The 124,215-nt window shown below is 37.4% G+C and overlaps 5 protein-coding genes across 6 annotated transcripts; 2 read left to right on the forward strand and 3 right to left on the reverse strand.

Annotated features, from left to right (window-relative positions):
* Positions 1 to 235: 235 nt before the first annotated feature.
* On the reverse strand, positions 236 to 18,075 carry cmtm4 (CKLF-like MARVEL transmembrane domain containing 4). The gene is made up of 4 exons (XM_055207976.2): positions 17,292 to 18,075; positions 11,592 to 11,768; positions 2,827 to 2,925; positions 236 to 1,852 (listed from the first exon to the last, which is right to left on the reverse strand). Exons 1-4 carry the CDS (start codon positions 17,475 to 17,477, stop codon positions 1,688 to 1,690), a joined length of 627 nt encoding a protein of 208 aa, XP_055063951.1. The 5' UTR covers positions 17,478 to 18,075; the 3' UTR covers positions 236 to 1,687.
* Positions 18,076 to 19,073: 998 nt separating this feature from the next.
* dync1li2 (dynein, cytoplasmic 1, light intermediate chain 2) lies at positions 19,074 to 44,498 on the reverse strand. 2 transcript variants are annotated; one of them, XM_073859198.1, is made up of 13 exons: positions 44,344 to 44,498; positions 43,683 to 43,756; positions 43,399 to 43,515; positions 42,907 to 43,144; positions 34,499 to 34,658; positions 30,676 to 30,769; positions 30,454 to 30,589; positions 30,249 to 30,360; positions 26,114 to 26,173; positions 25,980 to 26,021; positions 25,666 to 25,783; positions 25,027 to 25,155; positions 19,074 to 22,272 (listed from the first exon to the last, which is right to left on the reverse strand). In XM_073859198.1, exons 1-13 carry the CDS (start codon positions 44,433 to 44,435, stop codon positions 22,256 to 22,258), a joined length of 1,389 nt encoding a protein of 462 aa, XP_073715299.1. In that variant the 5' UTR covers positions 44,436 to 44,498; the 3' UTR covers positions 19,074 to 22,255. The 2 variants fall into 2 exon arrangements, with proteins under 2 accessions (XP_073715299.1, XP_073715298.1); XM_073859197.1 differs by having other exon boundaries at positions 19,074 to 22,277.
* Positions 44,499 to 48,148: 3,650 nt separating this feature from the next.
* Positions 48,149 to 53,573, forward strand: LOC129446727 (uncharacterized). Its single transcript, XM_055207988.2, has 2 exons — positions 48,149 to 48,352; positions 50,996 to 53,573. The coding sequence occupies exon 2, from the start codon at positions 51,004 to 51,006 to the stop codon at positions 52,897 to 52,899; it is 1,896 nt and encodes a 631-aa protein (XP_055063963.2). The 5' UTR covers positions 48,149 to 48,352; positions 50,996 to 51,003; the 3' UTR covers positions 52,900 to 53,573.
* Positions 53,574 to 80,712: 27,139 nt separating this feature from the next.
* On the reverse strand, positions 80,713 to 88,650 carry nae1 (nedd8 activating enzyme E1 subunit 1). The gene is made up of 20 exons (XM_055207998.2): positions 88,493 to 88,650; positions 88,036 to 88,139; positions 87,880 to 87,940; positions 87,747 to 87,777; positions 87,584 to 87,655; positions 87,359 to 87,438; positions 86,767 to 86,876; positions 85,700 to 85,809; positions 85,507 to 85,569; positions 85,344 to 85,407; positions 85,166 to 85,257; positions 85,018 to 85,077; positions 84,320 to 84,453; positions 83,986 to 84,061; positions 83,850 to 83,889; positions 83,561 to 83,647; positions 83,368 to 83,460; positions 81,445 to 81,559; positions 81,251 to 81,300; positions 80,713 to 81,148 (listed from the first exon to the last, which is right to left on the reverse strand). The coding sequence occupies exons 1-20, from the start codon at positions 88,540 to 88,542 to the stop codon at positions 81,039 to 81,041; spliced, it is 1,602 nt and encodes a 533-aa protein (XP_055063973.2). The 5' UTR covers positions 88,543 to 88,650; the 3' UTR covers positions 80,713 to 81,038.
* Positions 88,651 to 90,582: 1,932 nt separating this feature from the next.
* ca7 (carbonic anhydrase VII) lies at positions 90,583 to 100,237 on the forward strand. The gene is made up of 7 exons (XM_055208007.2): positions 90,583 to 90,739; positions 93,344 to 93,541; positions 94,188 to 94,306; positions 94,943 to 95,038; positions 95,206 to 95,268; positions 96,807 to 96,962; positions 99,759 to 100,237. The coding sequence occupies exons 1-7, from the start codon at positions 90,703 to 90,705 to the stop codon at positions 99,879 to 99,881; spliced, it is 792 nt and encodes a 263-aa protein (XP_055063982.1). The 5' UTR covers positions 90,583 to 90,702; the 3' UTR covers positions 99,882 to 100,237.
* Positions 100,238 to 124,215: the final 23,978 nt, after the last annotated feature.

A 124,215-nucleotide genomic window follows, 5' to 3' on the forward strand; every position in this document is an offset into this window, starting at 1 on the left:
AACCATTGAATATTAATAAGGGGAAAACTCAGCAATACAATCAGAAAGACAATACAATCTTTATCAAAATCCTTCAAATTGTCAGAATCTTAAAATAAGTCATACACAGACAAAACCAGCCAGAACCTTCAAATTATAAGGTTGAAAGAACAGTATAAATACAACAGTAGTATATGGGAATGTGGAGAAAAGTAAACATAGTACTTTAATGGGTCCTTCATGAAAACATAAGTCATTTTAATTTCAAACCTGCTGTTTATTTGTCTACATCATAAAATCCAGATGATGTATTCATCATGTCATACCAACATTGGCCTCCAGTCAAAAAGTGCTTTCAATTAAGAACTTCAGAAAGAAATAAAATCAAGAATATAAATGAGGAACGACCTTCTTTATCAAAGTGTTACATCAAGTATAAACAAGTTAACAATGGCCTGTAGTGTCCATAATATCACTTTAAAAAAAAGAAATCCTTCAGAAATTGATTTTTATAAAGACGATGAGTTCAGTAAATAGAATTTAGTGTCTGGAAGCTTGAGCGATTCAACAATTCAAGCCTTTATCATTAAGGCACACTAAGAAAGATACACAGTTTAGCTGATGTAATCGTATACCGCACACACAGTACACTCGTTCCTTGAAATACAGTATTAAATGTCAATTAATACAAAGAGGGAACCTTCATGAATGTCATATCACACGCACAGATTCTGTATATATATATACACCTTTCTTAAACACTCTATCCTTGGTTGGATCAATATATACAGATAACTGCACAGAGATGCGAAGCACAATAAAAAATCATTAAAAACAACCATAAAGAGCATGAAAACAATCAATAAACTATTCACACACAAATTAGTCTCTATAAAGTATCTAAAAGTTGTAATATCGAATGATTAGTGATTTTTTTAAAAGCTTGAACTAGCTATAAAACTCAAACCATTCACACACCAGCACATTGCTATCATTTGAAAATGAATACAGGGTCGCACTGCAGATGTGAAATGTTTGATACAAAAAATAATAAACATTAAAATAAATACTGGTGATCCTGCCTTTGAGCGACCTGTTCTTTACAGAGAATATAACCAAATAAATGTACATCTATTGTACTAGTGTAATGTGTTTGATACAAGAAGATAATGGCAAATAAAGATAAAACATAACAAAAGACTTCAGTTTGTATGAAATGCCGTGAAAACATTCAAATACAAAAGCCCACCGATTTCTATTTCACTTCAATCCAAAAGCATTAATCGTTATGTAAAGTCTCAGAAAATCACGACATACGTTTGATCTTCCACTGCTGTAAATAGTTTATGTACAGTGTTTTTGGTCTTTAACATGCCATTGTATAGACAACTGGTAGTAGAGCTAAACAGTGGGGTTTCAAACGGTGTTTGACAGGCTTATTGCAGACATTATTACAACCATCTGGTTCTGGTTTAGACATAAAACATCTAAGGTTCCCTGTTGGGGGATGCTAAGGAGCACTGTAGAGAGAATTTCAGTCAATAATAATCCAGATCATCCCAAGGCAAACCTCTTTCTTAATAAAAAAGATACATTTTAGGTATACAGTCAAATGATGACCGTAATGTGAAGGAAAATACCACAACAGGAATGCAGACTGTGGGCAAGGCTTGCACAGTCTAAGTCTCTATTGGTCCGCCTGTGGCCTTTACTGTAGTTCAGGCCGTGACTCCACCTCTCCCCGTGAGGCGGTGCGGGCACGCATGTACTCGCTGGTCTGCAGGGGTCCATCACGTGAGTCCCCGAGAAGCCACCTCTGCACGGCCAAGTAAGTATTCAGACTATAAACCACCGTCACCAGAAACCCAAAAATCTGTAGATGAAACACACACATAAACATTCATACTCAAGAGAACCAGAGATGAAGGTGTCCAGACTATATTTTTTAAATAACAGGTTTTACAGTATGGTAAATGACACTGCTCTCAATCTTACATCCAACCAGAGAGAGAGAGAGAGAGAGAGAGAGAGAGAGAGAGAGAGAGAGAGAGAGAGAGAGAGAGAGAGAGAGAGAGAGAGAGAGAGAGAGAGAGAGAGAGAGAGAGAGAGAGAGAGAGAGAGAGAGAGAGAGAGAGAGAGAGAGAGGAATTTTGCAGTACTCTGTGGTTATGAACAATCGCAGGGTGTTTAAGTGCTTTCCCCGCTGAGAACATCTGTATCATAAAACACTTGGCACAAATCCCAAGTTTTGAATATAATGCTGATCTCAGATCTACAATCCTGAGGATAAAGATTTGGCAAGGAGAACCTCATCTTATATCAATGTTAGAAATATATTCTGCCCTCTGTTTCTTTTGCTGATGCAGAAAAAACAAACCTCTTCAAAGCCACAAGAGGTTAGTAGCTTGGTCCAAAACAAGACACATTTAATGGAACGGTATGTATGTGGGAGTTACTTATTTACGATGGCTTAGGTTATAACATACTGCAACAATGAGCAATGCGGTAAAGCACTGACACAAATAAATCCTCAGCAGCTGCAGTAAAAAGAAAAATAAAGAGGCATATATTGGGATACAATGAACAAAATGTAATAGATACTCACTGAGGGGACAACACAACCATATTGGAGACTGTTAAGCCCTCAAAGAATTGAGATGAAACCATATAACACACTGCATGTCCAGGGATTGGAGATGCACTTATCATTTCAGTCACAAGAGGGCAGCGGAGCCCTAGCAGATTAGGACTCACTTAAATACTTCATGAATGACTAAGCATTGGAATTAAACCTGAATTAACTGAACCTAAGAGAAAATTTAGGTAAACAAATGAAGGGATAGGTACCACAGCTGCAATCTCTGCTCCAGATTTATGGTTGAGCGCTGCCAAAACCACAGAAGCCAGAAAGAAGAACAAGGTGCTGGTGGCAGTGTTGATAAGATCCTGCAAGACACAAAGATAAAATGTGATTGACATTATGCAGTATTTTCTCATTTTACATTTAAGGTTTAAATTATGGAGCTTCAGATTCAAATTCATGACTGATCTGTTCACAAAAGACACATGGGTCATGCACATCATCAAAAAATGTTATATTTTGTTTATACTTTTAAATCATCTGCTTAAACCATAAACTCTTTAGCAACTGTAAAAGAGGGATACAGTCAAAATATGTAAATGAGTCAATTTCTGTGATGTGCTTCAGCATTATATAATGAAGAGAAACACATACTCAGATGTGCATCAATAAGTCATTACCAATAAATTGCTCATTTTGGTTTTGTACATTTTGGCTCTGTTAAAATTAAAATGTGGTTGTCACTCCAGTGTGTACAGAATTTTGTGTAGACACATTTTTACAAGGTAATACAGACAAGAAGAAGCTGCTGAAATAAGCAAAGCAGAAAAGCCATAAAAATAAGGTGTGGTCATACTGTCATTGTGCTAAGTGCAGTGATGCAGTTTTACAGGCAGGGGGAAGCCAACCTCACCAACATTTCACCACCTTACAACAGCCAAAGAAAGAATTTGGACACTCAAGTCATGTATGGATGTCTTTCATTAGATAATATAACAAAGCAAGTGCCTTCACAATAAAAAGAAAAACTTTAAAAACGTAACCAATGTCTTTTTGTATATACATACTGTTTAACAAAAGACAAAAAGTAACTTTGATTCATAAAATACGCTCGTGGTTACTCTGAATAGAAGTGTTGTCATATGTCACTCAATCTGGTAAGTTGTTAAGGGTCATTGCCCTTCTTTATAAGTTAAAAACGTGATATGTTGAGAAGGGATCAAGTAGTTTAAATATCCTATAGACCCCTTCACGGTTCACGTCACAGGAGAATTTGCATGTCGGGGTCAGAAAAGTCATTCTATCAAGTTGAGTTGCGTATTGTTCGGTTGAATCCAAAGAGTATTGTTACCTACGTGTTGCGTCGTGGGCTGTGAAAATTGCACCAGCTCTGCAGTTAAGTTTTTCAGGATTCCTGCAGGATCTCATCCATAAAAGAAACTAGGTGACATATGGGTTGCAAGCAATTAAACGTGCAGATTGGGACCATGCAAAGATCAAAGAGGCTTGTGTTTGAAGTGCTCATTTCATTTCAGGTAAGTCATAATTTATCAGCCCTGTTAGATTAAAGTAGAAAGCGTGTATTGTGTGATTAGTTTTTAGTAGTTGCGCCTTTTTTTCTGACCGGGTGCTGCGTGCGCACCCAACCTAGGATGACGTGTTATTCTCAGACATGTTTGCAAAGGTTTTTTGCGTCTCCCTCAGACTGTAAACGAAACCCAAGCGCACAAAAAAAAAACAGCTGGGGCGCACCAGATAACACGTCAGGCGCGTTGTACATCATCCGCGGCACTGCAGTCACGTGACTTTAGTCTCGCACATACGCTTTACACCAGACGCGGAAGAGAAGACAATGCTGAATTAAGTCTTATTTTTGGACCAAAATGTATTTTCGATGCTTCAACACATTTTAACTGACCCACTGATGTCACATGGACTACTTTGATGATGTTTTTATTACCTTTCTAGACATGGACAGTATACCGTACGTAGATTTTCAATAAAGGGTCAACAAGCTCTCAGACTAAATATAAAACATCTTAAAGGTCACGTTCTTCCTGATCCCATTTTTGAAACTCTAGTTAGTGTGTAATGTTGCAATAATAGCATAAATAATACCTATAAAATGAAAAAGCTCTACGTTTACTGCCAGGTGATATATTTTCTTTAACAGAAGTCCCCTTTCAAAGCCAACAGCAAACGGCCGGTTTGGACAACAGCCCTCTACTTCCTGCTTTAATGACGTCAGTAGAACAGTTTTCTGACTAAACTCCGCCCACAGGAATACGTCAGTCGCCAGCTTAGCTAACGGCAAGCTAAGCTGCTATTGAATCACAACACACTAAATAAGCTACACAATCAGAACTCAATACGTATTTTCTGAAGGAGGGACTTCATGGAACAAGGAAGACATCAGCCCATTTTGAGGACAGTACAAACAGCACCATACAGATAAGTAAATTTTGTGAAAAATACCATGTTTTTTTACACGTGAAACATGAACACATGTTATAATGCGCACTGTAAACACAATCAAAGCTTCAAAAACACAGAAAGAACGGGACCTTTAAACCCTTCTATCCATTAACAATAACTTTACAGTGTTTATAGTTATAATACTTTCACAAATCAAGGTCAAAACTTTCAGGAATGACTGAGGAGGAAAGGCAAATTCCTCTGATCACTCCTCCAGTTGACCCGAACATTTAAGAGTCTGGAATAGATGTGGGTTTCGTCTGAGCCATCACGCTGTGGGGGGGAAATGTAACAAGCTCTTCAAAGCACTTTGCAACTAAACCTCACTGGCTGGCACCTCAAATTTCACATCATAGGCCAACACAGCACAAACTGCTGGCTTTGATGTTTTCAAATGAATGCAGACTGCGATTTCCTCTCGGCTCGAGGTTGTGTGGAGTAGAGGAGACGATACAAAATCATCAGCAGTTTCTAAGCAACTATACACAAAATAAAGCACAAAACAGCACTTTCAGAAAGAAGCAATAATTGAATTCTTCTTGTAGCGAGGGACAGCAGATGGCAAATATATTAATTTGTATCTGAATGAAACTAACAGTTTTTATATAAAAAAAGGTTGGCCTTTTTTAAAGCTTTTTCCAAAATGGTGGGGTAACCAGAACCTTTATATAAATTGAAAGCTTTAAGATTTCCAAACGGATGAGTTGATTGATTCGATATTGCGAGGAAACATGTGATTTATCAAAATAATAAAGCCAAAACCGGATCATCTTCCCCTTATGTTGTACTTTTGAGTATTTTGCTTGTGGGCAAATGTGATGTAACCAATGGCCACTTAATACAGTTAAACCAGATTTCCCACACTATAGAAAATTGGTCTCCTTTAAGATAAATACACACTCAGAGAGAAGAAAATTGAGCTGTATTAGCTGGGTGGTTTGCCACTAAGCACTCCAGCGTGACTCAAGCATGGCCACCCATGTGACCCAACGCATGATGAGGTCCCACACTGTCTCACATGATACTCACCCCTTCTCTCGTCCACAAACACATCAGCAAAACCATGCCCATCTCTAAAACAGGATAGAGCATTAAACCATATGCCAAACCAGAATACAGTCTCAATCTCTGAAACATATGCCAAACCATCCTTTGCTCTCACACATACTTCAACAGATGGCTCAAATGTATGCCAAACCAAACTCTGAAACACACTTAATGTTAAAAACTGCTGACGAGTTTAAAATATACTAAGAAGTAAGAGAACACAGAGTATAAGATTGATTTTTAAGTGATAATAAAACCAGTTTAGCTTTATAAACATGCTCAAGATTACATAAACACAGTGACTATGCATATAATGTATAGGTATAAAATTTTAAATCAGGAGTGTTCTTAAAATACAATTTCAGTTTTGGCCATTTCTAGAGAAAGCAAGCTGGGTTCAGGGGGTGTAAACCTGGGAAGTGTACTGTTCAGCACATTGTTACTGTGGCCATTTATAATGTTAACAAAGAACTGCATATACAGCAGCACATTTGACAACTACTTCTGGCCTTTGCATTTTCAGCACCAATTGACCCTTCACAGGAGTTTGATTGACAGGTGACCTGACCAATCATAACACTGATATCATGTACATGCACCGCTATTCGTTATTTTGTCAATCAAACCACATAGCAAGGTAAACTGGCTGCACACATGTAAATAGTCCTTTGTGATATTTGCTTGTTGTCACTCTGTCAAGTTCAAGTTAATGCAAATAAAAAACCGTGTTGTACTGTTTGATCTCAGCGTTCACGCTATATAACAATAAATACTTAACAGACTTAAAAAAAAAGAATAAACGTCTGAAGTTGTACCTCATAGCCAAACTGCAGGACTGCATCTTAAAACTTTTGACACTGAGACAATTTTATCAAGGGTAAAATCTGATCGTAATGGTCATGATCACAGTTTCACCCGTTCACTAAATCTGACAGAAACCAGTGGCGCTAACCACATGTTTATGTTTAGATCTTTATGTTGTTTACTTTATTCCCAGTCACTTTCTCGTCGTAAATGTATACTTTGGATGCATATTGGAGACCTTCTGCATGCTTTTATCTTAAAATCATCACGTCATTTCTTCCAGTAATAATTATTTTGCGGTATCATGCTTTGCTGAAAGGGGGATGGGTTTGCAAAGTGTCAATTGCAGTATACGGCTATTACAGTAAGTTAATGATGTGCATGTCATGCAAAAAAATGTATGAACTTAATTCACCTTAGGTCGCTCTGGATACAAGCGTCTGCCAGATGCATTTGTAATGTAATGTAAATGTGTATTCCGCACACGGTCACAAAAAAAGTTATTTATACACATGCAGTATATTCATGGAGACAAAGTTGGCATGAAAATTGCATACATGCATGCCTGTGTAAGAGAAAGGGAGAGAGGAGAAAAGAGAATTAGGTGGGGTGTTTGCAAAACTCGCTTCTGTGCTTTAGGGTCTGTGCCAAATATGTCCAGTTGTGCACTTATACTGAGTTACATACTGTTTTAGGCAACTGTATGCCCATAAATGTTACAATTGTGAAAAAGGAATTATATTTGATGTTTGTTTGGCAAAATATTCCTTATTCCAGAATGTTCAGCTATATCTTTATCTGTCTAAGAGGTGAAATTTTAGGATTAAATAAAGTTGCTAAAGGTTTTGTTTGGCCTATCTTGTATGTGCTTAGGCTCTCTGAGGCTGTGTGTGGAGAGCATGATGCTGAAACTGTTGAATGAATGTAATTTAGGGGTTCAAAATAGGTTTTCATGTAATGCCATTAAAATAAAAGAACAGTAGTTTCCTCCAGAACATACTTAAAACACCATTAGGGACAGTTTGTTGAGTAATGCTACCCCTCTCTCGCTGTAATGCTTAAAGCTCCTGTTCTTTGTGTTTTTGAAGCTTTGATTGTGTTTACAGTCTGCAATATAACATGTGTTCATGTTTTACATGTAAAAAAACATGGTATTTTTCACACAATTTACTTTTCTGTATAGCGCTGTTTTCACTGTCCTCAAAACGGGCTGATGTCTTCCTTGTTCTATGAAGTCCCTCCTTCAGAAATACGTATCGAGTTCCGATTGTGTAGTTTGTTTCGAGTGTTGTGATTCAATAGCAGTTCAAAAAACAGGTTCTCCCAATACTTCACAAAAGGAAAAGTGTATTTTTCTATTAAATCTGTATTTAATCTATTTCTAGTATTCCATTACACTCCACATGGTTTTCTGTGTATGTGCGTACGCTTACACACACATTGTTAGTTTGCAGAGTTTCTAAATGGGTACAATGGTGCCAGCGTACCACCGCAAACTGAATGTAGTCATTCTACTGACCTATCACTTTCAATAATGTCAGTCACTGTGCCAGACCCCTCTGAGCCTGGCACAAAACCACACTATATCAAAGCATTCTGTGGAAATTGGGACTGCACAATAGACGGACCCTCTGAAACCCACTACTAATGTGGGCTTAGAAATTTGTGTGCTCTTCTAAACTGTTGTCATCTCTTTAAATAGCAATCACTTGTAAAGAGATTTAACTTAAAATCTTAACCAAACTGCTTTTTATGGGCAGAAGTTTAAAAAAAAAAAAAAAATCGAAGAACAAACCCTATTCTGGGACAGAGGTCACAATTACAAGACCATACACGGACCATAAGAGTGTAATTTCAGCAACAAAAATTGCAGTTTACTTTTAGCACATTATTATGTGAAAGTTCCTTAAGCACAGCAGTGCTGAAATTAGAAAGCCAGTGATATAAACACAACGGAGAGGAGATCCAGACTGTTACAGCACCCCCATCCCAATGCATCCATTCCAGAACAAATGAGAAGCCTGAGGCTCGTGGGGTCTGTCTGGCAGGAGATGGTGCTCGGTCCAAAACCTCAGCGCCACCACAGCTGAAACGATCCTGAAGATCATAGTTCCTCTAATGAGCCAAGGCAACACCAACAAACCCCAAACCTTCAGTATTCACAACATCCACATGGTCTAACATCTACACACTCATGACCAAGACATACTGACTGTCCATGAAATTATTAACCCTTTCCTCACAGCACATTCAAAACTTATCAAAGCATTTGGAGATTTGACCTAGAAGTTAGTGGCCTCCAATATCACAATCAAAAGGCCGACGTATTATCCTAAAAAAGTCCCAAAACTCTAAACAATGGTGGTCATGTGGACCATGCAAGAGTTTAAATCTGATTCGCAGCATTTCCTTAATGAGTGTGAGTGAGGTTAAGCACATATTTTTGTGTACACCCCAATGCAATGTGATAGTTATGGTTGGATGCAAGTTGCTACTGCAATCTTTTCTCTACTAAGTACGTGGCGTGCATAGCTCTGGAAATGAAACTTTGACAGGCTTTTTCATCATAATCTCTGTAATGGATCCACAACACTGAGGTCCAATTATGATGAGCTTTGTGTGTGTATAGGCATGGAAACAAAGGGACTCATGCCTTATTAATCTTTTAGTGAATCAGTAAATTAATCTCTCAAAAGGGGCCGTTTGCTAAAAGTGGGTTTAATGAGAGTTGCGAGCAAGCAACCACATAAAGCCTGTGTGCATGGCCTTCACCTCAGTCAAAACACAGGAGAGCAGCTTTTTTTAAATGTACTTTGTTATTGATATTTTATTGCAATGGGAAAGCTATTTCATTTTGTAGCCAGCTGACAGGACTACAAATAACTTTGTGGTCCATCATCACTATTATGCTTTGGAACTTTCTCCCCTAATCCATTTATTCAATGTCAAAATGTTTCCATGGAAAAAAACTTTGTTATGTTCTAGAGGAATACCTGAAGGATTAGTTCAGCCAAAAATAACAATTGTGTAATTATTTACTCCCATTACTCCAAACCGGTGACCACTTACCTTCTTCTGTGAAATCTTATGTCTGGATAATCGAGTCAGTGAGTCAAAAGCAATCATATGACTGCATTCTTTTGATAACAGACCACATAACTTCTTACTTCAATTACTTACAAAATTGAAACGGGTTTGAAATAAAATGAGGGTGTGTTTATAATGACAGCATTTTCAATAAACATTTTTGTATTTAAAGGTGCAGTGTGTAGATTTTAGCGGCATCTAGCAGTGAGATTGTGAATTGCAACTAACGGCTCAGTCCACCGTTTACCGAAACAGATAGAGAAGCTACTGTAGCCACCACAGGACAAACATGTTGTTGTCTAAAACAAAATACAATACTGACAAAGCGCGCTCTGTAGAGCAGTTTGTCTGCTTATGCCTACTGTAGAAACATGGCGGCACAAAATGGCGACTTCCATGTAAGAGGACCCGCAGTGTATGTAGATAAAAATATTAGGGATGCACCGAAATGAAAATTCTTGGCCGAAACTGAAAAAAGGAAACCAAGGCCGAAAAACCGAAACACCGAAATAAATTATTATGCCAATTATTAGTACAATTGCATTTATGGCTATCACTGTGTACTAAATTTACTAGGGGTGTGTGACGGATAAAAAAACTCAGTTCGGATCACATTACAGTTTTTGAGGCACAGATCAGATTATTTAAGCAGGTGGGAAAAATCTAATAAACAATAAAGAAATTGCAAACATTTATAAAAGAGAACAAAGTTGTACATTAATAAGGTTTGATTAACATTAATGACACAGATTTAAGTAGGTTAATCTGACTGTAATCTATATACACTTAAGACATAAACAAATGTTTTTATTAGAAAAAGAATACTGTGGGGATAATTTTGTTTATATGTGCCCTGTCAATAACAGCGAGATTTTATGTTTGCTTGTTTTTTTTTTAAACGCGTTTCTCTCGTATGTGCACTACCGAGGGCACTTAAACGCGTGCACATACAGAGACCGAGGGTGAATCCCAAACAGCACAACAGTCGATCCACATAAAAACGTTACGTTGTTTTTCATTGCTTTATTCGCCAAATGTATGTTAATTGATTACAGTATGAGACACATTAGCGCGACTCTCTCTAAAGTTTACACATCAAGACATGCTTAATCTTTGCAGACGCGTGCAAACAGCTCGACTGTGAGTGAAACCTGCTTGAGCACGAAGGGGAGGGGTGGGAGACGACTGATCACCGTGAGTGAAACCCAAGCGCTAGCGCACAGATGGGAGGGGCGCGGTTGACATTCATTTTCGGTTTACATTTTCGGCTGGATTTTTTATTTCGACCCGAAACCGATAATGCCATTTTCGGCCAAAATTTCGGTGCACCCCTAAAAAATATCTCATTCTAAGTTAATAAAAAAACATAGTTCATTATGTAAGGTCTTTATACACCACTGACAATATAGTTATGTAGATTATATTGCATTTCTGTCATTAGATCTTTCTAAAATTTACACACTGCGCCTTTAACTCGTGAGTCATGAGTACTTCAATGGAACAGTCATGGTCAGAAAGCGCATTACATAAAATATAACCCATTATACAAAATCTACAGAGATATCTATTTAAAATGCTACTGTGCAATGAAATCATATCATAAAATCAGCCAACATACCGTAAGACTCCAGTTGACATGCGGCACTTTGGTGTGAAGGTTCAGGCTGAAGATGAAAAGCAAGACGCCTGTGACAACGAAGGCACTGCAGCTGACAAACTCAAAGAGGTAGACGCCGGCACAGGGCGAGCACATCATTATGGTCTCAATGCAAATGAAAGAAATAAGAGCCAAGACCTGCAGCAGAAAGAAGAAAAGCCCAACATTTAAAACAAACACAAGAATAGGGGAACAGATCGACCATTTTCCCAGTAATATGCAAAACGCTTTATTGTAGCCAAGCATCAAAGTCAGATGATGCTACTAACCTACATGATACACCAACTCAAATACAATACACTCAAAAAAGCCCATTAAGCATTAAAAGGACAAATGTATCTCTTAAATTTTTTAAGGTATAAATGAATCATCTACATTAAGGGGTTACTCTGTAATGCATTTTCCACATGGTCATAACAGAGTCTCGTGAAGCTGAAGTCGCATAGGGTTCACCAACGTTTTCCCGCCACATTCATCAACAGACCACAGCATGGGAAGAATTTTGAGGTTAATGTGCTATTTAGGTGTTATGCATTACTGACTCTCCAGCACAAAACCTCAGACAGATTACGGGTTCGCCCGCTCCAAACAGAGAAGAGACAGAATCCCTGTCAAAAGCATTCCAACATCCAGACTGGAGCAGCTTACAGCAGGCCCAGACCGGATGCTGTCATACGACAGAGAAGTGTACTCGAATTAGGCACGGTGGCCTTGAACCATGCCCGAGCGTGATAGTCCCTCCTCCTAACTTCCCCACAGGCTTGCACTCAAACCATATTTTTCGATCCAGACTCGAGCATGCTGTCATGTTGCTTTTTCGATCTATTGCTAATGCTAATAACACCCTGGCATGTTACGGAGTGATCAAATCACACAAGTCAAACGAACCATTGGGGTCAAACGTTTGGTTTGGAAAGTGCGAGTATGCCCTAATTGACCCTTCGCTAAGCCTCGCCCTCCTTAGTTACTGTTGCTATGCCTGTCAAGCTTTTGCGCCTGGCAAGTCTATTACAGTATGCACCGGTGTCAGACATTCTCAAGGAGATCATTTTTAGCAAACAGGTGAAATATCTGTGAAAGCAAGACAAAAGGGACTACAGCATGCATTTGAGGAATATAACCATGACATAATATGCAACAGATTAGAAAATAATTTAATCAAAATTTAAAGGAACAGTATGTAGGATTGTAGCCAAAACTGGTATTGCGATCACAAAACTTGTGGCTAAAACTGGTACTGCAATCACACAACTGGTGGCCAATACACCACATGACAACATAAACATCAGTTGAGGGCTGCAACTCCACTTTTTAAATGACAATATCCTGACCAGACCACTGTTGTCAGTGACATAAGTATTTGAAATGAAAATGATTTCTTAATGTTTAGTGACATATCAGGGCCATTTTATGATTCATTGATATAAATTTCTTACATACTGTTCCTTTAAGCTAAAGCAAGCAGCCGCCGCCTCATACGCTGACCATTCAAATGGGAAACACAGATTGAAACAGCTAAATTTGAATAAAATTTGTGAAAATAATCTAATAATTATAAATCAAACAGCTTATCCATAAGTCTTGTGGAATAAACACAAGACATTATCCTGACCACTTTGCAATGATAACATTTTAAAGCTTACAGAACTAAGTTAACCCCGCGAGAGCTGCTGTGACCAGACCGGGGTACTCAGAGGTAGGTCATCTATTAACAAAATTAACTAAAATATTTTTTAAAGCATGACAGTTAGCCTCCATCTTGCCTTTAATCATCTTATTTTACTTTCAAATATATGCATTATGAACAAAGAACTGTCGTTATTTCCAAGCAATGGTGTGCTAGCCACCTAACAGTAGCGTGCTCTTACATTGGAGCAAACATGTGTTTTGGTTAATCCTGTCGCTTTAGTTGTGAATTCCACACTGCTTGATCCACGTCCAGCATTTCTTCACTTGGGTTTTATGTTAAGTTTCGGGAAGGGAAAAATTCCATCACCCCATCCAAACTTTTAGGAAACCGGTTATCAAATTTACACAATCCATACGCACAACGCTTCAGTATGTTTCCCTCGCTTTAAAATAGTGCTGCAATTAATCGCATCGCAATCGCAATGTCAACCTGTGCAATTATATGACAGCAAAATGTTGCAATTATATTAAATAAATAAATGTGTGGACTTGTTAACACAAACTTTCTGATACCAGTTTGATGATTTTCGTTGCTGTTTAAAAAAGAAAGAAAAACGAACAAAAAAGGCAGTGCACGTGTGGCATGCACGTGTGTGGTGTGCGTCGTCACTTATACCAGAGCGAAGATGGATGCAGAGGAGGTTGACAGTGATCTGGTAGCTAAAAAAAAAAACTATGTCTGTTGTATGGCGGTATTTTGGATTTAGGATTACTGACACTGAGCAGTTGCTACATCACGTGGCAATACGAAAACATTTCTAGTTTTTAGCTAACATTTTAGCTAAACTGTGTGTGGATTTTCCTTAAAACCCATCAAGTTGACTCATGATACCATTTAGTATAATCGCAATCGCACATCGCAATATTAGCAGCAATAACCGCAATGGGAAAAATTACCCAAATCGTGCAGCCCTACTTTGAAAGCTTGACAGACCTCCCGCACCTAGTTACAGTTGCTAAACCAAGATTGGCCTGTGGTGGTTTTTTGGATGTGGCTTAGCGAAGGGTCAACTGAAGTATACTGCACATCTAGGAATGAAAGCATAATTTGAAAACCTCCGTATATAATAATTTCTTTGATAAAAGAGATAACAGTGGAAACATTTAATTCATGCTGATGCTAAATAATCATTGCTTGATATAGGGTCCCTTGGTGAATGTCTGATTCCCCTTTAATTTTTCATTACACCACCTCCTGAAAATTCCTCTTGTCAACGGAGGACGTTTGGCAGGCCCTAACCCAAAAGTGCACTAGGCGTGAACTTGTGACCATGCCTTTATGCATGTCTGTGAAATTGTTGAAACCTCCTTTGCAATGGACTTTCTCATACTGCAAATCACAAACTGTGTTGAAATGCAGACTGCAGCATGCATCAGAGAGCTTTTTAATATAACAATTTAATTGGCCTTCACAATTTTTTATTAGATAGGACAGTTAAGACAGAAAAGGTTGTTAACAGAAGTCAGGAAAGGACCACGAGCTTGGATTCGAAAGCAAGTTGTCCGAAACGCTTTTGCACAACATGCACACACGGAGCCCACTTGGTTATTGGTGCTGACAAGCAAGCTTTCTTTACTGTAATCACTGTACAAGAGATTTTAACAAAAGCAGTGTTTTTCATGGCAGCTGTCACCTGCTTTAACAATCAAAAAACATTTCATAACCTGTTATCCATATAAAACATTATAAAACATATGCAATGCTTTAACTGTGATGATCAATGCTAAATATTAATAGATTTATTAGAACTAAATCAGCATGTGAAGAATAATTGCTTAAAGCTGAACATGTCTTTATGACAAAAGGGTCAATGACACTTAAGCCTATTGATATAAACTGTTATCGTTTCATAATTTCTTTGCAAAAAACACACAGACCCTTGCTTATCCAATCCGGGTTAATAGTACTGATCAAATATGTGGACAAAACATAAATGGCAGCGTATTTCATCTTGCTCAATCAGCTAGCGTATCTGTAGATGTGTTTATTGCCCCCAATATATGCAGCACATCCCACAAACTGGAGGTGTCTGCCGCAAAGAGCTCATGCTGGGTGACGTAATGAATATGTTACCTCAATGCACCCGTTCTTCAAAGCCACCCTGTTATCAGGGGAGACATTAGCTATTACTTGTTGCAATGGCCACATGGAGTGAAATCCCCAGTTTGTACACACGCCATCTGTTTGTGCCCCAAAAAATTATTGGCGCGAGGCTTTGTCTGACAGCTTGCATTGTGTTCCAAGTGCCCCTCCTTGAATGGAAAATAGCCAAACAGTCTCTTCCTCACCCAAAGGGAATTGCTCTGGTCTTCTTGCACAATACTGAAACCACTATTTGAAAGTGTTTTAACCTGAGAGATGTTTGAGGCAAGCGCATTACATAAGTTCTGAGAGGGAGAGCGGCTGGAGAATATATTTACAGACATGCGTATGCAAAAAGCATCTGGCAAGTCCATCAAACTCCGTAGTTTGTACTTTCAATAATATTTAACCTTTCCTTATCAAAACACTCCTTTGAAAAATACTACCCTTCAACGTAAACTGGATACATTTATGTTGCTACTTAAATAATTGGCCTGAAAGAAAAATGTCCCTTCTTGTCAAACTGGTTATGCAAAAGACACCATATGAAAACAAAGAACCGTAAGGGTGTTAAAGTGGTACATGAGTATCTACCAGCCAATAACATTTCAAGGCGTTCACATCCATTAATGATCCATTGATTTGAGGATAAACAACAAAAAAGCGTCACAAAGATTAAACAGTGAAAATGACTCCTCCTCATCCCAAATGGGCCTTAGGTAAATCATTGGCTAGTGCATGGAGAATGCTGATGTAGCTTGTCAAGCTAACAGCAGGAAACATGCAGCCATGTGAAAAGTCAGATCTGAGCTACAGATCAATTTGTTCTCCATAATTTTTTTTTTTTAAATACAATGAAATTTGTGTGGAGGACAAAACTGGGACATTCACGATACACAAGGAGTTATAAACTAGGCAATGTGAGCAAATATTCAATTGAGGCGCTAAAGAAAAACAGGCTAAAATCTAATCAGCTTATGTCATATGGTTAATGTATTACATATCTGTCAAACTTTTATGAGGTATGTTTTATTACTTACTAAACACAAAGTCAATAGATTTATGTCCGGAGCTCTGAACACCCCAAGGAATATCACTGGAATGTTGCAATTTAAAAGTTATGTGGGAACTTTCTGAATCACATCCTGTTTAGTTTATAATTCAATCTTTAATTCTAATTATACCATCGGTTTATTATTCATCGCTTTAACTAACCTGCATTCTTGCCACATGCACAGTAATACTGTGCACTCCACAAGGCTGTGTGACCTTCATAAACATCTCAGATCTTATTCTGAAGCTGGACTGTAAATGCCCATTCCTTACCTTCCATTTCCAGCTCTGTGGCGGACTTTTACATGGAGCTGATCTAACATGAGCTAAACTGTGATCAGTTGCAGTCTTTTAATAAATACAGTAATCTGTCAAATCTTTGCTTTATTGAATGACTTCCTTTCCCCCCACAATGCATGCAGCTTCATAACAGTGCATCACCATGAGGGCCCGATCTGAGATGCTTTTCTTTTGCTGAGCAAGCAGAACACAGAAAGCCATCTTTCTTTTCTCAAGCTTTCTACTCCCTTTTAGACATCTGGCAGAAGCCCCTGAAATGAGTTCACGTGCAGATATTAAGTGCAATTACACCAAAGACCATCCTCTTAAAGTTAATTTAGCAAGAATCCAAGCAACATTCCTTCTGTCAGTGATGCATTCCAGCGATTTTGACGCCTATTAGCATGCACTCAGTATAAATTGGTTTGCACGTGGTATTTGAAAATAAAATGTAGAAAGAAGTAGAATGGTGAGACAGGGAATGAAAGATTTAAATGTTTTGTATGCATACTGTAAAACTTTGTGGGCTCATAAGTGCAAATACATTTTGAACTTACCACTTCGATTACTTTTAAAATACCGAAATGGGATTTGAGATACTCCATGTCACATCTAATGCCCCTAAACACATTTCTGGAGTGCACGGGCTCGGTGGTCGGTTGGTATGGACTGTTGGCCCCTGAAATCATGGATGTGTTGGAGGCCTCGCCATCAAAGCCGTCCGTGTCCTCGTTATTCCTCATGCTGAACTCCTCGCGTTCCGCCCAGATATGAGATCAGATTTTGGGGTAACAGTTAAGACTTGCAGTGATCCGCTGCACTTCTGAATAACGTTACTGGCAGACAGAAAACACCAGTCGCAATGTTTCAACAAACAACAAGCTTTGTTACAGAACGATCACCGTAAATGCCGCGATGAACTCCAGCGGTGAGTATGACCTATACTCGATCTCGAGCCCAACGACTACATCCACCTTTCCATGATCCCAAACCTGACTCTGTGTTGGGATCCTGTTCTGATCAGAACCGACGAGCCCGAATGATCACCGCTTTTCTTTCATGCCATTCCCCATATTTCACAGTTTCGGGACGGGGATGCAGAATGTAATGTTGTAGAGTTAAGAGTCTCCGCCCCTCAACTACATTCCTGCGAGGATTTCATCAAAAGTCTGATGTCAGCGAAGTAGACGCACAAAACAATCATTCCGAGAAAGTCTGGTGGTTATATTCTGTTATGCAGACGAAAATCACAATACTGAAGTGCAAGACGACAAACGGCAGTCTAAACCGAGCGTGCAACCTACCTATACAGCAGTTTTGGCGTCAGCTAACTTACAACGCCCCTTTAGTGGCCAAAACAATAGGTGTGTTTAAATTTATCCGGCGCTGCGCAGACCCATCGAACTGTGTCATCAAAACACCGCGAGAGCTAGCCATAGTTGTGCTTTCTCGCGGTACTTTGATGTCATACGCCGATCGATCTGGGTAGCTCCGTCGACCATACCTCATCCCAATGTAGGCATCTCAGTAGCATTTGAAATACAGCCTCTGTGTTTGTCTGACGACTAGGCAGGTGATCGTAAATTTATTCAAGTTTATGGGTCTCTGACGGGATTTTTATTTCGAGAAAGAGTCAACAATTTTTAACGATATTAACAAGGTTTGGATTGTTACTTGTATAATTTAACTGGCTTTGTAAAGCCACAAAAAACGTGCGTATGCCCTTACAAAAGTTAATAATTTACTAGTCTCAACACAATAACCATAGTTTAACCATGATTTAATAATAAAAATAAAAACTATGATAATACAAATGACCATCTGCCACAAGCATGTTCACTACACTTGCAGTATAATCAAACAATGATTAATTCCTGACGGCAGGTAGTTTAGTTAAATAAAAATGTTTTCTTTTTTCAGTTATGATGCTAAAATATAATGAATAAATATACATTAGATGGGGTTTAAATTTATGATTGTGATTTTAAATGTTGTACATTTATCGCATAGATGTATTTTTAAACAGTATTTAAATAGCAATTATACATCACATTTCATTTTTAACATTGCATTTTAGTTTTTAAATGAATATAGTTGATATTGGGAAAACACCACTGCCCCCTGCTGGTTTGGTTCCAGAGCCACAAAACAATTCTTCAAAGCTGACATCATCATCATCATCTAGACTTCATGTTTTCAATGTTTGGTGCCAATAATTAAAACTTGATGAGTATCAAACTATTACATTAGTACACTGACTGTAGTGTTAAATACACACAAGCTTTCAAAACTAATACCATCTGTGCATTAACAATTTACAAATGTCAGGCACAAGCAGCTGTTTGGATTTAGATTTTATTTAAGCCGGGACTGAAAAAAGACATTTCCTTTTCTTTGTTTGCATTAAAAGCAAGATTCCACATAGTTGCACACTGCAACAGGTTAAAGCCTTACAATCAGACTCAATTTAATGTACAGCACAAAACAGTCCTTTGTGTAAATAGAAAGTTCCTGTATAGAAAAGTTTGGAAGTCAGAGCATTTTCTCAACATTTTCTTACGTACAGGGGTAAGTGCATAATAGAAGGATAATCCAGCTAGACCGAATAAAATGCATACAAAACGTGTTGTTTCTTTATATAACTGCAACCATTCCCAACTGAGAGGGGAATTATTGAAGCTGAAAACGTTTGGTGGGCACCCCTAGAACATCAACATGTGTGTTGTGTATATTCTCCTTTGGGAAAACATTAGGAAGCTTTTTCAAGTACTTCAGGCATCTCAGGTGCAACTAGTTCGTTTTTCAATTTGTTAGTTCATTTAAATTTAGTCTACATTTACATCAAGCTAAAAATTAAAATCAGTTGCCATCAAATTTGTGTTCAATAAAACACAACCGTTGGAAAAAAATCTAATATGTTGCTTTTAACAAATTAACAAGTATGAATGAACACTGGGGGGTTGGTTAGTTATGTGTACAGGAATGTGACAGTGGGATTTAGACGGTGAGATTTCAGTCACACAGCAATAAGAATGCAATGAATTAAGTGCATTTAAGATTATATTAAGTGGTTTCAAAGCAGCTGGAGCATTATATGTGAATAAAGGCTTCCATAATTGCAGCCCAGGAAGCACTTACACTGAATAGATGAATAACCACTAAAACAAGAGGTATATAGTCCTGACATAATGTTGTGCTTGAGTATCAGCAAGTGCTTTAGCCCTGCCCATCATAAATGGAAACTGTTAAGCAGTATTAGATAGCATTAAGATTTAATCCTATTCGAGACCCATATCTCTAATTTGGTAAGACTTTTCTTTTCCTACAAGCTCATGCAAAACAACAACGAATTCTACACATCTTGTTATGTATTCCCTTGAAGAGCTTTAAAAAGGACAAGGACTTGTGGAATTTTCTGACACAGAACACCACAGTAAGCAGAAGGATCCATTTTGAAATGATGGCTTCTCCAGGCCAAGCCGAAAGAGAGGCCCCCTGGGAGGAATTTCGGGCAGCTACTCGACAAAAACATAACGTGGATTCTACATCTTTGGTTACAGATTCCAATACTTTCCGTTTTCCTTTTTTATCTGAAAATTTAATGAGAATTTAAAAGCCACTTTAGCTACCCCGCTTACAATTACTCAAAACCGAGGTTAAGAAACCTAAGGAATCAAAACCATTACATCAAGCTTTTAGATCACGGGTCAAGTTCCAAAAACTCATAAACCAGCTAATTTTGTTACATGTTCAGTCAAAAACAAAATGCAAATGATTCGTTTAAAACAGAAAATTCAATGATACAGTATCAGTGATGGAAGAAAATGTTGAGAAATGTATTAAGCAACTCATTGTGAATATGAACAAGGCTGTGGTATGGACTCAGATCTACCCTGAGTAAAGAGACAGAGCATGTGGAGTGACAACAGTGAATGCTACATTAAAGGCAAAGTTGTCACTTCCAGTGGGCACCGAGGCAGGGCACAAAATCACGTGGCAGAATTTGCCTACAGAATATCTACACTGTGCAGAACAGGGAATGTTTTACATTAATAGCTGTATGGTCCGACTCCCTACATCATAAAAAATAACAAGTGGTAAACATACTGAAATCTCATTTGTATGAACTGTCAACTTATTTTGAGTGACACATACAGTCATCACTTGGCCAAATGAGAATGGTGCTAGTGGTTTAAATTACAATTTCTTTTTGGGGGTTGGAGAAAATGTCCGACCAACATTATAATTATGTTAGAGGATATTTTGAAATTCCAAAAAAGGCAAGCTCCCTATGGTAGCAAAAAATAAGCACAAAAAAGGCAAACAATATATATAGGCCACTGAATTAAGCAAAATAGACATTATTTTTTCAGAAAAGCAATTACCACAGACTTGCGTTTCCAAAGCAAAACAAATAAATTACACGAAGCCGTACAAAAAAAATCCATTGACCGTTGATGATGCAGTGCAATTTCTCTTTTGGAGACAAGGACCTCCACTATGACACAAACAGTATACTGTGCCAGGCACTTGGGAGTTATTTTAGTAAAGATGCCGCCCTGCCCCTCTCCTCCAAAAAACAACCAAAGCCAAAAGAAAATGCTCAGCCTGTTACTCAATGCTTGTTTCATCTGAAATAGTTCTTCATAAATTGTTAAAATAATTAAATTTCATACAAAATCAAATCGAAGCTTGTATTGCAAATATTTAGCACATATTTACATCATCCGACGAGGCGGTGCGGCAAGGTCTGCCATTTTTAAATGTGAAGGCCAATCGGTACTGTCATTAGTGTCGTGACATCAGTGATGCTGACTGTTAAGAGAAGCTTAACATCTCACTGATAAAACACAGAGAAGATAAAAGCTTGATTTGCTTTCATTTTTTATAAATACATCAGCATAAATGTATTTTACATACCATATACTTTTTGCAAGTATATATTATTTTGCAAGTGTTTGTTTCAGTATATTTATGCTTTGAAGCAGTCGTTGTAGCTGATTGCGGCACTTTTAAAGCCACTGCTGTCATTCAATGCAGCAGAGCGTTTCTGTGCTTGCCCAGGAGGAGGGATTGGATAGGGTTAAAATTCCCCAAGCTAAGCAAGGCCCCACAATGCAGAGGTCTGACTGCACCCATTTACTGACTTGCCATGCCTCACCAAAAATTATTCACCACAAAACAAATAAACAAACAAACAAACAAACAGGTCTGAAAATATAAAGAAACAAAAAGCAGTTGAATTTTTTTTTTAAATATCTACCTTTCATTCCCCCATAACATCAGGGCCTATATTTTCATACAAAATCCCAACACTTTCGGTAAACCATGGTCTATTTTGCTGAAAGACACACAAGCTGGGGGAGAGTTTTGGTCATGAATAGCATTTTTTTTGCTCCTTTATGTTGATATCCAGAGTGGACGTCGTAGGCGTGCTCATGCCTCGTTCTCTGTCGCTGGGGTGTTGGCTGTTACCATAGAGTCAGGTTTACGAGTCATTCGGTCCAGTTCTGCCTGGACGTCAGTCAAACCCGGCTTCTGCCCTTGGAGGAAACAGCAAAATAAAGAGAGTAATTTCCTGTAGTTTCATGTATAAATATAACACGCGACGGTTAAGCGGGAACCGGTTCGGTGGATGTGGGCAGGTGCCACATGCTGGTGCAATTACAAAAGCAGCATGCTGTGTGGCAGCACACATGCAAAATCAATTGAGAAAAGATAAAAAGCATGCAATTCTTCGGAATGAACCAATAACATGTTGATGTTCTCCCAGCCCTCAAAAAACTTCGACAGCAGACCAGAATGTATGTGAATTGGAGATACACAATAGTCCAAAAATGGCTGTGTGGAGCCGCTATTACAAGTAGTGATCTCTGCACGGGTGCAGAGTTCATTGAGCATGCACAGTGTCAAAGATGGGCAAATGTGCACTTTTTTTACAACTGTTTTAGTAACATATTACTGAGCAGTCCTGTACATTAGCTAGTTATCTGTGTTTCTGACTTAAGCAAATTGATATGATTCCATATAGACAGTTTCGTTGGACACACGTGGTCGTGTTTAGGTGTCTGGATAAAACTTAACTTCCAGTGTTTTTGTTTGTTTAATGGTCTGCTCTGGGTCTAACTAGTGGCTAAAAAATAATGTTTTTGCTCTGTGAAGGGAGGTTTGGCAGCCGATCTGTAGTTAAAGGAATATTCCATTTTCCCAAAAGAAAAATCCAGACAATCCACTCACCACCACGTCACCCAAAATGCCGATGTCCCTCCCTGTTCAGTCGAGAAGAAATTATATTTTTTGAGGATAACATTGCAGGATTTTTCTCATTTTAATGGACTTTAAATGGACACCAACACTTAACTCAACACTTTTTTTTTCAACGGAGCTTCAAAGGACCACAAACGATCCCAAACGAGGCACAAGGGTCCTATCTAGCGAAACGATTGTCATCTTTGACAAAAAAAATTAAAAACATGCTCCTCTAAACCACATCTTCTCGTCTAGGTCCGGTCCAGCGTGACCTAACGCAAATGGGTAGTGACGTAGGGAGGTCACGTGTTACATATATAAAACCCACATTTGCGGACCATTGTAAACAATAAACTGAAACAAAGACATTAATTAGTATCATTCGACATACAACAATGTCGGAACGGTCCTCTTTCTCCACACTTGTAAACACTGGGGTGTAGTTTCGCGTTCGTCCTCTGTGACCTCTTGACGTCATGACGTATTGCGTGAGGTCACGCTGGTGCATCACGACCGGATCTAGACGAGAAGTTGTGCTCCAAAAGTGCACATTTGTTTTTTTCTGCTAGATAAGACCCCTATGCCTCGCCCGGGATCGTCTACAGTCCTTTGAAACTCCGCCGAAAAAAACTGTTAAGTGTTGAGTTAAGTATCAATTGTTGGTGTCCACTACAGTCCATCAAAATGAGAAAAATCCGGCAACGTTCCTCTCAAAAAACACAATTTCCTCTCGACTGAACAAAGACAGACACCAACACCCCGGATGACATGGTGGTGAGCAAACCATCTGGACCCTTCCCCCAAGAAAATGGACTATTCCTTTAACATTGTATACATTATATAGTACACATTTTACACAGTAACGTTAGCTCAGTGTAGTTTTCGATACGCTTTAGTTATGATTTGAACTAAGGTAACCGACTTGTTATTTAATTTGCTTGTTATTAGAAATAAACTATTCTAAAATGACTCTATTGTTATTGATTCTTTGTGGAAGTTTACAGAAATGTACGTTTATTCCACAAAAGCCATTTAAGTTGTTACAGTCTATGTAAAAAGGTAAAAAAATAATTCCCCCCTTGCATCCCTTATGTTTATTCAAGCAGTGTCATTTTGAAGCAAGGGCTATAACAGAATATAACAAGCACAAGGCGTTAAAGGGAACATTTCAAGACTTCTTAACAATGTAAAATAAAACTTTGGTGTCCCCAGAGTACTAACGTGAAGTTTTAGCTTAAAATACCATATAGATAATTTATTATAGCGATTATGTTAAAAATCACCACTTGAATTGTAAGCAAAAATGTGCTGTTTTGGGGTGTGCCCTTTAAAATGCAAATGAGTTGATCTCTGCATTATATGGCAGTGCTGTGGTTGGATTAGGGGTGCAGATTAAGGGGTGGTATTATCCCCTTCTGACATCACAAGGGGAGACAGATTTCAATTACCTCTTTTTTCACATGATTGCAGAGAATGGTTTAATAAAACTGGGTTGTTCTTTTACACATGTTCTAGGTTGATATAAGCACTGGGGACCCAATTATAGCACTTTAACATGGAAAAGGTCAGATTTTCATGAAATGTCCCCTTTAACATATTAGAGCTTCATGACAATTGAGTCAAACTGTAAGTGGTATGACATGGACTTCACATCATCATAGGATAGTTAAACAAATATGACACATATCACCATGTGGTGCTGTCATTCTGACAAGCTTTCAGCCCATTCTTCATGGCTGCTTTCTCTTGCTCTACGAGTAAAACTTTAAACAACAGCATTGTCCAGAAATAACAGAAGAACATTACAGCCCATGATGTTTGGGTGAACCTCAAAAAAGGAAATGTTTTATTCACTGTAACCCCCAATATGTACTCGTAATACTGGAATAAGATTGCAGTAATGTGAAAAACACTGTACATCTTTCACTTTCCTTATAATTACAATACAATTTTTATTTTCTCTTTTGATTTTTGAGCCATTTCTTGTAGTTAACATGAGATTCACCCTATCAAGGGAAAAGGGCAGGAAAAGGAAGAATTTACCTGTTTTTTTGGCAGAGCCCTGTACCCCTGTTCCTGCCCCCGGTGTCCCAGGACTGTTTGGCCCCCCTGTCTTTTTACTCAGCAGACTGTTGAAGAAGTTGGCCAGCACTCCCTCATTTGCTGCTGCTCCTAAAAATATACAAATAAAACAGAATGACCCGAAGTGACTAAAAAGGCAATTCAGATAAACAACGAGACCCAAGCAACATTTATTTACCCTGTGGGACATTCAATAGCAATCATGCATCTAATTAAAATTACCAATATTATACTGAGCTTCAGTTATGCTTTGACATCACTGCACCAAATAAATAACAAGCTCATTGATGGCAAAAAAGTTTGCCGACACTATCGAAAACATGCAGGAAGCTATTGTTTTGGGAATTATTTCAACAGTTCCCTCCAGAGGGCAGTGTTTCAAGAGCTTAGAAAAATAAAATGAGGAACCAGGAAAATGAGATGTGTTAGACACAGAGAGACAGAAACAAGTGCTCATGTTTAGACTCACAAGTCTTTCACTTGACTGCACCCAACACAATCATCACGTATAAGATTTATGTCACTTGGATGAATGGGAAACAATGTCTTTAGATTTTGCATCAAGTGTTGCATGCAATCATGCAAGTTGTAATGTTTTACCTTTCATGTTGGGGTCTGGTTTCTTCACTGCAGTCATGGGTGAGACACTGGCCACATTGGTGGGGCCTGTCCGGCCCGTTGGCCGAGGTGAACCAGATGAAGTCCGGGCAGGAGACTCCTATTTACAACAAACACACACAAAAAAACTGGTGTGAGGAAATGATTTTTTAAATATGACCTTAAATCATTTTAGGTGCTAAAAACTGCAACAGGGTTAAAGTGATCTTTGTAAAATTAGCTACCATAAATGTGAAAAAATTGTTACACAACACTTTCAAAGCTGTGAGGTATGTGGCTCATGAAATTACACTTACTGTTCCTCTTGTTGGTGTGGCTGGCTGCTTGGCTAACAATGACTGTAATAAGGCAAGAGAAATGAGAAATGAAATTTCTAAACAGCATAAAGATACAAAACTATAAAATACATGATCCCCTGTTTCAAACAAACCTGCTGCTTCATGAGAAAGACCTGCTCATCCTCTGCAATGATTTCTTTGTCATGCACCAACTTTAACCCCCTGGGGTCCAAAAACGCGGGGCCGCGTTTTGACGCATTTTTTCCTGTTTCCTGTGACATCCACTTAAAATACTCCGTCATTCATAATCATACACATACATGTAATACATCATTCGAAACTGTGAAGTCTCTACTTTAATGTGAGTGCCTTCATAATAACAACAAAACTGTGTGCTTTTGGCAAATAAAGAAAATAAACAGGGAGTGCATTTCGACATCTCTGTCTCCTTGACCATTTTCCTCAAACACGTTTCAAACATGAACTGATAACTCCGCCAATACTTGTCACACGAACATGATACATATGTCTAAAGAAAGCCTGAAATGTCTACTTTTACATGATGTAATTAAAATCTGAAGAACTCATTGTCTGTTTGTGTAATCGACATGTAAGTAAAGAGAGGTACAGTTTTTCTGGCTCGACCTCATTAGCGCTAATGTAATCCCACCTTCCCTTGTGCGCGCCATTCATATGGAAATTACCTGATGCGGGCTATGCAAACAAGATCAACGCCCACAAACAATGCTTTAAGAAGCAGCGAGTTTTGACAGTTTCATCCACTTATCAACGCGTTCGGAAGATGACACGCTTTACAGGTGAGGAAGCTATATGCTCCTGGACAGCGAGGAAGAAGAGTTCACTGTTTCTTCAGACGAAGAGCAGGACTCCGACGATGAACGTTTGTATTTTGAAGAGCGACTTGATCCAGCTGAGGATATAATTTCTGAAGAGTAAGTTTTACCTACATTTGTTTAAATGTTGTGTAACTTTTATATACTGTATACTGACTGTTTGCAAGCAGATATTCATAATGACTTTATAAAAAACGTCTCGTAATTGGCAATTTGTATTAACATTAAAATTATAGTTCTTACATTAAACCGTATGCTGATAAGTGTAATGTGAATGCTATAAAGCAATATCACTACTATAACTATAGTGTCCATGCCGACTTATCAATAAGCCTTCTTTATTTGCTCGGGTGTAACATTGTGCTGTAAATGAGCCCGAAGATATGTCATGCGTTAAACAGTATGATTGTATGGTGTAAATATTCAATATGTCATAAAACAATATCACTATTTAGAATATATTTTGACTAGTGTGTTTATGCCTCAACAAGTCTTGTTTACGCGACTATCTGTTCGGGTGTAAATGTATCGATGTAGTATCGATGTGCTGTAAATGTGTCCGGAGATTTGTAATGTGTTAATGTTTAGCCATAAATATGTCCGGTAATGGCCCGTTAACAAAGATATACCGCATCTATGTACCCAATTATCTTATCTCAACTATGCTTTACCGCCTTAGTATTGCTTTATAAGTTTGTTACTGTGGAGAATACATTATATTAATTATTAAAAACTTTTGTAGGAATGTGGTAGCATCACTCTCCTCTTCAGCGGGCAAATGCGACGGACATTCATACAGGGTAAGTCACATTTGAGGGCTTTTCTGTTTTATTAGTAGACTTTTACTGATGTTTTGCGTAGTAATTTGGAAAATACAAGATGTATATATATAAACATATCTGTATTTTCCGAAAATACATGATACAAATAATGTTTTTAATTTTTTTTTAGTAACGTGGCTTCATCATCATTTACTCGCACGGGGGCATGCAGAAACGAACCCGAAATAAATAAAGTGATACAATTTATATATATATTTTTTTAAGGTAAAATGTAAGGCAAAATTTGTTTAATTATTCCTCATAACATTTTTATGCCACGATCTACAGAACATCACACAAAAAAACATTTTGAGAACTAAACCTAAAAAATAACAAAGGTGATCCTGCCTTGGAAACCCCGGCTACAATTTAGTATTTTTATTTGATTCGGAGATTAAGCGCGTCAAAGCCATGACCAAAAAAAGACAAATGACAAATAATTTGTGATTGTTACTGTAAATGATAAAAGCTATAAGCTATAATGTATACAATTCATTAAACGTTAATTTATAACAAGAAAAACACTGAAATTAATGATTTTATAGACACTCCGCGTTATTGTTTAGCACAGAAATACCTGCTTGCTTGCTTTGACTTTGATCATCTCTGTATTCACTTTAGATACAGAAAGACCTGATGATATTATTTATTTCAGGAATCTCTTTGCTATCATTTGAAAGTGAACACCGACCATAATAGATAACCACTCGGTTTTAAATACATTTTAAAACTTATGCCCGCCGCAAAACATCCGTTTTGTAATGTTTAGTTTGATGAAATTCTAAATATGAGACGCAGAGCACCTATAGCACGTTCGGCAAAATTGCATGCGCAAACATGGCCAGAACGCAATAGCGCAACATCGATAGAACGAAAAACAATCCAAAATGTACAGACTTAAATTATATCAGAATTTACGTTTATAATAAATACATTTTTTAAATCAAATAAGTTCAGAAGTAACAACGTGCAGAACAAATATGCAAAATGCCTCAAGTGCACGGAAACAAAACACAAGCCAAATAGATAAATCAGATAAACCAGAGTGATTTATAAATAAAATAAAGAAATTAATAAAAAAACGAAAGTATTGCCAGAATTGCCAGCTTCGTCTTTTAAATGTAGAAACAAAGAGTCAATGGTTTATTAACATAGGAACCTCTTTTTGGACGTGTAGCCCTGTCACAGGGATTGTTGGATTTATTAACGCATTTTAAAAATATTGATTGAAAGCTGCTACATCACATATTATTGGCAGCATTATAATAATATGCTGTATATCAATATATTGGGAGAAAGCTGTTATGTGCGAAATCAGATAATGTGTGCACCCATATACGGCCAAAATTGAATGATCCTCATTTCATAACACATCTGCAACGATTCGACTGTGAGATTGGTAGTCGAATCCGGCTTCTCCGATGCATCGATCTTCAACTATTCGGGGTCACCCCTATTAATTATTAAAAAAAGTTCTCAATATTAGTAATACTGATGTGTTGCTTTGTACTTTGAAAATACATGATATTAATTAAGATATGTTTTCAGGAATGTGTCTGCAACACCAACTTCGTCTGGTACTCGCACGTTTTGAACAATGGCACGACAACATTTAACTCCATTCCCAAAGAGTTACAGTGTGTGATGGTTTACAAATGTATACCTTATTTTTTATATTTGGAAGTATTTTTAGATGCACACCAAACTTTCACAGCTGACATTTAGAATCATTTTCTTTTAATTAGAGCCATATTGTACTGGTCATATAGAATATTGTTACATGTATACATATTGTTACTTTATTATTTATAATTACAATTAAGCTTCTTTGTTTATAATTACAATAAAGCTTCTTAAATCTATTGTATTGTTCATATTGTTAGCATTTTTTGCAACCCTGTAAGACTTTTATTTTAATAAAAAGGCCTTTTGTACTTTATTTTAACCTATTTTTTTTAACTACAAGCAAAAGTTTTTCTCTTTAAGTCTCAAGCAAAAGATTTTCTCTTTAAGTCTCCCCACAGTCACAGTTCTTTTGTCCCAACATTCCTCACTGAGCCATTAGGGGGTTGGGTCTCCTCACGTGTAAAACACATCAATATTCATGACCATTGACCCTCCCATGCATATTGCCTTTACACAGCAAAAAGTGTCTTACAAAAGTTAAATCAATGTATTTTTTCACGTGAATGAGTGGGTTAAATGGTTTTTACATCTTTTTGTAGCAAATTCTCTACTCTACAAGAGTAGATAACTTTTTTGCTTGTTAACAAATGTTTAGGATGTGTTCCTTGGCCTTATTTCAGCAACTTTTTGTTTTCTTTTTTTTACGAACAACGCATAAACATCATTTACTTAAAAATACAAAAATTTAAATACTTTTATCTTAAATATTATTATAGCACAGTTTGTGCTGAATACAGTGTTATGTGATATTAGCCATTAATGTGTTTTAAAGCAACTGAAAAAAGACCAAATGTGAGAGCATCTCAGAACCTCTGACTGTGTCCAAAAAGGGTCCGACCCCAGAGGGTTAAACAAAACAACACCAAGTTAAACAGGACAATACACAAGTGGATGAGGATGAAATTCCCATTCTTGAGTCTTCTCACCTTTCTGACTGGAGGTTTGGTTATGAAGTCCTCAAAGGGATCTTCAGGTCTAACCGCTGTAAAGTTTTCATGCAGGATGGCAATTTTTTTCTCATTGTCCCATCCGGACGGACTGCGAATAGGTATAAAAATGTTTTGAAAGAGGCAGTGGAAATATCTGAACTAATGTGAAAAAATTTCATATTTGATTTGTAGGAGTTCTTACATGAACACAGAGTCTTTTTCCACCACTAAGGCAGCCGTGGCAAACTGGAAGTCATATATTTTGTGCACAATATATTTGTAGAGGAGGTCCAGGTTTTTTTCTTCTTTGACAGACGTGTAAATCAAGCCGGCTCCATCTGTGGGATCTGATTAAGGATGTGTTATACATAAGAGAGAGCGAAAAAAACAGCACTGTATTGTTGGAACTGAGCGAGTAGGATACAATGTAAGCAGAACCGCCGGATGTGTGACTGAATAAAGTCAAAATGCTCTTCCCTGTAGTCATGCTCCTTCTCCAATACACTGACAGCATCACACTGGAAAGAGACTGTCAGTCAGGGAAAGGTTTTTTGTGCTCCATTTAGTAACAGAACAGATTTAAATTCAGTAAGTTCAAACACGGCACATTAGAACACATCATGCAAATAACAACACAAGTGATCAAGCTTAAAAGGAATTGTCCATTTTCTTAAAAGAAAAATCCAGATAATTTACTCACCACCATGTCATCCAAAATGTTGATGTCTTTCTTTGTTCAGTCGAGAAGAAATTATGTTTTTTGAGGAAAACATTGCAGGATTTTTCTCATTTTAATGGACTTTAATAGAGCCCAACATTTAATACTTAACTCAACACTTAACAGTTTGTTTCAACGGAGTTTCAAAGGACTATAAAGGATCCCAAACGAGGCATAAGGGTCTTATCTAGCAAAACGATTGTCATTTTTGACAAGAAAAATTAAAAATATGCTCTTTTAAACCACAACTTTTCATTAAAGTCCAGTCCAGCATAAATGTGTAGTGACGTAGGGAGGTCACGTGTTACATATATAAAACGAAAATTTGCGGACCATTTTAAAAAATAAACTGACACAAAGACATTAATTAGTATCAGTTGACATACAACAACGTAGGAACGGTCCTCTTTCTCAACACTTGTAAACACTGGGACGGAGTTTCGCGTTTGTCCTCTGTGACCTCTTGACGTCATGACGTATTGCGTGAGGTCACGCTGGCGCATCACGACCAGATCTAGACGAGAAGTTGTGCTTTAAAAGTGGATATTTTTTATTTTTCTTATCAAAAATGACAATCGTTTAGCTAAATAAGACCCTTGTGCATCGTTTGGGATTGTTTATAGTCCTTTGAAACTACGTTGAAAAAAACCGCCAAGTGCTGAGTTAAGTATTAAATGTTGGGCTCTCCTAAAGCCCATCAAAACGAGAAAAATCCTGCAATGTCCTCCTCAAAAAACACAATTTCCTTTCGACTGAACAAAGAAAGACATCAACATTTTGGATGACATGGTGGTGAGTAAATTATCTGGATTTTTCTTTTAAGAAAATAGAATATTCCTTTAAAAAGTTGCAATTTTATGGCATGTCATTTTGAGAGCATAACAGCTGCAGTGCCTATTCACTTTCACTAAACAGAAAAAAAAACACTGCAAGTTTTGCAAAATATATTTTAGTGTCCTACTTAAGAAAAATCATGTGCATTCAAAATCAAATAAGGTCAGGAAAATGACAGAATATTAATTTTAGGACAAACTAACCCGTAATCTCTTTTTATATAACCCTTAACAAACTGTCATATTGTTTATTTACGAAAGATCAAAAGAATGATATGATATAATAAAATCATACAGAGACAAGCACAAACATGCTTGACCTCACAGCAGTCATATTTAGGAATGACTCAGGTTGTGGCTGACTGCCAGCTATAATGGTTTTGGCAGGTAGGAGCTATACAGGTTGCTTAAAAATTCAAGAGGCTGCATAAAAAAATAGCTCACTCTTGACCGAACATAATTGCCAAACCATTTCTGCTTTTACCACACATATTTTACAGAACCACAACAGATACGCTTTCAAATATTGAAAATAAACATTTGGTCATCAATTACACATCCTCATGTCTTTCTAGATAATATGATAAAACAATAATTTCTCCATTAAAATTACATTAACTAGAGATGCACCATCTCTATCGGTCGATAGTTTAAAAACAGTTGATAGCCATGGTCAATATATCCTCTCAATCAAAAGAGAACAGGAAAATGCAATGAATTTGGTCTCTGCGTATAGAAAATGTAAAGAAATGTCACTAGTTTAATGTTCAATATTAATGGTCATTATGTGAATGCATAAAATTCAGAAAATTAAATTTTTAGGAATTTAGTTAATAAGTTAAAATAACCACCAAATAGGGTTGCCGCGGTGACGTAATTTTCCCACCGGTTAATCGGTGCGTCACAAACTCTGTGATCCCGGTATCACCGGGTGGGAGGGGCTTATAAATGCGCATGCAGACGTGCACATTTTACTTTCATTTTTGAATTACGCAACTTTTTAAATGCAGCGCTTGCGTAAGCTGCGTTAAATCGCGTATGAATTTGCGTGTAATGCCAGTGCAACAGCTGGTTTAATTAAGTGCTTGAGTCAATGTGCGCAGGTAATTCTCACATAACCCGCAAGTCCCAAGCAGAGCAACCGGCTACTTCTCCATAAAAGCGCTGCTTGAATGATGGGTTTATTATTTTTCTTGTTGAAAAACACAACAACAAAACGATCTCGCTTATATTAAACATCATATATGTATATTATAACAAAAACGGGTAAGCACGCGGATTCTGTCATCATCAGTCAGCTCGCCTCGCAAACTCTGACAGAAATAAATGAAATCTGACACCTGCTGCTCTGTGACGTGACGCGAGTTTAGCTCCGCTAAATTCAGTCAGCAGACACATTCAGTTCTTAGTGTTTGCTCTCTCTAACGAAACTAAATGAATTAATTACACGAAAATATCAAAACGACGGTGAACGGTGTCGCGGTGGGCAAGTGATCTAACCGGTGAGAGGCTGAAGCACCGGTTATCACCGTTTCACCGACTATCGCGGCAAGCCTACCACCAAACTATAGGTATTGGCAGATATCATTCTGAATAATCGTCAATCTGTGCAATCCCAAAAAAGCAAAGTGATCAAAGATCATTGGACATTATGCCCTTAAGCCTAAATTACATCTTTTGAAATGTCCTCAGGGCTGGAGGTAAAGGTCTTCACGGGTCCACTTAGATCCGAAAACCCGAGGTCTGACCTGAGACCTGATCGGGTTCTGGTCTAAAAGTTTCACATGTGGCCCAGACACGGTCGGGTACAATAATAGCAGCATCAGGTCTCAGGTAATTTAAAATGAATGTGTTTTTGCTGAACGGACCCGAGAAGACCCAAACTCTCTCGCGTGTGTGCGTCAATGTCCTTTTCAAACCTCTCATCTGTTTGGCAAGAGCGCTTGAGACATTGTGTGGCTGGCGGGAGGTTAATTCTCGTTGAGACAAACATGTCAATCAATTTTAAATGTACATTTTAGCGATTAATGGTGTCGTTGTCAGATAACAAAGAAAAATGAATGGAGCAGCTTGCCAAATTGGTTGCGAGGCCACCGGAGTGTCTTTCTGTCTGACTGCTGCGTGTGAGTCTGCAGAATGCGTGTGTGCATACATTCGGGTCCAGTCGGTTAAAAAAAATTGCCACTCGTTTGGGTCGGACTCGGGTCTAATTTTCTCGTGTCTGGTCTTTCTTTAAAAAAAATCCTTTATGCACATCGGGTTCGGTTATAAAGTGATTCGGGTCGGGCACATTTCTTTGGACCTGAGAAGACCTCTAGCTTAGAGGCATGCTAACAATAGAAAAGATCATTGAGTGTGTCCTGATCTCAGAGAGCATGTGAGGGGGACATGGTGAGTCTGCAGCTCTGAACCTGCAGGCTACTGACACGTCATAAAGAGAGCTTTATCATCTGGTTAAAAACAACAGAGAATACAAAAGCTCCCTCTTTTATAAACACACATCCACACAAACATACTCAAACGTGTGAAATCAGGTGTACTTTTAAATAATGTGACTAAAAGCTAATTCACATTGATTCGACAAACGCTAAAAACACCAGCATTGTGAGTTGCCTGTTGGAAATTTAAAAATGAACAGGTTGTTAATTTTTTTCAGGTTTTTGTATGTGTACATGTCAGTTACTTTCTTAAGATACCTTTGTGCAAACTATTAGCACTGGAATGCCTAAGTTGTGTGTGAGGACGTTGTCTCCTAGGGGTAGCAGTACACTGTCATCTTCTCCTGCAGTGGCTGGGGCTCGTCTCTGGGGGGAACCTGAAGTGGCATCCTCTGGTTCTACGTACTCCTGGAAGGCCCTTACAACTGCAGAGAATAAAAGCAAACATTTATTTACCTTTTGATGCCAATGACATTCAATGAATATAGGTAGGCTACAAAAAAGCTGTGTGGTTCTATAAAGAACATTTAACATCCATTTTGTTACAAATAAGGGGTCCTTGTACTGAACAAAGCTTCTTAGTAAAATAATCACTTATCTCAAATTACCATAGTCTATAAAACCGCTCTAGGTAAATCTAGGTAACTCAAAACCATTAGGAAACAAAAACAGCTCCCATACAAACACACTGAGGACATTTTATGGCCATGTTTTTAGTGTTGACTTCAGTCAATATTTTAAACAGCTCAAGCTGAAGAGCATTTGTAAAGGCGCTCAGATATTTACAGTGGTGAACAGTCTGAACATCTCATCTCCTGCAAAGCACTACAGAACACAAGTAAAGGGAACAGCAATCAAAGAAAAGTCTGACATACAGGAGTGCATGAACAGGGCATGGTGTTGATATGTGAAATTGGGTAGCTGGAGTGATGGTTTTAGATTCAAGAGGTGCTAGGAAGAAGGGGGGTTGACTTCCTCAGGAACCATAAGAATGCAGATCCAGATGACCCAGAAAAAGCTTCCTTTAATATACTGTTACAGTACAGATTCTATACTGCTGGAATATAATATACTGTACATCTAACACATAATCTGACCTCATATTACCTGGAAGCACTGTGAACCCTTATTTCATGTGGTTGACATAATCTTGTGGTTGTGTCTCATCTCATACTACAGGTACAAATAAATGGGTGGGGATAAAGAGGAAGAGTGAAGCAGAAGGGGGCATTGATCTTGTATCACACTATGACATCATACCGAGACACCGAAGCATTTTATAACTTGGTTTTAATAAAATCTGGAAAAAAGTTTTCACAGGGTTTTTCCAGCATAGAGAATTTGTTGACGGCCGCCTCCCCCAAATTTTGTGACGGGAAATTAAGGAACACTACAGCATTGTTTCCTACATTAAATTGTTCTGTGGTTCAACATCACGTTCGAGCATTTGTGATGTCTATGATCGTGTACATCAGCTATAACCAAAGACTGCAGAACACTGCAAAAGAGCACATTGAATTGTAAATGAAAAACTCCACCTCGTTTTGAGTCATTACCTCGTATGCTAAATGCTCAAGGACAATTTAATTTCTCAAGCATCACATGCAGTTATCCACACCCTTCCTTGTGAAGGTTATGCAGGTTTTCACAGAAACCAGAGATCAATATAACCTGGTGCATTTAGAAACAGATTTTCAACAGAAACCACAGTTATTCCCAACTCTATATTTGTATGTATTTTGTATGTTTTTAAAGTCGCAATGAAATTGAAATGAAAAACTAATATATATATATATTAGGGCTGTCAAAATTAACGCGTTAATAACGCGTTAACGCAAATTCATTTTAACGCAACTAATTTTATTAACGAAGATTAACGCAACGCGCAATTTCTGTTTGACCCTTGGTCCAGCCCATAGTTGAATGAACAGAGACGCAGACAAATGTGACTCTCTCTAAATGAGTAAAAGGTTTTCATAGAAATAAGAACATTAAGCAAATCGTCTACCAAATCCAATGCTCTAAATGCTCGTTGGACATCTGATATGATCTTTATTTATACGTCTGAGAGGTGTAACGTTACCGTCCTCCTAATGCTTAATCTAATACAAAAATGCGTCTCAATTCATTTTGGTTTCGCTTTTATGCATGACTTAGAACATAGACTGCAGGACTTGCTTGATGTTAAAAGAGTCATTAAGAGAGATAAAGTTCGGTAGGCTACCTGATTAATGTTAAAGAGTTATTAAGAGCGAAAAGACTCAAAAGCGATCCCCTCACGCTGACTGACTGATATCTGAAGCGCGTGCACACAGACGCGCGAGTGCGCGACCCGGATATATAGACATCTACACAAAATTACAGATTTACAAATATCTGTTTTGATAAGAATTCACGCAGGTAGGCTCTATAATCTGTTATGTTTTAAGTAAATGTTTGGTTAACTGTTGGGTAAAACTATCTGATGTGTAACATTATATTAGATCACTTAGATTTTAAGCAGTTTGTCTCAATGTCAATCAAACAAAAGGAAAAAAAGTTGAACATACATTGATGATGTTTTTGCTTTGTGTGTGCTAAATCTTATAGTTTTACCAGTGATTTTAAGGTATTGATGTGGTAATATAATGTATGGATGTGGAAATTTTTGTGGTAATTTGACTCTTTCAACTTCAAACACGTGTAGTTCTGTCATATTTTGTTATATTTCAACAAATCATGCATTGTTCTATGTTTTAATAGAGAATGTCAAAATATGAACAACTATTTTTTTAAAATTTGCTCATTCCGACTCAACTTGCCAGCACAGGTCACAAATGATGCAGCAGCAAACAAAAATGGAGAAAGAAAAATCTTCTGAAAGGAAAATTCATATACAAAACAATGGCTGGTGATTCTGTTAAAATGTAAACAGGCTGTTGTTAACATATATTTGCATAAAGCATCTATATATGTATATATGATTAGAATATTAAAAACCTGAAAAGTGTTAAATTAGGGTAAATTTAGAATGGATAAAAATGTGCGATTAATTTGCGATTAATCGCAGTTAACTCATGAAATCATGCGATTAATCTAGATTAATTTTTTTAATCTATTGACAGCCCTAATATATATATATTAGTGCTGTGTTCAAAATATCGATACGACGATACATCGTCATGGACGCCTGCCGATGCACGCATCGATACAGCACCTTCCGTATCGATTCGGATGCACTTTTGAAAGTAACGTGACGAATCACTGTTGATCCGTGATCCATATGGAAAGGACGCATGTGTCCCGTGGAGTATGCAGAGTTAAAGGTAGCAGGGTATACTTTCACTTTGCGTGTCTGTCTCGCTGATGCACGTGTCTGCATAGCGAGCCGCGTGCTCGCGCTCTCTTTCTCTCGCGCGCGCGCGCGTTCAGTATGAAAGCGCAGATATCTTAGCCTATACTACTGCAAAGGGCTTTATTAGCCACTCTCTTATAAAACAGTACTAATGCATTTGAGAACAAAGATTCGCATGTCAAAAGTGTACGTCTAGAGAAGAGATACAGAGCTACTTCAAACTATAGCTGTCACATTAATAATCTGATTTCTGCTAAATAGTATTAACTCTGACTGCATGTTTATAGATATATTCATAGATATAGAATAATTAAGTAAGAGAGAAATATAATGCCTAGGGTAAGACACTTTTTAAAAAGACATAAGTACTAACTCTGGGATTTTAAGCATTTCTATGTTACCCCAAAAGCTAATAAATGAATGGCAAAATCACAACTGTTACAACACTGCTTATTCAATGTACAATAAACAAATAATAATAATAATAATAATAATAATAATAATAATAATAATGTTACTAAATTCTGAACAAAAAAATGTAATTCAAAATAGTCTTGTATCAGGATACGTATCGTATCGGGAAATTGTTGGCGATACACAGCCCTAATATATATATATATAGTTTAATCAAAAATGCGAATCTCCTCCCCTCCTCAAAACGATCTCTCTTCACTGCCGGTCATAAGTATGGCAGGTGGGCATGGTCCAGGAAAGGATGCAGCGATTAGCAATTAGCAACACAGCCCAACTTCAAACGATCCAATCAGATCTCGATGGACAAATTCAAATCCAGCCCTGCCTTATTTCATCTCAAAAGCCGTTTCTTCGGATATACGTCATCACGGGGAAAAATAAGGCAAATCGCTACTTCCGTTTCATGGCGACTTTACTGAAATTAAGGTAATACACATGACAAAGTGATACGATCTGTTATATGACTTTATGGGCCTGAAACGCAAGTGCGAAGCGCAAAGCGCAAGTGACTTTGTGGGCGGATCTTGGGCGCTGTTGCTATTTTCCCGGCGGGAGAAATGAGTCTTGCGCCAGGCGCAAATCAATAAGGGGTTGGTCTGAAGTAGGTTCATTATTCATAGGTGTGGTTTGGGCGTAACGTCAAATAAACCAATCAGAACGCTATCCAACATTCCCTTTAAACGCAAGGGCGCAAGTTCCATGGCGAGTTGCTATTATAATGACGGATTTACCAGGCGCACGCCAGAAGCAGTTCATAGCCGAGGAGACCGACGTTCTTGTAAGAGCAGTCAAAGACAGAGAAGTTGTTTTGTATGGGGATGGGAGAAACCTGCCCAAATCAGCGTCGGTTTAACAGGCGTGAGAGGAAATAGCCACAATTGTCTCATCAGCTGCGCCAAGCTTTACAATGATGTCAGGAGACGGGGGATCCCAAGTTTGCCAGCATAAATCGGGCATGCCGGGCACACAGGAGGACATCGCTGCGTCCACCCTCACCGCTGAAAGGGTTTGGGGGCTTTGAAATCGGACCCAAGAAACGCAAGCAAGGTCCAACCCCAAAGTACACTTACAAATCAAGTTCATATACATTAAGGTTTCTTATGAAAACATTTGAATTATTATTTAGATAAAATAAACGTAATACAGCCACACAACAAACTTATGAAAATATTTTAATCGTTATTTGCATGAAAATGTTTTAACGCTGCAACACAAAATAAATAAAAACTATCACCACAATGCTCACCACAATGATTTCCTTATCTCATGTATTAATTTTTTTATTGTAACAATTTATGATTTGAAAAAATAACTGTTGCATCTGTGTAGATTAGATAAGCAATGCGCCTTGTGCACGCTATACATTATGGTCAAGCATGCGCCCTCAAAATAGCATAATGAACTACACGCAACGCGCCACTGACTTTAGACTCGTTTTTTTTGGTTAGTAGCGCAATTGTTTTTTGAAGCTGCAAAATAGCATAAGAGATGGTTTGCGCCGGAGCACGCCTCCTTTTCTGCGCTGAACCGCCCAGGCAGCGCAAGTTCGTTCCCTAGTTTGCCGACGTGCGTCTGTGGAGGGAAAAACCCGCTGTGCGCCGGTGCAAAATACGAAATGATACATGCGTCACTGACAAAGTCAATTGTGCTGGGTGCAAGATATGGCCCTATATGTTTATATCAAGTCACCAATAACAGAGTACATGGAGAATTTGTAGAAGGCAAAATGATGTCTGATATTTATTGTTTCTTCTTAATTAAAAGTCAATAGGCAAGTGTTCATAATAATCACATGTCTTCAAACATTTTAAATAATACCTCTATTCTATTGCCTTGTGTTATCGCGAGTTTTCATAACAGGCTCGGGCTAAAGACAAATACTGAACATTTTTTACATTACATTCTTTATCAGCCTGATGTTTTATCAAGATAATTTTGGTTGAAGATGCTTAAAGATTTGAACCTGTAACCATCAACAACAATATATTTGATCGAAATGACCAATGTCCAATACAATAAACTCCATCTGACAAAAACAAGTAACTGTAAAAACGTTAACAATGACTTTCTATTGTTGACTTTGACCAGCTTCATCAAACAAGGGTGGAGAGAGTCACATGTGGATCGCAGGTATAAAACATATTGGGGACTCAAAACATCAACTTCAATGGAACAAAGAACAATACTAATAAAAGTTATGTAAATCTTATTAAAACAGCCACTTCCTCACTTCAACTCAACAAGTGCAAGACCACAATAATGCATTAAACAACATAGGAAAGTGTCAACAAAGTGAATTAACCTTCAGGCTAAAGTCCCAATCACTTTTATTTCAACCTTTGACATGTTTACTCAGTTAATATTTAAGATATTTTAACAGAATGTTCTTTACATATGATGATTTATTGTATAAACCTGTAAAACACTGAAAATGACTTTAGTTGGGTTTTTAAAGGCAGAGTCACATTTTAACATACACACTCCCTCTGTGTGTTAGCTGACTAAGAGCTGTAAGATGGTTTGCTGTGGTTTGAGAAAAGCTGCTCTGTTAAACTGCTATGTTCCTACTTCAGTATTCTGGCCATCCTGTTCACAGCAAAGAGTTGAATGTCAGGAATGTCCGTCAGAGCGGACCATGACGCAACACCTTGTAAGAGAGCTTGAATGCTCTTTCCCACTACAATGATGAGATCATTGACTCATTGAGAGAGAGGTTTGTGCATCCTAAGTTGATTTTTGCTTAAGGAAGTGCTGGCCCTGATTCTGGGCGTGTCTGTTTGGAGGATTATTGCCTTTTGGCCCTATACTTCATACATACATACATACAACAAACCACTTGCAACTGTTTGCATTACAAAGTAATTACATTGTAAAAATTAAGTCAGTTTTTTATATCTATATAATGTAACAACCTAATTCAGTGTTGAGCTCAGGATTGTATTTTCAAAATCAAACATGGCAAATCATGAATGAAATGTTTCAATAGGAAACATTTTTAGAAAACATCTGCTATGATATTAATGATATTATTAGATTAAAGTGAATACATCTGGATGAGAGCTTTTGATCCTTCACGACGTGAGTACAGCAGCACTGTGCTTGATATTTCAGATGCAAGATAAAATACAAGCTCCAAGCCACTTCCCCTTTCATGATCATGATCCACAGAAATAACCTCTCACATCATGTCTGAGCACTCCTCCCACTTTTTATTATAGACACCTGCCCAAAAACATTTTAAGTCATCTCCAATGTTCAGCAGCTTGGTTTCATTCTAATAAACTTTCATATAAAGATTTAGCACCTCCGGGTAGGTACCATAGGCCAAAATCATACTTAATAATATACTATAAAATGTTTTTAAACGTGGATATTCTAAGCAAAGTTTTAATCAACAGTAGTATTTGTATTCCCTTCTAACAGCATGGATCTGACTGAAAGGTCATGCAAATTCAGAGAACAAAGAGTATCTAGAGTGTGCAATTAAACCAACAAAACTACAGGCAGTCCTGGTCTTATAACTTATAATAAAAATGGGATTAGGACTCAGGAACTAAAATAACAACAAATCTAATAAAATCTTTGATTTCATACATCAAGGGGAGGTTCCCCAGAAAGGGATTAGACTAGTCTTAGACTAAAAAAATTGAAGATCTGTCCAAACTGAAAACAACTTGCACTGACATATCTTAAAATACATCAGTGCCTTTTGTTTGCCTCAAAATACAGACAAGTAATGGTTTTGGTAAGGCATGTTTGTTAAAACTAGTTATATTTCCTAATTAAACTAAGGTCTTGTCCTGTATTGAGCTAATCTCTGTTGGGGAAACCACCCCAAAATTAAAAGCTATTTTGAAAACACAGAAACATCACCATTCACCACTACAAATAAAAATGAGCCAAAGCACATATACAAAAAAATCAGACAAACTGTGTTTTTGGCAGAGACCTCCACTCTACTTCTTCATTAAAGGAACAGGCCCACATTTTGGGAATTTAGCTTATTCACAGTATCCCCCAGAGTTAGATAAGTCCATACATACCTTTCTCATCTCTTTGCGTGTTGTAACTGTGCCCCCGCTAGCTAAGCTTAGCACAAAAACTGGAAGTGAATGGCTCCAGTTAGCAAACTGCTCCCAATAAGTGACAACAAAATAACGTGAACATGATTTGCTCGCAGCACCCGAGAAGCCCCCTGGTGAGGAGCAGAGAGTTCGGTCAGAGTTGTGCAAATCACTCCACCCAAGTAGCAGTGCTTCGCATTCTAAGAATATAGTTTCCAGTGTATACTGTTAAAAGATGGCTGTGTCTCATATGACCTTGTTATTTGTACACGGTGTGACTATACAAATCACAACACATAAATAGGACAAAAAACACGTTATTTTGTCACTTATTGGGAGCAGTTTGCTAGCTGGAGCCATTCACTTCCAGTCTTTGTGCTAAGCTAAGCTAGCAGGGGCTGCGTCAGAGAGTTACAGCATGCACGGAGATGAGAAAGGTATGTGGACTTCTCTAACTCTGGGGGACATGGTGAATAAGCTAAATTCCCAAAATGTGGGCATGTTCCCTTAACAATAAAAACAGAGTAAATCTTCAGACTTTGAGAACAAAGCATTAATCTAACCATACCAGACAACAAAACAGACAATTCTCACCACAAATATCACATTTAAAAAATAAAAAAATAATCAGCATCCATATTTCTACTGCCCTTAATAAAGTATAACCCTAATCAACATTCCTCTGCTTGATCACATAGCTAAAAAGCTATATGCTTATTTTTAACAGTAAACTGTCGTGAATTTGCAAATTTCGTAAATTGCAACATCCCGTACAACCTAAAATCAAAATAAAACTTACAATCTTCTGCTCCATCTCTTTCATTTCCTCAGGTGGGATCCTCAGTTTGTCCACATGTTCGCGTAGCACACTCGCCCACTTTTGAAGTGACTCCATGATGGTCCAAGGTCGTGACATGTCCACCACAAACACTGCCAGAGTGTCTTTTAGCGAATCAGCGGTTACTGCAAACTTCAATAAGCCTTTGTGGTACAGGTCTCCATCAAGAATCCATACACTGCAGCGAGCCAAATCTGGAAGAGACCATTTTATAATTTTTAGGAATTTTAAGATTTCGTTCATGAAGTAATGGTGGTAAGTTTTGCATTTCCCAATTAACCCCAAACATAGCACAAATATTCCCAAACATATGCTTCTGTATGGCTCAGTGGAAAAGCATTCCACTAGCAGCACAAAAGGTGATAAACTCAATGAACACGCATGCTTAAAACATGCATACCTTGTAATGCACTATAAGAAGCTTTGAATAAAAGCATCTGCTGCTTACCATCTCGGTCTTCATCTTGGACATTCAGGTACAAGTATTCCAGACCTCTGCCTTTTTTATTGTGCTCAGCTCCTTGGAGTTTCGTCATGAGTGTTGTTTTTCCTGAACCATCCTCACCTAAAAGAAATCATTCATATAAATTATTCATATTTTACAACATATCACAAAAACAAAAGTTTGCTCATGCACTTTTTACAAATCATATAATACATGTGAACATGTGTCACAATTTTGATACTCTGTAAATTAGGATTGTGAAGTAAAATTTTGCAAAAGGCACATACCTAGAACTAATATATTTTTCCCAGATGGCAATTTGGTGCTGGAGCGTGTGGAAACTTCGCTTATAATTGAAGACCTGGATGAATGACAGAACAACAAATGACCAAAGATCACTGCATTCATGACAGCAGCAGATGCAGACTTTAATAAGTATCAGATTGATTGGTGATGTCTACTATAGGTGCTGTCTTTTTTCAACCGTTAAGTTGCATTAGAAATAAAAATCAAATCTCGACATCGTGACATGTCTGGTACAACAAAGCAACATCTATGTACAAGATAAACGCTGAAGTTGCAAACGACCATTCAATTACTTTTAACACTGCTGAACTCCTTTAAAGCAAAGCCGGTGATTTTTTTTAAATGACAGCCCACATTGCACAAACAAACAGACCATGGGAATACCAGGAAAAGCACATAAACTGTCGCGTGTATAATCTTTACGCTTTAAACACTCTCTCTGTCCTTTAGCTTGTCGGAAATCGCCACTTTAGTCTGATCTAGTATTAGTTTGTAAGTCTGTATAAAATGTTTTTGACTCATCCGGGACCGGTGTCTGAACTGGACAGCATACGTCTGCTAACAAAGCAGCACATAATAACACTGTCAAATATTCCTGCAAAACCAAATTCACTGTCAGACTGTTTAAGGGTGCGAGCGTACCAGAGGTTTTGTCCATCGTCATCCTCGTTACTGTTTTCCATAGTGTCGCCCGTCCCGACAGCGCCCAGTAGCTTCTCTAAAACGGGAGCCATCTTGAGTAGAGAAGCACAAAAGGAGGCGCATATACAACGCCTGAGGACCTCACAGAAACCGCTCGGCGAACCACTAATCTTACTATGGGAAAGGATTTGCACATGAATATTAATTACGTAACGTGCCGTTTGACCAGTAAATGACTAGCTCATGACTATTACGTATACACATGACAGAATGGGTGTGTTATTTTCCATAAACGTTGCGAACAAAGTTTGACGAAATTAATATTCATGAGTGAATACTACACCATAGTAGAAGTCATAAACCGCCTACCGCTTCCTTAGAAAAACAGCATTACAACAGTGACAGAGGAGGAGATGAATATTCAAAATTTCAAATCTCTTAAACAATTTTTATAATAGTGATTTGAAGTAATATGCAGAGAAAAAATAAGATGCAATAATAATTTTATCATTTATTTATGTCTGTATTTATGATCAGGCATTTACAATGGCAGCACAATCCGCGTTGGATTGAATGATGTCATTTCTGACTTTGCCGCGCGAGCTGCTGTCAAGCCACGGCATGAGACTCGTGTGCTGAACTGAGGTCAGCTTTGTGATTTACTCCTGGTAGAAAAGATACTAAACTGATTATATGTAAAAAAAAAAATAAAAAAAAAATGAAACTGATTCAAGCGCAACTGAATATGACTGAACAGGTCGCACGGTTGCAGTGTATTGGAAATCAAATTTAAGTATATGTTATTTACAACGTGTGTTGTGTAAATATAACGCCAAGTAAGATGGTAAGGTAGATGTGTCACTGCTAAAATATTAATGTTACATTTTCTGGAGCAGAGACACAAATGAGTGCACTGCTGACATCTGCCGGAGGGTATATCGCATGACTACGGTGGTTGTCAATTATCATTTATTTAGATATAAGTCATATAACCTAAGTGACGTGTCAAAATGTAAAAATAAATACATTGTAACATTATTGACGTTGATTTGGTATGAAAAAAGACTTTATACATAATTAAAAATGATTCAAACATTATAAATTGAACTTGTAAACAAGGAAATTATGGTAATAATTTAATTACAGTTATCACCTGCCCTTCTATTTACAATGTCATAAGAGTTATAAAAATAAAACATTAACAGAAGGTTCAACATACAATAGGAGCATTACATCATTACAAAAAAATGATCAAATCATGCTGTCTGTTTTAAACCAGATAAACAAGCACAAAACACAGAAACAAGAAAACTATTTAAAAATCATGATAAGTATATGCATAAATGCAGGTTCTGAGATAATGAACACAATTGTTGTCCATCTACCAAGTCAGACCTAATGAAGTACTGAAAGGTTAAAGGGAAGACAGCTGAGGCACTGCCTCAATTAAGTCTGGAGGCTATTCCCTCAGGCTGCTCCATATGGCCAGGCAGGCCAACGCTCTGAATTTGTGGCGAACTGACAAGAGTTGAGGGGTAGACTGAGAGTCTCCTGGGAAAGTCATGTGTTGAGCCTGTAACTTGACCCTATTCTTTTTATTCTTTACCCGTGAAAATCGTGTTGGCAAGATAATAAAAAGTATGTTTTGGTTTTACATAAAGAATGAAAGCTCTATGCCCTAAATTATAAACATATACAGTTTTAATAATTACTACATGACTCTTCTGTATTAAGGATATATACACCTTTGGGTGTAAGAGGTTAGCCTAAAATGATCTCATTTCGTCAGTGCAATAGAGGTAGAGGTTATTTAAAAAAACTGAAACTAAGCTCCCTGCACCCATTTTATCATAACGCTGTCATAGAGTTTCCAAAATTCAGAGATTACTATTTTAGATGTTGTTCTCTATTACTGTCATACTAGCTTCCTCTTCTTCTGCTTTAGTTAAAATGCATAGTGTTGACCATTTGTCCTGATGCACCATCATAATTGTGACACTAGAGGCTGCTATCTATCTTCATTTATTCATCTTCCCAAGAAGTAAGTTGCATTCTAAGACTGTCCCTAATGTACTTGGTTTTTATTTGTTTGACAGGACACATATAATTAATTACATATACTTCTATGGGGCCACAAAGCTCACAGATCATAAACTTTTCAGCGCACATAGTCTGGGAACTCTGTAACCTTGAACTCTCTACCCAGAATAGTTGAGTATTTTAACAAATTACCATAAATACCAACCGTAGAACTAAAATGGAAACATAATGTGCAATTTGTAAACATGGATGTGGATTATTGACAGAATCAAAACATTCCCATTTTTTCCACATAAGAGCATTACATTTTCATAGTTTGCATAAAGGGTTGACAAATATAAAACGGCTGGTGTTTGCATTACGCTGTTTGATTTTTCAACTTGACATTAAGTACGACAAAAATGCAAGCATTGCTGTACAACATGCAGAACTACAGAGAGGAAACTACTTTCTCACGGCCATGTTTCATCACATTCCATGTGTCTAGCAGTGATGAAAGGGCGGCACTGGTTCATTTCTCTCCTCGATGTGATTTAATCAAAAGCCTGTGATGAGGTGAGCAAGAGAAAAAAATATAATTGACTTGTCTACATTATTTCAAAAGCTTATTTAAAATTATAAACATAACTGGCCTGCTTTGCCCCAGGGTGAGTTTTCTTTGTGATGCACCATAGACTGTCTTTTATGCTTTGTTATTACAGTGCCATAACAGGTCTAAAATTCAGACCTCTGTATTTGACTATTATTACATTTCTGTTAATAATTTCTTCTTGCGGTCTCAGTATGTTTACTGTACCATATTGAGCAGTGTTCTGTTTAAAACCACATAACCACTAACAGTGCTTGATCATCAGTGTATAAAGAAATAAAAATATTCTTATCTGTCCCCAGGTCCAGTGTAATACCAAGTGACCCAACAAGTGTATAGCCTGACCTGTCTTATTACAGTACATTCAAAGGATGGAGAGCACATAGTGAACATTGTTTTTGTTTTAGAGAACCTCCATGTAGAATGATTATTGTTTTTTGAGGGATTCGGTACAATCTACAAAACAAAAGTTATAAATCTATTCAAAAATAAAAAATAAATAAATAAATAAGGTAAGAAGCAAAAAGGCCAATGTTTGTTATGTAAAGTGTCAATGTTCTTCTGCCTATGATATTCTATTAACACCATGCAGCTAAATTACACATGGGTGCCATGTGTCAGGCTCCTTTAAGTGAAAAAGCAGTGAGGACCTTATGGCTTTCCAAACATCTTTACCTTGTTGAGCACGCAGTCAGTGGGGTAATTGCCAACAAACTGACTCATCTACAAATTATAGGGGGGAATTGCATAAACCTAAATCCAAATATATATATATATATATATATATATGCTTACATTTAGTTGTTCATTTCACTAAATGACTAGTTAGAAAATGATCTTTTATACTGTAAATAATACTGTATATTATTAAGTAAACTGTAGGCTAGCAATGGATGAGGTGAATTGCTGTTAAAACCTCTTCAACCATAAAGAGAGAGAGAAATGCATGATAAAACAACGCAGGCAGGTGGAAAAAGGCAAATTCAACAACTTTCAAGTAAAAGGAATAGGGGTTGCTATAGTGATCACTTCAAAAGTGAAAGAAAAGGGGGCATTATTCCCAAAACCCATTATAAAGCCCATCTAATCTAGTAAAATATGCACCACGCGTGGGGGGAAGGGAGGGGAGGAGAAAGAGAGGGAGGGTATATGGATTGTGGGCAGTGGGCAGGAGAGGCTGTGATAACGACAGATGTCTCACAAGCCGTGGGTTTAACAGGAGGGGTGAAAGGAGAAAAAACGCCCAGTCGCAGATTGGACCTCGGGGAGAGAGTAAGACTGGGTACAACTGGATCACATTCACTACTACAGGAGAGAAGAAAGTGCATGCAGCGCACTCATTCAAACGGATTTCCAGGGTTCAAAGCAACAGAAAATCAGGTTAGTAAAATATGTTTGATACCGATTTTATAGTGACTTTAAGAATATCGAGAAAAGCACATGCGGTTTTTGAGACTTGCTAAAGAAGACATTGTTAGAGCCGAATGGATGAGACGTCCTTTGTTCTCTTCATTTCATGTGTCACCGGTGAAAACTAAAAAACTGCACGAGGATCCCATATATGGCAAATTAAAAATAACTGAGCATGATTTTTTTTAATAATGTGTGAAAGACACTTTAGTTATTACACATTTTAAGTGTTTTACAATGTTACTGTTGATATGTGCAACTGTTCTCCTTAAAATACCAAAAGGTCTTTCTAGTTTAAGTTAAATCTATTTTTAAAAATAAAGCTGTGAGTTACAGGTAGCCCTTACACAGTTTGCCATTATATTTAGTTTTCCTTTCACTGCTGTTTCTCAATATAGAGCGCGTTTTAATGAAACCGAAAGCATTTTCTTTGCACTAATAATAAGAAAGCTCATTCAGGCAAATGAAAAAGCTGGTCGATATAAATAGAGAAATCAAAGAGCCGGGTTGTGGGGGTGGGGAACACGCAAATCACTGTCTCTTAAAAATTAAAGGTATTAGTTATAGAAACACAATTATGCATCGTATTATCAAACGTCATTAACATGAATTTAAAATCAGTGTTAACTTTATTTTTCTGATATCTTTTTTACATTTTATTTGCATATTCTGTCTAGTGTCTCGTGCCTCAGCTGGATAAGTAATATATCTTTACTCTACCCAGTCTCACAAAGTTTCGTGATATAGTCACGTATTTTTTTGATTCTTTTTTCGTGCTATTATCACGAAATTTCGTGTTTTTTCGTAGTCGTATAACGAATTCCTGTTTTCGTGTGATTATCACGTATTGGTTACTCGACTGTTTTTTCCTATTTTTAAACCATTGTCGCTTCGGTTTAGGGTTAGATTTGGTGCTTGCATTAGAATGTCACTTAATATATTGATCTATACTATTTTTCCTGATTTATTTTTTTATATGTCGCCTGGCGTTAGGGTTAGAGTTGGGTTTGGTTAGGGATGTCATTTTATGTAAATCTAACCCTAAACCGAAGCGACAATGGTAAGAAAATAGGACAAAACAGTCGAGCAACCAACACGTGACAATCACACGAAAACAGGAACTCGCCACACGACCACGAAAAAACACGAAACCTCGCGACAACAGCACGAAAAAAGAATCAAAAAAACACGTGACCATATAACGAAACTTCGTGAGACTGGCCTGCTTTACTGCAACCATGCCAATATGTTTTACTGATTATAAATCGGTTAAAATGCGATATTTTTTTATTAAGCTGATCACTACACCATGTTTTATCATGTAGCGTAACCAGGAATGGGATATGATGGTTTAACACTTTTACACGGTATTTTGTCCGATATATATTTGTCCGATAGTGGTTTTACATCAACGTATGAATAAGTGACTATGAAGGAGGGTAGCCTATGAAGCGCACTGGTAGAGAGCGCTGTAAGTGGCTGTAATGAAAACTGCTGTCGGTGTCTTCAATAAAAGATGACACAGACAGCAGCTGGACTCAGCTGCAGGTCGAGTTGGTGCATGACTGCGCATCCTGGCTTGTTTGCCACAGTGCAGCACTATGGACAGCTCCTATTGAAGCCCACCATGCAGCACTAAATGTAATAGTTCAACTTAATTTTTGAAAAATGCAGAATTTTAAGAATTTCAGTACAGCTTCATTTTTTTAAATCAGATTTTTTTTTATTGTTGGTTCTCACAAATTTACTGTATATTGCAGATATAATTCCAAAACAATTGTTGTTTAGTATTATGACACACATCAACTTGTTACAGATTAACTAGGTTGCTTGTTAAGTAAGGGGAAGTTGCTGTAAACTGAAACTTTAAAAGCATGCTAAGCTAACAATAAAATGACATTAAATTAATATATCAGACTATTTGTTCTCAGTGCAATGAGTTGCTCATGGTTCCTTAATACTGTTCTAAAGCCCCATTTGACAAATATGGGAAACCTGCATGCTCAGTTGTGTGTTATCTAATCAGCTTTTTCATGAAATGTTATCTTTTACTTCACCAGCCTTAACTGGTTTACCAATCCAAAACCATGCAACACAAAATATGCATTTTGTGCCTAAAGAGAAACTGAGTGACTGTTTCATATTCTTTTCATTTGTAGTATACTTACTGATTGCTTGACTGAAATTTAGACACAATACATTACATTTGACTTGTTAGTTTTAAACTTGGCCGTAATTTTTTTCTTAAAAAGTGCTGCATGTGATGTACCAATCTAATACAATTATAATTATATATAGTCAGTCAGAGGACATTCTCTTGACATCAACACTAACCCAAGATTTTAGAGTAGTTGATATAAGAGTGCTTACAAGAATATACAAGATAAATTCACATCCAGTCGCTGTTTGTCCTTAAGCCACATCCTCCTCCTCAGCAGCAGTATTTGGACTGCATTCAAAGTCCTTGGCAGAGATTACCTTGAGTTGAAATAACTGATTGAGTGCCCTTTATAAGCACAGACAAAATGGTCCACTTGGGCAAATTTATGAAGTTTACAATATGAAATGGTCCGGTGTTTATAACCTAATGCAATATGTTCTTTCATTCCGCAGAAGACATCATGGGAGGCAAGCTAAGTAAAAAGAAGAAGGGATATGATGTCAGTGACCCTAAAGAAAAGAAAGAGGAAAGTGCTGTGGAAGCAGTTGCCCCGTCTGAGAAGAAGGCAGAGTCTCCTGTTACTGAAGCAGAAGCAGTGCCTCAAGAGGCTGCAGTAGAAAGTGTAGCAGCAACAGTGGGGAATGAGCAGGCTGCCTCTCCCCCGACAACCGATACCGAGGTGAAGAAAGACAATGCTACACCAGAAGAACCAGTATCTGCTACAGTGTCATCTAATGCTGCGCCAGAAAAACCAGAAAGTGCAGCAAAGGAACAAGCAGCGACACCAGTAGCAGAGGCACCAGCACCTGTATCAAAGGCCCTAACACCAGAGGTGCCAGCACCTGCGTCAGAGGCACCAGCAGCAGATGTAACAGAGAAGCCTGTAGCAGATGTTCCACCAGCTGCACCCGAGAAACCATTAGCAGAGAAACCTGCTGCTGCAACCGAGGAACCAGCAGCTGTATCGGAAGTCCCCGTGGCAGAGGAACCTGCAGTTGCACCTAAGGAACCAGCAGTTTCATCAGAGGTGCCAGTAGTTGAGGAACCTGCATTTGTATCTAAGGAACTGTCAGCAACACCCAAGACACCATTAACAGAGAAGCCTGCAGTTACACCTGAGGAACCAGCACCTTTGCCAGAGCAACCTGTGGAAGAAAAACCTACACCGGAGGTACCAGCAGCTGTGCCAGAGGCACCTGAAGTTACATCTGAGGAACCGGCGGCTGTGCCAAAGGCAACAGTGACAGAGGAGCCTGCAGCCACACCCGAGGAACCAGCAGCTGTGCCAGAGACACCAGTGACAGAGGAACCTGCAGCTACACCCGAGGAACCGGCAGCTGTGCCAGAGACACAAGTGAAAGAGGAACCTGCAGCTACACCTGAGGAACCGGCAGCTGTGTCAGAGACACAAGTGAAAGAGGAACCTGCAGCTACACCTGAGGAACCGTCAGCTGTGTCAGAGGCACCAGTGAAAGAGGAACCTGCAGCTACACCTGAGGAACCGGCAGCGGTGTCAGAGACACCAGTGACAGAGGAACCTGCAGCTAAACCGAAGGAACCGGCAGCTGTGCCAGAGGCACCGGTGGTGGTGGAATCTGTAACAGTACCTGAGAGTCCAGTAAATGTGCAGGCGTCACCAGTGGCAGAGCCACCTGCAGCTGTGCCAGAGGAACCACTATCTTCCCCTCCACTTGTATCTTCTCCAGTAGAACCTGTTGCAGAGCAGATAACTGAGGAAGTAGTTGAGAAGATTACAAATGTGAATGAAGTGTCCACTGAAATCATAGAAGCCACAAAGGCAGTGCCAGAACCAGAGACTGTCACTGAGGCAGCAGCTCCAGAGGCAGTTGCTGAGGCTGCCCCCGTGCCTGAGCCTGTGGCAGAGGTAGAGGAAGCTGTGTCTAGTCCAGAGAAACCTGAGCCTGTGTCTGAAACTACTGCATCACCTGAGGCCACACTAATACAAGAAAAGCCTGAGCCATCAGAACCCGAGCCTGCACCAGAGCAAAAGAGCACAGTGGAGTCCATCCCTGCGATCGTCATCTTAGAATCAACCTCATCCAATGAGATCTCTGAGGAAGTTGTGAAGCTAAGTAATGGAGAGTGTGAGAATGCTGCTTCAGCCGAGGAGGCTGTATCTACTCCCATTGAAGTAAATGGGAAATGCCATGAGCACGCACCAGAGGAACCCCACGTTGATGCCTCCGAGCCTTCAGCTGAAGAATGTGTGAACGGTGTGAAGGAAGAGGAATCCCCTCAGGAACAAAGTGAATGTGGACTGAAAAAGGACTTGAGTGTGGCTGCTGACATTCATGATCCACTTCCAGTTGGTGACATGGTAGAAGTGCCACAGTGAGTCGACTTAATCTAAGAAGCAAACCTTAAATGTGAATATTGATGCAAACAAAGAAAACAATCGCCTGATAACACAGGCTTTCCGAAAAAATGTCAAAGATGCCTGTTGTGGTTTCCCAGGCAAAAGGAGTTTCTGGTTAACCAAAAAGAAATACCACCCAATAGGTAGTAGAGCAGGAATCACCCTTAAGAAAGACTTAAATGAAATTGGAGAAAGAATGAGAGAGAGAGAGAGAGAGAGAGAGAGAGAGAGAGATTGAGTAGGAGAGAGAACAGTGTTTGAAATGTTTGTGCCCTGTGTCCTGCTGTCATTGGAGAGGGCGAGCTTTCAGGTCTGGTGAATATTTAAGCCAGAGAGAAGATGATTACAAACGGACTGACATTAAAATTAAAAACAAGTTGGCAGAACAGAAATTGGACGGTAACAGTGGCAAAAAAATTAACTGAATGAATAATTTTATCTTTTTGTGTGAGTCTGATGCGTATTAAATGGTTGATTGGATTAGCATTTAATAGTATATAATCTAATTTAGACCACATCATTTCTGTCACCATGTATTATGGAGATTTGAGGATGACGCATTTTGAATTTTTCATGATGGGAAACAGTTAGGAATGTTCATTTAACTTAATGGCTTGGCTTAGACAATAAAACCCTCTGTTATACCTTAAGAATGGTTCTTTCCTTTCTGCACATGTATTTTTCCCGAATCTTTTGATGAATTGGCACCTCAGATGTGATTTTTTTTAATTGTGCAATATTTAAAGAAGTATTTCAAATAAATGTATGATGCAATCTGGCTGGCTCATGCAGAGCATAAATTCATTATCTTATCACTACAGAATGCGTATGCAGTGTTTTGGCACTAAATAAATATTTAGGAGAGTTTTCTCAACAGCTGCAACAGTTACATTTCAGTCCTGCCTTTCTTCCGACATTTTGTTTGGTAGTGCAGGTCACCATTCCAGCGTGTCCTAGGAGTCATTGACTTTGTAAATTTGTTTTGTGGGGCTGGATTTCACACACGTGTTGTTTTGAGCAATTTGGAACATGGCTATGCATTTTAATGTCTGTTCAAATGCTAAATTCACCCACGCTACAGAAGACTTGGCTAGCCATTCCTGTGAAAGCATATGGCTTTTAGCATAACTAAAGGGGATACAGTGCAATGCAGCACACTGCAGTGGGGGGAACAGGACTAGGGAAGATTTTTGGCTTAAAAGGAGGAGCTCTGGTACAGCGTGAAGGGAGAGAAAGCAGCCATGACAAAACATATAATCGCGATTTACCTTCAGACATGATGTACAAATGCGCACAACATCCGCATGTAGAGCAGAAGAAAGACAACATAAGAAGGATAAACACTCAAATGAAAAAACATGAACTCAAGAGTTTAAAAGTATTTCAAACTTTCACTTATTCTTATTCTTCAACAGATTATAGGGCTAGTCTGACATGTGCTAATTCACATAAATTATTTAGAAAGAGAATTTTTTTTATGTGTTTGGTTTCATAAAGGCACACCATAGGCGGGCATGAGAAAAACCTTGAGACAGAAAAATCTGGAAATATCCGAAGGTTCCCAAGTGTCCTTTCTCAGCACCATAATGTACTCCTCCACATACCAAGCATGAATACTTGGGTTTCTTAAAAAAAAAACAGGCGTACAGATTTATGAAAGGAATGTTCTCTAAAGCTGAAGGGGGTGATGGGGTTAGGGTGGATTAACTCATTGTTTTTTAAAGTCTGAGAAACTTTTTAATACAAACCGTTTGTCATAAAAAAACAAAAAGTTTACTTCAATACTGTATGTAAGCATCTGGTTTAGGGTTCTGTGTTCAATGGTGATTTAAGGGGTGTGTAAAGAATTTTCAACACAAGGTGTCCAGTTTCCCCATCCCATCCTACTCTGGTTAGGGAGTGAGGTTCTTTCCTTTCTACATCCTACATCTCTCTCTCTCTTTCTCTCGCTCTCTGTCCCTTCCTCCAGTATTCCTCTTTTTTTGTTAGCTTTTATGCACAACAGATGAGAGGCCCTGCTTGCATCTTGATTTAAAGACCTTCTGCACAGTGCATAGCTGTGTAGCCCCAGCTGCAGTGCTTGGATACACCAGTGCTATGTGTTCTATACTGGTGGCTTGGCACAAAACTGAGGTTGCTTTCCTGTCTCTTTCTACCCACGAGGAAATGTAATCCTTCACTTTCTACTCCCCTATACTCTATTTAAAATACAAGAAAGGGTATAGATCAAAGCCCACATTTTCAAAGGAAATGCAAATGGCTCTCATTTATACTTTTTAGTTCCATATGATTTTGTGCCAGTGGGGCTTCATTATTGCATTTTCAATAATCATTTGTTTTGTACGATTTACATGTAAAATAGGAACCTTATAGTTACGAATGAGATCAGGTTGACAATTTGGTGAAAAGTTACATTGTCTATTAAGAGCAAGCACTTCATTGAAATCACCCGAAAGCAGATGAACATTAAAAAAGTTCCTATGGAAAGCAATTTAGAGCATTGGTTTTAATTGTAAGTTGAAAAAGTTCAACAAAACCTGAAAGAAATATGTGTTCAGCTCTTACAGTTTCTTATTATCTTAATATTCTTATTGCTTCATACTGATTAAATTCAACACACATCTGTGGTTCAGGTCACACTGCTATTACAGACTTATGCACCTTTTCTCACCTTTAAACACACTTGAAAAATAAACCTATTAACCTATTTCTAACACCAATTTCTATCCTGTGGAGCCAAACCCCAATGTATTTAAAAATGGTTGAAAACTCCAAGGGGGAATCCCATTGTTTTTCCCCTCTTACTCTCTTTGTGATTGATGGCCTGGCAATGCTCTGCCCATCTGTGCAGCTGCTCTATAATGCAGTCATTATATGCAGGCCTGCAGAAGCCTTTCAGTTATAGTTACAACCAGTATTGATCCACGAGTTAGCTTAATGGCCACTAAGAGCGTTGGGTCTGTTTCCTTACCCTTTCCCCTCTATCGCTCATGCTCTTCTTCCTTTGGTCTTTTTCGTTCTCTCACCCTCCCCCTGCTTACACACATTGCACATTCCCCTTGCCTGTATCCATTCAAGGTCTGCAGCACGCACCAGGCAAAATGTACGTTTGAGAGATGAGGAAAGGCTTCTGTATGGGTGTGTGAGTGTGGGCTACTGACAGTCCCAGCATGGAGCCTCTATATGAGGGAAGACGTGTCTTTGTTGTTCTGCCCAACCCCCCTCCTCTGTTCCCTTCTCCCCTTCAGCCATTAGGGGAGAGAGAATTTTATACCCTGACATTTAATCATTCTAGACCATTAAACAGAGGCAGGAAGAACCAGAAGCCGCGTGCCAAACGGAGCTCATTTTGCCCCGAACAGCATTATGATCCAGCTATACTGAGGCATGTGGCGTTTGATCCCTTTGCAGACTTTAAAGATGCCGTAGCTGCTTAGAGCAAGAGTTTGCTGTAGTAATAGATGTTTAAAGACACATTTTTCAAAAACCTTGTTGCAAATATGTGCAAACTGACATTTTGTAAGCAGATGGGGTTGTATATACAGCGGGAAAAATAAGTATTTTACACATCAGCATTTTTATCAGTAAGGGGATTTCTAAGTGGGCTATTGACCATCAAGCCAAATATTGAATTAATGTTCATTTAAGTATACAAGTTGGGTCATAATAAATAAAGTGAAATGAGTATTGAACACACTTTATTTAATACTTTGTAGAAAAGCCTGTTTTGGTTATTACAGCTTCTAGACCCTCTTGTATGGAGAGACCAGTTGTCTGCATTGCTCAGGAGTTCTGGCCCATTCTTCCACACAAATGGTCTTTAAATCTTAAAAGGTTCCTTGGGCCTCTTTTATTAACTTTGTCTTCAGTTCTCTCCAAAGATTTTATATGGGATTTAGGTCAGGTGATTGACTGACTGCTTACTTGGTTCCTTGGCCTTGTGTTTGGGATCATTGTCTTGCTGAAATGTCCACCCTCTTTTATTTTCAGCTTTTTGGTAGATGGGAGCGGATTTTTATCCAGAATGTCCCGGTACATTTCTCCATTGATCCTGCCTTCAATAATATGAGGTTTGCCAGTACCTCTTGCTAAAAAGCAGCCCCAAACCATTATGCTTCCACCCCCAAACTTAACTTTTGGTATGGTGTTCTTGGGGTGGTGGGCAGTCCCATTTCTTCTCCAAACATTGTGTGTAGAATTACTGCCAAAAAAACTATATTTTGCTTTCATCTGACCATACTATAGTCTCCCAATAATCCACAGGCTCCTCCAAATGCTCTTTCGCAAACTTTAACCGATCCTCAACATGCTTTTTGTTCAGCAGTGGAGTCTTGCGTGGTGAGCATGCATGGATGCCATGGCGGGTCAGTGCATTGCTTATAGTTGTCTTTGAAACAACAGTACCTGCTGATGCAAGGTCTTCCTGAAGTTCTGCCGAGTGGTTCTTGGCTCTTGGAGAACTCTCCTGATTATTCTTTGGACTCCTCAGACAGGGATCTTACGTGGAGCACCTGATCATACACTGAAAAAAACAACTTGTAAAATTTACTTAAAAAAATCCTCGTAACAATTTGCACGAACTTTTTTTAAGTAAAATTTACTGCTTTTTATAAGTAAAACTTACCTACTAAAATCAAATAAAATTTACTTAAAATTGCATGATAAAACATATGTTAAATAATTAATTAAATGTTACTTAATTATTTTATTTAGAAGTTAGATTTATTTTAATCATTTAGGTAATGTCTATTAGGTTTTTTGAAAATTGAAGCATTACTGTCCTAATAATATTAAAAAAATCATATTTTCTGTTTGTTATTTTCTTTAACATATTCCTATGGACTTAGTTATTTTTAGTGTTATAAATGGCATTATAGCACAATATTCATGACTGACAACAAGTCAGTCATTGAATAAACTTGATTCGGAACAGAAAGGCACACAAACTGTGTTTCTGACATGCATTATCAGCACTGAGGAGAGAATTACAATACAATGTTCTGAACAGGGTTCATGTAAAGAAACACTGATCACCTGAACGGTGACTTCACAAAATTATTATTTACAACAAAACAACATCAATAATATAAGAGCTTAAACCTTTATGACATTTTGCTAACAAATATTTAAGTAGTTAAAGTTCTTATCAGTTCTTATTCTGTGATAAAGCTTAAAAAATAAAAATATTCAGGCGCAAAGAATTGTGGGTATTCCTTACAACATGTGCAAATAAATGTAAGTAAATTTTACTTAAATAATACAAGAAAATATCTAATAAGACTTACTATTCCCACACAGTTCATTTTTTACATGAATTAATTGTGTATTTATCATCATTTTACTTAGGAAAATCTAGTTCTCAATAAATGTTAATATTATTATGTAGAAATTATGAGAGTTGATCTAATAAATATTACTACACCAAAAAGTTCGTTTTTTCAGTGTAGCCAGTTTATGGTGAAGTGATGCTTTCCATTTCCAGATATGGCCCCAACAGTGATCACAGGAACATTCAGCATTCTGGAAATGCGCCTATAACCATTCCCATCAAAATGCTTTTCAACGATAAGATTACGAAGATCTTGAGAGAGTTCTTTGCTTTTACCCATCATGAAGTCTTTCCTGTGTGCCACCTGGGTAATGAGAAGCCTTTATAAACCATCAATTACAACACATTCTCACTTCCCAAGGCGTCAAAATCTGAAGCATGTTCAAACGCCTTCAGCGTCAGTATGAAGACGCGAAGGGTGCCCCTATGCGTCACTATATCGACGAAATGGGAACCCGGAAGGTGATGCCGTCACGTTATGCGACGATCGGCAGGATCATGCCGCTTCTGGACGGTAACTACTCAATTTTGGGGTTAGACTTGGGGTTTGGATGTCAGTTTGTTTATACTTTTTGTCTTCTGATTTTTAAGCCACTGTTGCTTGGGGTTAGAGTTCCGGTTTGGGTTAGGATGTCTGTATTGGCTAATACTTTTTGTCTTCTGATTTTTAAACCATTGTCACTTGTGGTTAGGGTTAGAGTTGGGTTTGGGGTAGGATGTAATTTTATGTAACAGAAAGTCATTCCAACCCCAACCCCAAGCGACAATGGTAAAAAATTCGGAACAAAAATTTAGTAGTTAGCGTCCTGAAGCGGCATGATCCTGCCGATCGTCGCATAACGTGACGGCATCACCTTCCGGGATTCCCTTTCGTCTATATCCGACGCTGAGGGATTAGCATGAAAGCAACGGAGTTCCCATTTTGTCAATATAGTGACGCATAGGGGCACCCTTCGGGTCTTCATACTGACGCTGAAGGCGTTTGAACATGCTTCAGATTTTGACGCCTTGGGGAGTGAGAATGTCACGGCTAGTCTGTGTCATGTTTTGTTTGTGTCTCCGGTTACGTCACCTGGACAATTCACGGACTCCCCATCACACCTGTTCCTTGTTAAGTGTCTGTGTATTTATACTGCTGTCTGTGTCACTCGAGTCGCCGGATGATTGTCATTACTACCCAGTCTTTTCCCAGTGTCATGTTTTGGATGTTCCTGTGTTTGCTACCTGTTTGTCGTTTTACTCCTCGTGTTTTTGGTTTCCTATTTTATCATTAAATGTTATTTATTTTCTAACTCTGCGTTTGCGTCCTTACTCCACTTCCGTGTCATGACAGAGAATGGGTTGTCAATTAGGACTAAAGCGGCTGATATCAATTAGTACTAATAGGGGGCAGGTTTTTTTCTCAATACTGACAGATTTCAGGTGATCTCCTGGCTTTCTATCCCATTTTGCACCTTGTTCTCTTCACATGTTCAATACTTTTTCCCTGTGTCATTTCACTTTATTTATTATGACTCAACTTGTATACTTAAATGTTCTGATTTATTTGTATGAATTCAATATTTGGCATGATGGCTAGATCTGGTGGAATTTTTGTGTTAATAGCCCACTTAGAAATCCCCTTATTGATAAAATTAATACATATGCTAAACAACATGCCAATCTCAACATAACACCGACTGTGATGTCACAGTTGAGATGTACGCCCCAACATTAAATTACACATTAAATTAAGTACAAAGTTGTTAAAATGTTTACTAATGTGAACTACAGACATGAGCCTCAGAGCAGAGCAGAGCCAATCAGAGCAGAGCAGCTCAACCTTATTATTCATGACCCTTCCAAATAGAGCAAAAATAGACCATTTCATTCAAAAGGACAAATCCTAGGGTTGTAAATGGACATGTAAAAATGTTTCTGGATAATTTTTTACACTTAATGAAGTTGCATATGTAAATATCAAAGAACAATTTAACATATTATTTCAATGCATTCTTTGGTACCTTTAAAACTGGCGCAGCCATTTTTGAGTGGGGGGTTGATGAAAAGGTGATATACACCTTTAAATTAATATAACTCTGGCATTTTTTTTTTTTTGGTCTAGAAGCCTAATTTTGGTTTTAATTTTGGTAATGTTTGGTTTTAAAGAAGACACTTCAACGTTTTTTGAGAAGTGTCTGGAGGTGAAAATATTTGTTTGTTTTTTAAAGCAGTTTACATTTATTTGTAATAAATAAAAATGCAATATAGTATAATTTTTAATACATAAAATTGTCAAAAAACTGAGGTTTGTGCTGGTTTGCTTTGAGGTTTGCTGCATACTTGTGTCACAAATGAATAAATTACAGTTACAGCATTATTATTACTGCTAAAAGGTTTTGAAATATGAAAACTACATTCTTAGACCTTTCCAACAATATATAGTTTGTCGTGATAGATTAACATTTACATAGAAAATTGTAAATTCCCGTGAGCGGGACAGCGCCAATTAACGGGTTAAAATATTAAATTTACTTTCCTATTTTAAATATGCTGATCAAACCGCATAAATTAGCTGTTTGTTAATGTTTTAGAGGGTGGCAACATTTCGTATGCCTCCATTGAGCTCAATCTGTTCTCTACTGGAGGTGACGGGTTGAAAACAGGAGAAAATCATGTTAGGGGTACACAGCATCTGTTCTGTCAACTGGAATACGCAAGTCTACTATCATGTTCGGGAACTTAATTAGATTTAATTTTAAAAAATAGCATGTCAATACAAACATGCAATAATGTTATAGTAATGGTTTCTCATGTAGTGTATTCAATTTCATGGGTATTTTACACGGAAATCATCAATAGATTTGCATGTCACTAAACAAAAAATACCCGGACATAGAGAGGGGACTTTGCCTCCTCACTTTAGCAGTCCACCACACGTCGCATATACAAACACTATTTCCCACAAACACACCTTTTCTCAGATCTTTATCTTTAAAACAGTAATTATTAAAATCAGTAACTAGGAAATGGAAAGACAAGTTGCATGTGAGCGAGGGTTTAGGATTAAATATTAAAACTATGTTGCACTCGGTCACCTTGAGCAAAAGAACATCGAAGGCAGGCTAGAAAAACATAGAAATCTCGAATTTCTATTCTTCCATGCAGAAAACAGTCTGCTAGTTACAATGTATCTGAAACCACAGTTATTATGTAATCAAAGGGAAGTAGCAATGCTTACTCATCAAAACTACTTCTGCTCAAAGTTTTCAAAAATACTGGCTACTAAACTGTCAAAGAGTAGATGCAATAATAATAATTTGATAAATGTTTTTAAATGTTGTTTTTTCATGGAACTTTAACATATCTCTAGTAGTACAACATGCAGTAGTTTGACTAGTTAGTTAGCCATTCACATAGTAACAATCTAAAATTCAACCTAGAGATGACCTTGATTTTTAGGAGCATGTGGGTGACACCCAAATCAGAGGCCTTGCTTACTTTAGACAAAGCTGTTCAAGAGTCTGTCACACTGAATTATTTATTTATAAGATGACCGTTTGGGAGACAGAAAGAGGAGAGATAGTGGGACTTGAGGGAGAGAGAAATATGTGTCTGTCAGGGTGTGTTGGTAGATAAGAGTTTACGTCTGTTTGCATGGTGTGTTTGGGTGATGCAGTTATCTATTCTACAGTTCTGGTTGTTTGAAAATCTATATAATGATCTGTCAACGCATGTCACAGGCCACTCATGCTAGAGGTCATAGATGTCGTTACAATGTTGAACCTTATAAGTAAAGATTTGAGGAACTATTTGAAGTTGTTTATTGTATAGTTGATACATTGTAGTATCAAACAACAAATACATACAAGAGCAGTACATTTATTGTATTTCTATTGGTTTGTAAAGTTATAGCACTTCTAAATGCTGAATGGGTTTGTCTGCCATCTTGGATTGTTATCCATCGAGCTTGTTGCAATGTATTGTGGGATTGGCAATCACACAGTGTTAAGCGCTGATAAAGCTGTGATGTTCAAGTCCTACAGTGCTATCTATCACACACAGCTTTCAGTCAGACTATTAGAACATTGACGCCAATTCAACCCTTGTCTCTACACTTAAGCAGTTCAACAACCCCATCAATATATTCTCTATAATAAAATACTTTATGTTTAACATACATACTGCTTGAAACAATTTGGTATTTGAAGAAAACAGTTCTGATAGTTCTGATAGCTGCATTGTCTATTATGTATAAAAAATAAAATCAAGTCATAGATTAGATTTGAAGGTCTTACCGCTTCAGGGTGAGTCAGTGTTTGTCAACACTCATTTGAAGAGTCTGAAGAGCTCAAAATTAATGTGACAACCTTCTTATTTACAGTACCAGGAGTTACACACAAATCACAAATTACTCTTTCTAATATTATTTATACAAATAACCTTACAGGGAATTTTGATGTCCTCTGCTTTTCAGTAATCTATGAGCTGGTTAATGTCTTTTTCCAGACAAATGTGTCACAGTGTGTCTCATAAAAAAACGAGTCGTACCTGGCCAGATGAAATAAAATATGTCAGTGCTTTCTAAAACTTTGTTACTATGCTCTAAATCACTGGTCTTGATGAGATTCATTAGCACAATAAAGCCAGAGAATAAGAGATATAATGAACATATTATTATTAACAAAGTCAATTTATGACAATTCTGTTTACACGCCAGCTATGTTTCTATGTCATATCGAATTCTTAAGTTACAATATACTGTACCTTATGCACTATGGACCTGCATAGGGAAAGCTGTGACCATTAACTGCATTAAATATCCTATGTTCCACACTTCAGGCAGGAATGGCTTACAGAATACACACATTAGAGATGAGAGAGCGAATAAATAGGAAAGCACATTAGGAAAAGGGGTCCTGAGGTAGCTTCAAACAAAAAGGCTCAAATGCAATGGGTGACAGAGGTAGCTCACTGATTACCAAACTGGTGGTTGGGCCATATTAATTTGTTTCTCTTCCTTCTGAACTTTACATACTTTTCACCTCCTCTTCTATCGACCTGCCATATGCCCACATCACCATGTCTCCAGGGGCTGAAGCACAGGACAGATCTGGTCCAGCTGTCATAACTCCTACAACCCTGAACCTGTAGACATGCCATGAATCAAAGCATGTGAGAGAGTGAACAAGAGGGGGGAAAACATTTGATATTTTAAACATCTTGAGTCCATTATGCATATGTTGTACAGTAAAGGCCTTCGGCTACTCATGTATCAGTGTATCTTCTTATCATTGGATAAAAGAGAAATAAGGGGAAGTGGAAGTCTGTACGGTTTAATACCGAACATTTAATACTTAATTTGTTATATGCAGGTCACATGGAAATCATATTTATTTTTCCCTCAGATTTTACTTTTTGCTATATGTTATATTGTCCAAATATATAAAAAAACTCAGAAAAAAATATAAACAGTACTGTGTAAAAGTCTTAGGCCACCATGCTACCATTAGATTTGTTGTTTTTGCAATTGTATATTGATGATATATAATTTTTTCTCAGTCTCTTTATAAGAATACAACCAAAACATACAGGAAATGTGTATGCAGTATTATAAACAGTATAAAAAGTATAAGCTGAAGTGTCAAGTATAGGGTAAACTCCGCTTCCACTTGAGCAATAGAAGATCTCTTAATCCTAAATTAAATTAAATCCTTATTTCTAACTTCAGGACTTCAGTCTCCTCAAAAAAGCTCAAGATGTGTTTCGTGCCAAGAGAGGTCACAATAAATTCTGATTGATGCCTGAAGAAGACATTTACTTCTGATTTTTTTTTTTATTTTGTGTCCTGTATTTTAAAAAAGAGTGAAAAATAAATATTGATGGACTTAAAACATTTGCTAAAACAACAAAGCTGGTGATAGTGGAAAACTTTTGCACGGTACTGTATATATATAAAATAAAATTATTTAATTTTAATATAATTACAAATGTAATAGGCCTGCTATTATCCATGATAATCCTAAACCATTATTTTATATTTATTTTGTGGAAAAAATGTAAACAAATTATTTTACATTTAGCAGACGCTTTTATCCTTTTTTATTCAGGGACAGGGATATATTCAAGCGATAAATTTGTATCAGTCAGTATATGTGTTTTTGGGAGTCTAACACAATGCTAACACAATGGTCTACCAACTGAGTTGCAGAAACACCAGATTTAAAGCAACACTAAAGAGTTTTTTCTCTTTGCTCCCCCTACAGGTTGGAAGCGGATTGTCCATTACCACTGTCGTAAATAATTTAGCCTACTGCAGCCAGTGGCGGAGCCAGAGGGGTGTCCAGGGTGGCACTGGACACCCTTGACATGTCACTGGCCACCCCGTGTGCCACCCCAAATTTAATGCACTACTTTCACTTTCACTTAATCTATGCGCTACTTTCACTTAATCTAAGCTATGTTTATTTTCGACGTGCGGCAGCGCAGCACATTGTTAAAAACAAACATTATGAATATTAACCCTCCCTGCGGTCGCGGCGCAAGCTCTTTATTTTTTAATCACTGCGCAAAGAGACTTGGATTACTCTGCTGATTTTGGACATACAGATATGATTTATACATCATTTAAAACGTTCAAGTGTCATTTTTTTGTGTGTCTATAAAACTGAATGTTGTGCTTTTCACAAAATTAAGAAAATATACATAATGCGCATTCTGTTATCTCTCCATAAGTGACGTCTTTTCAAAAACGCGTCAGAAAAATTACTGTAACTTAACGAATACTTTTCATACCATCAGAAGATAAATGTCATGTCTACATAATGCTTTGAATCTTTAAAATGATGTAAGTGAAGTCTTACATTTTGCTAATACTACATGATTTATTTTCACCGTATATGCTGGAAGTGTGGTAATTGTCTTGTGGACTGAATAAAGTCTAAGATTGCCAATTCTTTTTACAACAAAACCCAGCACCGTGTTTTCATTCTTGATGTGATATAGGCTACTGTATAATTGTTAATTCGACTGGATTGCCACATTGAACTTGAAAGCGCGTGCACAGCCAGAGCTTAAACGACTTCATATTCGCGTCTTTTTGGCTTAAATGGACAAATGCTCATATGTCAAAATAGCTGTCTTGGTGATTTTCATAATAAACATTTGGTTACTGTACGTCTTAAACGAATAAACATTTTATTGAATTCGGTCTTAGCCTAACCTGTTGAAGTCTCTCTGTCATTAAAGTTAATTAAATATCAAAAGAAAAAAGAAAACTTTTGCATCTTCTGTATCTTCGTAAATAAAGATTAATCGAAACATCCTTTGTGTTGAGCTCTGCTATTTGAAGAAAGTTTAAGGTTTATCATGGAGTTTAGATTTCCTGATCTTTTGCTTCATTAAAGGGATAGTTCACAAAATGAAAATTCTGTCATCATTTTTACATCCTTATGTTGTTCTAAACCTGTACGAATTTCTTTTTTCTTATGAACACAAAAGAAGATATTTTGATAAATGATGGTATGCACACAGCTGTTAACCATTGACTTCCATAGTACTGTAGGAATAAAAACAACATAATGGAATTTAATGGATATACCATTAATTGTGTGCTTATCATCATTTATCAAAATATCTTCTTTCGTGTTTATTAAAATAAAATACAGGTTTAGAACAACATAAGGGTGAGTAAATGATGACAGAATTTTCATTTTTGGGTGAATCCCTTTAACAGACAGTAAATCAGATGTAAGAAATACAGTAGAAAGATTTAAAATTCACCATTATTATGTTTACATCTAATGCGATCAAAAGATTCATTTATGCTTTCTTGATACATGGTTACATGTCATTTTCTTTTATGGACTATGGACCCCCTAAAGTAGCTTTGGCCACCCCCTGGCCACCCCATTAAAAAAATTCTAGTTCCGCCACTGACTGCAGCAAAGCTGGCTCTGATTGGATTGTAGGTCTGCCGTAAAGCAAGTTTTTGTAGTTTTCACTCGAACTACAGGACCGTGACCCGACGGTTGGACACTTCTTTAGTTCGGTTTTGGCCGATAGAGGCCTGCAAAGCGAATGTGAAAGTGCCGTTCACCCTGTTTTCGAGTGGATGAACGACTGAAACTTTTTTGGAAAGTTATTTTAAGGTTAAAAAAAACTCTTTAGTGTTGCTTTAACTTGCTGTTTGTCCTGTGATTTATGTATTAAAAAGACTGTTTGGCATTGCTTTTGGACATATTAAACTACATTTGAATATAATTTATCCAAAAGTGTATATGAATATGTTCCTAAGAGACCATCAGCACTGTTGGAAATCCCGATCCATGTCTCCAGCTGTAGTGTAGTGGTAATCTCATACTGTACTCCTCTGCCCGTCTGCTATAGACATCATCACACTGCCACAATGTTTCTGACCCCATTACACAATAATATTATGTCCTGCACTCATTCGTTACAGCTCACTTCCTGTCATTAGTACTGGCAATAAAACAATTCAACTGGAGTATCTATTCAGCAGTTCTGTAATTACACAGATACAAAAAAAGGGAAGTAGTAGGCAAACACGATACATCACATGTGCAAACACAGTAAGGAGAAAGAAGCCTTGTGGAGGGAAAATAAAAAAATAAGGAAACAAAAAAAGCAAAAAAAGGAAATGAAAGACAACATGTAACTTCCCAATAAAATACAAAAAGAGGCGTTCCATCACAAATAGTAGATTGTGTGATTTAGTGTGGTGCAAACTTTATTAGTAGTACTTGGTAAAGTACCCAGAAGGGAGATGAGATGAATTGGGAGATTTTGTTAGCTTCCTCTGTCCGCAAGCATTCCACAAATGGTTATACTTATGATATCGGACACTTTGTTTTTTGGCTGGAAATGAGAGCAGTCACGCAAAGATAGACCATAAGAGCGTTGCTGCCTTGAAGACACACACTTCCATTTCAATGCACACACACACACACCAAAGTAACATCTAAGCACCCAAACAGTTGCATAACACTGTCTCATTCCCGTTGTTTGACCCTGCAGCATAACACAGCACTGATGCGACGAGGTGAAACAGAGGTCTCTCCGTCTCTCTGCCTGCCTGGTGGGAAGGAAGTTAAAGTCTCGCCTGGTTGAAATGACACCAGCCCTCAACTCAATTTCAAAGCAACGCTTTTTAAATGCAAAGCTGTCAGAGAAAGCAGGTCATGTCCATTACTGTAAACAACACAATCTTTTGATGTTGGATGTTGTTATTTTACAAGCTGAACTGACTATTGTTGTGCCGAGAGCTCTTTGGGTCAAAGTTGTAATATTGAGCTAGATGATCTGGCATGTCAAACAGGCAGGTGAGCGATAGCATCAACAATAACATCTCCCTAATAACAAAAATAAAGGTATTTTAATCCTTATTCTTAGATTACAAAGATGACTGTAGGCTGACCTCTTCCTGTTAGTGTGTTATGCATGCTAATAAATGTGTTCTTGAAACCATGAATCATATTTGAAATGGTTTTAACCTTCTCAGACCCAGAAGAAATAAAGGTTATGATGTTTGGATTTTTTTCTGACAATTGTTGTTAAAGAGGCTGTGTGTGAGATTATGAATTGGAACCAACTTGAATTTTGAAACACATTAAGAGGCTACAGTAGCTGCCACAGGACAAACATATCGTCATCTGAGACAACATAGTTACGAAACGCGCTCTGTAGAACAGTTTGTCCATTTAGGGCTACTGTAGAAGCATGGCAGCGACTTCCATGTAAGAGCACCCGCGGTGTATGTAATAAAAACAGCTCATTATAAGGTAATAAAAACAATACAGTTAATTATGTTAGGTCTTTATACAGTCCTTCCAGAAAAACGCAGAGTGTTGCGGGCAAAAATCCTTTGAACTTGCAAAAATTGCGGAAACTTGCAAAAACTTTTTGAAGACTTTGCTGCTTTTCAATGATGTTCACGTCACATAATCATGTCACTTCATAACGTTCCCATGGCAACAGGGGACATGGCAGCGCTTATGTGAAGTAAAACTCTAAAAATGGCTGGGTTATTTTTGACCCATAATGGGGAAATATTGGACAGAACACATGCTGGGTTAAAAATTACCCCATGCTGGGTCAAAAATGACCCAATTCTAGGTTGTTGTTATGCAACCATAGGGTATAATAACCCAGCATTTGGGTTAAAATAACCCAGCATCGGGTCAATTTTTAAACCAGCACGTTTTCTGTCCAATATTTATCCATTATGGTTCAAAAATAAACCAGTCATTTTTAGAGTGAAACGCAAAATTTTTCAACTTTCTGCTAAGATTTATGTGACTTTTTGCTACAAAATGCAGTGATTAAGAAATCATGTAAGCCCCACATATTTTGCGCGCGGAAATCTGTAATTTATGCGGCGAAAGTTCGGCATATTTGAAAAAAAATGGGCCCCACATATGCAGACTTTGGCTGATTATGCATGTTGCAATCGCATAATCACGTTTTTCTGGAGGGACTGTTTATACACCACTGATAATATTATGTCTATTATATTGCATTTCTGTTGAGAGATCTTTCTAAAATGTACACGTTGCACCTTTAAAAGCACACAAAAACCCCCAAAATTTTTTTATTTAATCAGTCTTCATCAGTCTTTTTTGAACACAGCATATTATGATAATAGGGTGATTCTCACGAAAACTTGGTTTTAAAAATGTCAAGCATGAAAATGTAAAAATTGCTTAAAATTACTTTTTTTCCCACCAGACATTGAAAAACAAAGTCTGGAGTAAATGGGAACATTAATTTAAAAACGTTTACTTATCATTTAACACTTTTTTACAATTTTTTATGGATTTGTCCAGTATCTACTATATTTAATCTGGGTGGGGCATTTCCAGTGGCTCCCCCTTGTGGCTGTACAGGTAAACCAAAAATAAATGCCTACACCCATCCACTGCAATGTTCTGATCTGCCTTCACCCCCCATCCCCCTACTCTTCATCTTCTTCTTTCTCCTCCCCCTCTCTTGTCTTGCTGACTGCTGCATTGTGGGTCTCTGTAGCATTATGTTGGCACAGTAGCCTGCTGACACATGCAAAGCAGCACAACCACACATCCTGATGGTACACACACCATCTACAAAAACACACAAACAACTACATACACAAGCAACACCCCTGGATGCTTTACATGTGGCATAAATGCTGATAAATGTTGATGTGCTTTCAGTTATTGCAGATCTTACTGGTCTCATGACTGGTCTGTGTTAGCACTCCTCCCTGGGGATTCAAAGCAGACTGACAGAAAGATTCAGACTATGATTGTTAGTGGTGCTTTATTTAGCACTCATCAATATGATTGCTTATACGTAGGGTAGGAGGCTTTAATACCTAATAAGGAAAAGTTCACCCAAAGATGAAAATTCATTCACCCTCATGCCATCCCAGATGTATATAACTTTGTTTCTTCAGTTAAACACATATGAAATATTTTATATTAGAATGTCGTCATGTCAGCATGGTGAATTTCAAAAAAGCAAAAACATCCATTATTAAAGGAATCCAAATGACTACACTGAGTTAATACAGTTGTCTTCTGAAGTAAATTAATACATTGGTGAGAGACACAATACATTTTGAACTTATTTAGTTATCGATATGCTACATAGGCATTAAAACATACAGATCAGCATGGCATAATATGGCTGCACATTGCTAATGTCAAATCTCATTGGTTTAAGACAACTGCCAGACACCAAGCAGCAGCAAGTTTCAAGATTAGCAACATGCTGCCATAATTGTTTGTGTTCAATATAGGAAGCCATTTACTGAGATCTGTCTGAAATGGCACGAGGGTGAGTAAATTATAACAGAATTTTCATATATGGGTGAACTATTCTTTTAAAGGTGCAAAGTGGGACTTAAAGGGGCAATGTGTAAGTTTTAGAAGGACCTCTTGACAGAAATGCAAAATAATATCCAAAACTATATTATCAATGGTCTATAAAGACCTTTTTATAATGAACCGTTATGTTTTTATTAAGAGACGTTTTTATCTACATACACCAAGGGTCCCCTTACGTGGAAGTCGCCATTTTGTGCCGCCATGTTTCTACAGAAGCTCTTAACTGATAAACTTTTTTTACTAGTTGTCTCCGTCAATTACACGTTTTTCCGGTGGTGGCGACCATAGCTTTTCTATGCGTTTCAAAAGTGAGGGGTGAGGAGTGGACTGAGCCATTAGTTGCAATTCGCAACCTCACCACAGAATGACGCTAAAATTAACACACTGCACCTTTAAGGATCTTGTGACAGAAATGCAATATAATATAAATAACTATATTATCAGTGGTGTATAAAGACCTTACATAATGAATTGTATGGTTTTTATTACCTTAAAATTAGCCGTTTTTATCTACATACCAGTGGCAGCTCGTGACTGCTCTTCCGAGGGGCGCAAATTCAAAATATGTGTTCAGAGTGTCATGTGTGTTGCTTGTGTTTTCAAAATATGTGTTTGTTGTGTCATGTGAACCATGTGCATCATCTGTTTTGTCAAAATAAGTGCCTGCTGCACACGCATCAAAACGGTTTATGATAAAAGAGACGTTCACGTTCACAAAATACACGCAAGACACTCCCTTAACAGTAAACTCTGATTACGCATGAGTTTATGCGAGTATCTGGCAAAGGCGAGCGTCTCTTTTACCATAAACCCTTTAGACGCGTCTACAGCAGGCACTTATTTTAGCAAGACACGTGATGCACTCGACACGCCGAACACATATTTTGAAATTACGAACCACACACATGACGGGCTACATGTTGTGCAAACTTCGCATCGTGCGTCCTCGAAAAAAGAGGTCACTGGCCATCACTGCTACATACACCGTGCCCCTTACATGGAAGTTGCCATGATCTGACCACTAGATGACCCTACAAAACCCACACTAAGAGCTTTAAGTATAAAATGCAATATATAATTACATCTTTGACAAAATTTACCATGTTAACATTGATCCTGATTCTCAAATGGTAGAGCATTGTGCTAACAAAAGTAAGGTCATAAGATCAATTCCAAGGGAACACACATACTGAAATAATGTATACTTGAAGTCGCTCTGGAAAAGTGTCAGCCAAATGCATAAAAATGTAAATGATGTTTGCAAATTTGATGTTTGCCAATCCATTTGTTGTGCATACCTTACACTATTTAGTAGCTTCTTTCTAAATAGTTTTTTTTAAAGTCACTTTATCTCTAGCTCAGTCTTTTGGCACGAATGGTATGGTTCTTCAGAATTACATTAACCTCCTAAGACCTGGTGTGTCCACATCACATTTTTTGTTTGCACCATAATACTTAATTCTGTGTAACTGGAACCTGTTGTACACAAACGTGGACAAATACACTGCTTTATGTTCAAAGAAAAATATTTGGTTATTATATTTATTGGTTCTTCCTAACCCAAAAAACTGAAAGAAATCTAAAATGCAAGGCAAACCAAAGCTCAGGTCTAAGGAGATTAAAGGAGACATAGCATGGAAATCTGACTTTTATCCATGTTTAAGTGCTATAATTGGATCCCTTGTGCTTGTATCAACCTAGAAAATGTGTAAAAGATCAACCCAGTAACTTTTTGGAAAGCCATTCTCTGCAAACACGTGAAAAAATATATATCATTGAAATTTGGCTCCCCCTGTGATGTCAGAAGGGGATAATTCCGCCCCTTAATCTTCACTATCCAACCACGTTACTGCCGTACAGTGCAAAGATCATTTCATTAGCATTTTAAAGGACACACTAAAAAACGACCCATTTTGCCCACACCTACAAAGTGGCAATTTTAACATGTAATAAATGATCTATACATTTTAAACTAGAGCTTCACAAATGTATTCTGGGGACACCAAAGATTTATTTGACATCTAAAAAGAAGTCATGTGAAATGTCCCCTTTAAGAGCAATGGCAACAGCTCTCTGAACCGCAGGCAACAACACTTATCTGTGGAATTCTCTCTGTGCTAATCAACACCTCACCGTAGAGCCTGTCGGCTTCAGAATAGGAGAAAGGGGGAAGTCCCTAACCCAGTGAAGCGCACAGCAGCTAAGCTCACTGTTTCCTCGAGGACATGCCATTGATTATTAGAGTAAATTCCACACATGGCTGGAATTAGTAAGATTTGCATGAAATTTGGCAACTGAAAACGACCCAGGTCACAGACTATTGAAATGAGCATGGGGCTCCACTACAGACGGAAGAGCGAGGGAGGGAGAAAGAAACAAAGAGTGAGAATTTGTAACATCAAGAGCCAACTTTCCTCTCCAGCCACACACATTTTACTCCAACTGGGCCGGCTTTCCTCCAATCTCTGGCTCTTGTTTTCCCAGCATGGCCTCCAGAAAGTTTCCACCCAGTGGGGAGGTGCGTCCTGCAGCTTGGGTCACTGGGTTTGTGCTTTGGATAACTTTCCCCCAACCTTTTCAGCACACATACCCACCCACCCACTTCTCACCGTTCCCAGCCTCAAGGATGAAATAGAGACAAATTTGCTATCAGCGCGTGATGATGAATGATTCATTCCTAAAGCAAGTTCGAGTAACAGGAAGTGTGTGACTGAGCACGGTCCATATGTGTGCTTTTAATACAAGAGAGAAAGCAAGGATGGTAAAGGAAGATAATGCTAAAACCTGATTTCTGTGATACTGTAAGAATGGCAGCCAGAGAATGCATGTGATCGAGAATGTTTGCATGTTTTGCAAATGTACATCATGACAGTGATATGCACTCACATACATTCTTACTTATACCTTTACCTGCTGAATATGTATAGTGATTTTACGTATACAAATTCAGTGTTCAAGTACAAATAAAATAAACCCTGGTTTGTATAGAGAGCTACAGACCCAAAGTGCAGGACAGGAAGGTACAGCCTGTTCCGATTATACATTAAAGTTTGTATAAGGAGCTGAGCGAAGCACAATGTGTACATTACACTAACAGGATCTTGACCTTTTATTCTCTCTCTCTCTCTCTCTCTCTTCAATTTTCTTCTGTATGTTTACATTACTGCCGATTTGGGCCTTACAGTAAAACTGCCCAAGAAAAGCAGACAAAGCAGCCAAGTTTAGACAATAACAATAACATTATATTGTTCAAATGACTTTTTCTGTTGCAGAAATGTTAATCTGCCCTGTTACAGTAAGTAGTAGCATGTGAAAAGATCAGATGCAAAACCTTGATTTCTTGTTAAAAAGCATTTTTAAGCAGACTGGATTTTGACTATAAGCCGTTGTTTCTAAATGGGGCAGGATTAAACAGATTTGACGCGAAAGTATTTGATGAACGTAGTACGTGTCAAGAGCATTCAGTTAATATCATCATCTGATTTATGACATTCCACTTTTTTTGAAAATATGCTCATTTTCCAGCTCCCTTAGAGTTAAACATTCGATTCTTACTGTTTTGAAATCCATTCAGCTGATCTCCAGGTCTGGCGCTAGCACTTTTAGCATAGCTTAGCACAATCTATTAAATCTGATTAGACCATTAGCATCCCACAAAAAAATAACCAAATAGTTTTAATATTTTTCCTATTTAAAACTTGACTCCTCTGTAGTTACATTGTGTACTAAGACCGACAGAAAATGAAAAGTTGCGATTTTCTGGGCAGATATGGTTAGGACTATACTCTCAAGAGCCGTTTCTCAATACCAAGTACGCCAAACTCGGACTTATGTCCTTCGTAGTTCGAACTTGCAAGTTCAGACTCGGAAGAACGAACTCCTGACGCGAAATGCATTCTGGGAAACTTCGCTGTCATAAGTCCACACAAGTCTCCTCTGATGCATCCTCGATAAAATGGGCGGATCAAGAACACATCCGGGGATTTATGTGAACTTGGGCTTGATGCGAACTTTGAATTGGAACAGTACTTGGCCGCGACTGATGACGTTTCACAAGTCCACAAGAACGCAAGTACAGACAAGAAAGCATATTGAGAAATGGCTAAAGACTTTGCTGCTGTAACATGGCTGCAGCAGGCGTAGTGATATTACGCACTGCCCGAAAATAGTCCCCTGTCATCGAAAGTAACCAAGGGGACTATTTTCGGACAGTGCGTAAGTCTTAGTACACAATGTAACTACAGAAGAATCAAGTTTTAAATAGGAAAAATATTGAAACTCTTTGGTTATTTTTTGCCTGATGCTGATGATCTAATCAGATTCAATGGATTATGCTAAGCTATGCTAAAAGTGCTAGCGCCAGACCCGGAGATCAGCTGAATGGATTTCAAAACGGTAAGAATCAAATGTTTAACTCTAGGGGAGCTGGAAAATGAGCATATTTTCAAAAAATGTGGAATGTCCCTTAAAGCAGCTTTTGCATGTGAACATATACTGCTTTGTAAATTATAAGTGGTATAAGCAATAAGATGTGATTTTTTTAAATGGTTACCACATAATACAAATATTAACGCAAAAATAAAAAAAATTACAGTATCAACACAACATTTGTTAAGTAAAATCACTGAATCCTTCCTTCCGCTGGAAAAAATAGTCCCTGACCAACTGTGAAGAGCTACAGAATGTTTTACATGTGTTTCTATTGCTAAGGGTGCTGCACAGTGATACACAGAATTGTTGGGTGCAGCGGTCCAGAATCAGGGACTGGAACTTGTTTTATTAAAAAATGAAACCAGCGTGATTTCCATTATAAAGCTCTCCTCTGGAAAGATAAATATTGCCGCTCAGATAAGATCTATTAAAGAATGAGGACTACAATGATGGGGTCTTTTAATACTCTGAGTTGTTGTTTGCTTTGGAGAGGTTTCTGAGTATGCCTGCTCTGGTGCCATTGTTTACAGAAGCAGGTATATAAAATGAACATGAGGTTCTGGAGGTCAGCTATAGGTATGTTGCATGTTTTGGCTCAGTGTGGGCTGGAGTTGATGCCCTGTGAAGGGGCTGTAAAAGGGGGAGATAAGAGGAAGCACCTGGCTTTAGACAGGGAGCTTAGATGTGGAGAGGCTCCCTGTGTGGGTAAAAGAAAGAGGGAGAGGGAAAGAAAAAAAACGAAAATATAATTAAACAGTAAGAACGGGCCATAACCTCTGTAGACGTTGAGGGCAATGCACAATATTCAGATTAGTGATTGATTTGATATGTTTTTTTTTTAATAACAAATTCATATATTGCATTTTTTGGCAATGTTTTTAAAAGAGGAGAATTATAAAGAAAAAGTGGTACAGGATATAAGAAAGGTTAAAATATCAAAAGACAATATGTGGGGGTTAAACATATGGAGACGGTGACTAACTCACCAAGAGCTTATTTCAAAGAACACACAAGAGACTCGTTTCTCTGACGAATGGTCTTAATAAAAGTCACAATAAAAACGAATGAAGAAAACATCTTTTTCTCTATGATTTATGACAATCTTTGACCTTATCCATCTCTAAGTTCAACGACAGCCAGCGTACAATAGCACCGACTCTCTCCGATTAACAGCTTAGTAAATCCTCCAACAACAGGTGATTTCTTAGTTTAGTGGAACTGTACAGCTGCTGTATCTTCATACCATTATTAAAAACGTGACTTTACAAACAAGCCAATACAACATCCAATGGTCCAGTTTGAGATTTGAAGTATTGATCTAAATTGAGCCTCATAACCTCTGACCTCGGGTGAAGTGCTAAGACAGAGGGGGTTGGATGTCTGTAACCGCAGCTGCGTTACATAAACACACATAAACTAGTCTGTCTGTTATGGATGAGCCTGAAGTTCTCATCACTAAATACGGCGGTTTCACCAGCCTGACGAATTGCCAATGCAGTCTGAAAGCTTATTGTTAAAACACTAGGCTGTTTCATGCTTCCTACTGCACATGTTTTCTCTCACTGGCTGGCTGATTCATTTTGATTCACCATTGAAAGACTCATTCTACCATTAGTAGTCATTGAGCCTGTATATTAACATAAAAGTGCCACTGTTGTATTATACCATGGGTGTTGCTTTGTACCATGGTGTTTTGGGATGGTATAATGATCATGCAGTACCTTTGAGATGTGGTGGTTTTCTCTGAAGTATTACGGCGTACCACATAAATACCTTGGTCAAAGTTTTATAATACCACCACATTATTTGTTGTAAAAGCCTCAGCATATTCAAAGAACATTGTGCTCACAGTGGATTTTATTAATTCATCCCAGACCCCAGGAGAGACGGAGAGACAGAGCACAGCTTTGGAAGATGGCCAGACAAATATCCAAAATAATAATCAGCAGATTCTGGCAAGCATCCCACCTTCCTTCAGCCCCTTACCATTAGCTATCCTTTGCTTTGTTCTTTATGTTTGTGTTTTTTCTAGCTAGCTATACAGAAATATATGAATATTGCTTTATCAATGTGGTGATTTATTCAAGCGTTCACCGAATGCCATGAAAAAATAAGCATGCAGCAAATGGATAGAAAAAGAATCACTTGTGCTGTGTCAGTGCTCAGGATCGGCCTATATTGATTTTCACATTACACAGGACTGACCACACAACATGGCTAACTCATCTATTGTTCACCCCTCCTCCTGTGTGCACAGATAATGAACAATCCAATGCCCTCCTGCAGCAGCAGTATCTTCTCCTGATAACATGCAAATATAGGTGTGCTTTGTGTATATGATGTGAACATCTAACTGATTTAACATAATGACAGAAGTTACACATTTGTCACTGACCAATGCATTATGGGGAAATATTGGATTACTTTGGTTATAAATTGTCTTAATCTGCGAATTAAGCTTTGTATTTGTGTGAGTACCGGACTTTCCCGCTCACATGTCAGATAGGACGGTGAGGAATGAATGTGGTATGCGTGTGAATGAATGCAGTGATAGTACTGCTCCATCACTTGTCTCTTTATCTCGACAGCGGGGCGTGTTTATGAGAGGCTGTTTGTCGCCTCTGGATGGGGTTCGGGTTTTAGTCATCCATATTAATAAAGAAGAGCTGCCCTGTTCAGCAGATCTTCCTCAGGGAATGGATTCGAAACACAGATATCCAGGTTTAATCTATAGCTTATTGTGAGGATGTAGAGTAAATGAAAATAACCCTGCTGAAAAAACCAGCATCAAACCAGCATGGAATTATGCTGGTCTATGCTGGTTTATGCTGGTGCTCACAGCATACCAGCACCAAAACACAACATATGCTGGTATGACCAGCATGAGATGCTGGTGCTAATGCTGGTTTGTTGCTGGTTTAGCTGGTGCTAATGCTGGTGCTGATGCTGGTTTAATGCTGGTTTAGCTGGTGTTCACTAGCAAACCAGCATCAAAACACAACATATGCTGGTCTTGCTGGTATGCTGTTTTTTTCAGCAGGGAAGAACACTATAAACCTTTAAAACCATAGATTTTAAATGTACACATCATATAGTTGTCACAACCTATCACGGCGCATTACATTTTTATTTTGTCTGCAAACCTTTTGTGTAAATAAAATGTAAATGGCAATAAAATGTATAAAGTAAGAGGCACTGTAGGAGAAAAAGCATTAGTGAAGTATCTGTTGCAAAGGTAGATGTTAAGATGTTAAATAAATATTTGGTGTCCCCAGAGTACGTATGTGAAGTTTTAGCTCAAAATACCCCACAGATAATTTATAAAATTGCCACATTTTAGGTGTGAGCAAACATGTGCCATTTTGGGTGTGTCCTTTTAAATGCAAATGAGTTGATATCTGCACTGAATGGCAGTGCCGTGGTTGGATAGTGCATATTAAGGGGCGGTATTACCCCCTTCTGACATCACAGGGGGAGCCAAATTTCAATGACCTATTTTTCACATGCTTGCAGAGAACGGTTTACCAAAAGTTACTGGGTTGATCTTTTACACATTTTCTAGGTTGATAGCACTGTGGACCAAATTATAGCACTTAAACATGAAAAAAAATCAGATTTGCATGATATGTCCCCTTTAAGCCAATTAAAGCCATAATGGTTTGCTCTACATCAGGGGTCTCCAACCATTTTGTGAGCAAGGGCAACCACAATCGATAAAACATGGAGGGATACTTTTTGATATAGTCTACTCAAAACTTTTTAGTTTTACTTGTTGATTTAATTTTATTTCACCTGTTGATATGTTTTAGTATTGTTTAAAATGTTAACGTAAACGGCACCAAGTTGGAGACCCCTGCTCTACATGATGCATAGCATGTTGAACTTCAGGCCTGAACTTCCTGACCGTGTTGGCTCTATATTGCTTTCTGTGGTTCCTACACCAATTATCTGAATATTCAGTCCTCTTTTTTATCTAAATACCATCAGGCTATTTGTTGTGAAGTGAATGAGGTTACTATGTGATTCTAAAGTAAAACTAAATTCTTATCATTCACTTCGAGCTGGGAAGCTAGACCATTATCGACAGGTGGAAATAGTGAATGTCCTATTTTGTAGGTATGTTCTCAACTGAACTCAACTGAAGTAATTGAACTTCCAAAGGAAGCAAAGGTTATGAACAAAGTAAATTATACCTAAGCAGTCAATGCTTTAGGGGAACGATAAATATGGATACTAAAAAGGTAAGCAGTTTTGCTAAAAAAGGGCTTCAGTGAGATGGTATTGATCGTCGGGATGAAAGAGCGTTTAACCACGCTTTCAATGTCAATCTTGGTCAAGAAGGGGAAAATTCTGCTTGGGGTAATTTTCCATTCACTTTGCTGCAGGCTACCCTTCAACATTCATAAACACACGGCGCAGATAGTCCATCCTCAGTTTTGCTGTACAAACAGCATGTTACCTTTATATTATACTCGGGAGCAGAAGAGGTTTAAAACATTTTACAGAATCTGCTACACCGTGGAAAACAAGGAAGTTACTGATCAAACCCGGTTTCTCATTAACCCATAAATGCTGCTCAGCGGATCAATTTAAGGGCAGCCTGCAGTTATGAATTATTCACTCTTCAGTGGAATGTAAAAAAAGAAACATTTGTGGCCAGAATGTGGTCTAAAAAAGGAAAATGGTGCCCTCCGCTGGATTTAGGCTTTAAAACACATACTGGTCAACATACTATGGGAATTCTTCTGACATCAAGAACCAACCTAAACATCTTGGTATTCCAGGATAAACCATGAGAAATTCAAAAAAAACTGGAAGTCTGGGAATGAAAACAGAACAAGTTCATCTGCCACTTATTGTGTCCTTCACCAAACTCCCTGTAAAGAAAACCTCGCTTTTCTTTAAACCACAAAGAGCAAATGCCATAGAAACACAACACTCCACCCTACAGCAAGAAATAACTCTGTAATCTTCTCAGATAAACAACAGCAGCCAAACATAGACACATAACCACTGTATAATTGACTAACACTGCATAACCAGTAGTTCTTTAGTTACAACACCAAAATGTCACGTTTATATCAAGTTACATGGGGTCTGGTTACCCAAATTTGAAACTGTCCAGTAATTGCTGTAATCATTGTTGTAAATATTAAGTCTTACTAGTGATATGTTTATTAAAATAAAGTTAAAATAACTTAAGCTTAACTTGATTTTTTACAAATTTAAGTGGCACATTTTTTAAGTCCAAGAACATTTACTTTTTTACCAATAGCCTATGTGTCTCATTTATTATTCACAATTTCACATATTGTCCGACTCACGTTTTTAAAGTTCCTTTGTGTGTATTATTATGCAAAAGGTACATACCCCTGTGACAATCTCTGTCGCGTCTGTCAGTTTGGTTCCTCTCGACGAAACTTCGGATTACCTCAGGCGACGTGCGGAGTATTTCTTGAAATTGTAATATACATTTAGTTTAATTGCTAAACTACAAATTTGAACGACGCGCACGGGTTGTTTTACCACCAGCAAAATGGAAAACAATGGGACAAAATAATTATGATTTTCGAGTTTAAAATGGCCAGTATATTGTTATTCTTAAACTAATAGACATGGTCTTGTTTTCATTGTAAAGTTTTTTTCAAGCTCTTTCTATCTGAACAACTAGTTATCGCGTTTAACCATGTTTAAAATTTGTCACGTACGTACCCAAAGTAAACGATGACGCGATTATCATAATTCCTCCCGCTTCGTACTCACAGCTTGTAAATTAACTGTTAGCAACCGAATCTTTAAAACTTGGTAAAGAGCCTCACGTTTCCGGCTGACATCAGAGGTATTCAGGCTAATCACAACGTACAGATTAGCTGGTCAATCAGGGACAGAGCTTCTCAAATCTGTGCATTTCAGGATGAGAGTGAAATATGGATCTACAAAAATTTACGGTATGTGGAAAATAATGTGTTTTTCAACCATAAACCACGCAAACACATTGTATTATACCAAATACACAAAATAACGTTTTTAGCAATGAAATAGGTGCTATTAAAATAACAAGAGTCACTATATTATAACATTTAAACCACTCTACTGGTGACAGAAGCATTCGATTTCTCTTCTGAGCCTTTTCATTCACAAAAACAGAGCAGACATAAGCCACACAAGAGCATTTGAAACATACTGTTTATTCAATATGCAGCATAAATTCTGGTATTGTCAAAAGGGGGGCGAACACTTGGTAAGAAGTGCAGCGCCGCATCACGCCACATATTTAAATTCAAACACATAATTTTTTATGAGTAGCACACACCAACAGCATCTGTCCACGGTGCTCTGCTGTGACTCTAGTGTGCAATAACATAGAAAAAACTAACAGGTCTTGTCTGGTGTGCAACAGGCTAAAGAGCAAACCATCAGCCAAAAATCTACAATTTTGTTCATTTGACACTTTGATAAAGGAATGAAAAAGTGATGGAGAAGAGAAGATTGTTCTACAGCTGAAAAGTAGCAGAAGTCTGTGCCATGGCGTTATAGATGAACGTGTTGTTGAAAGGTACAAACTGATGTGTGATGATTTTGATGGCTTCTTGAGCAGCTGATCCTGTAAAGACAAGAGAGTTTCCTTGCGAGTCACAATAATCAATTTAAGCTAAGGTGGCCGTCACATGCATTATGAGTCTTGTAAAACCATGTTTATACTCACCTCCCAAAAAAGCTGCTACTGTGTGTGGCTCGGCAGCTCCGTAACGACAGCTGTAGGACACAGAAATAACATTTACACTTTAACCGATGAATTATAAACAGGGTAACTGGGGAACTTGTGCTTCATTACTGTCAATGTTGTTGAACATATTTCTAGAAAAATATTCATCAAGTACACATAAGGCTTAAACTTACAACTCATGGATGTAGTCATCTTTCACATTGACATTCAGACTGTACTCCTGTAGTAGACCGTTTACACACAGCTTGAGTTTATTGATGTCTTCTTCCACCTGGTAATTGTAGACACCTGGAAAAAAATAGCATGTGTAACAGTTCATAATGCAGGTTTACATATAGTACATTTACAAATAGCAACTGTGGCTGTATCATGGAAATACCACAGTATTTTAAAATACACCACGGAATTGTTTTTAATGATTGACATTTGAAATTTAAATTAAAGGCTATTTTGGCCTCGTACGCACTGCAAATTTTCAGGAGTGACAACCCCATTTAAAGGGACACTGGCTAGGAACTATACTCTCATTCTGGCTTAAAGGCGGAGTCCATGTTTGAAAAACGCGTTGGAAAAGGAGACGGGCCGACTACCAAAACACACTTATAGCCAATCAAATCAAATCAAATGCCGGGTTGCGTATGTGTGGGGCGGGTCTATCAACAGAAGGTCCAGATTCTATTGGGGTAGGGGCGTGTTTGTTTAGGTGATTTCAAATATCAACATTGGCTTTCAAACATCATGGACTCCGCCTTTAATAATCAAAGACTAACATGGCTGCAGGAGGCGCAATGATATTACGTAGTGCCCGAAAATAGTCCCCTGCTATTGAAAGATACTAAGAGGACTATTTTCGGCTACTGCGTAATATAATTGTGCCTCCTGCAGCCATGTTAGTCCTTGATTATTACGCCAAAATGAGAGAATTGTTCCTAGCCATCTGGAAAATCGCAACTTTTAATTTTCTGTCGGTCTTAGTACACAACATAACTACAGAAGAATCAAGTTTTAAATAGGAAAAATATCGAAACTCTTTGGTTATTTTTGAGCGTGATGCTAATGGTCTAATCAGATTTAATTAATTGTGCTAAGCTATGCTAAATGTGGTAGTGCCGGACCCGGAGATCGGCTGAATGGTTTTTGAAACGGTAAATGGTATAACACTAGGGGAGCTGGAAAATAAGCATATTTTCAAAAAAAGTGGAGTGTCCCTTTAAATGCGGTAGTGAATTCCCTAAATGTTCGTTTCATGTCTGTACGGAACAACACTCACTCCCAAAAATGTGATAATTGACACAGAAATAACCATAGCAACAATTTGGCATCTTGCATGCTTATCACTCACAACTTTGACCAAAATAATTTAACAGCGTTATGTTTTGCAATAAACCGTCTTGGTGTTTTGTATTGTACGCATTTTGTGAGGCTGCTCCACACTGCGCGCTGCCTTGCAGTGTTGTTAAGTCCTCGTCTTTTTTGTACTTGCATACCGTTTTGGTGCTTAACCGTGAAGCAATCAAGTTTTTGGTGTTATTAAAGTGTGAAGATGCCGGTCCAAATATTTTAATCTTTGAGGTAAAGCATTTGGATCTATTTGGGTTTATTATTGGATTTTCTTGTTCACAGTTTTTTTTTCGTGCAACATCTGGCAACACTAGTCAGCAAACGCTCGTGCCTCTGTCAATTTCTGCACCACGCAAACAGAAGATTTTTTTCTCCTTCTATGCATTTATTTTTTCAGAAGAGAGACCTGTCACGTCCATGATGCACGTTTAAACACTTTATTAAATACTAGTTGTTCAGTTCGGTTCTGCATACACTATGCAGAGTTTCTGTAAATGCGGTTGTCGCTACCTGCATTTTACGGAAGTTAATTCGGTTGTAGAATGCGATTGTCAGTCCCGTAAATTACTGAAGTTTGTGTGTACAGAACAGGATTAAGCATTAAAAGGTAAAGTGACGACCAAATTAATATGCAGTATCTGCAAGACCTTCAATTGCTTTGTATACAACAAAACAAAATAAGACAAAGTATATAAAAGTGAGCATAACGTATAAATTTAAAGGTATTTGGCAAGTACAAGAAGAAATCTTCTGACCTGGGTAACGTGAGTGTTGTTGATAGAAGCGTTCGACTGAGCGAAGCATGAGGTAGAGAACCATCTCATTGTCAGGGCTGTCCATGCAGGACGCTGTGAAGGGAGAACATCAACTGAACCACATCCACTAAACACTGATGAAAATATATAAACATTCTGACATAAACTAAAGGGATCCACAGAGAGATCTTACTGATTTCATCTTTACTAAAAGTGTCCACACTGTACTCCTCAGACAGAGACCTGCAATGCACCACCCTCAGGAAAGCGGCGTTCTTACCTGTGGGGTACAAAATGCTGTAGGGTTGACATTACTAGACATTTATATGCAATAGAGCAATGCATTTTTATAACTAACTGATATCACAATTGAATCCAAATATTGTATCTTATTATTCATTGAACACTCATGTGACTTTGTCACATTTGTTATAGTTGATTTGTTTATGTAGTCATATGTATGCTGGTCAAGCAATACTCACAGAAGAGCTTTATTTCCTGTTCAGAGATGCTCTCTGGAGGCTTTGAGACAAGCAAACAATGTTATTATTAGTATTTGGTAATATCACAAGCCAAACTGCTATTAATTACAAATCAAAATGTTGATTATATAATTACCTTTCCAACTGACTGTAAAAGTGATTCAACATGTTTGGACACAACTGCAGCATCTTTCATTGCTTTCTCTCTATAGCTGAAAATTAAAGATGTCAAATAAATGCCATTTTACTACTTTAAAATAATTGTTTCAAGCAAGTGTGTTAACAGAATATCTCATGCAAGAAAATAGACAGACATACATATACATAACACATAATGTTCTGCCATTAACATTAACCTAGGGCAATCATCTGAACAATAACCATTTGTTAGTCATTGAGTTATATGACCCATCATTTTGTGCTTAAGCGTATGTCGCTTTAGTGACCACAATACCAATACATAAACTTACACGTTTTGTAAATTGATAAATTTGTCAGAATCAGCAATCATGTCTGGGACGGTTCCTCGTACAGGCAGGCTACCGTTTCCCTCATTTCGAACAAAGTCTCGAACTCCATGTGCCATCACCCAGAAGGACGGGCTCTATGTTAACACATACAAAACATAGCATTTAAAAAGGCACCATCGTTGTGTACAATATCTAAGTAACATTAAGGCTGCTGCCAATAAATCCATACACTATAAAAAATCTTTGCTGCCTTAAATTTTTTTGTTTTATCAACTCTGATTTATAAGTCATGTCAACATACTATTATTTATCTTGACAAGAGATGGATTGTTATAACTTATAAAATATATTTGAAAAAAGTCATCTGTAGTAGTTATGATGACAACTCATCTCTAGTCAAGATAAATAATAGTAAGTTGAAAATGACTTGTAGTTGATTCAACAAAAAAATTAAAGTCAGCAAAGAATTTTTTACAGGGTACAGTATAAAATGCTGCATATAGCGCAAGGGTGCAATATCGATTCCAGGGTCTATTTAAAGCCAAATATATTTATTATGTGGCATAATCAAAAAAATAAAACTTTACTAAATGTATATTGGCCGATAATGATTGGTGCCCAATCAATTGGAGCACCCTTAATATAGCGCTGCTTTATTTTCTACATATGATAAGGAATGCAAATAGGATGCTTCATACCTGTGAGGTAATGTTTTCACACTGCTCAGCGTTAAAAATGTCCTCAACAGTGCTTGAGATCTACATCAGGGCGAGAAAGAAAGGTCTATACGTATTAAACGCACACAGAAAACAAAAGAGACAACACCTCAAGGATGAGAAGATTTACCTTGGTTGGGTTCAAAGCTGTGTTCACATTCTTGATGGCCTCCTCAAAGTTCTCCTCATCCTCAGGTGTCCCACTGTCATTCTTTAGGATTCCTGAGAAAACAAAGGAAAGCCACAAAACAGATGTGAGTTGAAATGATGGCTTAAATATGACAATATGATTATAACCAATGAATGACCTTCTCTGAGCAGTTGTCTGAAAGCTTCCTTCTCCTTATAATTCTTTGGTAACTGAGAGTTGTGCTGAATTAGAGGATATACAATACATATGGTTAGAAGCAGTGACATCTGTGAGGTCTTATGCTCAAAAAGCACATATTGTAAGAACATGTCAAAAATTACCTCACTATACCATTTTTCCAAGTATTTGGCAATAATAATGATCCAGGGTGTATGGCTGTGATCCTAAAATAGAAAAAATGCAGACTTCACCTGTGAACATTTTAAATATGCAACACAATGCATGGGCCATCTTTCAAGGAAACTTTCAAGGAAAGACATTTCTTATCTTGGTTATCGACACCTTTAATCTTACCTTCTTATTCATGTTGTCCAGGTCATAGGTCTCTAAATGGGCTTTGAGCTCTGTGAATGGGTGGTCCAGCCTTAGGTCCTCTAACGCATTGTCTGGATGAGACTCAACCACTACAGTACAGATCAAAAACAGGTCCTTTAACTTTTAAACATAGGATTAAAGTATATACCGTATTTTCCGGACTATAAGTCGCTCTGGAGTATAAGTCGCATCAGTCAAAAATGCTTTTTGAAGAGGAAAAACATACAAGTCGCAGTGGACTATAGACCATTTCAAAAGATGTAAACAACACTGGTCCAGAAGCACTTCCTGTTTCAGTTTTTTAACAATAGATAAACGTTGGGTTAAAGGACAACCAACAGAACATATAGAACCGAGTCAAAAAGTTAAACAAACATCTTAAAGATAATGATATGTGTGTGAAATAAAAAAACAGTCACAAACTGAAAAAGGAAGTAGTTCTGGACCAGTGTTGTTTACATCTTTTGAAATGGTCTATACGTCGCATTTATTTAGAAAATTATTTCACAAAATCCAAGCTGAAGAACAGACGTTTAATCTGGAAAGGCAAGTTTTTCCAACTAAACAATGGCACACAAAACAGCAGGTTGAATAGGTGTCCATACATGCTAACGTAATATTACCATTTATTCACCAAACACAATAGCATACAGAACATACCTGGGAGACTGAATAGGCTAAATTAACACGACAAGCCAAATCAAGTTCAAAAAGGTGCCGAAGTCATTCTGCATCACTGAATCCATTGAATTACATAAATACAGGAGCAGCAAATAGCGGACTCTCGCGGCTGTAGACCGTAATGGTTTCTCTTATGAAATAATTTTGACATATGAGTCGCACCTTACTAGAAGTTCCAGGACCCGCCAAACTATGAAAAACGTGTGACTTATAGTCTGGAAAATACAGTAAATTGTGAGAATGTGTAAAACAATATATTTAAAAAATTTACTAGTAAGTAGGGTAAAAGAACAGCCGACTAGTCATTTTTAGCCCTTGTATTATTAGGCTGGAAAATCTTTAGTAATTCATGACTTTTGGTTTACCTGTGTGTTCCTTTACAGCAAGCCTCATATAACCAATAAGTCCATACGTTCTACATACAAGGAATGGCACACCCGCCTCCCATAAAACAACGGCCAACCTTAAACATGTGCTGTTAAGATGAAGACAAAATAAAATGCATGAAAATTTGCCACCTTTGATAAATATTAGCTTTATTTCACAATGTGACCCTGGACCACAAAAACAGTCATGAGGTTCAATTTTTTGAAATTTGAGATTTATACATTATCTAAAATCTAAATAAATAAGCATTCCATTGATATATATTTGAAAAAAATGGAATCTGAGGGTGCAAAATCAAAATATTGAGAAAATCGTATTTAAAGTTGTCTAAATGTAATCCTTAACAAAACGTATTACTAATGATAAATACAGATTTTATATATATAAATTTACAAAAAATACATGATCTTGACTTAATATCCTAATGACTTTGGGCATAAAAAAATCGATAATTTTAACCAATACAATTTTTGGCTATTCCTACAAATATACCCATGCTGCTTATGCCTGGATTTGTGGATCAGGTTCACAAATTTTGTTTATTACATTTATTATTATTAGCATTATTACCTTTCTGAAAGCTGTACACCAATCACTAGACTAAATCTGTGAAAAAACTCAGGGTCATTGTCCAAAAGTTTATCAGGAGTCTAAAAATGAACATAAAATTAATTAAAATATATAAGAACATTATAACAGAGCAGACACCCAATCAGGCATCTGAATGAAACATTGTAATATTGATTGTAAACCACATTAAGTTTGAACACTAATGACATTTTTTAGAAGTCTGACCTCTTCCACAAAGTTTCCAGACACATCACTATTGAGCTCCTGTAGAAGTTCATTCGCAGCTTGAGCTCTGTTCTGCAAAATAACCAAAACACGAATCTGAGGGTCACATTCAGTTCTGAGATTATTTTAATATCTGCATTACTGAACAAACTGCATTGTTTACCTTTCCAATACTGTTGTTGCTGAGGAAGAAGCTGCAGTAGAAAGCCAAAGCATGATTAAGTACACACATGACTGTCTGCTTAGCATAACTAGTTAAGAACGAGTTACTAAAGAACAAGTGCTAAGAGACATACTTGTTTCCAACATCCTCCCCTGACACTTTGTGTCCGTCAACTATGGTAAAGGCTCCAATGCCTGTGAAAGACAGCAGAAACATAAAGTATGAAGGTAATTAATCCACACAGATTTATGTCAGTGTTATGATTTAAGGTGTATAGTGTGGGATGTACCTGGAAGCACAAGGTTTTTGAGTATTTCAGTGCCAGTTGCTGTGGCATTGATAAGACACACATGGGCATTTTCAAGAGTTTCCTGTCCATGATCACCCCACAACCTGAAATATTAACCATAACAAAACCAGAATATAAGTATTAGGATATAGTATGCAATAATAAAATACAGAGGACAGATCAGCATAACAACAAACCACACGCGTTTCCCTATCCATTTCACTTTGTTATCGAGCTAAATATTTAGTAAAAAAAATAATAATAATGCAATTCGTTTAGATAAGTGGTAACTTAACTGTCCAGCTATCCGTATTAAAATACATCATTTGATAATCACGTTGGGCCTATGTGTATTCATGCGCTAATGTAAAAGCGAAGGTTAAGCTAGTGCTAAAAGATAATCATTGTGCACGTATAACGCCTTATACTGTGTCCAGAAATCCCGATAGCGGTGTACCTGAGTTGTCGATCATATTTTTGCTCTTTAACTGTTTTATGGTCTGTCATGGTCCTCTGTCTACAGCAGCTTTATCCTACCGGCACGCCACTGTTTCACTATTTTGAAATTGACAGTGGCAGATTCAATACTGACTAAAGTGCTAATGCTCTGTTTGGCCACAAGAGAGCGCTCTTGAAAATCAGAGAGGTTTACCTACAGTATTATTTCCACATTAAATAATCTTTACGTTTTATTGTTGACCATTACATCTAGTACGAAGATAATAATAATAATAATAATAATAAAACTATTATAACACAGGAATCAGGATACAACTTGGAGTGAAATGTAGGTCTGGCCCACTTAGACTGTGCAGGTAATAATAGAGAAAGAGGTCAAATAAATATAAATAACAAAAAAAGTCATATGTAACAAAATTAGAAATCTAGAATGTAAACAAATGTTATACCATATATGCATTAAACTGGGACAACAATAAGAACTCAAATGGAATGTGCAAAATAGGGGAAGTAACAAATAAGCATGCGCTAAATAATGTGCAAAATAGGAGAACACTTTCAAAGATCAAAACATAATGGGCAAACTCAAATCAGAAGTAAACACATCATTCCATGACTGCAATTGTGTTTAACAATGAAGCTGTTTGAATTACACTTGGTAAATATGTATAAAAATAATATAAAACATTATAATAAAAATCTTGGGATGACCCATTGTGTGGAATTACCTTTTCAAAGCACCATTTGTTGAAATTTGTCCAGTCTGAGATTACTGGCTGTCATCTACCATTCACGATAAAGGTTTACACCTTCTAAGCCACAAATACGACTCACAAGATCTCTTCAGATCTGTCTGGGCATCACCTTCCTGTGGCAGATGATGGATATTTATTTCAATATTTTTCAAGAATTACATTTTCCTCTCTGAAGCTATCCACCTCCTCAAAGCCCTCATGGACTGACTAGTACTGATCCAGCAATATTACTTTGTTATAATAACAAACTGCCCTATCTTTTTATAATTTACATCTCATACAACAAACATTTAGCAATATACAAATATCTACATTTTTAACAGCTCTACTCCAAACGTTCTCTACTATACCAACCAAATAGGACCACTACATTTTTTACATTTCTGTTGCATTGTGTTACTGTTTTCACTCTACTGCTGATGTTCTTGTTTAAACATCTAAAACAAATTCTACTTAATCTCTGTAAATGGATTCAGTGCAGTAATACCATTTTATGTCACAGGCTACAGACCATTAAGGAATTAGGGAATAAAAGCCTGCTTCAGTTTCACACAAAATACACTAATCAGCATATGGTGTTCACATTTAAAAAAATATATAGTTATTGAGTTGACCAAGTTAACAGTAAAAATGTTCTCAAATGTTTTAACTGTAATGCCATTCACCTGTTCTTTCGGTGCCATTCTGCAGTATTGATCACTTAACAGCTTGAAATTTTATTCAGACTCAGACAATATGATTTGAGGTAATGTTTCTACCAACAGCTAGTTTTTGTTTACATCACAGCAAAACAGGAACTGCAGAGGCTACATGTTTAACACATAGCCTACTTTATTGTTCTTCCTTCAAAAATCACATTATAATTAATTAAAAATTCACTGTGTATAAAAGTTTCATTGTCTTTAAGATAAAGTGAAAAACAAATTGTTATAATACTGAAGCTGCTGTTATTAAATAATTTACTTTGCTCAAATAAAGAGATGAAATTAACCCAAATTCTAAAAATAAATAATAATTTGAGTATTTAAATATTTAACAGTTTATGACATGATCTCTTTATATCGTCATTTTGGGGATATTCACTTAAGGAACATAAGTTTAAACCCTTAAATGCTACAGCGTTCACTTAAGTTCTATTATGCGTTACAACAAAGCCCTTACCCATTAAAATAGAAGAAAATTTAAATATCCGATATTTAAATATTCAACACACCGTGACATCGTCTCGATATCGTCACCCAGGTATCGTGTGTACTGTGAAATCGGCTTTAGAGGGGGCGGGACATGAGCGGATCAGCTAACATGTCAATCAGTCACAGCACGATTCATTTCACCTGTTATTTCTGTCATTAGCGTCCATTCACACACATTTCTAGTCTAGTGAAACACTCGCGCGCAGGAGCTTGTCTCGTGCTTTCCAATATCTTTCATCTGCCAGAGTAAAAAGAGCGCAATGACTGGCCATCACTGGGGATATGATGACGTCAATGGTAGGTCTATGGTATGGAATCTGAAGTGAACTTTTTAAGGAATGCTTTGTGTTTATTTATTTTATTATTTAATATGTCGTATGTAGTTACATTCACATTGTTGCACACTAGTCTGCTTACTGTATTGTCAGGACATTTCTTAATACGAGATTAGCCTGGTTATCTTTTAAAGGCATAGATGATGTTTAAACCAGGTTTCATACGAGGTTGAGAGTATGTTGTCAAAATTTCTGCTATGAATTGCAGAACATATGTGCAGATCATTGAAAAAATATTGCATATGATATGGGGTCCAAAATCAGAATGAAGTAGATTTTAAGACAGCTGCTGTTTACATTAAGTGCAAATACAGTATTTTCTTAGCTATAGATGCTATTTACACCCAGTTAAAATAACAGTTATTTACACTAACTGACAATATCAGCGTTTTATCAGTGCTATGCTACTTACAGTAAGTGAAAATAAGTTTTATTTAATAAATAAAATTAATACATTTGGAATAAGTGTAAATGCTGTCTATACTTTCTATTGGCAGATTGCACCTGAGTATTTTTCTAGATTAAGAGGATGCAATAATTAACATCGGAAACAGTCGTTTGAGGCACTTTATTACCATGTTTTCTTCATTTTTATTGAAAATAAATGCCTTTTTAATGTGATTTCATGACTTCGCATTAACATGTAATCAAAAGGGAATGAGATGAAACATATTTGGCATGCTGCTCTTTAACTGGGATAGATGTACCTACCGGCTGAGAATGAGGCAATGGGGTGGAGGAGGGATTCTGCAAACAAATGTCACGGGACAGCGGTGAGGGACAGCTATAGACATCTCTTTGTGCTGATTGGTTGGATTACATGACCATGCTTCTTCCAAACTTGGTTAAATAAACTTCATATCTGATAGGAAAATGGAGAAGAGCGAGGTCAGCAAAAGGCTGATTCGAACCAGTGACGTCACGTCAAATGCTAGATTTACGCAGTGTTGCCAGATTGGGCTGCTTTCTACCCAGTTGGGTGGTTTTGAATTTGATTATGCAGGTAAAAAATTTTTGGGCGGGTGGACAAAAATGGGCTGGTTTGGGATCAGTTTGGCGGGTTTTATATAGTTAAATACAGTAGGTAAATAAAACCCAAGTGGCATTCAAGTGCTGTGCAATCCTGTTAAATCACCACCAACAGCCTGTGCCTGTTTTGCATTTAAGGGTAAGATCTCTTTCAAACCAAGCCTATCCACCATCTCACTCGCCACTGAAAAACGTTCATGCTGACCTACATGTTTAATGAAAAATTAAGTAGCGGAGACCGGGTATAGTTGTAACAGGGAGAGAGTTGTAACACTACCAATTTCACAAATCAGGGATAAGATAGGAGTCATGTGACAGTTTCAGTTTTTTAGACTTCCTTTATGATCCTACATGGAGGTGTTGCCGTCTGTGTTGACATCTCTACAGAATTTTCTATTATTTCAATCATTTCAAAGCACCATGCTAATACAGCTAGCTAAACAATGGGTGATGTTGTAATACGTGTTGTAATATGCACATACACTCCCATATTCATACATATTTTATTGTTGCAGCTATTCATTTAAAATATAACTTTTGTTGTGGCATAACACTTGGAGTACTTTTATTTTTTGTGCAACTTTCCCCAGTATGTGTTACAACCTACCACAGTAGGTTGTAACAAAGGACCACCTTGTATTTGTCATCATCTCAAAAAGTCTATGATATAGTTGGAGAAATTTAAATTTGTAGTACACAAATGTGGGTACTGTACTTTGCCTAAAGTTTCAGACATGTAGCTAAAAAATGGTAGTTAGGTGCTGAAGAAAAAAGTGTTACAATCATACTCGGTCTCCCCTAGTCTATTGTCATGCAAGTCGACAGCTGCAAGCGCTTTATTTTAGAAAGGTGTAACGATAGATACTTCTAACTCCTGTATTGTATTTCTAAGGGTGACAGACAATAACTAAATATATTTTCTGCAGTTATGGACTGTGTTTCTAATATGCATGAAAAAAGTCAGTTGTTGGAAGCCACGACTGCATGAAGTGCACATTGCATAAATTAATGATCCACTGCATTAAACTCATGCTGTCAGGAAATGCTTGTGGGAATCAACTGCGGCTGGTGTTTGTTGCTATAGCATGGTATGGTAATCATGGTAGTTTCAAATACCAAACTAATTGTTAATCAAACGTTTTGAGTGTGTTTTTGTGCATTTCGACAGGTTTTAGGAAACTTTTAGGCTGGAAATGATCAGCTGTATCTGGCAACACTGGATTTAAGAGCCACACACTTGTCATATTCGCCACTCAAGCCATTGATTTTTGCATGCTGTCTGTTTTCAGTGTTATAGCTAGTGTAAATACGGTTTGCCAACAAGATACGCTATTTGCACTTAGTGTAAAGATTCAAGATTTTTGTCGTCATATGTTCCTAGATATAATGAAAATCTTAATTTAATTAAAAATATTAGAGAAGTAAAGCAGTAAAGTTTTCAATAAAGTTAGTAGTACAATTACTAGACAATCAGTAATTTGAAAATGATCATGTTGTGTTTATACATTCCTCTTTACATTACATACTATGTTTTTAGGTCCAGCTGTGTGGCACAAAGCCTATCCCATTGCCCAGGGGAACCGACAATCACCTATTGATATTGTTCCTGGCAGTGCAGTTTATGATGCTACACTGTCACCCATCTCACTGTTTTATGACAACTGCACTTCAATCAACATTTCAAATAATGGCCATTCTGTGGTAGTGGAGTTTATTGACGTAGATGACCGATCAGGTTGGTATCAGTGATGAAACATTACAGATTCATGTTATGCTGACAAGAAATGACAGAGCTTTTACAAAACAATTACTATTGACAGTAAATGAAGCAACTAATTTCTTTGCATGCCTTCAACCATTGGTAAATAAGATTTTTTTTCTCATTTAATTTTTGATTGTATTTTGTAAAAATTAAATTCATTACCAAAGGCATTTGTTTTTACACAACATTGTTATTTTTAAATAACTTTTTATTGAAATTGAAATCTCTCTCTGTTACTGTAGGTCTATACTGTAGGTATTTTTAGTATCAGTGTTTAAAGAGAATTGAACCCATGACCTTAGTTTGGCTAACACACTTGAACTACATGAGCATAAATGTATGAATGCACACAAATGCCAAAATGGTCTCTATTCTGAAATTGGTGCATGTTTGAAACTGATCAAAACACGTATCACTTACCATTGTATATGTAAATGTTACATTTTACATCAGCCATGCAGGTTATAATGTAAATGCCTCACGGTAGTGTGAAAGTGTAGTCCGACATAAAAAAAAAACATAAAACATAATGGTTTGTTTTACAGGATAGTTATATTACAGAGTTTGTAGAAATAAAGATGCTCTTGGAATGCATAAAAGGCACTTTTCTTTCTCTTAGTAATCCAGGGAGGTCCTCTTGTCAACATGTACCGACTTAAACAATTTCATTTCCACTGGGGTGGCAAGGACTGTGGTGGCTCTGAGCATACAGTTAGTGGGAAAATCTATCCTTCAGAGGTAAAGGTGCAGAAAATTGACAGTAACTGAATCCTTTTCTGCTCTGAGTGTGGGTATATGTTCAGTACTGGTCAAAAGTTGAAGAAAAAACTTGACTTCCCGTGTTTCCCATGATCTTACAAATCTTTTAATCTAAAGGTGTATGTTTTAAATGACTTTGTAAACATAAAGTTGTGCCAAACTATTTTGTTCCTTAGAAACCTAAAGTTTTATTTACAAATTATTTTTCAAATTAATAACTTGGATAGAATAGTGAAGTAAAGCACCCCATCAGATCCCAGAATAGATGTGAATTCTTATTAAAATCAATGTTAGGGTAAGACCTCAAAAAGCTGATTGATAAAGTAAGATTTTGCAAATTAAGCAAAAGGTGACCGCACTGCAGATGATAAAATATAATCTATATATAAGTAAGAGTTTTGATTTATTTATTTTTAGTCACACACAATTCATTTAGTTAAATTTGTGTTATTTCATAAGGATGAATTATTATTCTATAATATAGAAACATATAAATGAGTAAGAATGATTAAATGTTTCCAAACGTTTGACTTGTACTGCACATGTACCTATGTGTGCACAGTCTCCGCCTTTTCTCTGAGGTTCTGATCATAACTTTTTACCATTTCGCTTCAGCTCCATCTGGTTCATTGGAATGCGGTGAAGTACAAGACCTTTGGTGAGGCTGCCCAAGCGCCTGATGGTCTGGCTGTACTTGGTATCTTTCTGGATGTTAGTGTTTGCTTAATTTACTTGGCTAAACATCTAATTTAAAGTGCAGAAAGACAAACTTTAGACAAAAGTCATGTTTGTAGACAAAATATATGACTCATGCACATTTGCTATGTATTGTGCCTGTTGTATAAAAATAAGGTTTTGATTGTTTTCATTTGTCTCAGTTAGGTGCTGAGCACAAAGGTCTTCATCAAATAACAGATGCAATGTATATGGTGAAATTCAAGGTATGTTTATTAACATTGCAAATGTATGTAACCTGAGGAAAACATTTTGAGCTTTTTGAGGCAGGCTTGTGCACAATTCAGAATTGAATTAAGAATGACTCCTAAATTCCAATTCAATTCTTGAATTTGAATTGATGTCAAAAACAGGATCTAGAATTACAATTCGAATTCGAATTAAAGGAAGCAAAATTTCAATTCAATAGAAATTCAAAGAAATTCATATACATATTATACAGTAAGTGAAGTGTTAAAAATGAAGCTTTCAATGTCAGATATGATTGCATTACATATTCTATAAATTATATTAATTTGAACTACTTGTACAGATTACATTAACAGGAAATGTTTTCCCCCAGCAATTAATGATAAAAACTCTGGACACATAACAAATAATTAAGTTAGATTTTTTTGTAATTGTAATTTTGTGGAACACGATGGAACATGACTTTATTTCCCAGAATGCTTTACTTTAACCAAGTATTTCAAATGGTTGTCAAACAATTTTCCAAAGTAACTTTCCTAACACTGAATGTGAGATTCTTTCTGTTGTGTGACTTTGTGGAATTTCTTTGAATTGCCATGAATTTAATTCCACTTCCTGTCATTCCAATTCAAATTCAACTTCCTGTAGGGCTGAAATTCTGAATTGTGCACAAGCCCGTTTTGAGGATGGAAAACAATTTAGGTTTTTAAGTAGCATGCCAAATGAATATGCAAATAACTGTGGTACTTTTATCCCTGTTTTGCATTAATTTTAATGTGGAAGAACACCACTACCTCTTTGCATGCGAGTTAAAAAAAATGGTTTTGAAACATGTTAGGTAGGTTGTTTCTATAAAAAATAAGAGGTGTTTATTTGAATCTGGAGCACTTTTGACTCTATAAACAAGAATCATGGCACACCATAATTTTAGGAGATTTATCTTTATTGCAAGACATTTAAAGATGAATAGGGAGGAGATGGAGAGGAAAGGGATGATGACAAGTAGATCTAGGTGTTTAATATTGAAGGCTGGCGAGATTCACGATGGGGGGATCGTATGTGCAGGCCGACCGATTAGGACCCTTTGGGACGGTTTCCTGGCTTATCCTTGTCCCAGACTAAAATGCATGTTTGAGCTGCCCTAATATAACTAGATTAATCTAAACCCTATACAGGAAACTGCCCCCATGCATTTGGTGTGACAAAATATTCTGGCCATTCAGTTTTTTTTAGTGAAGTATTTTTATTTCTATTTCGAACATAAATATTCTTCAATGTATTCCTTTTATAAATTCCTACTTTAAAATTTAAGATCTACAAATAATCTTTCTAGGCAACCTATAATTGAATTGATTTGGGTTTTTTATTATAATGAATTCAAAAAATATAATAATATATTGAGGATTCTTCAATGAAAGCAGGTAAAAGGCAACAACAGTTCTTCAATCAGGGGAGATAGATGAAGTGGCCATAAAAGAATGACATATAGGTTGTTACCTTCTTTAGATCAGACACATCAGTACAGATTTACTTGTTTGCTTGTTTTCCCTTGTAGGACACTGTTGCTGATTTTAAGAACTTTAACCCAAAGTGTCTCCTGCCTCTCAGATTGGATTACTGGACATACCCAGGGTCTCTCACCACTCCCCCATTACTTGAGAGCGTTACATGGATCGTTCTTAAAGACCCTATTTTTGTGTCAGAGAAACAGGTGGGCTGCTTTCATGACTAGTGTTTTATATCTGACGATAGACAAAAACCAACATGATAACAATTTTCTTGACTATAACATGACTTTCTGATATTTTTGTGTTCATGGCACAAAATAAGGCTTTTTTTGTGCCTTGAGCACAAATGTCTTTTTCGTGTCACCCGCATGAATTTCTGTAAATAAAAATTGTCTGTGGCATGACGTTCTTTGACGCTTGCAGTGGGGATTAGTTTTGGGGTTTGGGTTAGGATGTATTTTAATGTATTGGTTTCTACATGTTATTTTTTCCGCTTTTAAAACTATTCTCGCCTGGAGTTGGGATGTCTAAAAATGTAACACAAAGTGATTCTAACCCCAAGCGACAATAGTAAGAGAATAGAAAAAAAACAATGAGAAAAAAAATACATTCAATGAAATTAAATGAAAAAGAAATTTGTGCGACTGACACAGAGACGTTCGTGCTCAGGGCACGAAAAGGCTGAATTTCGTGCCATGGACACAAATAAATTAATCAAATTTTGCGTGACTATAACACAACTTTCCGTGAGATCAGTCTGACAAAAACATGCTATAGCTTGTTTTTGTCATCATCTTGTCTGTTTATGAAAATAAATGGTTTTGCAGGGAGATTGTTGTGGGAAGTTATCCCACTGAATCAAATTTTCGGGTAGTGATGTAAATTAGGGTCTGTCCACAAGATTGGAATATGCTGCTGATGATAGTTAATCTGGTCAGAAATGATGTCACCTCTCCTGTCACCTTGGGGGATTTCTCTAAACCCTAAACAAAAGATATGCAATCAAGTTTGTTTGATGCTTGTCTGAATTAATGTTGGTATATGCAGTTCTTCACAGAAACTGAGCATGGTCAGGAGTTTTAATTGTCTGATTATGAGTTATGCAAGGCTGTTAAACGTCACACAAACAAATATCATCACAACTTTCTGTTAACACTCTTGAAGTAAGGTTTTTTATAATGCTGACAGAATTATGTAGGTATGCATTTTGTCAATGATACATACTGTAACTATAAAAGTTTTTGTTTAAGCACCATATTCTTTGATTTGTGAAGGTGAATGGCCTGTGTGTCTGAGTGTGTTTTTTACATTTGAATTTTACATCTGAATGATCTTGAGTGTGGATTAACTCATAATTATTAGATGGATTCAGGTCAGAGTTTAAAGCCCCCATGAAATCAAAATATAAGTTTTTGGCTTTGTATAAATATGTAAGCCTTAAAGGAATAGTCCATTTTCTTAAAAGAAAAATCCAGATAATTTACTCGCCACCATGTCATCCAAAATGTTGATGTCTTTCTTTGTTCAGTCGAGAAGAAATTATGTTTTTTGAGGAAAACATTGCAGGATTTTTCTCAATTTAATGGACTTTAATAGAGCCCAACACTTATACTTAACTCAACACTTAACAGTTTTTTTCAACGGCGTTTCAAAGGACTATAAACGATCCCAGGCGAGGCATGGGGGTCTTGTCTGGCGAAACGATTGTCATTTTTGACAAGAAAAAAAGATGCAGCTTTGGACCAAAACTTTTCGTCTAGGTCCGGTCCAGCGCAACCTCGCGTAAATGCGTGGTGACGTAGGAGGTCACGTGTTACATATATAAAACGCACATTTGCAGACCATTTTAAACAATAAACTGACACAAAGACATTAATGAGTATCAGTTGACATACAACAACGTTGGAACGGTCCTCTTTCAACACACTTGTAAACACTGGGGCGGAGTTTCGCGTTCGTCCTCTGTGACCTCTTGACGTCATGACATATTGTGTAAGGTCGTGCTGGCGCTTTGAGAACCGGATCTAGACGAGAAATTGTGGTTTTAAAAGTGTATATTTTTTATTTTTATTGTCAAAAATGACAATCTTTTTGCTAGATAAGGCCCTTATGTCTCGTTTGGGATCGTTTATACAGGGCTTATACTAGTCTAAAATGCATGTTTAAGCTGCCTTCATTTAAAAACACCTTGTACCAGTATTGCTTTTTGTAAGGTATATTAAAAACTACTTAAATGTCCTAATATAACTAAGGCGTAGTCCTGGATTATCCAAAACCCTCTCCGGATTTCCCGTATGGATCTTTGATGTTATTTTGCACTTCAGTTTGCATCAGATTCCAGACTGTGAGGGTAAACTAAAGCTGTTGGTCATTTTGCAACAGGGTGGCCATTTAATATTTTTAATCTACATGCATAGAGTTTTGTATTTGTCCTGTACTGTATGCGCTGTGATTGAGGGTGTCATAGTTTTTTTTGTATTTTTAAATTAATTTACATTAATGTGAACATAATTGCCAATTAAACGCACCCAAATTGCTGTCATACAAGTGGTTTGTTGTACGTCAGACAAGGTGAAGTGGTTGGCTTGTTGACTGGTGCCAGTCACATCTGAGTGATTTATATAATTGCCAATGAGTACCAAATTATTAAAATATTCAAAAAGCAGAAAAATTACATTGAACACCAAACGTACCTGCAATTATATAATCACCCATCTGGCATGAGTTTAAAACACTACTGTACAGCTTATTGATTGTAGCTATAAAATAATAAACAATGTATGCCTTTTCTTTGTATTGTTGCTGTAGTGCAGGGGTAGGCAACGTTGGTCCTGGAGTGCCGATGTCCTGCAGATTTTAGCCCCAACCCTGATAAAATCTTGACCAACTTGTTGTTTTCAAGTGACTCAGTTTAGACCTTGATTAGTTGCCTACCCCTGCTGTAGTGTTCATCACATTACCAATTTATAAGCTTTCTTTTCCATGCTGTATGGACATAGATGGGAAAGTTCCGGACACTGAGTTTCAACAGCGAGGATGAGGAGAATCGAAAGCGCATGGAGAACAACTTTCGGCCACCACAGCCACTTAAAGGCAGGACAGTAAGGGCCTCTTTTAAGTAAGCCCCAATCCACTATTTTCAGAAACTGTTCTAAAGTCAGCTCTGAGAGATTGATGGATGGATCAAACTATAAAATTACTGTTCCTCCTTGAATGTGCATATCAAACATTAAGTTTACTTATGAAATATCAGGTATGTGCAGAAACATGGAGTAACACTATGAATTGTATCAACAACCTTGTGCTTGATTTAAAAAGAAATCTCAAACTTACGACAACACTTGGGAATACATCATGACATCTTTTGTAAATATTGTTTTTGTGTAGGTTTTGATATACCTTTTTTTTTTCTTTCACATCTATATATGTTGTATGTATTCGTATGTAGTTGCATGAATTATAACAGTGTGGTTATGTATGTTATGGGTAAGTCTTTGTCCAGTGCTTATAGTTTTGGGTGAAGACCTCAAGCATGCATTGATCGGGCTTGTGCAACAGATGCTTGTTGAAGATGTCTGTGACATTTGTGCTTCCAAAGGGTCCCGACTATAATTTGGTCAAATTAGTCGACTGCTGTCTGGATGCTCGCAGTTGGAGGAAAGTGTTAGAAATCCAGCAGTCTGAAATGTAACCTGTTAATTTCAAGGCTTTTAATAACTTCTTTGATAGGGTATGTGTTCTTCTTCTTCTTTGAACAGATGTCTCTTCTTGAAACAAAGCCCTAACAATTGCAGAATTGCATATTAACACTTTGAAACTTGTATGAATGCACTGTGATGTGTCACTAATATGAATAGATAGTATTAGTTCTTCATTCACTTTTTGGTGATGGAAGAATTCAACTATTTTATATTTGATTTTTATGTCAAAATATTTACAAAATAAAATTATTTTGATCTATTTGTCGTTGACTATATGTTAGGATAAAACCAGCTTTTTGGTACTTCCAAATGAGGGGATTATAAAAGTAACATTTGTGACAGACATTAGACGTGAAAGGGACATTCCACTTTTTTTGAAAATATGCTCATTTTCAAGCTCCCCTAGATTTAATCATTTGATTCTTACCGTTTTGTAATCCATTCAGATGATCTCCGGGTCTGGCGCTAGCTATATGGCTAGGACTATACTCTCATTACGGTGTAATAATCAAGGACTTTGCTGCTGTTGTTTGCAGCAGGTATGGTGATATTACCCACTGCCTGAAAATAGTCCCCTGCTATTGAAAATAACCAAGGGGTTAGTAGCCATATCTGCCTTGGAAATAGCAACTTTTAATTTTCTGTTGGTCTTAGTACACAATGTAACTCCAGAAGAATCAAGTTTTAAATAGGAAAAAAATCCAAACTCTTTCTATATTTTTAGGGCAATGCTAATGGTCTAATCAGATTCAATGAATTACAAGCTATGCTAAAAGTGCTAGCACCAGACCTGGAGATCAGCTGAATGGATTCCAAAACGGTAAGAATCAAATGTTTAACTCGAGGGGAGCTGGAAAATGAGCATATTTTCAAAAAAAGTGGAGTTTCCCTTTAATTGATTTACAGTGGCACAAATAAGAATTTGGAGACTTAATCCAAAAATAATATTAATAAATGTCTTTAAAAAAAACTTTTGGACTGGGTGACCAGTGTAAATTGTCATTTATTTTATTTAAATAGCTTTCTGTAAACATTTGTCATGTAGAATAACTTTTTTGTTGCGGGACTATAAAAGAAACCTTCATATTCAAAATTCCTTGTTTTTTCCAAATTTTCCAGATTCTGCAAGGTGTATGTAGACTTTTGATTGCAACTATACAAGTCACATCTGGTTGTAAAGCATAGTTCAGAAGTGTTTGTCAGTTATTGTGATGTCGTTCTTCATAGACTGCTCCCTCTGCAAATTTGCGGTTGGTCCCTCACATCCTTCAAAATTTTGCATGACCAGAAACCCTGATAGCATCCTTATGAATTAGGGAGCGACTTAACTCATCCTGAATTTTACCATTTGTCATGCACTGTACCACAGTAAATTACTAATTTGCTAAACTTGGATAGAGACAGAGACACTGAATCCTACCATATTTAATCAGTATTTAACTTGTGTATACAAGCATCCATGCATCCTATTTTTTATTTGTGCATTTACATGAATCAATATAAACCAATAAGCATAGCCACATTAGCTTTTTTGTAAAATGTAGGGTTGTTTAAACCCATACACTATGGACATTTTCTAGGTTAATATAACCCAACTGTTGGGTTTCTCCATATTTTACCCAACCATGAGTTAAAACAACTCATTTTTAGTTTTTGCACTAGTCTGACACCCTCATATTGAATTAACAACTTGAGTTCTGTTCAGTTCACTGTCAGAGAAAAGGTAGCTGTCGGTCCCCTTTATAATGGGCCTAATATAATATGTACCTTTGAAGTTTTCCTATGCACCCTGTAAATAAAAATGTGTACTTTTTGAAAAGGTACCACCCCAGTGACAGCTTTTGTTGCTTTTTTTATTTTTTGAGGTGTAGCATGTTGAAATGTAGGACCTAGAATGCACAACTTGCATTCAGCTAAATATATTTTCATCAGGGGTAGGAACAAACTCTGTATCACCTACAATGCGAAATAAAAAATATGAAAATCCAAAGGTGTAAATTCAAAACTAAATTGTTTTAATGTAAAAAAAAATCATCTCAAGGTCATCTCAAAGTTTCTTATTGGGCTTACACAAATAACATTTTAAGCAAGCTCTTCATTATTAAAAACAATGCAATCAAGTAAATAAATATATACATATTAAAATAAAAAGTGCACATGAACTTTTTTTTTTTAAATTTCCTAAGTTTATATGCCATGTGCATTAGTCAACATTCTAAGACAAGAATGGGTATGGTTTTAAAATTTGAAGGGAACATTCAGAAAAGGTTTTGATCCACTTCCAATGTTGACTATAAGGGTGACTCAAAAACAAGATAATTTTACCTCATTTAGGCAATGGTTGTTTGATGGTTTACTGTAAGTATTAACATAGGACATCCGTATGTTTTCCAAAAAAACTACTATCAGTCGAAGTATTGTTTGCCTTTGTAAGACAATGCATTACACTTTCAAAAAATTCCGTAGAAATTACAGTGTTGCAGCTGGGTTGCCGGTAACTTACCATAAATTACAATTTATGTTATTTACTGGCAACATTTTGTTCAAAGTTAAATGAACATTAAATATTTACAAGTCTTTGTCTTTACAGAGTAAAACTTAAAAAACAGCATGAATCAAAGCATTCTGGGAAACAAAATCTGAAGCAAAAAACAGAAAAAGGTTGATGATTTCTTGTTCCCAGAATGCTTTGCATTAGGCTGTTATTGTATAGTTTTATCCTGTAAAGATAAAGACTTGTTAATATTTAAAGGGGACAGAGAATGAAAAAACATTTTTACCTTGACTTTGTTGAACAATGGGAGTCTACCTGCATTCACGAACATACAAAAAGTCCTCTTTTAGAAATGTCAGTCAGAAACTGGCCCAATCTGAAAAACTGATGCTTATGACATCACAGGATCTCACTGCCCCTCCACTTTAAAATAATTGGCTACATTTTTTTGAGTGGCAGCAAAGTCAGCCAATCAGTAATGAGATTGCAAGTTAAGCCATGGGGGGGGCCAAATAAGTGCAAAACCACTTGTTTAAAATCCCCCACCCTAATAGAGCTATCTGAGAGAGGTTTTTAGGAAGCTTCTAAGGCATTACAGACCCAAACACATTTTTTTGTCTACATGTCACATCACAGAACAAGGATAAATACCCCGTTCAATCATTCTATGTCACCTTGAAAATTTATTTAACGTTGAACCAACTTTTCCCAGTAAATAACATAAATTTAAAACTACGGTAAGTTACCGGCAACCCAGCTGCAATAACACTGTAATTTCTACTGATTTTTTTGCAGTGTAGACTAATTCTTAATTTTTTAAAGGTTTAAAGTCATCACAAAACCTATTCAAATGTCGGTTGCAGTTTATTGTAAGTTCAGCTTACAATTCACTGTGAACTGAGCTTCTAATGTGTCACAGCCTGAATTGACTGTGGCCATGGTGAATGTTTAACCTTGTCAATCTATGAGGCAGTATTTTCCCGCTGGGAGCAGTCTCAGACCACAGAGCGAAGACTAAGTACCTCTGGGTTAAGTGTGGAATATTCAACAGCACAAACATGTTCCATCAGATAATCAGGATAAGGATCATTTCACTTGGAAAAGATAATAAGGTGGACTGAGGGATGCTTACTGTCATGCACTGCAACAGCAGAAACTGGGCAACTGGAGGTTAATAATAAAGTCCTGTTAAACTGGAACATTCTGCCTAAAGCTCGTAAGGAGCTGAACTTGACATTTACTCAGGATCTGTCTGTTATAAAATATCACATTTAGTCACTTAAACCAGCTTCTGTTTAAAAGCAGCTTTTGGTCTGGCTAGTGCTAAACTGATATCTGGAACAAATATCTTGCTGAAAATAATTTCAGTTTTATAGATGATGGGAGACATTTAATACACAGTAACGTTAGCTCAGTGTAGTTACGTTTTTTCTATTAGTTTTTCTATTTGATACAGGATTTCTTTGTTGTTTTGCCCAGAAGATGGCAGCATATACTGTAAATATGGATAGGTTTAAGACAAATGGTCTATGACGTCCTCAATGTTTAATGTACATTTTACAACAGAATACCTAGTTAAAACAGGACTTAGACTTCATTCTTTTGATACATTTCAAGGTCATGGATTTTCTGATGACATCATGAAGTCTTCACATGCACTGATGAGGTCATGCTTTTGGTTGCTACAGTAAGCAATCCCAGGTGGAGCCTTATCTCTGTTGGCTCCGTTGTGTGTTATCTGTCATTTGAGCAGTCTAATTCATTGAATTTTGTCTGTTTGCAGCTTCATTAACAATGGATGAGGCTGGATGTCTAGCATATATTTAACATAGCTGCAAAAATAGCCCTCCCAGAATAGAAGCTGAGCTTAAAGATTAAGGATACCTGAGCAAGCACAAAATGTATGGCTGCAATCAATGTGGCATGAAATGTAAACTGCATCTGGGTGTCATAAAAATAGCTGCTGATATTTTTGGAAGCCTGGATATCAGCAATATCAACTGCTATCTCAGTCTGAAAAACAACCAATATCGCCTGAGGAGGAGAAAAAGCGGACTCCAGATACAATTACAAACTCACTGTAGTGCTCCTCTATTAGTTTATAAATAAGTGACATTGTCGCAAAAATAACTTTATTAAAATATTTTACTGTTTTAGAGACAGGAGCCTGTTTCCTGTCTGCCTATATACAGTAACAGTAATACACTTTTAAAAATGATTTAATAAAAAACTATTTTTGGCTGTATGGTTCTATGAAGAACATTTAACATCCAAAGAACCTGTTCTTTAATTGAAAATATGGAATAAATATAAATATATTATAAATAGTATAAATAGTACTAAACATAATTAATCTATGTGGGAAACCTTTTGTGCACTTTTATTTGTAAGGTTTTTTAAATTATTTTACAGAGAGCTATTATAACATACTGTATACATTAATTTACTATACAGCACAATATATCCAAATATTTATACTGACTAGGCAGAAGTGTGACATCAATAATGTTAAGGTTTACAAGGTACTTCTTTAAGATTTAAAGGAATATTCCATTTTCCTAAAAGAAAAATCCAGATAATGTACTCACCACCATGTCATCCAAAATGTTGATGTTTTTCTTTGTTCAGTCGATAGGAAATTATGTTTTTTAAGGAAAACATTCCAGGATTTTTCTCATTTTAATGGACTTTAATAGAGCCCAACATTTAATACTTAACTCAACACTTAACTGTTTTTTTCAACGGAGTTTCAAAGGACTATAAACGAATCCAAACGAGGCATAAGGGTCTTATCTAGCGAAACAATTGTCATTTTTGACAAGAAAAATAAAAAATATGCACTTTTAAAGCACAACTTCTCGTCTAGATCCGGCCTTAATGCGCTAGCGTGACCCTACGCAATACATCATGACGTCAAGAGGTCACAGAGGACGAACGCGAAACTACACCCCAGTGTTTACAAGTGTTGAGAAAGAGGACCGTTCCGACGTTGTTGTATGTCGAATGATACTAATTAATGTCTTTGTGTCAGTTTATTGTTTACAATGGTCCACAAATTCGTGTTTTATATATGTAACGTGACCTCCCTACGTCACTACACATTTACGTTAGGTCGCGCTGGACCGAATCTAGACGAAAAGTTGTTTTTCTTGTCAAAAATGAGAATCATTTCGCTAGATAATACCCTAATGCCTCGTTTGGAATTGTTTATAATCCTTTGAAACTCTGAAAAAACAGTTACGTGTTAGTGTTAAATTTCCACGATGTTTGAAAAACGCTTTGGAAAAGGAGACGGGCCGACTACCAAAACAAACTTATAGCCAATCAAATCAAATGCCGGGTTGCGTATGTGTGGGGCGGGTCTATCAACAGAAGGTCCAGATTCTATAGGGGCGTGTTTGTTTAGGTGATTTCAAATATCAACATTGGCTTTCAAACATCATGGACTCCGCCTTTAAGTGTTGGTGTCCATTAAAGTCCATTAAAATGAGAAAAATCCTGCAATGTTTTCCTCAAAAAACATACTTTCTTCTGGACTGAACAAAGAAAGACATCAACATTTTGGATGACATGGTGGTGAGTAAATTATCTGGGTTTTTCTTTTAAGAAAATTGAATATTCCTTTAACAGTTCAAATTCTTAACCACTGAGCTGCATCCACACCGTCAGCAGCTAGAGATTGATGCAATCTCGATTACAGTGGAAGCTTGTTGATTTCCGGTGACACAAGCGATCATTTGCAACAGGAAGTGCGTGTGTCCAGCTATGCAAGTTACAAAGTTAAAAAAAAAGTTCAACTTTATGCAAAGGATGAGTGACTTTAGGGAGCGGATACCTGCGAGTAAAGAAGTAGAGAGTTCATGTCATCCGTCTTTGGTCAGTTACTGAGACAAAGGTTACTCATTTATTCATTATTGTTACAAAGACAACCAGAATTAGAAACGCCTCCCGGTGACCTTTTTCGACAGTGTGCATGCAGCTTTAGTTTATCACCACCCTGTATGGCATGATACAGAAATTGCTACAGCATTTGATTGTTAATAAAAAAGTTAGAAACAAATATTAATAATATTAATATCAGGCTTGTGCACAATTCAGAATTGAATTGAGAATGACTCCTGAATTCCAATTAAATTCTTATTCAGTTTAAAACATCGCCTGCAGGTGGCAGTCAATATAGACCAGTCAACAGATAAAACGACACACATGAAACCTCATCTCTTTACACGCGCATGTTACCATAGTTACAAACAAACAATCCCGACACTTCAAGTCTACCTTACCGATGAAACAGCAGTCTGCTGCCGTCATCCATCAGAAAATAAAAGAATACCAAAATATAATTTCTGTTTCTGTTACATGTGAGGCTGACCTTTATTTAGGTACATTAAACAATAATGAAAGTCTCCAACATTTTTCAAACTTAATCTTTGAGCAGTCATCTTCTATAAACCAGGGCATACTAATAAAGGCAATACACACACTGCAGATGATTAGTGATGTTTCTCTCAATAACTCAACAGTGTCATCATCATGGCCTCCACAAATTCCTGTCAGAGGTCAGGGATGGTCATACTGCCATTTTGACATGACTGACTGGGTGAATTACCAGCAGAGTATACAGGCTTGGCTACAGTAAGTTAATGTGATATTTTCCTGTTTAAATAGCATTGCTGAGAAGTGAGAGTTTCGACAGAACCACAGTCATGACTGTTTCACACGCATGTGTGTCCATAATATTGGCAGGAGTGCTAATATCCTAAGAGGGATCACTGACACCCGCACACATTTTTTATTGATGGGAATTATACTTTATTATAGACCTGGATCTGATCGCTGGTCACGTGACTCTGCCAGTCTGGGGTTTTCCCAGCCGTTACACAGACCAAATGGCTGACATTGCCAGGCTGTTGCTCAATCACTGATTCGGAATCGTGCCACTTGATTCAAAATGATCATGGCAACTGTAAACAAGACAGAAAACGGAATGTCTGAACTCATAATCCTGTATTGTAATAGGTTTTATTAAGGCGTAAAGGCTGTACCCTCATGATACATTTGCAATACTTTGAAAATGACAATGTTACAGCCCTTGGCATGTTTATACCATAGCAGGATATTTATGAAGAGTATGGAAAGAGTCTATATATGTATTACAGTAAGATTGATATCTAACACCAGCACTTTCCAGAAATTATTTAAAGCCATCTCACCATCCAGTATTCTCTTTATGTATGACTTCCTCCCGCCGCACAATTTTTCTTTTTAATGAAAATGTTATTGTTTTAGAATTTAAAACATAGGTTAAAAGTCACAAATCAGTTGAATTATATACAAATCCTGCAAAGTCATATTAATAGACTGATAATATTTTATATAAGAGCAATTCCAGCGTTGTGAGTGTGACATTTGCAGTCAAAACTTGAAATATAAATTCCCAGAGCACTTGACCCAATGCAGGGTTGTTTTAACCCAACTGCTAGGTTACTATAACCCATGGTTGAGTAACAACAACCCAACATTAGGTCATTTTTAACTCAGCATAGGGCAATTTCAACCCAGCACGTGATTTGTCCAATATTTACCATTATGGGTTAAAAATAACCCAGCCATTTTTAGAGTGAGAATGCATTTATTACCAATATATTGAACCATCTGTTTATATTTTCTTAAACCCTTGATGATAGTGTAGATATCAGCAAAATATAATGTTTTCTATTTTAGATGAGAGGAAGGTATGCATGCTATATGGATGTTGACAAAGTTTTTGTGAATGAAAAATTATTTGAATTAAAAGGCACAAACCAGAAGCAGTACTAAAAAATGAAGATGTGATGATTCTTCAAAATAATAATAATAATAATAATAATATTTGTTTTAATTTAATTACTGTATGCGCATTTATGAGGAAGAAACAACGCTGTGGATGTGAAATTTTTCCATTATGGACGTGACAATTCAAAAAATTAAGCTTACTTAACTGAAAAAATGCTTTAAAACCTTCAGAAGAGATTTTGCGTGAGCTTTTAAACCTGTAACAAATATTGACATCTGAGATATCAGTATGGTTAAAAACTATGTTAAGTTTGACAATTGCCCGTAATGCTTTAACCGTTGAATATTCGAAGAGAAATACTGAGCCATTGATGGGAAGAACAAAGTGGCCACCATGTCTGTTTTCTGTCTTTTATAAAGCAGACCACTTGAACATGCCATCACTTTAACCTTTCACCTAAAGAACAACACTCAAATGTGTCAGAATCATCAGTCCATAACTTGCACGGCTCACTTGTCTGTAACACTTTGTGCTCACAATCTTGATCTCTAATTCATCCTTTAGTTTTGATGTACTAAAGGTCATTAACCTCCTAAGACCCGAGCTTTGGTTTGTCTTCTTTCAGATTTCTTCCAGCTATTTTATGGTTAGGAAGAACTAATAAATATAATAACCAAATATTTTTCTTTGAACATGAAGCAGTGTAATTGTCCATTTTTGTGAACAACAGGTTACAGTTACACAGAATTTAGTATTATGGTGCAAACAATTAAAAATGTGATGTCCACGTATATGTGGACATCCAGGTCTTAGGTTAATATTTATATTATTATTGTTATTATATAACTATTCAACTAATTTCATTGTGGATCAGTGGAAGTAATAATAGTACAACTAGCGAAATGAGCCGTATTCAGGGTTGCCGGATTTGCATAACAAAACCAGGCACCAGCCCAATAAAAACACCAAAACTCAACATATCATCACTGTCCTTTCGAAAGCTTGCATGTCCAAATTCACTTTTTTTGATTACACACTGTGTTGTCTAAGTTTACAAGCACTTTTAATACCTTTATTGATGGAATATTTGCAAAACCCACTAACAAACATAAAGAGTGTCTAATAGACCGCTTCACGGTTCACGTCACAGGCGGTTTCCACTGCGCATGTCAGGGTCAGAAAAGCCATTACAGCAGATTGAGTTGCGTATTATTCGGTATCGTCAAAAATGCCTACTTACGTTGTGGGCTGTGAAAATCGCACCAGGTCTTCCATTATGTTTTCACGATTCATGCAGAATCTCAAAAACAAAAAAATACAACAATTGCGGCTGCAAGCAATGAACGTGCAGACTGGAACAATGCAAATATCAAAGAGGCTTGCGTTTGTAGCGCTCACTTCATTTGAGGTAAGTCATCATTTTTCAGCCCTGTAAGATTAAATTATAAAGCCTGGATGGTATGAACAGTTTGACCCCATGCTGCGCGCGCACCCGATAGTCATTCAATTGTTTACAAACCTTGAAGGGGTCTATAATAATGAGTTATGACAAAAAAAATGAAATTCACAAAATATGGAAATAACAAGATATCAGAAGGACAGCGATGATATGCCATTTTCATACCTAAAATGCATATTTTACAGTCACTGATATACCTTACACAATTTCTTCTCTAAAAATTACAATGGTAATCATAGTTTTTCTACACTAAACAAGCACATTTTGCAAATTTATTTTTCAGAGATGATAGACAATCAATCGTCATGACAAGTTTATCTTACTACAATAGTTTTTGTAATTTTTTTGCTTCCTTAAATTTTTAACTACAATCAAATCGGCTGTACAAGTAATTTTAATTTATTACCTTGACTAGCAATGAGTTGCTGTAGTTTATAAAAAAAAGAGTTAAAACTACTCAACTTACTTTGATGTGTTAAAGTAAAAAAAGTAATGACTTATTAAACACACCATATTTTACAGTGTATTTTATATATATATATAAATTATGTACAGGTTTTACCTTATGTTATGTTAGTTCATTTTACTGAGTGCAATTAAACAGCCTTTAATGGTAAAAACCGAATACATCTAAATTTGCTGGATACAGGGCTGATTTCCTAATTTAGTGTAAATAAAACCCACACTTGTCACTCTCATCTTTACACTACATGCTGGGCACTCTTTATTTGAGGAACTCCACAGCAGGAATCCATTAGTACAGTAGCATTTCTTCCTGGAAGTCCTCCAGCATAAAAACAGACGTTGTCTGCTGTGTCACTCACCCTTCACTAAGCACTATCTCCCAAACCCCCCACCACACTCAGGCCACGGGGGTCAGTCATGCAACCATCAGAAGTTTCCATCAGAAGACCGGTCAGTTAAAAAATAGCCCTCAGTGCCTTTTATAAATCAAAGCAACCCTATAAAAAGCACTCCTGGTTGGGGGCGATGGTGGCGCAGCCCTATCTTTAGCTTTATTTATGCATGGTGTTGACAGTAGCACTTGTATGCTTTCCAGTCACCATGCAATAGGTCACGTGTCTGCCAGGGCTTTGCTGCTGGAAAGCACCACCTTGAGTGAAAAGCCTTTGTGCATGTGTTTTGCCAACGGTAATAACTGGAAGTGCACCATTTTTAACTTAACGACAGTCAGCTGCCCAAATTCTTTCCGTTCAATTACTGCTGCATTTGAAAAAATGCGGTACCACTTTACAGTAAGGTTTCATTTGTTAAGTACATTCGTTAACATGAAATAACAATAATCAACAATAAACAATGCATTTATTAATTTCATATAGTCACATTAATATAACTAACTGTGATTGGAAAGACAATGCCTAAAAATAAATCTTAATAGACAGTTGTATATCGAAGAAAGAGGAAGCTCTAATTAAAAGAAAATAATAAAATAAATATTATTGCATTTTTAAATATTGAAAAGAATAATATATATGTATTTTGTTTGCCAAATATGGTATTATTTACTAATTAATTACAAATGAGAATTTTTTTCAAAAGCTCTTTCATTTGTAAGTCACTGTGGATTAAAGCATCTGCTAAAAGGTAAATGTAAATGCAAATTAAGTGACAATGATTCTTGCCACTTTCGATACCACTCACGTGGAACGTGCTTGATAAACTGGGCACCATATTGTCACCTGTTCATCTGGCTGCTATAAGCTAACGTGACGCAGGAATATCTGCTGCTTTCCACCAGGTTAAATCAACAGGGCAGACTTGGGTTACTGGCTGTTATACTGGTTTTCAGCGCCACTGTTTCCATGGCAACGACTGAAATACATAGGTGACTTGAGGTAGACAGTCTGCAGCAGACTAAAGGGTGGTCAGTCAAAGATATTCTAGAGGATTATTTGATATGTGATTTTGAAAGCTGATGCACTAATCTAAAGAGAATAGACAGAGAGGTTCAGTGCAGGTTGAAGAGCAATTGCTTTTATCATTCAATGACCCTTCAGCTGACTAAAACAGCCACTTGATGCAAATTTTATATGTCTTTCCTCTCACACGAATACATGAGATATTATTCCAAGTGGAACATTTTCAAAACAAATGTACTTACTAAAACAAATTTTAATGAACTGTTGGTCAATATCAGTAAAAAAATAAACATTTGTAATTTGCAGTATAAAACACAACACAACTTTTTCTGTCTGTTTCTAAAGTACTAAATTACCATCAAAATGGGATTAAAAAAAAAACAAAAAAACAAAAAAAAAACCCACATATAATGAATTCCCATAACACTGTTGCCAGTTTATCTCACAAGGTATCACAATTACTGTAAATTGGTGGGCACAATTTACAGTATGCAATGCCAATGGTGAGCAACTGCAGTTTGCCAACACACAGTAGATAAGGAAATACTTAAGGAATAAATTATCGGCTTTGTGTACAATTGGCCCGTCAAAGAGGTTGTGAGGTCTGTGAGAGACGCAGGCATGGGCTTCAATATACAGATGGAAGAAGGGATGAATTGAGGGCAGGGAACTATAACGTCAAAAAAGTCTGTGTCATCATGTATTCATGAATATTACCTGACGTCACATCTCAAACTTGTCATCTCAAACTCACATTGCCATTTTGAGTACCTGAAGTGGTGGCAAAAGAACTAGAAGCTATGCCTTTAATATGTTGAGTCGCTATTTTTACAACACTAGAAGGGCTTGACACAACATGATACTTTGCTCGAAGTATCACCTGTATCTCTACACGTGAACTCGAGCATTGAGAACATTGTTTGTGCACACAGAGCTCACCAAAAAGAAGGTCTTGAACAACTGACCTTGGCTGTCTTGGTGTCCGCTAACCGCCATCTACATCAGTCAAGATGTATCGATCTCCGAATGTGCCGTAAGGAGGGAGGAGAGTAAAGATGGATAGCTCCTAAAGCATAGTTCCATATCAATGCACGGATAATTCGTTGTTTTGTCGCAAGTGAAAAACAATATTGACCTCCAGTTGAAAAATAAAATTCATTCATTCGCATTCGGAGATCGATTCTTTATGTCTGGCAAAGATGGCGAGAGGACACCAAAACAGCGTTGTAAAAATAGAGGTAGTCTTTGGCAGCGGACAGAGGCTTGAAGAACGCATCAGGAATCAAGTAGGGATCACACTCTAATAACAATGATATTTTTTGAAAGTAGCGTTTCTTTTCATGACAGTCAAGGTGCGAAATGTTGTCTTTAGTAGCCATTTACTGTATTTGTAAGAGTCATAGACAGTAAAAGATAAGAAATCCGTAAATCGTAGCATGCTAGCTGCTTGTTGTCGTACTCGGTAGGTACCTAAGATGGCGGCAGTAAGCTGGAAAAAGAGCGGATGACGTAAAAGGACGTAAGGATGAAACAAGACCTTTATTCTTGAGTCGAAAACATTTATGGAATGAACATATACCACATATAACATGATGTAAGAACATACCACGGCATTAGGAAATTACTAAGCTACAGGGATCCCAGCAATGGAGCTTCACTGCTCTCTACGTGGATGGGCAGCCCCCGTGTAGATTTGCTGAGATAAGAGTTGCTTGTCTCTAGAGTTTACAAGGAAAAGAGAAGGCAGGGCAGTGTTAACAGGAGATCTAAGCTAAGCAAGCTGAGCAGATGTCCCAGTGGCCTGTCTAAACGTTTAATGCAGCCATATCGGTGATGTTGTTCCTGGAAGAGCACAGGAAGATTAAAACCGCTGATAGTCCATTCAGAGTGGGAGACAATGCGAAACTCCATATTAGAGTTGGGCTCTTTGCCTGCTTGCTTGTAAAAGAAAGGACCAAAGGTGAAATGTTTAAAGGGAGAGCCTGATCAAATGGAAAAACTGAGTTCAAGGCCTTTACTTGTCACATATAGGAGCCGTAAAATTCAAGGCCTATACATGGATACCGTATACTGTTCACAATATACTGTACACTGTCAGAAATAAAGGTACAAACACTGTCATTAGGAAGGTACCTTTTAAAAACATCTTAATATGTAACATTTTGGAACAGATACGAATCTTTGAGGTACAGTACCATTGCAACCTTTAAAGGAATAGTCTACTCATTTTCAAAATTAAAATATGTTATTACCTTAACTAAGAATTGTTGATACATCCCTCTATCATCTGTGTGCGTGCACGTAAGCGCTGGAGCGCGCTGCGACGCTTCGATAGCATTTAGCTTAGCCCCATACATTCAATGGTACCATTTAGAGATAAAGTTAGAAGTGACCAAACACATCAACATTTTTCCTATTTAAGATGAGTAGTTATACGAGCAAGTTTGGTGGTACAAAATAAAACGTAGCGCTTTTCTAAGCGGATTTAAAAGAGGAACTATATTTTATGGCGTAATAGCACTTTTGGGAGTACTACGACTCGGCACAGTAACACCCTTCCTCTCCCATTATGAGAGGGAGAAGGGGAGCGGACTTTTCAGGCGAGTCGAAGTACTCCCAAAAGTGCTATTAAGCCATAAAATATAGTTCCTCTTTTAAATCCGCTTAGAAAAGCGCTACGTTTTATTTTGTACCACCAAACTTGCTCGTTTAACTACTCGTCTTAAATAGGAAAAACGTTGATGTGTTTGGTCACTTCTAACTTTATCTCTAAATGGTAGCATTGAATGAATGGGGCTAGGAAAATGCTATCGAAGCGTCGCAGCGCGCTCCAGCGCTTACGTGCACGCACACAGATGATAGAGGGATGTATCAACAATTCTTAGTTAAGGTAATAACATATTTTAATATTGAAAATGAGTAGACTATTCCTTTAAGCCAGTGGTGGCCGGTGACTTATTTTTTTGCCATGACTGGTGTGAGGAATGAAATATGAGTGGTGTTTTTTCCTTATAATGACTCATTATTTGATAGGATTGACAAAAAGTGTTACTTCCTATTTTTAATAGTATATACTGCCCAGTATCAATCTTTATAAAAGACTATTAAAATGTATGCAAAATAAGTGTTAACCGGCAGCTTATATTACTGCTTCATGAATAACTTAAAAAGCCAAATAACACTCAGAGTGAATCAATGTAGTGTTGGCACATAATAGCCAAAAAGGAAAATATCACAACGATAATGCGCTTGGCCCACATGCACGCTCGTGATCCACTACTGTATATCTCTAGTGGAGACTCAGACGGTGGGTGGCTCATGTGGGTGACTGCGCATATGACTGTAGTAAGCTTCTCTACCACTAGCAAGACTAGCATGAAAGGGCAGCGTACGTGGGTGGGTAAAACTGTTGCTTAGTGCAGTCTGTCAGAGTTTTCCATATTGTATGAAGTGAATTCAGTAAGACACATACTGATCTGAGGACACGGCTGTACTGAGCATTTCTGTCCTGTTTTATGTCACACCGTGAGAACAACAGTTTAGCTGTACCGCTGTACTGTGAACCGATGCTTTTTGTCCGTCACTTTGTGAACATACCGTCAAAGGTGTGGATAAACGCAGTTATTTAAGTGCTGGTTAAGCCCAGCAGGATATCTTCAGCACAAAAGAGAATGACATAAAAAATATCATTTCATTCAAAAGGGGAAGAAAAAGAAAATCAATCTGACTTAAAAGTCCTAGAGTTGGGCTGTTTCTATGGCAACCATGACAATGCAGCGGATGTGCCCATGAAAAAAATCCAACCTCCTATTGAAAGTACAGAAAAGAGCATAATTTCACTTTATTATAACATTTAAGATAACCCCTTGAGTAGGGCTATTCACTATGCAGTCTAAAAATGGTTTTAAAAGTATAATGCATCTCTACCATACAATGAGGTTGTTGCAGTATGTTTGGGCAGTCCAATGCTCTCAAACATCATTGATTCGCTTCTTTCAGCCAAGCTATGAATCCTTTTCTTTACACGTGATCTTGACCTTTCTAAAAGAATCAGGCCAGTCACAACCACCACACTGTCAGTGATGCTTATCTCACCAGTGCTGGTGTTTATCATCAGCCTTAATAGAAAGAGATGACGTTGTTTGATTTAACTAAAGTTGAATGTGACAGAAATAGACTTGATGAATAGAAATAGAGAAAGGTTTGGGTGGGTGCCATTGATGACCCTTTTGAGAGATGCACATCTCATAATCCACAAAGTTGGGGTCATATTTAATCAGAAGGTTTATAATTTTTACATTATAGCATTTTGGAAATCAAGCGACTTACTGTGCATCCAAGATATACAAGTTTGTGTTTTCTGGGATTCAAACCCATGACAGTGATGCTGCTAGTGCAATATTGTAAGACACAGAAACATAAGACATACACTCACCTAAAGGATTATTAGGAACACCTGTTCAATTTCTCATTAATGCAATTATCTAATCAACCAATCACATGGCAGTTGCTTCAATGTATTTAAGGGGTGGTCCTGGTCAAGACAATCTCCTGAACTCCAAACCGAATGTCAGAATGGGAAAGAAAGGTGATTTAAGCAACTTTGAGCGTGGCATGATTGTTGGTGCCAGACGGGCCGGTCTGAGTATTTCACAATCTGCTCAGTTACTGGGATTTTCATGTACAACCATTTTCTAGGGTTTACAAAGAATGGTGTGAAAAGTGAAAAACATCCAGTATGCGGCAGTCCTGTGGGGTCGAAAATGCCTTTTTGATGCTAGAGGAGAATGGCCCGACTGATTCAAGCTAATAGAAGAGCAACTTTGGCTGAAATAAACACTCGTTACGACCGAGGTATGCAGCAAAGCATTTGTGAAGCCACAACATGCACAACCTTGAGGCGGATGGGCTACAACAGCAAAAGACCCCACCTGGTACCACTCATCTTCACTACAAATAGGAAAAAGAGGCTTGCACGAGCTCACCAAAATTGGACAGTTGATGACTGGAAAAATGTTGCCTGTTGAGACATTCAGATGATAGAGTCAGAATTTGGAGTAAACAGAATGAGAACATGGATCCATCATGCCTTGTTACCACTGAGCAGGCTGGTGGTGGTGGTGGTGTAATGTTTTGGTGTGTGGGATGTTTTCTTGGCACACTTTAGGCCCCTTAGTGCCAATTGGGCATCGTTTAAATGCCATGGCCTACATGAGCATTGTTTCATTCTCTGATGGCTACTTCCAGCAGGATATGCACCATGTCACAAAGCTCGAATCATTTCAAATTATTTTCTTGAACATGACAATGAGTTCACTGTACTAAAATGGCCCCCACAGTCACCAGATCTCAACCCAATAGAGCATCTTTGGGATGTAGTGGAACGGGAGCTTCGTGCCCTGGATGAGCATCCCACAAATCTCCATCAACAGCAAGATGCTATCCTATCAATATGGGCCAACATTTCTAAAGAATGCTTTCAGCACCTTGTTAAATGCCACATAGAATTAAGGCAGTTCTGAAGGCAAAAGGGGGTCAAACACAGTATTAGTATGGTGTTCCTGATAATCCTTTAGGTGAGTGTATACTATCTGTTTTTATAATTAAGTGAATGTTTTGAAAATGCATGTTGTCACACTTTCTGTTTAGTATGCTGCCAGAAAACAGATCATTTGCTGTGATAAGAATGTTGCATTCTCAACTGTGTAAAACTCAACGTAATGTAGTAAGCATTGCCAGGCACCGCTTTCACTGAGCAGCAACTAGCCGACATCCTAATGTAATAATAGAAAGGTCTATTCTATTAGCTCTACGTCTGTTGCTTTCTTTGAGAGATAACTAGAACCATTAGCTGGCAGGTATTTATAAGCAACGGGACCTTTTTCTTAAAATAGACATAGTCATGCGGCCACCGGAATCAAGGATCCTTTTTTGTAAATACCATCTACAATCTCACCATTGTGATGACAAAGTCCCCATAATTCTCTAGTATCTCTAAAGCAAATATTTATAGAAGTGCATATACAGAGCAATGTCATATAGAGCAATGACATTTTATATTAAAAAACGGAAAAGGAAAATATACAGTAAAACGTGTTTACAGTCACAGCTCTTGACCTTCTAGAGTGTCCATCAAACCTTCAGTCTATTCATGCACTTGCTCCCATGGATAAAAAAACAAAGGCTGAAGTGGCTGAAGTGAGTTGTTATAACAGTGGGTGCCACTAAACACCACTATGCAATGTCAAAAGTTAGTCAACAACCTATAGCCAACGGGGCCATTATTCAAGCAATCATCTAATGTATTTGGAAAAATTGTTAGTTTGAAATGATTCTCTCTCTCTCTCTCTCTTATATATATATATATATATATATATATATATATATATGGTTAGTTTGAGAAAAACACACAGCAAATGCACTCTTCATTTTAAACACGTCTGCTGCTCTGTGAGGTTTGCCAATAGTGTTGTAAACAGTGCGTCATCGCTTTTAGTTATTGTAAAATAGTCTGGCGGTTTCAGGAAGAGAACCATGTGTACACAAATCAACTCGACAAATCAACCACCCCCGTGCTACAGCTTGCAGGAAACTATATCTTCTTTAAAGAATTTGGCATTGTATACTGCTCACAAACAGTTTCAGTATGACAACAATTCCAACTTGCCTCAGCAAACCTGCCTAAAAGTTTCTAGTATGCCTAGAAAGACCGTAACTGGCTTTAGGTGTGTTTAATTATGGTTGGAGCTAAACTCCAGGACCAAAGTTGTCCATCCCTGGTATAGAGGGTATCATCAAACACAGATGCGTTGTCGCGGTTACGCTTCTGGACAGAACTTAACTTCCGTCTCTGTTTGTTTAATGGTCTGGCTAGTGTAGGGGTCATCAACCCTGCTCCTGGAGAGCTACGGTCTTGCAGATTTTAGCTCCAACCCCAATCAAACACAGCTGAATCAAGGTGTTTAGGGTTGCTTGATAATTACAGCCAGGTGTGTTGGAGCTGGGTTGGAACTGAAATCTGCAGGACGGTAGCTCTCCAGGAGCAGGGTTGATGACACCAGGACTAGTGGCTAAACTGAACTCTGGAACAAATACCTCATAGAAAATAACAAATGTTTTGGTTTCCTAAAGACGAGGGGAGACGCCGATCATGGATCACCGCTATGTGTGGTCACCAGCATACCAGCACCAAAACACAACATATGCTGGTCTTGCTGGTATGACCAGCATGGGATGCTGGTGCTGGTTTAGCTGGTACAGGTGCTGGTTTGTTGCTGGTGGTCATCAGAAAACTAGCACCAAAACACAACATATGCTGGTCTTGCTGGCATGCTGTTTATTTCAGCAGGGACAGTGGTGTTAGCTTGGTGTAGTTTTTGATACACTTTACCTATTTAAGGTAACAAAGGTAATCTACTCGTTGTTAGCTTGTTCTCAGAAATAAACTACTCTTAAAGTCGCCATGAAACAGAAGTAGCGATTGCCTTATTTTCCCCGTGGTGACGTATATCCGAATGAAACAGCTTCTGGAATCAAATAAGGCAGGGCTGGATTAGAATCAGCCTGATCTCACGTATTTCCGTGGGATAGTCCCGGAATTTTTTGCTCATTTTTCCGTGGCATTCTCACGGATCTACGCATTTTTCCGTGGCCCTGCTATGGACTGTCTTTTTCCGTGGCATTCTCACGGATTGCTTACTCAACTGTTTTGTCCTATTTTCTTACCATTTTCGCTTCGGTTTAGGGTTAGATTTACATGAAATGACATCCCTACCTACAGTAAACCCAACTCTAACCCCAACGCCAGGCGACAATTGATTAAAGTTTAGAAAATATAAAAGAATACATCAGCAAAAATAGTATAAACCAATAGTTAAAGTGACATACTAACGCAAACACCAAATCTAACCTTAAACCGACGCGAAAATGGTTTGAAAATAGGAAAAAGCAGTTGAGTAACCAATCCGTGAGAATGCCACGGAAAAAGACAGTCCGTAGCAGGGCCACGGAAAAATGCAGAGATCCGTGAGAATGCCACGGAAAAATCCCACGAAACTTTGTGAGATCAGGTTGTTCTCCCGGACCCCGCCTACCGGTCATACCATATGACCAGAAGTGAAGAGAGATCATTTTGAGGAGGGGAGGAAATTTGCTTTTTTGATTAAAGATTATGAGCTTACACGAATTTTTTTTAAATAATCAAGCTCACAGATAAGTCATTTGTTAATAATACCACAATATTAAAAAAAATATATATATAGTTTTTCATTTCAATTTCATTGCGACTTTAAATGACTTATATGTTGTTATTGATTCTTTGCGGAGTTTTCCGAAAGTTACGTTTGTTCCATAAAAGCCATTTGTTCATGTTGTTACTGCTGAAACCGTCTATAATTTAATACAGATTTATCTCAGATACCATAGATTCCCAGTAATGTCCATGGAAAAAGTTTAATTTTAGCTATTCCTTTTTTGTTTTAAATAAAGGTTTTCGCAGGTATATCAGTAAATATATTTTGTTAATAAAAAAAAAACATCATCACCTGTTTGGACTAAATGTCTTTTAAAATAAATTCAAATAATACAATTATAAATAGTCAGACCTATAAAAATTTCTTCATTGCTATGGTAACCAAAGGGGACAGATTTGTTTGGGGTCAGATTTATGGTAACCCAGTACACTTCCCAAAATCAGCCAGTGCCCGTAATCACCATCTGTCTGTGTTATCTGGTAAGGTGGTTAAATTTAGATGTAGCATCCAAATAGTTGTAAAGTATACGAGTAGTAGGCTAGAGTACATGCAGCACAGCATGTCACAGAGTCGATTCCTCATCTGGCAATTGACTGTGCAGTACTAAGGATAGTATTTGATTCAGTTTTCTTATAGACAGTAAGAAAAATAATCCTAACTGTCTGTGTTTACTACTTAGCTTAGCTATCAGTATGTAACAAAATGCTAATATGTCTATATGACAATGGAAGTAACTTATTATATAGAAAATATACCTGATTGGCTGCTTTAAACAATAATGTATCGATTAAATATTTACTAATGGATACATTTGTGTAATGATGCAATAACATTAAAAGTGATATGCATTTTTATATGGGTCATATGCATGGTTCACAAAATCATTTGTCTTATCATCCCGACAGAGGGTGTCTGAAAGTCCGATGATAGTAACAGTCAACAATGAATAAAATCATTACTATGTAATAACAAGCTGAAGAGAAAACAATGTAGTCTATGTTATAAACAATAGGATAAATCTGCCGTGTTCTGCTCCGCTGCGTCAGGATTTCAGGGTGATGTGAATCTGAATCGCAGCCTAAATTGGATTTCATGCTTGTCCCCCTTCACAAAGCTCTACTTGTGACTGCATCACTCAGTGTGGCGAGATTGCATACGCATCAGATCAAGGCAATTACAGGTTTTTCTGGATGAAGGAAGCTTCTCTGATTTAGACGGCTAACCTTCACTCGCCTTAACCGTGGTAAACAAGACAGAGTGGAGAGGGGCTAAGTGGCCAAGGCCCTATTAAATTAATCCGGAAGGCAAACACTTTATTGTTTTGGATAGATTAAATAGGATTATTAATAGAAAGCTACAGCGGTGCTGATGCTGAATTATGTACACATGGTTGTGTCTGGGTGGAAGGGTGTTGCTGAAACTGGCATAGACAAGAATGGCTAATCATGCTGGCGTGACTTCTCGCCCACTGTGCCTTTGCTTTCAGGCCACGAGTCCTTGCTGCTGACTTTATACGTAAGTACGTGTGAAAATAACAAATGAAAAGAGCTATCAGTATGACAAATTTTATATTCGAAATGATGAATTTTCTAAACCTTTCCAGACAGCAGACGACTCCTGGACAGATCCGCACCGCAGTTGCTGACTATGGCACACATCCAGTGTGGATCCGGCCCAAAGTCGCCTGCTGTCTGGTTAACATAATACTGGGTTATTTTATTTTTATACTTTACCCTTGGAAGGTAAACAATTCTGGGTAACTAGGTATGAAGTTACATCATAAAACCACTTTTTAGTCTTTTGTAACATTAAAGATCGATTGTTTCGGGATAATGAGAAACAACGTTTTTTTTTTCAAAATTTGTGATTTTCGTTTTATTGCAGAATCTGTTAGTTGAGATCACAAAGAAGTCTCTTAATGTTTGAGATAGCAGTTTTTGTATATTTTATAGTGTACATTTTGAAGTTGAAATCGGCTTGTTTTTCCGGGGATTAGCGTGCAGCGGGGGGCGTCATTGTCTGTGTGTATTTACATCGCCCCCGCCCCCAAAGGTAACCGCGTAACTACTAAATAAGGATAGTTCATCCAAAAATGAAAATAATGGCATGAATGACTTACCCTTATGTCGTTCTAAACTCGGAAGACATCCGGTCATCTTTGGAAACACAGTTTAAGATGTTTTAACGTTAGATTTAGTCCGGGAGCTTTCTGTCCCTCCATTGAAAATCTATGTACGGTTTCCATGTCCAGAAAGGTCACATCAAAAGTAGTCCATGTGACATCAGTGGGTCAGTTAGAACGAGCCAGAGCCATAGAGAGTGAACAAGCGTGCGATTGGTAACATCCCTAAAGAACGTCACGTTTTCGACGCTGTTTGGATCATCTATTATACTACCTCCCTATTTTAAATACAATATTTGAAGGCAGGTTCATGTGTTTAATGGAACGTAAATTACCGGAGTGTTACATGTTACGATGTAAATAGTCCTCAGATTGTATATTCTATTTTATTACCAGACGTTCATGCGAAATCTGATGTAAACAATAAACTATATATCTATATTTCACGGATTATACGGATTTGTGGACAGAAATGGTCATTGGATGATTCACACATCTGAAACAGACTGGATTCGACTGATCAACACAAAGGGCCCTATCTTGCACCCAGCGCAATTGACTTTGTCAGTGACGCATGTATCATTCGTATTATGCACCGGCGCACAGCGGGTTTTTCCCTCCACAGACGCACGTCGACAAACTAGGCAATGAACTTGCGCTCCCTGGGCGGTTCAGCGCAAAAAAGGAGGCGTGTTCCTGCGCAAACCATCCCTGATGCTATTTTGCAGTTTCAAAAAAACAATTGCGCCACTGACCAAAAAAAACTAGTCTAAAGTCAGTGGCACGTTGCGCGTGGTTCATTATGCTATTTTAAGGGCGCATGCTTGACCATAATGTATAGCGTGCACACGCGCATTGCTTATCTAATCTACACAGATGCAACAGTTATTTTTGCAAATCATAAATTGTTACAATAAAAAATATTAACACATGAGATAAGGAAAATCATAGTGGTGAGCATTGTGGTGATAGTTTTTATTTATTGTGTGGCTGCGTTAAAAAATTCTCATGCAAATAACGACTAAAATATTTTCATAAGTTTGTTGTGTGGCTGTATTACGTTTATTTTATGTCAATAATAATTAAAATGTTTTCATAAGAAACCTTCATGTATGTGAACTTGATTTGTAAGTGTAGTTTGGGGTTGGACCTTGCTTGCGTTTCTTGGGTCCGATTTCAAAGCCCCCAAACCCTTTCAGCGGCGAGGGTGGACGCAGCGATGTCCTCTGCTGGCGTCAGGTCATGTGTAGAGGCAGATCCACCTCCCATTACACGGAGTGCCCGATTTATGCTGGCAAGCTTGGGATTCCCCCGTCTTCTGACATCATTGTAGCGCTTGGCGCACAATGGGGATGCCAGCTGATGGCCATTTCCTCTCACACCTGTTTAACCTACGCTGATTTGGGCGGGTTTCTCCTATCCCCATACAAAACAACTTCTCTGTCTTTGACTGCTCTTACAAGAACGTGGGTCTCCTTGGCTGTGAACCGCTCCTGGCGTGCGCCTGATAAATCCGTCATTATAATAGCAATCCGCTATGGAACTTGCGCCCTTGCGTTTAGAGGGAGTGTTGGATGGCGCTCTGATTGGTTTGTTTGACGTTGCGCCCAAACCACACCTCTGAATAAAGAACCTACTTTAGACCAACCCCTTGTTGATTTGCGCCTGGAGCAAGACTTATTTCTCCCGCCGGGAAAATAGCAACGGCGCCCAAGATCCGCCCACAAAATCACTTGCGCTTTGCGCTTCGCACTTGCGTTTCAGATCGTTAA

Source organism: Misgurnus anguillicaudatus, chromosome 21, assembly GCF_027580225.2.
Source record: "Misgurnus anguillicaudatus chromosome 21, ASM2758022v2, whole genome shotgun sequence".
Taxonomy (NCBI): Eukaryota; Metazoa; Chordata; class Actinopteri; order Cypriniformes; family Cobitidae; genus Misgurnus; species Misgurnus anguillicaudatus.

Bases quoted from the DNA above. Each gene is read 5' to 3' on its own strand.
- LOC129446727 (XM_055207988.2), top strand. From the start codon at position 51,004: ATGGGAGGCAAGCTAAGTAAAAAGAAGAAGGGATATGATGTCAGTGAC.
- cmtm4 (XM_055207976.2), bottom strand. From the start codon at position 17,477: ATGAGGAATAACGAGGACACGGACGGCTTTGATGGCGAGGCCTCCAAC. The intron at 11,769-17,291 runs GTAAGTTCAAAA...TTTCTGCTGCAG, and splicing joins TTTTAAAAGTAATCGAAGTG to GTCTTGGCTCTTATTTCTTT. The intron at 2,926-11,591 runs GTATGTTGGCTG...TGTGTCTTGCAG, and splicing joins ATGTCAACTGGAGTCTTACG to GATCTTATCAACACTGCCAC.
- nae1 (XM_055207998.2), bottom strand. From the start codon at position 88,542: ATGACAGACCATAAAACAGTTAAAGAGCAAAAATATGATCGACAACTC. The intron at 87,439-87,583 runs GTCAGACTTCTA...GTTCATTTTTAG, and splicing joins CTGGAAACTTTGTGGAAGAG to ACTCCTGATAAACTTTTGGA. The intron at 84,454-85,017 runs GTATGAAGCATC...GTGTTAACATAG, and splicing joins GTGAAAACATTACCTCACAG to AGCCCGTCCTTCTGGGTGAT.
- dync1li2 (XM_073859197.1), bottom strand. From the start codon at position 44,435: ATGGCTCCCGTTTTAGAGAAGCTACTGGGCGCTGTCGGGACGGGCGAC. The intron at 26,174-30,248 runs GTGAGAAGACTC...AGGGGGTTAAAG, and splicing joins CCAAACCTCCAGTCAGAAAG to TTGGTGCATGACAAAGAAAT. The intron at 25,784-25,979 runs GTAAGTGTAATT...TGTTGTAAATAG, and splicing joins CCACACCAACAAGAGGAACA to GAGTCTCCTGCCCGGACTTC.
- ca7 (XM_055208007.2), top strand. From the start codon at position 90,703: ATGACTGGCCATCACTGGGGATATGATGACGTCAATG. The intron at 95,269-96,806 runs GTATGTTTATTA...TTTCCCTTGTAG, and splicing joins TGTATATGGTGAAATTCAAG to GACACTGTTGCTGATTTTAA. The intron at 96,963-99,758 runs GTGGGCTGCTTT...GTATGGACATAG, and splicing joins TTTTTGTGTCAGAGAAACAG to ATGGGAAAGTTCCGGACACT.